Consider the following 106,685-nt stretch of genomic DNA (forward strand, 5'->3'; position numbering starts at 1 on the left):
ATCTCGACTCCCCACAGGTACCTCGAAAAGAGTTTTGTTAACACACAATTAGAATGAAAAATAATCGAAACAATAGTTTTAAAAATATGATTAAATTTAGAATTGACAACGACTTTGATGACAAACGAAATGACAACAACAGAAGCAGACGACAACTCTGGACATCAAGAATTGAAAACTGCACCAGAGTCAACAACATTGACGTCAGCTGCTTTCTTGTCAGAAGGTTTGTGAATTCGATTATTCACAACAACGTAACAAAGTGAAGGAAAATTGTGCTTAGTTTTGAGAAAATTTCACGCTTATTCAGATAATTGCTAGAACAGTCATTGACGTTTCAATGACTATCCATGAAATAAACTTTCAATGCGCAATTTTTCTTTGCTGACATATGCGTTGGAACGACAAGTCGACAAAACGACTTTTCACTACGCTTCTTGATGCTAAACTGGTAATCAGTTCTTTACAAAAACAAAATCATCCTGAAAGGCTTGTCATCACTTTAGGATCGATTGCAACTTCAGTAATAAGTGAAGAACCAAAAATGGAAGCTACCAGCACAGCCAGTGGCAATGAAGCAGCAAGCACTGACGGATCCACCGAGGTGATATCAACTACCATTTCAGAAGGTGAAGCTTTGTAGTAACGTTATTTCAATTTGATACATTTAATGTAAATCTAATGGTGATGTGAGTACATGAATTGAAATATTTAATGATGTAATGGTAAGAATCCATCAATACAGAGACGTTGACTATAAAGACCTTGTTACACTGAGATTGTCAGGTTCACGTTGTTGAAAATGTCAGTTGTTTGACGCCCACAAAAGACACGATTGTTATTTTAGAAAGATACTGAGTGGCAGGTTCAACGATAAACACAAATTAACTTAAATTTTTCACCTCTTAATTTACAATGCAATAGATTGAGTTTTGCTTTCAGCAACATGATTGTTGTTTATTTCACAAATGTAGATACAAACAACCTGTTTTAGTTTAATGCTGTAGGTTAGCTGTTAATTTACTACGCTTATCACCAGGCGTAGATTGTGTCTATAGGTTTTATAAAGGCACAAGGACAAAATTAAATTTCTTACATTTTCCACAAAATTAACAGCTTTGGTGACAAGTAAAGAATCAACAACAAAACAAAGCAGCACAACTGAACAAAACAAAGAAGCAACCACAGGTGGACCAACAACCGATGTTTCAATTCCAACTGAAATAGGTTTCTAAATTTAATAAGTTTTCTAACTCACTGTCGTTACAAGTTTGATTGAATACAATGTTAGTCGCACAGAAATAAAGGCATATTTAACTTGAACTGAAGTTATACACAGTTCTTCTCTCGTGTTGTCGCTTTATATCAGGGCACCCATCGGTTAGCTTAGCCACTGCCTGGTGTCATCATCAATGGAGACAAGACCTTCCATACAATGAGATGGTCTGTTCAGCAAGCAATCCTTAATTATGCGGGCTGACGTCTGCATTTCACCACTCTCACAGGTGGGTCTGCTACTATTCGGTGAGTCCGATTCGGTGAGAGCCTTTTTCGGTGAGAGCCCTATTCGGTGATTTTTTTGAATTTTTTTTTGAAAATTATCGGGTACCGTAGCCTAATTAAAACCCTTAACCCCAAACCCCTAACCCAAAAACCCAAACCCCCCAAAAAAAACCAAAAAACCCCAAACCCCCAAAAAAACCCAAACCCCCAAAAAACCCCAAACCCCAAAACCCCAAACCCCCAAAACTCCAAAAAAAACCCAAAACCCCCCAAACCCCCAAAAAACCCCAAACCCCCAAAAAACTCCAAACCCCCAAAAAACCCAAAAAAAACCCAAAAACCCTCCAAACCCCAAACCCCCAAAACTCCAAAACCCCAAAAAAACCCAAAAAACCCCAAAACCCCCAAAAAACCCCAAAACCCCAACCCCCCAAAAAACTCCAAACCCCAAAAAACCAAACCCCCAAAAAAAACCCAAAACCCCAAACCCCCAAAAAAAAACCAAAAACCCCCCAAAAACCCTCCAAACCCCAAAAACCCCAAAACTGCAAACCCCAACCCCCAAAAAATCCCAACCCCAAAAACCTCCAACCCCAAAAACCCCCAACCCCCTAACCCCAAACACCCCAAAACCGCAAACCCCAAAAACCCCCAACCCAAAAACCCTCAACCCCCAACCCCAAAAAACCCCAACCTCAAAAACCCCCAACCCCAAAAACCCCCATACCCCCTAACCCCAAAAACCCCCAACCCCAAAAACTCCAACCCCAAAAACCCCCAACCCCCTATTCCCTATAACGGCAATGATAATTAGGCTACGGCGCGCAATAATTTAAAAAAAAAAACTCACCGAATAGGGCTCTCACCGAAAAAGGCTCTCACCGAATCGGACTCACCGAATTGGGCCATTCCGCTCACAGGTAGCACTCTCTGCCAAGCCCCAACGCAACATGTCTGCCCCATAACGTCCAACATCAGTAAGTAAACGGTTACGCCTTGATGAAGCCAGTCTAGAGAGGTCATGACCCAACTGGTTTTCAGATGGAAATCCGAACACTTGATGAAGTGGAGATGTGCTGCTTCATACATAGACTAACATAGTTAATTAGAATCCATAAACTGTATTTTCATATGTAGTTTGATTCTAAAAGTGTGATATAATGAATAACTATTCCATTCTTCCAATCACTGGTAATACTTTCATAATAATTTCATAAAATACATGCTTAGATTCAAAGCGTTTAACAACTTTGATGACAAGCGAAAAGCCAACAGCAGAAAACGTCACCACCATAAAACAATATGAAACAACAACTGATGATAACCTATCAGCATTTACTCCGACTATTACGACAGAAGGTTTGTATGTTACATATCTTTTATCAACAAAAAATCAAAATAGTTAGTTTTGCAAAAACTTTAAATTAATACCAAGGTTAATACAAAGAGTTTAGCAGATTTTAATGCTGTGATTGTTGTGTGTGAGTTACAAGCCTTATTATTTATTTACAACGAAAGTAATAGCTTTTCGTTCTTCTTAGAAAGCCAAATAACACCCACCGTACATTATATTGGCATTCTTGATGCTAAATTAGTGATCAGTTTGTCAAAAATCATCCTGAAAAGTTTAATTGTCATCACTTTTAGGATTATTTACAACTTTAACAACAAGTGAAGAACCGACAAAGGAAGCTACCAGCACAGTCGAGCACAACGAAGCATCAAGCATTGAGGAGTCCAACCAAGCATCAAGTACTGAGGAGTCCAACGAAGCATCAAGTACTGAGGAGTCCAACGAAGCATCAAGCACTGAGGAGCCCTACGAAGCATCAAGTAGGCCTACTGAGGAGTCTAACAAATCAAGTACTGAGGAGTCCAACGAAGCATCAAGTACTGAGGAGTCCAACGAAGCATCAAGCACTGATGAGTCCAACGAAGCATCAAGCACTGAAGAGTCCAACGAAGCATCAAGCACTGATGAGTCCAACGAAGCATCAAGCACTGAGGAGTTCAACGAAGTGATATCAACCACCACTTCAAAAGGTTTGTTTATATATGTTCTCAAATTGCTGTAATTTAATCGAGTTAAAATGTTTCAGCAGTTATCCACATGCGATGTTTTCTTTATATTTTCAAAATTTAATAAGGATTTATTTACTAAGCTTTTGCATTCTACAGCAATTTTTCACTTTTGTCTCTTATGTTGCATTAGATTCAAAACCTGTGACAACCTTGAAAACAATTGAAAAGGCAACAACAGAAGAAACTTACTTCACAAAACACTATGAAACATCTGCAACAACTGAAAATCCAACAACATGGAGATCAACTATCACAACAGAAGGTTTGTTTTGAATATTTTGAATTGCACATCTCTAACGAATCCAAAAAATGCAACAGAAAGATATATAGTTTGGTCAAGAACATAAAAACATTTTAAAATTTCAAAAACGTTCAACTCTACAGTCCAAAATCGTTGGGTGTAACAATAGATTAGCACTCTTATAACTAGTTAAAACTATATCAATGCTTAAGTTCATAGCCGTACGAGCCAGGGGGGGCAACCGCCCCCCCCTGTTGTTTCAAAACGTCGCAAATTTGGGCAAAATTTTGCAATTATTCCGGCAAAAATTGCTATATGAAAAGCTACAAAATTGCATGAATTAAGAAAAACTATAAATTAATATCTTTTACCTATCAAACTAAATACAGCCTTTTATTTGCACAAGAAATGTGCCGCAAAATTTTCATTTGGCACATCCGTATTGATGTATTGTATTGCATGGTGATCAAACTGTAGTACGAAATGCATTTAACCAACTGCATCATGCCAATTTGGGCAGCCACCAAAGTATGTCTCTAATACTTTTGTGAAACTGCCCAAATCAAAACGCAAAATTTGCTATATAGCTAATTTTATTAATTTTCACTAATGCATCGTGTTGATTTGGGCAACTGAAAACATGAAATTATTTGATGAAACTGATTAGTCTATTTATGCAAAGTTCTGCCCAAATTAACGTGAGGCAGTTTCCCCAAAATGAACAAATTCATTAATTTTTCCCATTTACATTCAACTGTATCATTTAGATTTGGGCAACAAAAAATATGAAATTATCTGATCATAGTCTATTTATAAAACTGCCCAATTTGGCATGATGCAGTTGCCTCGCATCAAAATTTACAAAGTCTTTAATTTTTTTCATAATATCTATAAATGCATCATCTTGATTCTGGGCAACTACAAAATATGAATTTATATAAATCTGGTGAATACTTTTATAAAACAATTCGGGTGGAGAGGTTACAGTACTTTTTCAACCATAAACAGACATAGCTAAGCAACACCACAACATTTAACAAAAAAATGTTATACCTGTTAAAAGTAATGTTAAGGTGTTGCTTAGCTTTGTTTGGTTACTTTTATGAAAGGGTCTGCTGCTATTCGGCGAGTTCCCTATTCGGCAATAGCCTTTTTCGGCGAGTTCCCTATTCGGCGATTTTTTGAAAATCCAACAACGCCTTCTGCAAATCCGACGATTGAATATTATTCAATATTTAGACGTTGAATCAATGTAAATATGAACCGTTAGACTAATTGGGTTCTTTAAATCCTACGTCACCGTCTGTATGCAACCTTAGAATATATTAGTTCTTTTTGTCATCAAATTACCTAGCCTAGCCTAACTATATTTCTAGAAGTAGTGCTGCCAGACCTTTTTATTTTTTGTACTAAAATTCGTATCATCAAAACTACTTTAATTGATTGAACAAAGTTTATTTGAAGTAGTATGTTTGTGTTTTATTGCATTTAATTATAATTTCTCTATTGTTATGTACTTTTTTCTGAATCCGCATGGTCACCCTGAGCCGGTTTTCTGCAATGTTTATTTTTCTGAGTCTTTTATGACATCTCAACTGAATATTTAAGTGGGGTTGTTTTATATTTGTTGTGTGTAAAACAATATTTATTACTCCTACCTACCATGCCAAAGTGCAGAAGCATCGAGCAATGCACAAGCAAGGTATCTTCAAAGATGAATTCAGTTGTTCTATCTTGATTCCTTTGGTAAGAAATTCTAGCTAGCTGGTGATCAGTGGCGTAGCCAAGGGGGGTGGGTTGCAAGCGTGTGACGTCACGATATTGAGAATGATGCTTTCAGTCTATGCTTCTAAAACAAAATTTCCCTTACTTTAAATGAAACATGCAAAGGCCAAAGAGCGAGTTTTGCCATTACCAATCATTCAAATATCTCAGCCAGGAATTAGCAACAAGAAAACATAGAGACTTGTAGCTTTATTTCCGAAAAATGCCGAAGAAAACATGATCTTATCCTTTTGCTATGCCACCGGACAGCAACATTTTACAGGAATATTCATATCCACATTTTTGTTGAAAAACTCTCAGAATGCACCAAATTCAAAGTAATTTTTCAAAATTTTCTGGGGGAGGCCCCCAGACCCCCCACTGCTGGGTGTCGCCATAAGCGAAACACGCCGTCAACCCTCCCCCCCTTTCAAAATTCCTGGCTACGCCACTGTTGGTGGTCTTGTTATGTTAGTTTTTCACTGTTATCATTCACCGCATACGGTACATTCACTAGCGTACGCAGGGGGGGGGGCATTGGGCCATGGCCCCCCCCCCCCCTTAAAAATGTTTTAGTAGTTAACAACGTAGATTAAGGCATTTAATATGTTTTGGATTGCACTGTCAGAGCAATTAACAATGTTGTTCTATAGACTAAGCTAATACGAAATACATGGCCCAATCCACCAACCCCACCCCAGGTATGCCAATGTGGCATAGTGTTCTGTAAGCCTATTATTGTGAGAAAAAAATGGATAAAGTCTAAACTAAAACCATACTGGGATATCATGAAGACGTCTGGGATATCAATGGCCAGTGGCGTAGCCAGGGGGGGTTTGGGGGCTACAACCCCCCTTTGGCACGCGTGTGACATCACGATATTGAAAATCATGCCTTCAGTCTCTTTATGCTTGGGAATGATGCTTAACATTCAAACATCTCAGCCAGGAATTAGCAACAAGAAAACATAGAGACTTAGCTTTATTTCCGAAAAATGCCGAAGAAAACATGATCTTATCCTTTTGCTATGCCACCTGACAGCACCATTTTACAGGAATATTCATACCCACATTTTTGTTGAAAATGCTCTCAGAATGCACCAAATTCAAAGTAATTTTCAAAATTTTCTGGGAGAGGCCCCCCTGACCCCCCGCCGCTGGGTGTCCTCTCAGGGAAAAACGCTGTCGGGCTTCGCCCGCCCTTGTCAAACCCCTCTTTTACAAATTTATGGCTATACGCCTACTGTCAATGGCCCCCCCCTTGACAAAATCCTGCGTACGCCACTGGGTACATTATATTTGGGCAATTTCTATAAAAGCGTGCACATTTGGGCAAAATTACGTTCTGCCTCCCCAAAATGGTTTGGTCTCGTACGGTTATGCATAAGTTTCCTTTCAACTGTACTGTGTTCAAGTGTTTTAGAGCAACAAACATATATAGTTTTACTACATTGCATAATATTAAGTTAATTTAAATGAAATCTTTTCCTAAGGATCTTTTCATCACTCTTTAGGATTCATTACAACGTCGATGACAATTAAAGATCCAAAAACAGAAAATGGCTACACAACTAAACATAATAGAGCAACAACCGATCAAGAATTCAGCACATTAATGTCAACTGCCACATCAGAAGGTTTGATAGTGAAAACCCCATGTGAGCTTTTTGAGAAAAAACTTATTGCTTTCGTTGAAAGTGAATAATACGGCTTGCAACTCACGCACAACAACTACAGCATCAAAAACTGTTAAACTCTTTGCATTAACTTACAATTTTTGCAAAACTAACTTTTTCTATTTTTGTTGATAAAAGATATGTAATATAGGCTACAAATCATCTGCCGTAATAGTCGTAGTAAATGCTGATATGTTATCACCAGTTGTTATTTTGTATTGATTTATGGTGGCAACTTCTTCTGTTGTTGGCTTTTCGCTTGTCATTAAAGTTGTTAAACGCTTTGAATCTAAGCATGTATTTTTTGAAATTATTGTGAAGTGTTACCAGTGATTGGAAGAATGGAATAGTTAATTATTATATCACACTTTTAGAATTAAAGTACATATGAAAATACAGTTTATAGATTCTAATTAACTATCTATGAAGCAGCACATCTCCATTTGGTCAGATATTTGGATTTCCGTCTGAAAACCAGTTGGGTCATTGCCTCTCTAGACTTGCCTCATCAAGGCGTAACCGTTTACTTAAATGATGTTGAACGTTATGGGGCAGACATGTTGCGTTGAGGCTTGGCAGAGAGTGCTGCCTGTGAGTTTGGTGAAATGCAGACGGCAGCCCACATAATAAAGGATTGCCCACTGTACAGATCACCTCATGGTATGGAAAGTCTAGTTTCCATTGACGATGACACCAGGCAGTGACTAACCGACGAGTACCCTATGGACACGCTAGCACTGACTTTAAGAAAACCATAGGTTGCAGTTGACTATAACCGGGAGTTTGCTGGAGCCATAAAAACTTAGCTCCCTAATAAAAAGTAGATTGACAACCCAAAAACTCTTAAACGTCTCTGTAAAACGATTAGGCTACCTATCTCCACCAGGGGCAGTTCCAACAAGTAGTTTTAGAGAGTGGGGAAGTGATTTCAACAAAATACAAAGATGTGCACATCTACATTAATCCGACCTTGCAATTACGCAGCGAATAAAGTTACTTTTCTGTGTTTTAGGAGAGGCAATCGCCCCAATCGCCCTCCCCTCCATCCGTTAGGCCATCCCCATCCTACTGCTCTTCAGCGCCGTAGATTTGCACGTTACACTGTAATTATACGAATTTTTTTTTGTTTGGATCGCGTTTGAGCGTAGCTTACATTCGAAACAATCACCCCGGTTTTCGTTCTTATTAGAAAGTCAAAAACGGGCCCCCGGCAGTCGCAGGTCGACTTTCTGGGCTACGCAAAAAGAATCTGTCTCCCTGGCCAGCAAGAGTTTAATAGTTTTTGATGCTGTACTTGTGGTCTGTGAGTTACAAGCCTTATTGCTGACTTACAACAAAGCAATAGGTTTTCGTTCTTATTAGAAAGCCAAATAACACCCACTGTACATAATTGGCATTCTTGATGCTAAACTAGTGATTAGTTCTTCAAAAATCATCCTGAAAGGCTTCTCATCACTTTTAGGATTATTTACAACTTTAACAACAAGTGAAGAACCGACAAAGGAAGCTACCAGCACAGTCGAGCACAACAAAGCATCAAGCACTGAGGAGTCCAACGAGGTGATATCAAGCACTGAGGAGTCCAACGAAGCATCAAGCACTGATGAGTCCAACGAAGCATCAAGCACTGACGAGTCCAACGAGATGATATCAATCACCACTTCAAAAGGTTTGTTTATAATTGTTTACAAATTGCTGTAATTTAATCGAGTTGAAATGTTTCAGCAGTTATCCACATGCGATGTTTTCTTTATATTTTCAAAATTTAATAAGGATTTATTTACTAAGCTTTTGCATTCTCCAGCATATTTTCACTTTTGTCTCTTATGTTGCATTAGATTCAAAACCTGTGACAACCTTGAAAACAATTGAAAAGGCAACAACAGAAGAAACTTACTCCACAAAACACTATGAAACATCTGCAACAACTGAAAATCCAACAACATTGAGATCAACTATCACAACAGAAGGTTTGTTTTGAATATTTTGAATTGCACATCTCTAACGAATCCAAAAAATGCAACAGAAAGATATATAGTTTGATCAAGAACATAAAAACATTTTAAAATTTCAAAAACGTTCAACTCCACAGTCCACAATCGTTGGGTGTAACAATAGATTAGCACTCTTATAACTAGTTAAAACTATATCAATGCATAAGTTTCCTTTCAACTGTAGTGTGTTCAAGTGTTTTAGAGCAACAAACATATATAGTTTTACTACATTGCATAATATTAAGTTAATTTAAATGAAATCTTTTCCTAAGGATCTTTTCATCACTCTTTAGGATTCATTACAACGTCGATGACAATTAAAGATCTAAAAACAGAAAATGGCTACACAACTAAACGTAATGGAGCAACAACCGATCAAGAATTCAGCACATTAATGTCAACTGCCACATCAGAAGGTTTGATAGTGAAAACCCCATGTGAGCTTTTTGAGAAAAAACTGGGGCGATAGTTTCGAATGTAAGCTACTCCAAACGCCATCCAAACAAGAAAATTGTTTTTTCTATAATTACAGTGTAAGGTGCAAATCTACGGCACTGGAGAGCAGTGGCTAATCTAACGGAGGGGGGGAGGGCGATTAGGGCGACCGCCTCTCCTAAAACACAGAAAAGTAACTTTGTTCACTGTGTAATTGCAAGGTCGGATTAATGTAGATGTACAGTGGTACACATTTTTGTACTTTGTTGAAATCGCTTCCCCCACTCCGTAAAACTACTTGTTGGGTCTGCCCCTGGTGGAGATAGGTAGCCTAATCGTTTTACAGAGACGTTTAGGGGTTTTTGGGTTGTCAATCTACTTTTCATTAGGAAGCTAAGCTTTTATGGCTTCAGCAAACTCCCGGTTATAGTCTACTACGACAAATAGTTTCCTAATGTCAGTGCTAGCGTGGCTATAAAATATTTACAATAAAATTAAAACTTGTGTTATGATTTTTGTGACCCATAGGGATCTTGATGACAGCTGAAGATAAGGATGACATTAGCACCCTTAAACTGACAACTACTAAAGAATCAACACCAAACATAACAACTATCCCTGAAGTAACAACCAGCACTGAAGAAGGTCTATCAATTAACTTCATGCTTTGTTTTTAAACGGCCGTTGGTAGAGTGTTTATTCAGAAATACGTAAAATGTTAAATGAATTTTAAAGCCAATAATATATGAAGACAAATTTTATTTTTATTCAGCCAATGGCCACTTTATCAGACGATAATGGTAAAGCTTAAAATTTTTGGCCGTTTTTTTTTACAACAACTACGTCACATATTGTGGATAGCCGCGTGTTAGTAGTCTAACTACCACCGGATTGTCAAACTACAATATTCAATGTTGCAGAAACTTCGCCAAATGAAGGCAAGAAACAATATTCTACCATAGCCACAACTCAAGCTGCATCTCTTAGGATTACCAAAGATCAAAAGGAAATTATAGGTAGCTGAATTATATAACATAATGACAACGTATACGTGGCTATGTCCATTGTTGTTTTAAAACTTGAAGTAATGTTCCATCAAGTTTTTTTGATGCAGCTTATTTTGTGTTGGTCCAGAGCAAAAATATTCGTTAAAAAAGTTTCTAAACAGTAATTTTGTTTGATTATACAAATGCCCCTTGAGTGGCTATTTCAGCGTGATACACATTACATAGTAGTGTACAGTAACTAAGCTTAATATTGTACAAAATACATCACTCTAAATTAATCAATTTAAGCTTATTTGAGCATGGGGCATACAAATTTAGCTTTCCAGTATATTACTTATTCAAGTAGAATAAAAGTTTTAAAAAAATAGAAACTTTTCCGCTTGAATGAGAATTTCAATAATTTAGGATGACACTTTTTCCACCACGCTTTATTTGAATCGCTGAAATGTGTTTTACGTTTTCAATTACAGATAATATCTCAAATGTTTTGAACACCACATCTGAAGATACAGGAAGTGCTATAACTCTTTTAGAAGACACTCTCAAACGCTTGGTGGGAACTACAAATACTAGCACCGCATTCGTCTCGGATAACATCGAACTGGCTGTTGTCAGAAAGATCAGCAGTGAAACTATTGTCGTCAAATTTTCAACATCCTCTGTACATGCAATTGATCTAGCTGATGACAAAGTAAAGCCTGTGGTTGTGGCCTCACAATTTAATTTATTGTCAAATAATCAGCAGAACAACCAGACAGAAAATGACCCTGCAAATGCAATCACAAAAGAAACCTTAGTGCTTGCCACTGTACCAGTGATCTCTATTAGCGTTTTTGACGAAACAACTGGGAACAAGATTCAAGCTGCTGTGTCATACTCAATAGACGTTCAAGGTGATAAAACAGCGTCAGAAAAACTACTCCCTGTTAAACTGAATCAATCGCTACTGGACGCAACTGTGTTCAAAGACATAAGTTATGTCTGCCAATACTTCGACGTACAAGTTGAGAGCTATTCGGGGAAAGGATGTGAACTTGTGTCTGAAGAATCCAAAACGATAACATGCAAATGTACACACACAACCGTATTCGCGGTGCTGTTGTCAGCAGAAAGTTATAGCGTACCTAAAGAAGTCAAAGTAAGTTTAAAACAACTGTTAAGTAAAAAAAATCAAAGATTCTGCTTTTGGCATCTGATATGATCCTTTTCATTGTTCTGTGCTTTTCTTTTTCAGATATTTTCGTTTGCAGCTGAAACTCTTTCCATTCTATGTTTAATTATAACAATCGCCATTCTTGGAAAGTTCCAAAAGAAGCTGAAGTCGGACAGAACGATGGTCCAAATTAACCTTTCCATCGCTGTGTTGTCTCTGCACCTCTTTAACTTGTTGCACGATCTAGCAATACAGAACGACAGGGCCTGTGAATGGATGGCAATAACGATTCACTATTTTCTTCTCGCAGCAGGTAAAAGTAAAATTAATGTGAGCCTAAAAGAAAGATTATTAATAATAAAAAATATCGAAACCATTTTCGAAAATTATGGTTACATTCACAGCCTGCCCTTGTTGATGACAAGTTGCTGAATCAACCAAAGTTGTCATAAAATACTCAACAACACTTAAACGCTTATAAAGCAAGTTATACGTTGAATAACGGCATCGAAAAAAATGTTTCTACAGACTCGTTCAAACGAGGGAGTTAGGTCTCTCTGATAAATGTAATGAAAGAAATATTCTTAACTCAATTTCATTATTATTTTAACTATTTTATTATTTTACTTTTTATTATTTTTTTGGACTCAATTAATCAAAAAAAAAAAAATAGAACATTTCATGAATTGTTATATTTTCTGATATAACGCTTATGTTTTCAAAATAAACCCTTATGGAAAAAGTATAGCCTATGGTTAAAAAAGTTTAGGCCTACGTGGTGCTTGCACAAAATGCAAACATGCCGTAGGTAGAAACAGCAAATTTTAGAAAAACGTTTACTTTAATTTAGCAACACCGCTGTCTGTTATAATTACTATACCGCGGCTAATTAATAAACATTTCTTGATAAAATAAGACTATTCTTCATGTTTTGCTTTTGGATGCGCGTAGTTTTGTTAATTTTCACCTTTTTCCAAATGTTCCATAAGTATCCTACTTCATGTCTGCTCATTTGATAATTTGTTTCATCACATTAGCCTGAACCAAATATACTTTTTTCGTTTCAGCTTTTTGGATGGGAATTGAAGGAGTAGTTTTAGTGATGAAAACTTCAAGCCGGTCCTTAACCTTTAGCAATGACAAAACAAAAATTTGGCTTTGTTTGAAACTGGGTGTTGGATGGGGATTTCCGTTAATCATTGTAGTTATCTCTGCCGCTTATGGGCTGTTGTCCCATAGATACATGTCAAAGTATGTGGAAGGGTTTGGATACCTAAAATGTTGGTTGAGCACCACCACTGGATTCTTAACCGGATCTGTCTTCATTCCTGTTGGAATAATATTTGGCATAAATTTGATCATAATTATCAAGGTCTTGGTGTTTGTCTACAAAATGAGTGCCAAGACCGAACAGTTGAAACCGTTCGATCAACGAGAAAAAGGATCCAGAGATATAAAAAACATTGCTCATCTTAAAGCTGCTGTAAAGGGAGTGGCAGTCCTCTTTCCCGTGCTTGGTGTCACTTATATATTCAGCTTTTTAACAGGTGAAGCTTAAGTGAAACGATATAATGTTTATCAGTTGACGATAACGAAACTGTTAATAAATGGTGAGAAAATTTGAGGGCAAAAGTTAAAGAACGACCTTCTAAATTGAAAGAGTTCTTATTTGAAAAAGCTTTAATTAATAAAAGTTTAAGTTTTTTGCTCTTGGATGTTGACATGAGTATGAACACTTGTCTCTATTAGGACGCTGCGTATTTTTACCCCATTAGTGCCTAAGTTCAGTAATGCAGAATATAATTTATCTCATCAAAAAAATAAAGCTCAAAATGCAGATACTAAACTTATGTACATTTTGGGCTGTTTAGTTTTTGATTAGGTTGACCAAGCGTTCCAATAATTTTGCTCCTGAAAACTTATGTTTTTGACTTACTCACCATCGCCTGCATGCTTGGCTACATTCTCCAATCCGGTTGCTACATCTGTTCAGGCATAAAGCTATAATAAACCTTTGTCTGGTTGATAAATCAAGCAGTATCATAACTTTTCAAAGATGAAAACTTTAAAATCACTAAAGAAATAAAAGTAATTGTCATACTTGTTTAGTAAGTAGAATAACTACAGTTAAACTACAATTTTCACGCAGGCGTGGGATCACTGGAAGCATCCACCGTGTTTATGTACGTGAACGTCGCTTGCAATGGTCTTCAAGGACTTTATATGATGATGATTTACTGTGTCTTTGGAAGTGAAGTGCGAGAGGCTTTGTGCAGATTTTTGAAACAAAGTCAACTAACCGGCCAATTGCGCTCCACAAAACCAACCCGATCAACGACCGGGAATTATGCTAACCGATCCACAATTTCGGCATCTGGGATTAGTAAAACGTAAAACTTTAACAACTTATTTAGAAAATCATACCAGATTTTTTTTATTAAAATTTCAACTAAATGTTTAAGTATTTGTAATGTAGGCTATACCACATTATTTATTGGTATCCCGGCTATTAAACCTTAAAATTTCTGTAAAGCGCTCGGTGTAATTTATCATTCATATACTGGACAGACTAAAGACAAGGCTATAGAGTGGAATCCAAAATATCCGACTCTCAAGTCCGGCTCATGTAGATTGCCTTTAAAAATTCCAAAATCTTCCGATTCTTCCTCATAGTTTTTCACAGTTTCATGAAGTCGGACTATAAACTCCCCAATTACAATTTCTACAATATTTCATGGACATATACGGGCTCCGAGCACGCCCAATTATTTAAGGCTCCTCTAACGCCATAATCCCGGGTGGAAAAATAAAAATAAGTGTTTGAAGCATTTGCTGGTTTTTATCTCAATTCTGGATGTTTTGCATTACTGCTACTATAATAGTAAAAAATAAAACACCCTACCAATGTGCCTAGGATTTTTTCCAGTTTTGTCTATATAATAAACAACACGACGTTAAATCTATGGGGGCTCAAAATTGCAAAAAAATATTTTTGCTGTATCTCAAAAAATAGGCCGATAAGGATAATGCAGATATAGATTGTTTGTTAATCATTTATATATTTTTTGCAAATTTTCGTTGAGTCACAATATTTTATTCCTAAAATAGGTACTAAGTAGGCCTACCAATCAATCATAAGCGCTTTTGTGTATAGTTTTTTTTATTTTCGTGCAACTATGTATCACCAACTTATTGCAAATACATCAAAATTTTAATAACATTAAACACATTGTTGCTAATTTTCTTTTGCAACCAGAAGAAAGAAGTAGGTTTCATATTCCAAGAATGTTTCACAGTAATCTAGCAAAATAAGTTTTTTTTTGTGCAGGTCAAGCTTTAGTTTAAATGGAGGTGATAGCCTACAGTGCGTATTGGTTTGCAAGGACAGAACGTTTTATCAGATTTCTTTTGGGCGAAATGAAATGCCATGTCATTGACCCAAATAATGAAGTGCGAGACAGATATATAATTATGTTGACACTAGCGACCTTGATATTTTCTCTAATTTCCCAGACTTTAGAACAGAATTTTTCATCTGGCAACAGTGATTGGACGTTTGATTGGTTTTTAAACCAGTGTTGTCAGATGTCGCAAAAAAAATTCTCCACTGCCGCCTCAAAATTTCTTCAATTTTCCTCACGTTTCACCGGCCCTTTTTCATTGCAGCGTATCATTAAAAACGTCTCTACCTTTTTTAGATCAGGGGTTTCCAAATCTTTCCAGTTGAGTATTCTCGTGTAATAAAGCCACCACAGCCCGAACCCCCGGCAAGCTGACACCAAGTAAAGTGATAACATATCGAATAACTTGATAAAAACGATAAACGATACTGCAAAGAACATTAACATATCATATGAATGTTCAATAACGTTACATAATAGGATAACAAACATTATATAGTTTATAACCAGCACTTTATAACAGTATTTGTTATAGCTGTATAGACCACAACGTTGCGAAAATGCTGTGCCTGTTTGTTGCATAGGCCTATACGGTAAGTTTCTCAATTCCAGGAGTAGTATTAGACGGACCTTCGCCATGGACAAACACACGCGTAAACCATGATCCACATTGAGTACCCCCTGGAAACTCTCATGGACCCCTGGGGGTTCGCGTACCCCATGTTGAAAAACTCTGTTTTAGGTGGTGTTTTTCCAAGTGAAAAATATAGTTAAACAAGCTAAAGTAACTAAACATGAAAAAGACTTTTGCCACACAATAACCTAAAAGAATTAATTCCAAGAAATGTGACTTTGGTCACCCCTTGCAAAGTAAACAAAAACTGGAGCAAAAGCAATTGACGTTTCCTATTTACTTTTAGTGACAAGCGATGAATTGGCACATGTCAAAGATATAAAATATAATATTTTAAACGTGCAAAGATGAGTCTTTGAATCTTAAGCTTTACGATTAAGTTATATTAGTTTTGAATGTCTTGTTAATTTTGCAGCAGATGGCTTTTCAATTGCACAAGGAATATCAGTCGGTGGTACATAACAGTCGTATTTGGCAATCTGGTTTATCAATTATTGATTATAGACTAGTATACGACTAGCCGCAACCACATAAACTCCTTTGCAATAAAAAGCGAATGAGCTGTTGTTGATGAACTAAAACGAAGAAATTCGATATCATTATCAGCCAGAAGCCAGAAACGGTCATTGTTCCAGACAATGGTTCACCTAATCAAACGTCATATAAAAAACCGTTCAAGTCTACTGAATATTACGTCATGGAAGTTGCTAGAAAATGTGCCAAAATTGCACCATCGTTCATAAGACTTGTGTCAAACCTGTTTGGGCCTGTTTCAGTTTGAAACCTGTTTAAACAGGAAATATTACATCAGCTTTAAACACCTGTTTGAATGACTTCATAATTGTCTTTCATTATTGCGTCACAGTACTGCATATGTGAGTTTGAGATATTGCTATCTATTCTGGTCATTCGTAAAATGATTGTTTGAAAGTTGGCCGCACATTTAACTGTTTGCTTAGTGCTTGCTAACTGGACAAAAGTTCCGTCTTTTATCCAAGTAATCTGTATCGTAGTGACAGTTTTTAGAGGTGTACGGCGTTGCATCTCGATTTCGATAGCCGCGGGCTAATTTTACAGGAATACACTTATTGAATAGACGTTTCAAGGAGTGTTTCTTTTTCGGTCGATACATAGGCTACAGACGAACGGATTCGGGAATCTTATGTTACAATTTTCCCACGAAGAGATTATGGTTTACCGCTGTGACCAGTCATCAGCAATGGTATCAGACATTTCAACGGAATAAACTTTTTCTACTGTTGTAAAAAGTGTTTATAGACTTGTTATCATGTTAAACCTGGCAAAAACAAATATCGGCTACTTTTTATACATTTCAAAACCCATGGCACCAGTATACAATTCTTACTTGGAGGCTGCGAACACAAACGATGTCTCAGCCACAGTCTTGTTTTTAAATTTTTTTTGCGCCTAGCTACAAATTTGCTTTCAACAAAAGCCTTAAATAACTTTAGAACTAACTTCACTACTTCTATATCACCTATAAAAAGTACTATATTTTGTAAATTAGAAAACAACAGCCGTTCTGCTGTTGCGGATAAGCCAAAAGTGAATGCAGCTTCCCATCCCCTTGCTCTAAAATCCATAGAATTTATTAAGGCCAAATTTGATTATAAGAAAGCTACAGCTTTTCATCTTTTTATTTTGGTATAACATTACAAAACAAAGCAAGACAACATTGAATTTCGCATTTTTTTTAACAATCCAAATTTATATTTTAATGTTAAAAAAAGTGAGTCCCATACTTAAATCCAAGCATCGGAAGATGAGAAGGTTCTCTTTATTAATAAGAGTAGGGTGGCCAGATTCCTCTCTCTCGGCCGCCTTTACTTCAGTAACTATGCCCACCAAATTTATTACACCCTGGGTAGAGGTGAGCAGTGCTTGTCAACAAACAGCATAAGCCGGGAGTCAAACCAGGATTGCAGGATTGCATGATTGGAAAGCAAGCGCCTTACCCGCTGCCCCATCCCACCGCCATTTTAATGGATGTGTCTTAAAAAAACGTTTATCAAAATTCTTCATCGCCCTATCATACTTTTTTTGTTTCTTTGTCTCAGAGAAATAGACTAATTGCTGCAACACAGCAAGCATTCTTTATTCTCATAGCTCCAATAAACCGTCCTTTTTTATGTGTTGAAGTTTTTTGTGCAGAACCGTAGGCCACGTGCATAACCAATGATAAAACACGTTTAAACTCCACAGCGTGCTTAACTTTTATAGAACAATTTGAATACAATCATAAACGTATTCTATCCTTTGCAATAAACAATTCATTTCTGGCATAACATAGCCTATACCATGCTTGACTCTCACAAGCAAAAAGGATTTGGTCAAGAAATGTGAAAGAACCTCTGCGGTGCTTGTACTTTGCGTATTTTAATCCAACAAAAATCGAACATTCATAATAGCGTAGAATTTTTGTTATTTTCATTTTGTTTTTGTTTATGACAATTTCTAAATAATGCAACGCTATTTTTGTTACTTTACAATGAAGCCTTGAAACTTTCTATTCCAGAAATTGTTATTTTAGAGTTATAGTGTAAGTCAAGAACACAGAATTTTGAACGAAGGTTGTGCCTTTTTCACTCCAGCTAATAGTCTTTGCATCTTCTGAACAGGAATTTGTTTACGAGGAGTTTAGTGTATAGTTTTTATGTGCATAAAATATTAATATTATTTTTCTTTGCGTGCTAGATTTTATGCCTTTGTCGGTTATTTCATAAACTGCAAGAAAATATTTTAGCAGACTTTCTGGATAGCTGAGTAGGCTAATGTTTTTGTGTTCGATTGTTTGATACGTTTCCCATACGTGTGTGGTGCGTGTTGTATAAATTTGATAACGAAATCTGCAGTCGCCAAATAGCGCAAAGACTACAAATTTGTCAACTTTGCGTAATAGAGTATATGAAATTTTAACGCAAAAAATGCACTTAGGAAGTCAATTCATTATTTATACGTCCAAACAAGAGAAAATCTTTCACGTTATCATAACATCATATGACTTTGAAGAGTAGAAAGTCATACAGGCGCTGATTTCTTATCACTTGAGTTACTCTCATTTTATTCTTGCAGTTTTTTCAGAAGCTCATTCAGAAAACCCCAGATTAGAAATCAATTCTTTTTTCAATGATTTAACAATGTAAAAAAGAACTATAGTTGCTTGCTTGGCATTGCACACAAATCAATTTCCCTTTTTCTAGTCATTTTTTTGATTGTGTATTGAATAGCTCTTGACGTTAAATTAATGAAAGTTTGAGATAGTTAATAGGTTTAGTTTCGTGATCGATGAACTTCTCTGATCGATGAATTTTTTATGCAAGCATGTTCATTATCAGCTTATGTGGTGGATTTAGGAACTGCGGCTGGAAATTGCTTTTGCGTTTGCAGAGTGTAAGGCAGAAGCTCTTTCAAGATACTGCAGCTGTATCAATCACCTTTGCTGTGCAGTATTCCAGGAATAGTTACGGATTGTTTCAGTTGTTCTTAATGAGTAAAATAAGTGTGTAAGTTATTTGATACAATTGAACGATCAGCGTTTTGCAGTCTAGTGTACGATATAGCCAGAATTGAGATAGACATCGTGTTTCGGCCTTCCAGCAGACCTCGTCCTTGCCGCAAAAATTTTATCAAAAAAGTGGCGGTTATTCGTTTGGTTTGGTTTTAAATTTTTATCCTTGAACTGACAAAGCCTTGATAGGTTATTTCTGGTGGTTTCGCATACTTGTAAAGGCTGGAATTATTCCACCCATTAAGTGCCGCTGAATGGAGAGTAGTCCTTGGAATACGTTGCTCAAGCACATTCCCCGAGAGTGGAACCAGTGCCGCTTGATTTTGAAGCTTCTTTGTTTATGAAGTCAGGCGCTAAACAGCTGAGTTACCGGGGCGGACTGCAGTATCACTTTTGTTTAAAAGTTTAATTGCTGACTAATATAGCCTATTTCTTCTCAAATGACATCGATGCTACAAAGTCTTATAATAAAGGGATTTTATGATGTTTAGACAGAGACATATGAATCTATAAACAAGCGCATATATTCAACATTTCAACCTCCCTAAGATAGTTGCCAGTGCTCTCGCGTTGCCAGAAACCTTACCCTGCAAATAAGTAGTGCAATCAGGGGAGCTGCAATTCCCTACCTTTGTGATGCCTTAAAATTATTTTTTGTTGAAATTTTTGCAAAGATTGAGTGAGTTTTGATGGCTTTTTGACGTTGAGCAAAACTTTAAGTCAAGAAAAGACCCGTAACACTGACACCAGTATTTCTAGAATGCATGAACTGATTTCATGGTATAAGAGCATTGTTTTCTGCTTGTGTTGCAGTGGTCTCGCCGCTTTTCCGGCAGCAAAACTCGCTCATTTCTATTACATCACAATGAAAGTGATATTCTTGGTGCTGGTGGAACCAAAACTAAGGTGACTTGGTAATCGTAGCTAAAATGATAGAGAGTGTTTAGCGTTGTGATACAGTAGAGTCCTGAGATGCAAAATCAAAAAATGGTTTGCTGCTTAGCAGGTCTACTATGGTTGTCGTAACTTACAGTAGGCTCAGTTGTTTTTTGTCGAAAACCTTCTATTTTATAAATGACTTAAAATATTTGTAAGAAATGCTATCTGTTAGTTTACTCAGTTAGTTAGAATCCCTACTATATGAAAAAAAAAACAAAAAAAAACAACAATAAAACGGCAAAATCAAGCGGCGCTGGTTCGACTCTAGGGGGTGTGCGCTTGAGTAATGCCTTTTTAAGGACAACTCACTTTTCAGCGGCACCATGTAGATTAAATAATAGTGTGCAAGGATACAAGTATGCAAAACTGGCAAGACGCTTTGAGTCCGAAGATAAAGATTGCCACAAACAATCCGAACAACGCGCACGGAATAAACAATGACATATTCCGTGCGCTTGACACTTTTGCCGTTTTAGGTAATTTTGTACCCACCATGTTTCTACCAAAGATGGAGGAAGTTAAAAAATACGTTGACATCTTCAGGAACAAAAAAATGAAACTAAATTTGTATGAAACCAGGAAAAAACGAATGAAATATTTTTCAAAGAATTGTGCAAACAGTAGGCTAGTTCTAGTAGTACTTGTTTAATGGAAAAATATTTCAAAAAAAAAATTCCTTTACCCCATCAAAAATCTGTCTTTTTTACATTTATTTTGTATCTGCAGTGGCTGTAAAAAAGACAGATTTGCTGACTGGTGTATTATCTTCGTTTCGAGATGGTTTTGAGTGAAGAGTTCTATTCAAGCTTATTTCAAAATCCAAGCGATTTTGTGTCTCTGCCCAGCAAGCAAAATCCGCCCATTTACATTGACGTTGAATCAATATAAAAAAAAACGGATTTTTTAGATGAGTGTGCCCATAATGCTAAAACGGAACACAGAAAGAATTCATAACGCAGAAAATACTATATTCAACGTGTTTGGTCTTGCATCATTTTGTTTGAAGATTTATAAATTAACAGGTTTTAAGGTTATCAAAACAGAACCATTTCGAAACGAAATGCTTTGTATTGAAGAAATATTTTATCTTTTCCTCTAGCTCAACTCAGTGTTTTAGTGAAGAATTTTGTTTTGACTAAATGCTGTAGCCTACGGTATACCTAAGTCTGTTTAAAACAGGACTAAAACGATTAGTTCTGAGGATGGCATTTTATTTGACTGACCTTTTGAACTTGCAACTAAATGAAACCGACTAGACAGCAGGTGCATATAGGATCTGAAGGCTTGGGTATGCTAGCATTGCCTAATAGCTTATCTTTGTAATTGGTTACATGCATAATGCATGAAGCTGGTCTTAAGCATTGGAGGTAGTTGTATTAAACTATTGGTTATATAATTAAAATTAAACTAACTTGGCCGCCTTTTAATCGCTATATCTTCAAGTTCTAAACCAGCGGCCCTCAATCAGGGTAGCCGAAAGCTTCGGAATCTGCAAAATGTAGGCCTAACTGATAAGCTACGATTTACAAAAATAATCATTTTTGTGTTGCGATTATAGCCTTTCTTTAAGCTAAAAAAGCTTTACACCGAAAAACTTGAAAACTTCACATCCTCATGCCATCCACATGCTATTTACATGTATTTTCATCCCTTGTTTACGCACATAAAATAGATTAGTATTTTGCATTTTAAATGATAAAAAGTATGCAATAAAGTGTAAGTGTGCAATGCTCAAGGGATTACACAACTGGTGATTGAAATCTTACGAATCTTTAAAAACATTATAAAAACATTACATAGCTAATACGACTGAAAACAAATCTATTTGGTGAGAGCTGCCATCATCGAATTTTCGGGTGACATTCGACCGGCTTTTCAGTTTAGCATCTCTTGACTTATTGATTTCTAAAGTTCTAAGCGTTATGTAAAGAAATAAAATTAGAGAATTAATAATAATGCTTTGAGATTGATTTTTGCAAAGCCTTGTAAAGTAAGCAAGCTGTTTGATTTGTGGCCACAGATGTTTGATTCACGTGCAGCATGCACGGCCTCTTTTCTGTTAAACAAATACATTTGTTGACATTATGTACACCCTTTCTCAAAAATGTCTGGCAACGTTTTGATTAAATGCAAGTACGTACCTTGACATGTTTTGTATCGTATAATAATAAGCGATCACCGTCATGATCATTGACCAATCTGCCATGCGATTGCTGGTAGATTGTTTCGACGCATGTTTTCCCATTATTTTGTTTTTTGCTGTTCTTTCAATTTTTCTTTTAATATTATTTCTTAATCTTCTTTTTGGTCTCCCTCTAGTTATTTTTGCATGTTTTGGTTTTGTATGTATTATTAAGTTAGATCATTAGATCTTTAATACGTAAAATGTCAGCCTATAGACTTACCACTTGTCGTATCGACTCGCTGTTTTTTCAAGTAGCGTAGGCACACACCAGCTATTTGCATTGAATCAGCCTGATGGATGAAAGTTAAAACTTACCAAAAGTCATAATTCAACACAAAAGTGCAGACATTGGCCACTTCGCTGCAATTAACCCAAAAGTAACTTTTTGCAATCGTGAAACAAGCATCGGCAATTGCAATGTCTACCAAAACTATCAATAGCTCAAAATCGTTAACGTCTAGTCAATTTGCAACCAACGATCCGCAACTAGTTGCTAAAACGAGTGTGTATCGCTTGTGATTGTGAAACTAAATAAACTTAACGACCCTTTTTCAAATATTCTACATTCTTTGCCACCAAATTATCATTTAGCATTGAGTAAAAAATGTCTTTGCTTTCCCAGCGTCATTGTCACGTAAAACTTGTCATGGCACGATTGCACCTTTGCCGGTTCTTACGATTGTAAGAGCAGCTCGATCACCGATCTTGGCAACGGGCAAATATTATTCTTAATCTATTTGTAGACCAAACATAAACATGTAAAGATGCAACAAAATTTTACATAGAAATCCTGTAGATTCAAGATTGTGGTTTTTTTTTTAAATAAGTAAAACTTTAAAATAGCACGATCTTTAGCCGAGTGGTGAGAGCCCTGGAACGGCAACCGAAAGGGTGCCGGTTCGACACCGCTCAAGAGCATGCGGCTGTGTCTTTGGCAGGACACTTAAAGGCATGCCTGAAGGTGGACACGAAGATTGGCTTCCTTGCCTTCCCGTCTACTTAATTTAAATCTTCAACCACCTGGTATAAACCTGGATACGACAAAAAAAAGAAAAAAAGATTGTGATTACAACGTGAAACGCAGAAGATGCAACTGTGTCTATGCGGCAGATAAAGGTAAAGATTACAATATTGCAACCAGTTGGTTTGATTGCGCAAGATTACTAAATCTCAACAAAGGGCATGAAATCCAGCCTTACAGATCATCACATGCCAAAAGCAATTTAATAAATGGGACTTAAAGGAATTCAGTGCAATAATAATCTGTAAAGTTTGACCTTGTGCAAGCAAAGTATCCAGTGACCTGAGGCTATTTTAAGACACTCATGCAACACAGAAACGATCTCAGTCATGAAAGTCGAAGAGTGCAAGAGACATTCACAAACTTTGAGGACATAAAATACAAAGACTTGCGTTCCACCAACAGAAGAATTTTTACAGACTGATGATAATCAGACTAATTTACAGTGCTTGTAAAAATAAGTAAAACTTTAAAATAGCACGATCTTTACTTCCGATGGTCAAACAAAATGTTGACCAAAAATGGCAAGACGAAACCAACGTCATCAGCCTACTCTGTACTGATGACTAAAAGACCGGTGTTGCCAAAGTTGTCGACTGCTCGTCGACACAACAAAGTTGTCGACACAACTTACTGATGATCGATAAGCTCAGGGTTGTTTGAAACGCTTTCGACTAAATTGAGGGTTTAAGTATGAAATAAATCCTAACTTAGATGGAGTTTAGTTAAAAAAGATGATTAGGCTACGAGTTGAACAAAAAGGATGCCGCAAATGCACAGTACAATTCAGTGAATTCACTGATGAATGCTGTTCGCCACTGGAACTGATTATTTGCTTTGAAAATAATTAATATTAATTATTTTGGTCGAGGCTGTTGGAGCTTGGAGGTGGTTACGCATTGGCCACCACTCACCATAACAATGCCATAAGTTGTGCATGGTAACGTATGAAGGAATTTTTCAACCATTTCGAGAATATAAAGAAAACCTCATATCAAAAATAGCTTTTTTGATGTTTGGTCTGCTGCTCCTGCCCACAAACATCTGAACTCAAAAACGATGCCAGACTATGGTTTCTCATCAAAAAAGACATGAGAATTATGCATTTGAACCAACCAGATTAAAAAAATTTCGAGAACGTGTAGTTCAATTTCATTAAACGTTGTGTTTCAGTTTCTTCATGTTTTGCTGATAGATTACCAGTTTACTAACTTGGTCGTCTTTGGTCATATTGTGTGGGTTTTAATATTTGCTGAAGTGATTTAAACTTTAAATTGAATTAATTGTTTATTGTGTTGTCTTACCAATAAAGATGGTTAGTTACCTTTTGTAGCCCATTATTTTAAAAGCACACAAATAAATGGATAGGTCGTCACACTTATGTAAAAGTAATTTCTGCTGCTTATGGTATTTTACGTATAGTTGCCTAAGCCTTAACCCACTGTAGTGTACATACATGTTATCTCTATCCTTTCGGCCGCAGTGCCCAGTGGTGATGACGTCATCACAATGTTTCGAAGGTGTCAGTTCTAGAACTTAGTGATGACGAATGCTTAGACCTTTGACGCTTGTTGGCAAGCTACAATGGCATAGAAGCAACTGACTCAGTCTTTCGGTGCTTCATCTGTTGGAATTGAAGTATCTGCATTTACAGTGTAGTCACTCACTGCATGTTGTTACAATTAACGAAGCGAAAATGGTCGTTTTGTCAATGTACAGTAATTATTTTGAGTCTCACGCATTATTTTCAGCTCATCTAGTAAGCTACTAAGCTTGAACAAGTATATCGGCTACTATGTTACAGATTAAGCACCTTTTTTTATTGATAATTCAAATAGTAGCCTATTTTGATTCAATGTACGATTGCGTAATTTTACCAATAACTATAATTTTGATTTGTTGGATCTTGTTTTAGTCTTAAAATGCACTTTAAATCAATACTGTATTGTTCATCAAATTTCATGATTTTTTACAGAAATTTTGTAGTGATTCTGTCAGACAAAACAAGCATTACTTTCTCCAAAACAATATTATGTAAGTAGGTTTTGTGGCTTCAATATACTTCTGTGTGACTCAAATCGGATGGAAAACTTGAAGCTAACGTTATGGATTCCAAAAATATATGTTTTGTTAGCATTTGTTGCTACCGTGTATGGACAATCAAAAATCGCAAACAATTTGCAATTGCGGCGCTTGTCCCATGAAAGGAATTACAAGTATTCCTCGTCTTCTGCTAGATCGACTACAAGTGAAGTCAAATACACTTTCAGCGGAGTTTCCGGACAATTTTCTAAATTTCCTATATGGACGCCGGCAAGTAAGGAAAATTCCATCTCCTCTACAAAACAACCGTCTGCAACTTTATCTTTTGAATTCAAAACAATGAATCCCAGGTCATTTTTGGCATATTTAGACGACGGAGGTGACATTAGTTACGTTTTCTTGACTTTATTAGACGGATCTCTAAACCTTCGGTATAAATTTGGAAACTTCAAAACGGTAGTTTTAAAGTGCGGCTCAAATTTAAACGACAACAGATGGCACGAGATCGAAGTGAAACGAAAGTTTTCTTCTATGACTTTGGTTGTAGATAAAAACAGCACATTTGGGTTTACAAAGAGGAAACGGTTTTTTGAGTTTCTTCCAACAACACATACTTACTTCGGAGGTCTACCCGGAACGTACCGAATACAGTTGCTGTCTTTGCCAATTGCATACAAAAGAAGCAAGTTTGTTGGTTACATGAGAAGAATAAAAATGAATGGCAACCCGGTTACTTACGTGGAAAAAAGAGGAGTATCCGAAGAAAGCATTGATATACCTTGCTCTGAATCAAGGTACGGTAACTGTTTGTGTACGTTTCATATAATTATAAAAAAAAACTTAATATTTCTGTAAAAGCATTAAAGCATAAGGTGCAACGTTTTCTAGACATAAAATATTGTCTAAATCTTTATTATTTTTTCGAATGCGTTTTCGTCTGGGCCGAGGCTTTATGCTTCCACCACCCCAGAGTGTTGGTGTTTCCCCGAGTTAAATGCTATCAAAGAGCAGTCTTTCGCGTCTTCACTCAAACACCACAGACCTTCTGCTCCGTATGGTAAACAAAACATGGTGCATTTATTGCTGATATAGCCACATACCTCTAAAAAAGAAAGATACCACCATGGCTACCTAAAGATAGTGTGCCATCTCCAGGTGGCCATGATGCTACTATCGGTTGGAGTATGGTTGAGTGAAAAATCCAACATCAGCAGAAGACTAAACATCACGTATGCTATACTTGGTAAAGGCATGACGGTGGAGCGGGTGTCGGCATCAGGGAAAACGGGAAAAAGCTTGATCACGTTTGATCATCATCTATTTACCGTTTACAATCCTTTCAATTTGTCGCAGAGATTTTGTTGTTTATCAGTTTTACTGAAAAAAAAAATATAGCCTACTCAGCGGCTGAAACAAATCTTTTTTGTGACGTTGTATTTCCATCGATTAAAAATGATTCAGCTATATTGCATGCTTTTTTCGGGACACCTTGTTTCAAAACATTGTTTTAACTCTTCTGCTTTCCTCAGGAATCCATGCGCAAATAATGGAATATGTTCCATAAATTATCAAAACAAAGCAGTGTGCGACTGCTCACGCACGAACTTTACTGGGAAAACTTGCAAGGAAAGTAAGTGAAGATAATACACTTTGTTCGTTGTCGTTTTTTTTGACTTAACAACTACTCATCAACCCATTGAAATAAATGTACAATTACGATTACGATACAATTACAATTACGATTACGATTAGATGGCAATTTCACAATGTGAAGATGTTTTTAATGTAAAGATACCTTTAAATGGAAGTCGTCATGATAATGGTACTTGCTCAATTACCATTTGCTCAGTTCACAACTGTTGATTTGTAGGAGACTCTAATCCTGTTACGTCCTATTTGTGTTGTCAAATGAAATTGAATTTAATAGTGTGAAAAAAGTCTTGAAAAAGAGGCCACAAGTGTTAGTTATATGGTAGATATTCGCTGAAATTTTGCGACCTATCTACCCAAATTAATACACATTGTGCATGCTTGTTGAGTCTGTTTGAAAAAGTGGCAATTTTATAATTTGTAAGAATTGTCTTGCATTGAAAAAAGTGTTTAGACTCAACGACGCTATAGCGCTATAAAGAGTTATGAAGTCCGACCAAAAACTACCCAGCAGTCCAGTTTTCAATTCCGCAACAGGATCGCCTCCGAACGTGCCAAAACTTTTCGGTTTCATTCTGCAGCTGAGGTTTATATAAACGTCCAACAACTATTTGTGCACTAAGCAAAGACAAATGCCGTTGCTGACCATTAAAATAGTTTGGATAAGTCGCTTATGTGAAATTTTGCTTTGCGCTTCGCGTTGGGCATCTCAAACCCATTAAACGTATCTCCTCAGATTTTGCTTGAAAATTTGAAACAAGTTTCCGTTTTACTGTATTCCAAAATACATGATTGTGAAAGTTAATGTCAGACTACAGGCATAAGCAAACTATTTAGTTTGGGGATTCCTATCCCACAACTTCAGAATTTTTTTTGTTGATTAACCAATAAAAAAAACATTTAGTTGGAAAGTTTTTAACAAATGAATTGATCGATTAAATTGGACTACTTGAGAGCCTCTTGTGTTTAACGACCCCTTCCATTAATGAGCTCGGACAAAACATATTGAGGTTGCAAGTGATAATGTATTTCTTATATATCTACTACTATTTTCCCATAAAAGATTGTGCTGCACTTGTCATGAAAGCGGAACAATATGAATTGATTGTACTACATAAAATATTTTGCAATATCATGATGGACAATATAAAACTTCGAAAATACGTACTGCATATTGCATTCTCTGTATCTTTCTGATGATGCACATTGCAAGGATCCATGAAATGTCAGTGATGCATTTAACAAAGTTATTTTCTCCCGTTTTACTCTCTATTTAACCGGATGAATACCGAAGCTGTGACCGAAAAAGTAAATAACCCAAACATTTCAGTATTACGATAGCAAAAGCTTGTAAATTTTTCCTGGTTGAGAAAAGAAATGATGCACTTCGATATATTCACTTGCTGTCAATTTTTCATATTAATACGTCAGAAAGGCTAAAGGGTGAGTATGTTTTGCATGCGCATGATGTCGAAGTAATGTTTGTCCTACCTTTAACTAAAAAGAAAAGTTTAAAAAGAACTTGGTTGCACTTTTCCGACTTGTTGGTGTGACGTAAAGCCTTCATGTTCAGTGTATGCCTTACCCTGAGACGACAAAACTGTATTGATACATGTCTAACAAAACTTTTCTGTTTCTATGAACCTAACCTAACCTGTTCTGTATATCAATTGCCTTGTTACGCAAAAACAATTCACTAGCCTCATTTTAATAATCAGAGATCGATTTCACAATACTGCTATAGCATCGTCAGTCTGATAACATTGTATCTATACAATTTTAAATTCACACGCACATCAGTTTTTCATAGTTTCAAGTAATGTCTTTAAGGTAGGTTTAAGCGTGGTTCAACTGCTTATCAAGAAAATATTACTTTAATTTTAAATTCACAGCGTCCGATATGGTAATTTTTCTTGAACGTTTGATGCGCCAAACTTCCTATGTGGACAGTTTACACTTTCATGCAATTATTAAGCTTTTAATATGCGTATAGCTAAGTTCTGAAAAAGTTACTGTAGGATTTGCATGATGCGAATTGGACTTCTTAAATTTTGGCAGAACTGTATCTGCAATTTTGGAAAATCTTTTCCACCTGAATTCCTTTGTTTGTTTAAGTTAGTTTGGTTTCATGGCAATACGACCAGTTTCCAGTCTGGTCTCTCCCCCTGACAAGGATGGCGGCATCTGTTTACTTCTTTGGTCTTCTTCATTGCTCTTTTAGGAATTTCTTACTTTTTTTTACAAAGGGTTAAAAGCTAATACGTTTAGGGTGACTCAACTTTACAGAGAAACGCTATATTGAGAGGTTGGATTACAACATGGACAGCAAAATCCGTCATTTTTACATTGATTCAACGTCTGCAGACGTTGAATCTACGTAAAAATGGCAGATTCTTACTGTATGGGTAGATATTCTTTAGTTGAAGGGTTAAGATTTTTCTTGCAAATAAAAACTTGCACAGTTTCTTTGTTAACCCCCGGATTTCAGTTTTAAATTTGTGTTTTTACTGCTAAAAACTATCTTTGTCAAATATATTTTTACCAATAAAAGTTACCTTTAACGAACAAAACTTTCTTGTTGAATTTTTGATCTGTCTATTCTGATCACGTTTTTTTGCATAAGGTTGTGTTGACGTAATGCTTAGCGATCAAGGTAAGTTGTTCTTTATCATCGCATATCGTTGCACTCTTGCTTGTGTCCATTGCCATTCTCATTGCACTTCATTCCATTTTAGGCAGTAGTAGTGGTGTGACGTGTTGAATAAATGCATCTGTACGGACAGGCATAACGTTAACTTTACATAACATTTCGTTATATTTCATTACTCGAATGCCATTTTGCGCATTATGTCATTCATCATAATAAGGAAGGCTATTGACGTGTCCTATGAAACGTCAGAATACAATTCTAATTTCCGTGTAACATTTCATTTCATTTTGTACTTCACCAGATAAGCATTAATGTCATATTCTAGCACACAAATTTATGACAGCAATATTTAAGTCTATTTGGCTTTTTGCAATTAAATGCTTCATGTTCATTTTCACTTTCATCTCGTCGTCTTTTATCTTTCCAGACCCATGAGCTACTGGCTTGTACTGATTCGCTGTCAATATGATCTCTAACTAGCTAAGTGTTAGATGTTGATCAGCTCGTTGCAGTTTTTTTTGTTTAAATTTTGAAAGTTTTTTTAATCAGTCCCACTCTGAACAGTTCCTTTTCTTTGTAACACAACTACACCACATTTTTTTGTGTTGTTAAATGTGTTTCATCAAGAAAAAGTAATAAATTGTTTTTTTCACTTGTTTTATCTTAATTTTAACGAGTTTTTCATGCCTGCCACCATCATTCACCTAAGCATGCTTTGTGAATCGTGTTTTTTTCCACAGTTACTTTAGTGTCTAATGAAAGTGAGTAAATTTTGTATGAGGACTAGCTATATATTTTATTTACAGATAACTTGTGTACATATCTACTTTCTAAATTTATTATTTTAAAAGTAACATATTTCGGTATAGTTATAGTAGCAACTTGCTGATTCTTAATATTTTTGTGGAGTCCAAAAAGCAGTTGAGTTTGGCCAGTAAAAAAATCACCATGAAATGAACTTTTTACAGGAGGTCCCATTGACATACGCTCAAGCCATATCTAAAAATGTTCATACGTTCTGTTAATCCATAGTTAAGTTATAGAACACGATCTTGTGCATTAAAAATAAAAAAATTGTAATCAAACTCTAATTGATCATCATTAGTTGAAGCCCGATAGAAATTTTATATTTGCAAGCAAAATTAACATATCCCAGACCAGGCCCGGATTTAGGGGGGGCAGAGGGGGCAGTTTCCCCGGGCCCCCCCGACTTTTGAAGGGCCCCCCTATGTGGAAAAAATGTGATTTTGTGTTATTTTTTCCTATTGGCCTTTAAAGTTTCTGCAAAATGCTGTGCAGTAGGCTACTGGACTGATGCTACTGCAGACGTAGAGATGGTTTTTCGCGCCGTAGGCGCGAAAAAATTTTTTGCACGGGGGCGCCCCCCCGATCTAAAAGTGCCCCGGGCCCCCCATTAGCTAAATCCGGCCCTGTCCCAGACAGCAAAATCCGTCATTTTTACATTGATTCAACGTCTGGACGTTGAATCAATGTGAAAAATGACGGATTTTGCTGGTTGGGATGTTCTCTCTATGTGAGTAGGCTAAATAAAATCGATTGTAATCGCTATTATTGTCAACATTATGTTTGCTGATCTAAGTCGAATTTTTGTAAACTTTAACTCAAATCAATGTGATAAGCTTTTGAATTTTTTAACTTGGCTCGGATTGTAATAGGTATTTTATCTTGAATTAGCATCAAGATTGAAAAAAGTTGATTGTTCATGGCATTTTCAAGCAATGCATGACTTCACTCTAGCTCATGTACGTATTCTAAAAACATTTAAAGGTCATTGTGCTAGAAGAAAGTATTCCAATTGAATTATTGGTTTTAGTTTTGTTAGAACTTCAGCTATGCAAGTAGGCTATGACATTATCAGTAAATGGCTTATTCAAATAGAATAAATAAAGTGGTTTTATTTAAATCCATTTATTTAGGATACGACGATGCAGTAGCGACTTTTCGAGGTTCTCAGTGGCTCAGCTTTGACCTGTCCAGAAGAACTGTGTCAAGTACTGCCGATGAGATCACACTTTCGTTTCGTACCCAAGAACCCAACGGCTTGCTTTTGCATACCGGTGAGTGTTTTAGGTTTCACACAAAATGCGTGCACAGTACAGTATATGCGACCATCGTCTCCCAAAATGATGTTGATGAGTCAGTGGCGTAGCTCGGGGGAGGCGGGGGGGGGGGGGCGGACCGCCCCGGGCGGCACGTCTGTGGGGCGGCACTTTCAGACAGGACGTTTTGTTTTTTTTGTTGATAATGCAAAAGTACACGGAAAATAAAAGCAAACAGAATGGCAACGTTCAAAACAGTGGCGTAGCCAAGGGGGAGGAGGGGTTTGGGAGTTACAACCCCCTCTTTGGCACGCATGTGACGTCACGGTGTTGAGAATGATGCTTTCAGTCTCTATGTCTCTAAAACAAAGTTTGCCTAATTTTAAACGAAACTCCATTAAAAGAGCGAGTTTTGCCAATACCAAACATTCAAATATCTCAGCCAGGAATTAGCAACAAGAAAACAGAGACTTAGCTTTATTAAGTTACCAAAAAATTCTTAAGAAAACATGATCTTATCCTTTTGCTGTGCCACCGGACAGCACCATTTTACAGGAATATTTATACTAGGGGATTTATACCCACATTTTTGTTGAAAATGCTCTCAAAATGCACCAAATCCAAAATAATTTTTCAAAATTTTCTTGGGGAGGCCCCCCAGACCCCCCGCCGCTGGGTGTTGTCTTTGGCGAGGACGCTGTCGGGCTTTGCCAGCCGGCCCTTAAAATCTCCCCTTTCAAAATTACTGGCTACGCTACTGGTTCAAAACATACAATAATTCCACTTTAAGTCAATTAAAAAAATTTCATTTTCACATGCTTTTTTTTGAAGGGGCGGCAAAATCTGAATCCGCCCCGGGCGGCACATTCCCTAGCTACGCCACTGTGATGACTTCCTCAAGTTCATAGAATTAAGAGAACGAGTTCGTATTTTTAACACGTTCAAAACTTTTCTTGTGATTATTTCATCCGCTTTCTTGTAAAAAGCATTTTCATTTCTGTGGTCAGGTTAACTCTTGCTCAACCAATACAACCTTAGGCTCTTGTATTTGTGTAGTAGCCTTTGTATTCGGACCAAGCAAACATAGAAATTTAAAAGTATAGCCAGTGTTGTACGTTGACGCCGTCAATTTGACGGCGTCATTTGACGGCGTCAACTTTTTGTTAACGCTGAGGCTAGCGCCGTCAATTTATTTTTCAGTTGACGGAAGTGATAGCGCCGTCAACTATTTTGCCGATTTTAAGCGTCAAGCGCTATGCGTCATTTTTTATTTTTATGGAAAAAAAATGAAAAATCTCGTTTCACAATTAGAGTTTCACCTATGGTTTCACAATGTATTCTGGCCAGCGCGACTCATCCGAATTACCGGCTTTTGCGTTGGTTGGAATGGCTCCCTGGAATACACGCGGAAGAAGTTCGCCAAATGGTGATCAGTCTAGGGACATTTTTATTTTGACCTAAAAAAAAATTTTTTTGATTTTATTTTTATCAAATTTTGACTTTATTTTGACCTAACGAAATTGCTTATTTGTAAAGGTCACATTTCTTCCTTGAATTGATACTAGTTATCCAAACATAATATTTTGTCGATTTCAGACCCAAACGTAATATTTTGTCGAAAAGTCAAGGTTTTTATGGATTATAAAAAGTGCGTCGTGTTTTTCGGCGATAGGAAAATCTCCACAAATCTGTCTAACTTTTGCTGAAGACGATTTAGCTTGGCTATTCCTAAAATCCAAACTGTTGATTTTTGAAAAGACTACATTTGTGAAAATGGAGCTTTTTATAAAAAATATTTAAATACGTAACAATGAATAAACAATGGGCAATTTGCGATAAAAGGTACTGCTGATCCGTCAGCATTGTGACATATTTCCTGCTTTTATGGGTTAATATGGTTTAATTGTGTCGCAGTTCCTGATTTACAATGCTTCCACGAGGATTTTGACAAAAATTACTTTCAAGAAACACAAAAAGTTTGTCAAAAGCCATAATTTGACAAATTTTGACTTTATTGAAAATTTTGACCATATTGTCAATTTTGACTTTATTTTGACCTATAAACTTCTTAGAAACAGTCTCCTAGGTGCTAAAAATAACTTTATTCTTGGATTCGTGGATAGACGAGGTCCTTAAAAATTTTTGACTTTATTGACTTTTGCGGGCTCTAGTGATCACCCATGTATGGAGAACGAGAGATCAGAGACAGAAAGCGAAAAATCCATGATCGGCTTCGCGGAACGTTAAAGATACTTTATTTAAAGAGCTTTATGCCTCTGAAAAGAGCGATGTTGGTGCAGTGAACCTGGTTAAAAGATTTATACATGCTAAACTATCACAGCACGTTAGGAACAGTGATGCCTTTCCGAGTAAACGTTTTCAATTTATTTTTGAAATACAACACACCAATATCAACCAGCGCTGCTGTGGAACGCATGTTTTCACTTGGAAAGGACAATAGCCTAGGCTATGCGTCCCAAACGCAGCAAATTGTCAGACAAACGTTTTGAAATGCTTGCTTTTTCTGTAAGGAAATAACTTATAGGCTAAGCAGCTAATTACAATACAGTCTCAAAACATAATATCTGCTCTTTATTTTTAGCTATTGTTAGCCTAAACTTGGTTGAAATATTTCCGTTTTATGAGACGCTGGCAAAAAATAGCGCTAGAAATTAGCGCTGACGCTGACGCCGTCAATTTCTTTAAGAGCTTACGCAGTACTTTACGCCGTAAAGTTTTTAGGCAATTCGCGCTGACGCTGACGCCGTCAATTTATTTCAATGACGCGTACAACACTGAGTATAGCCTACTCGATATGAACACTTTTAACTCTATTGTTTATGGACGTTCCACGCAGAATACGATTCCAATCACTTTTCTAGTCGTAGTAGTAACCTAAACTGTAAGGTCTATTTTGTAACCAATGAGCGCTTCGTTGTAATGTCAGATGGCGAAACGTTTATTAATCTTTCCAAACCAGTTACTTTGCTAGAAAACTTTGAAGGTAATAATACTAATAACAATCTTGTTTGATTTTGTGCCCATTACGATAACATAGGCTACAGTAAGCCTGCACTGCGATCACATATGCAACACAACAAACAACTAGAAGCAGCAAAGAGACATGTATATTGTATAGTGTCGAGTCGGCAACTCCAATTATTTTGGCATGCCTTTGAGAGGGGTACTGACTTTAGGGAGTGCTGGAATCGACTGAGAAACGAGTTATGAAAAGAGTAATTTGGGGCCAGTACGGTACCCAATTGATTCTTAATTACAGTATTATTATTAAGGTATTATTAATGACATTCTCTGTCTTCAAAAAAAGACACCGTTGAACGAATGAAAAACAAGACACCTTTAGAAAAATATTTAAATACGAAAAATACTTTTAAAATCATCGAGGATGCAAACCTGTCCAAATCTAAATATAGGGCAAGGGTGCTACAGTCAGACAAGAATGGGAAAAACTGCACTAATATATTAGGCGATGTATCAAGGATCTATTCTACTTTTTTCAAAAGGATCGAAAGGCTGTTTATTCTTACTACAGCTCAAGTTGCAGGGTTGTTACCTCCTTCCCGCTCAATTCTCATGAATAATTTACAAGCTAAAATCCAGTTTGCAACTTCATGATACGGCGTCGAAGGCATTCCATTTCAATAATTCTTTTAAATTTTTCTATATGAGCAGCACAAAACAGTTTAACACAAAATAAACTGTATGTGATTGATCCGTAGTTGATTGGGTGAAAATGTGAAATTCATTTGGTGTACTGTAGCTACATAGACCGGTGATGTGCTTCAAATAAGGGTATTAAAAAAAACATTGAATCTACACCATAGTACATGTGGTCGATGATCTGTGTTTTGTTCTTAGTCCAATTTTTTTTTTCATTATTATGCAAAAATGAAATTGCTTAATCGTTTTTTTTTTTTAAATGCAATTTAATGGAGCTTTCTATGTAGTGTTTGTCTCACAGATACAACTATTTAAAATTATTGCAATAATTATGACAAGCTGCGAATTTCTTTTAATCTTCATTTTTCATTAGTTTATTTGAGTGACTGTAGCGTTTATGGTGCTTCCTTGATTCGATCTTGCTTTTCAAAACCTATGGTTCTTAACCTAAGGCTGGTCACTTGGATTTAGAAGCATGTGTCGCCAATGTAACTTGTTGCAATGACTTTGCCTCAATAGTGAGGAAACTTACCTCAGGCTAACCCTAAATTACGACTAGATGTGTGAGATTTTATCATGAGCTGACTTCAACAACCTTAGGTTACATGTCGATTAAAAATTCATATTTAGTGTATTTAGAAAGGAAAACATTTAAGTTCAAAAGGTGAAAATCTTATTGCTTGATCTTGTATGCAAATTCCATTCTCTAACTCAGTGGTTCCCAACCTTTTTGATCTTGCGGCACCCTATCAAAGAGATAAATAGTTTGCGGCACCCTGGAAAAACTGGATCTATTTGATGACGTTTTTGTATTTCAAATAACTGTACTGTATTTCAAATAAATGTATTTATTCAAAAGTCAGTATGAAATTTGTGCTTGACTTCTTGCACAAAGTCCCATAATATCTGGGGGAAAATTCGATAAAGCCACCCGCATTTCTTCCTTGACTATAAGCAGTTGTTCTCGTTTTTGTGTTCGTTAATATGGAAAATCCACTCTCGCATAGATAGCCTATGCAGGGGCGTCGGAACGACTTTTGACTGGGGGGGCAGGATTATGAAAAAAGGGCACTTTTATTGCTGAAAAGCCATTTTTTAAAGTTTTAAGATAAAACAAGTTATAGCTATAATGCTCATCTATCAGCTCATTATCGAGTAATGGTACAAGTGTCTGTTATACAAAAAACAATGGCACGGAAGGGCATCAAACTATCTTATAATGATGTAACCTACTGTGATACAGAATTTTGTGTCGTGAATAGGCCTACTTTTTTTAAAGACAAAAATGAAAGATTATAGGCTAATTAGGCTAAAATCGAATAGCAGAAATATTGCAAAATGTGCAGTAGCTTACATGACCTTAAAAGGGTATCACTGCCCCCCTGCTCCCCCATCCACAGAAAAATTGAGGACAAGGGGGGCATTCGCCCCCCCCCCCCTGCTCCCCCCCCCCCCCCCCGCTTCCGGCGCCTCTGAGCCTATGACATAGAAAACAGCAGCAAAAGCACAATAGCTTTCTTTCCAACGAAAAGATATTAATTTTGAATTTTTATCCAGAACTCGTCAATTTTTTTATCCAACAAAAGTTTCCAATTTTATAATGGTTCGCAAACAATTGTGCAATTTTATAATCGTGCTGGGTCGCTCAATCCGATAACCCATCACTGCAATTTGACTTTGTGCGCCGTGAAACGCAAAATAACATCATGAAACCTGGCAATAATGATGCGTTTGGTTTGGTTGGTTTTGAATCTTTATCCTCGGACTGACAAAGCCTTGATATGTTACTCCTGGTAGTTTCGCATACTTGTTGAGGCTCTTGACGCAGGGCTGGTTACCGAGATTGGCAGAGTGAAGTTTTCCGATAGTTGAAGTGTTGTTGCCGGGGAATTATTCCAACCATTAGGTGCCGCTGAATGGAGAGCAGTCCTAACGGTTAAAGTTAAACCCGTTAATTACTTAACGAATTAAAGTTAAAATGAAGATTGGGCCACAGTATTGTAATATCTCAATATCTCGCGGCACCCTTGAGCATTGCAATTGGCACCCCAGGGTGCCGCGGCACCCCGGTTGGGAACCACTGCTCTAACTTATGTCTAAAGTCATCGCGCATTGGTTTAAAGGGCGTTGTTTTAAGCTTACAGGGCCCTGTTGTAAAATGCGATTAGTTATTGCAATTGTACATGTTTGCGGGATTTATGATGTTGCATAAACTTACATCCTGATTAGATGAAATGCAACAGCTATTACGTCTTTCAAAAAGAAATGTCTTGTACTGTTGCTTTGCCTTCTACACAATCTAGCCTACAGTCTTTTGCCAAGAATTTACTCTAAAGATCTAAGTTGCATTTAGTTACATTAGATTGTCACTTTTGTCAGGTATTTGTTGATTGTGTAGTTAAACCAGAAGTGATGCAGTGTTTTTGTTTTTAACGAAAAGTGGGTGTCCAGTTTGAAAGTAACTTTGGTTTGAAGTTTAGGGCTTTGTTCGTTTCCCACAGTTAACAAAGAAATTTATTTTCACGTTCCAGGAAAGTCAGCGGATTATATCACGCTGTCATTGGAAGAAGGTGCTGTTATTCTAGCGGTCAACTTAGGGTCGGGCGCGTACCAAATTGCGGTTCAGTCTGACTTTGGTGGATTCAATGATGGGAAGTGGCACGCTGTAAGGGTCAACAGAACACTGCTACAAGTATGTGTATGATGCACAATTTCAACTTGGATGATTTTATGGCATCTAAAGGCCTGGTTTGTCACATTTTGCTGATTTTGACTATCGCTGCTGCCACTTTCTAACTGAAATTTTATAAGGCTTTGTTTACTTTTTGCTGAGTTGCAATGGTAGCCTATAATAGCTTTTTGGTGTATTTGGAAACCAGTGAAAATCGAGAAAAAGCGAGTTATGAAATGTTCAATCTGACCGTTAGCACGTCGCTATCCAGACAGCCACTTTATCTGCGGTCCAAATCCCGTAAAGATCTAATCACATCCGTACCCGAGCTGGTAATTATCTTAACCAGATAAAGTGGCTGTCTGAGTAACGGTCTGACTAAAATTATTTGAATCAATTTTTGTTTGTTTTTCAAAGCCTGGTGAAGTAAAAACCCAATCTGTCACAAGGAGAAGACAGTAAAAAAAGCGTAAATTTTATTCAGACAATTATCAAGAGTTGACAAAATTTAAAAAAGTCTGCAAAATGTAACGAACAGGCCTTATTTTTAGGTAGCCATGGGTAAGTTAAATATAAAAGATGCACCTCTGTGTGTGTTAAACCAAAAGTGGACGTGTTTTTTCAACTGTTTGAAATGTAAGTGGAACGTCATAAAACATATACTCGTTTGTATATTTTTTATTTAGCTTTATTTTCACAGATTGTCAATCTCAGTATATCTCCATAAACTGTTTATTTTCGAATAAGCTCGGTCTACAAAAGATTGATCTTTAAATCGGCTGTTTGGTAGACAATCGTATTAAATTTATTGGTATAAACTTATGCAATACATTATCATTATGTGCACACTTATCCAGTTAATTCACTCTTTTTACATTGACTTAACATACAGTCTGTAGACGTTAAAACAACGTAAAAAGAATATATCATTACTAGCTGGATATAACCCTGTTATGCAGATAATGGATGGGGTCGGATCGGCCACGGTAACCAACCTTCATTCTGTGTTTGGTCTTCCTTACAAAATGTTATTGGTACTCACCCAAACCTCATACATTGCATTTGAACTACTAATGAGTGATTATTATTTTGTCCTGTGATTTTGCTGCATTTATGTCAATGTTGCATTATTTGATGTAAGTTTATAATGAACTCATCAAATGTGTTGTCTAGTGACTTCTGTTGCCGACGTTGTGGACAGTTTACATTTCTTCAAAAAATTGTTACCACAATCTTAACTGGAGTAGCACTTTATGCTTTTAAACCTACAGCCACCTACTTGATAGTCGTCTGTTTGACTAAAATCTTATTAAAACCTGATGGGTCCTGCTTCGTTTCCAGACTGAATTAGCTATAGGCCTACCAAAAACTTAAAAATGATTCCAATGATTGTATTTTTTGTTGAGCATAAGTTTGGGCAACAGTTTGTTTACACTTTAATTGGTATGATATTGAAAAAATGCAGTTTTTATAAAAATCATAACGGTCTACGAAAGCAAAACAAAACATAGCATTACGATTACCATATTGAACTATTGATATGTTGGCGTTTGACAAAACAAGCTACAGTTTGTTATAACTTAAGACCGGCTTTTTATACACAATGCAGGTTTCACAAAAACGTAGCCAATATGATCCATACATGTAGAAAAGCCACTCACTTTGAAAGTTAAAAGTAACCGTTTTAAAGGTAATCTTCAGATGATGTTGATCTGCAAATAAGCAATAACTTGAAGCATTGGCCAAGCGTTTGATTCCTTACTGATTGAATGATTTGTAATCACTTGTACGTATACAGTCCATGCAGTCTATAGTACTTGTAGGCTATCCAAAGATGTTTTTTCACAAACATTATTTTTAACTTCGGCCACCGGTCCCGCGTCAGTTGTTCAAAATTTTTTACAAAATATGCAAAATTTGCAGCATCAAGTTTTCTAAGAGGCTTTTCAATTCGAAAATTAAACTTTCGTTTCGCATCCAAACAAAATCACAATCCATTCAACATTTTTGTAAAAAAAGATTGGGCTGCCTTCCTACACACGAATTTAACTTAATTCTTTTCCACCCAGACAGCAAATGATTCGTTTTTTACAACGTCTTCAGACGTTTAATCGATTTCAAAAACGACTGATTTGCTGTCGTCTGGGGCAGGTACTTTACTTTAGTACATAGTAATAAGCGTTAATCAACGTTAATCATGTTGTTTCTCGGCAGTCGAGTGTAGCAGGAACTCAGCGATAGACACGTGTTTCGCTCATTAGGCTGGGCTCCTCAGTACCGCACCACTAGTTCCTGCCACATAGTTCTCAACCGCTGCTTTTGTCAGTCAATTGAATTCTTAATGGCATTTTGTTTTTCGGTTTATTTTGCATGATACCTTTTGCCCATAGAAAGTCAGTTTTGCTGACTGTTTCGATTCATAAACTGTATTGCCTTTGGTTGGTGGTGCCGGGTCGGCCTGTTCTCTTTAATTTGATTTAACGTTTGTAGATGTTGAAACAACAGTAAATTATTATCAAATTTGTTAGTTATGCTGAAACGCATAAGACGCAAACGAACAACGCTGCAACATGCGTCATCACATTTCTCCAAAGAGAAGATTTGTAAAACAGAAGATGGCTACCAAAGAAAAAATTTGATATTGTGCAATCAAATGTATGACTTCAAATTTTTTAAATTGTTTTCTTGAGCCTTGTCAGTTCTCTTCGTCGAAGAGTTTGTGTATGGATTGAAGTAGCATGAGTTTATATTTTATAGTAATTTCGAATAGTGGGTTTATAAAGTAATGAATATATCATGTCGACTGAGTTGTCTTGGTAGGACTGAGTAGTGAAGAAAGAAACCTCAAGATCAAGCAATTCTGGTTCAACTCTCAAAGTGTGCGCTTAAAGAACGTACGATGAGATAACTCTCCAGTCCCCTTCAGCGGTACCTAGTGGATGAAATAATTTGCAAACCTTTTCAGTTCGAGGGTAAAGATTCTCATATTAAAATATGGTCCATGCGAGAGTAGCAAAAGTCTTAAGAATTCTAGTTAACTTCTTAGTTATTAGAAATTAGTAAACTATTGTCAAGATTAATAAGAAATCGAGGCTCCTTTTATTGTGACAAAAATTTTTAAATCCAAAAGCGGGAAAAACGAAAAAGTCGCAAATCTAGTTTGAGATTTGTTGAAATTAGGCCATAAATATTAACTAGAAAGTTGCCCAGTATTAAAACTAGTACCGGTATTCATTAAAAGATTATATCAAGATGGAGTCATGCAACATAATATGATACATTGCACTTCAAAGGATAAGGCAGTTTATCACTGCGCACACATTACATTTTGCAGGTGGACATAGTGGTAGATCAGGCCTACATACACAACAGCTACCTGCAAGAAGACTTTACCCACCTTACGCTCGATGACGTCATTTACGTTGGGGGAAGCCCCAGCACTTCCAGCCTTCCCGGAGCAAAAATCAATAACAACTTCATCGGATGTCTCAAAGAGGTGGTTATAACAGCAGTGATGTTGGCCTTTACGTCTTTGTATTAAAATGCATAGGTGCGGACAACAAAATGTTACTGCTAAATTGGACGATGAGAAACAGCTGCCACTGCACTTTGCTCCGTTTTCTGTGATTTGCGATGTCAGTTGGCTGAATGAAATGGCTTTGGAAGCTTTATTTTATTCGTGTTACAATTCTGGCAATAACTCAGTAACTACTTTTTGCAGTTTGTTCTTTTGTATAAAGTTGTTTGCAGTAACCAGCACAATGCTTATGTTGCCGATTTGAAGCCAAGAGACAGTAGGACTACTCAAATTTTCAGTGGTGTAACGTTTCCAATACCTTTTATTACCATTATGGAATACCTAAATATAGCTTAAAAGTTACGATATTAAAACTCGTCAAGTATCCCTTATCAAATTTTCATGTTCTTTCGACAATGTTTGTTTTAATGTAAATAAAAGCTCTCTACCGACCTCTGTGGCAAGGTGTCATTAATTTTCGCTTTGACAAAAGCTTGAAAAAATCGCGTTTTTTTTACTCATGACACTGAGTTTTTTTTTTGACAAAAAGTCTTTATCTTATTAAAATATATCGATGGTGCTAGTTAGTATTGTGCAATTCGCTTCCTAATTATATTGAACCTATCGTGTACTTTTTTACATTTTCCTGCAGCAAATAAAATCTTCCAACTTTTGAGAAAAATACAATTTCGGTAGAGAGGTAACTTTAAGGTAGAGGTTTTAAGAAAAAATCAATGAATTTGGCTGAACACAAACAAAAGTAAACCAACAATAAACATCACATGCAATACGAGTTGTGTTTAAGCATATGAATTTATCCTGTCTTACTAAAGTTGTTTAATTAATTACATATCTTCACAAAAGATATTGCCAACATTAAATTTTATTTATTTTAACCCCGACAGGTCACATATTCCAATTCCAAATTTCGAAGGATAATGATTTCCAAATGGGCTCGAGATCGCGACAAAAGAGTTGCCGTGCATGGAAACATAGATTTTGCTTGCTCCGATCCTCCTCCATCTAACCCAGTTCATTTTTTGACATCTGGTTCCTGGCTGGCAATTCCAATAGCAACTGATCCACGCAAAGGAGCGATAGAGTTTGATTTCAAAACCACAGAACCGGTAAACCCAACCATACTAATGCAAAGTTTAATTGAGTCCTAAAACGGTTTTAACGATAGTAAACATTATCATATGCTGCGAAAAGACGCAATAACAGTTCATTTAATGAAAACACTTGACAGTTGTAGCCTAAATAATGTTCCATAATTCCAATCATGATAACCGACGCTGATGAGAAAAGTTCAGCGATTACGTTCAATCAATTGTCTTCAGAGAATTAAAGTCATTTATAAAAAAAACTTCCCCAGGCTTGCATGTTCAAGACGTTTTTGATGTGCTTGTAGGCTGCCTTTGCTTTGCAAATTAATTTTACTAAAGCACTTCACAAAATAAGCTTATCATCATTTTTGCAGAACGGCTTACTACTTTACGCCAATTCCACCGTGAGTGATTCATTTGCTGTTGAGCTATACAATGGAAGTATCTTTGTCGTTATTAATCTAGGATCGGGGACTTCAAGGGTATGTTGATAAGCATGTATCGATGAACGTAGGCTACCCTAACGCTCACATGGTTTATTGTTAATATAGTTCTGTGATACCAAAATTTTAAAAACTACTTACAGTAGTATTCTCACTGCCAATGCAGCGTAGATGAGTTTGACTTGTATGGTTGGGTGATCTCTAATAGTTTACCTAACTTTAAGATTGCCGTGGATTTGCGATCGATAAGAAGTTGCCAAACCAAGCTTTACAAAAGCCTTTTATAAATGTGTTGATGCCACCATGAAGCTGAAAGGTGGATAGAAAAACATAAAATGTTTTGCAATTGCGACATTGCGACATTAGATGTTGAAAACTTAAAACACACAAGTTATCTGGCGATGGAAATGTTTTCTGTCAATGTAAGCTGTACAAATGCCCAAAATTTTATTGGTATCTTAGTGTGGTAATATTAATGATAATCTTCTTGTTCTTGGGCTACAATCAGTTAAAAAACTCCTTAATCTAACCATTTTATTACATAGACTACCCAGACATTCTTTTTTGACTGTTTGAAAACGTATTTTTTAACATTCCCACTTCCGTTCACTGTTGCGTGTTTATTGGATACCGCAGTTTAAAGGTGCGACGCCGGGTAAGATTGTCGATGGGAAATGGCATCGGTTAAATGTGGGACGGAATGGGAAGAACCTGACGATTTCGTTAGATGGACTTCTAAAACACTTTCAAGTCCCGGTAAAAACTTTAATGCAATGGATTGAGTTTTGCTTTCAGCAGCATGATCACAGTGTAACTTAGATACTAACGATCTGTTGTGACTTGATGCAGCGAGTTCGCTGTGGTAGTATAGCGGTTTACACTAGCTTTCGAAACACAGCTCCCTAGTAATGTGCTTCGTCACAGCACATGACTAGGGAGCTGTGTTTAAAAAAACTAGTGCGAACCGCTACTACCATAGCGAACTCGCAGCATTAGACTAAAGCAGGTCGTTAGTATCTATCTACATTGTGAAGTAAAGAATGTTTAATAGTGTGATAGAAAGTTCAAAGTTTAGCTGCAGTGGCACACCGTTTCGACCTTCGTAGATCATTCAACGTTATTGATGTTGTTGCTAAGCAGCCTACTAACCTTTAACTTAAATGAGGTGTAGCCTATTATCCAAAAGTAATTCTTTTTTAAAAATAATAGCAGCAATATCATGATTTATACAACAGATAAGGTATTTTTCCAACAGTGCCATTTTCAGCTATGATAAGTTGATAGCATAACTAGGCCACATTTATTATCTCAATTTATTTTCATTACCGTATCCTAGAAAGAGCACAATCGGTGCCGTATTGATAGAAACCATCTTGTAGTCGTGAAACGCAGTTATCACAAAATTTCCATTCTGCAGGGACCAAACAGGAACTTGGATATTTTTGAGAAAATATATCTCGGAGGAACAACTTTTGGCTCCGACTTCCATTCTGTGCCATTGTGGACTGCTCCTTTGCATCAAGGTTTTATTGGCTGCATTCGAGATTTCAGAAAAGATGGATTCAATTTAAACATACAAGTAAGTCGGGTACATACAATCTTGATCCATAGATTGGAACGAGCTTGTTTATGACACTGCAAGTTACGTAGCCACAGAAACAATATCTCCAGAGTGTGAAGCCACGACAAAGCTTGAGATAAAACTGCTCGCTCTGCATAGATAAAATTCGCCAGCAAAATCGTCTACTACCGTTTCTCCGAATTTTTTTTCTGTATCGAGGCTTACACCTGGTGGAATATTTAGATAAGAGTACAGCAAGGCAAGGAAGCCAATTTTCGGGTCCACCTTTAGTCGTGCCTTTAAATCTCTTTTCAAAGACGGAGTCACATGCTTTTGGTCTGTGTCGAATGGACGCCCTTTCGGGATTCACACCACTCGGCCATGCGGTCAAATATTTTTTTTTAGTTAATGGAAGTTAGCAGGTTCGAACAAGACTTTTTTAGCAAGTTTAAACTGGTGTTTAACTTGCTTAAAAAGGTGTTTAACTTGCTCATAAAAGCACGCTTGAACTACGACAGAGCAACTCTTCTCAACGTGTGTCCCACACTGCTTCGTGAAGTTTATCGCTTCTACCGTTTTGCGCACCCTGCTATGTTATTTCATGTAATATTTTTTGCTTTGATGGTGGGAAATAAAACATGAGACTAACTAGCCTATTGAACTAAAATCGAAGGTAACCATTAAACGTTCGATGAGGAGCTTCAATTTAGCTTGAAATTACTACAGCTGAACATCTGATGTCGCGGTAGCATGCAAATGATGCCGCCAGATTACAACCAGAACCCTAAAATAAGGCTAATTAGACATTTAATCACCAGACATGGGGCGCATTATATTAAAAACAAAGGTGTTAAAGTTATACGTTTAAGTTAAAGAGTGCCTGATAAACACATTAAATGTAAGATCCACATCAAAATAATTTTTCAATGTTTTGTTTTACTTTTAATTATCTTTAACAACACAGAAGAAAGCCTTGATCGGCAACTTGCTGCAACAGTTTACCAAAACCTAGATCAAGTATTTTATGCTCAAGGGCAAGAAATCTTGTTTGCACCGCGGAACGGTTCAAAATAGGCTTTGTGTTTACGAACTGATCGTAAAGGTGTGGTTGAGTAGCCTAATGAAGCAACAAAATAAGCAGCGAAGATTATTGCACGTAAATTCAATGTTGTTTTGTCTAAACTGTCTATAAAGAGATCGTTTGAGAAATCTTTGGACAGACAAAACTTTTGATAGAATATTTCTGGCGCTTCACATACTTGTAGACCATGTAGAGTATAGAGGCTTTGAACCACAAGCGCAAACCCGGTCACCGAGATTTGCAGAGTAAGTTTTCCGCTTGGTGAAGTGTTGTTTTCAGTAAATTACTCTTCCCTTCATTGGGTGCTGTTAAATGGAGAGCTGTTATTAAAGTGTGTTTCTCAGATGCACTCCCCGAGAGTCAAGCCATCGTTTCCTAATCGTGCTTTTTCTTCGATCATAATATCGGGCACTAATATTGCATTATCAGGCGATCGTTTTAGATGCTGCCGAGCAGCGCTTGCTTCTGAATTGGCGGGTGCCGACCCCTTAAGATATGGTGCTAATGAGGAGGAGCAGGTTATCGCTAGGTTCCCAAACGTTTTTGGAGTTGCTAGAGGAGCTGATCATTTTAAAGACAGTTTTTTTTTGGGGCGATGCATGCAGTGGAACTATTTTTTCAAATTTGTCAATTCTTTGTAAACAAACATCCGCTAGATAGCGCGTGTGCACCATATTGCCATTCGGAAATTGCAATGGCTAAAAATGAATAGTTTTGAGGAAAGACTCCTCAGTTCAGTTGTTTTTTATTTCTGATTTTCTGACCATCACAGCGAAAACAATACACCTCAACATAGCAAGGATCTAGAAAAAGGTAGAAGCGACAAAAAGCGAACGTTACAACGTGCTTGAGACCGAATTAATTAACTAAGTTAGAATATTGGCACGGTCTCAACACCTTCAGAAATACTTAAGATAAAAAAAGAAAATAAAAATTTACAATTAAAAACAGTAACATACATGCAGGCTATAGCTTTATTAGCCCACATAGCTTTAAGCTGATATTTTCAAAATTTGTATAAATAGGCACTTGCTATGAAGATTTTGAATACAGCGGAGCTGTCATATTTTAATAAGCCAGAACCCCAGTGACAACTTCTAAACAGGATCATAGGAAGAGCAGCAGTCTGCAAAGTGCATGTGACACCTCAGGATGGCCTTGATAGCGATATAGCTTTGTTGCGTTATGCTTTTGACTAGCCTATGATTATCAACAAAAATAATAATAGACCTACCTCTGCTATAATGCCAAATCAGAGGTCAAGAAAAAGATAGACGCTACAAAGCGTAAGTGCTGATATTCTCTAGAATATTTAATTGCAATACTTCTCAAACGTTTTAAGCTTGTGGCGCACTAAAAAGTATAAAAACTTTTTGGCACTGTTACTACAAAACAAAGTTGACTAAAAAAGGTTGATTCTGCACTTTTGAATGCGATGGATGCGCCTGTCAACGTAATAATTAGCCTACGCATAGCCTACTACATTTGCATATATGTATATAATGCGTTGCATACATCTGCATTCTGCAATTAGATAGGCGAATACAATGTACACTCAAGTATCGCATGCTTGCCTCTATGCCTATTGGCAATAAAAAATAAAAAAATGAAAATTCCAAAAAGTTTGGCACAAACCTAAGAATCTCTCACAGCACACCGTGTGCCGTAGCACACAATATGAGAAGCAGTGCTTTAAAGAAATAAAAGTTCAGCTTGGTTGCAACACGTCTAAGAAATTGTAAACAAAAGTAAAGTAATCGCAGAAAAGAACATATGCAGTACACAAACAAATTATGCCAAATAAAAATGGACATTTACAATCACGTTCGACCATGATGCGCTTCTAAAAGTGTTGTCAGTCAGCAGCGGAACCTTTAGCATGTTTTTAATTCATGATGATGATGATGGTTTTATTTGTCATAATAACGAATATATCCCTCTGATATTGTCATGGTGACAAACAGAGGTTGAGGATTTATTTTCCAAGTATCTGGTATGAAAGTCAGATCTTTATTACACAGACTAGCAGTTTATTGGTAGAGAATGTTCGTTTGGAGGAGAATATTTTTAAATCAACCAATTCGAAGCTATTTTTGCTGTTTGATATTTGATGTGTATATTATCTTACAAGATGTTTAGAAAGACGAATGACTACTGGCTTCTGGTGATGGCACGATATCCCAACTCCCAACTTCTCTCGTTTATTTGTTTCAAGAAGAAAGAATTGTCATGCAAAAATAAAGCGAAGAGTAAGAGATAAGCAAACAGTTAGACAGGTAGTGCATAAAGTTGAAGCACATGTCGAGAAAGTTGCAAAGATAATTGCGTTAACTGGATTGACTAAAATAACAATTGAAAATTATTTTTAGTTAAACCAAACGTCACATCAATTTTTAATCTGTTTACCAGACTTTTTCTTGGTATCTGTTCTGCCGCATGTTGCAGATATAAAATGTTGCTTTCACACATTCAGCTTAATTTAATCATTTTTTTTCATGAAAGAGCGTATTGATTTTATTCATATTTAAGTAGAAAATTTGTCAAATTATGAAGTAAAATTGGAGCCTGAAGCAAAGTTTAGACACTAAATTTCAGTAATTGGGTTTATGTTTTCTAAAAGCCAGCACGTGGGAGAGAGATGGAAGTTTTAGGTCAGAAGCAGTTTTCAGGAATTTCAAATGTATCTTTTTTATCAAAACTTTGTTTCTCTTGATAACTGTCGGTGAAAATATTGTGGTCGGGATAGATTGCTTCACTGAGCTAGAGACTATGGACAAATGTAGAAGAAGATGAAAGCAGTTTAGTTTTCGAAACTCTTACTGGATATGAGTTTAGTACCGTAGCCTATCAATCTTTGAGCTTTTTTTTTGATGAAATTAATATTTCTGCAATTTACAAATCCGTTTTTGGCTGAAAACCGAATTTAAAATTTTTGTAATAAACCGAAACACATTTTTTTACGTTCTTGACAGTGATATGGCCTCATTAGATAGGAAATCCTGACATGCAGCTTGAGATGGTAGAAAGGTCAAAATTGGTGTAGGTTCACGACGAAGCAGGTGCATGGTTTCTTGCATTGATTAAACAGCTAGTGATTGAATAGGTGAATGTTAGAATGCCTTGACACGCAACGCAAAAACTATAATACAAAGCCAAAAAATCACTCTTTGTGGTTCAATGCCAATGCACTATTGATAAGATCACTACAAGTCTGAACAGTTTCGCAATGTAAAACTTTATTTAAACGGTAAAAACGTTTATATATGTTTTCTATGATGCTTGATGTGCACTATTTCCTCTTTTACTGTACTGTATGTTATGGCATTAAAAAAGAATAATTGATCTTGTTAATCCATAAAATTTTAATGCGTAGCGTAAACCTGGGCGTCTTTTAAATTATTATCGCGGTTGTTTTAGGCACATTAAAATGTCAAAGCCTATAGCTAAATACAGCACACGGCTTTTAACTAAGATACGTGGTTTTCGTTGAACTCTTTATCAGCCAATAAAAGAAGAGGCAAAATAACTTACTACTACAACATTGGAAGGTCTTTATTTTTATTTTTTGATGTCTAAAGTATGTTTACAAACAGTCCAGAAATAGATTGCAGTAATTGCAAAGAAAATTACTTCATCCTTCACTACACAGTCAATACAATACTAGGCTACTTAAACTCGAAAGATAAAAAGTTACCTATGCCCAGTGCTTGATGTCTTAAAATGTTTTAAATCAAATCAATCAAACAAAGAATCTACTGAAAAATATCAATGAAAAACACTTTCTAGGACACGTGCTGCATAAAAAAAAAATTGGAACATCTCTCTCTCTCACTCAGGCAAAAGTAAAGGAACACGTGTCCAAGGCAAATAAAGATCAACCTACTTCAACTAACAAACAAACAAAAACAACACCAATATACATTTAATACACGCAGTAAAAGTCCTAAAATCTTGGAAACTTTTCATACAAGAGGCAGGCAATGCTTAGAGAATGCAGCAAGTGGCCGAGTGGTTAGCGCGTTGGGCTCGCAGTCGAGAGCCTGCATGTTCGACTCCAGCCACCCGCACTTGCTGTTGTTTCTCTGGGCAAGAAACTTTACGATAATTGCCTCTACCCAGTGATCGATTTCGAGTAATGGGCAGTAGTACCAAATTTAAGTCATAATTAAAGTAGACAACCGGAAACAGACATTGCCGTCGGCTGCAGCGTGGGTCAGGTGTACGTCGGAAGACGTACGTCGTCGGAAGACGTACACCAATGCATAGCGCTCAAGTCCGCTTTCCCGCAATGCAGGATAAAGATAAACAAACAAGCACAGTGGATTGAGAGATATACAGCTCCTACAACAACACTCCCATTTCGCAAGCTGATGCATAATGCATATGTCTGTCAGGGTCACAAACCATGATACACAAAGCACCTGCAATCCTATGGCGCTCTTCTGGTTAAACTACATACTAGTTTAGGGGTCAATTGAAAATTGGGCTGTGTTGATATAGCCTGTAGTATATTGTATTCTAGAACAACTCTTGTTTCATTTAAACCCTTGTCTATTGTCCTTTATTTTAGGGAAATTGTTATAAACTTCATTCTTACTGTATTTTCATCAATTGAAAACTAATCCTCCGCACTAACTTATACCGTAGTACTTTGGCACGGTGATAGGAATGAAGGCATGTGAAAAAATAAATTTATTGTGATCAATTGAGTTTGAAGTACATTACCATTTGGTAACAATGGAAAATGCATTAATATCAACAACTACCGTGGAAATGGCAACATTACTTTGCCTCCAGTGCATGCATCTCCATGGACCACCACTTAATCTGTGCTCCTCTTATTTCAAGGTTAAGTTTATTATTGATTGATTATATTATACAGGGTGTGGCAACCTGTTAAACACTTGGAAAGGTCACAGATTTATTTTAGAATTTGGAGTGCTAGATACTTCTAGTTTGCTTGATTGAAAACTACTCTATTTATAACAATAAACTATCATTATTTTATTGCATAACCTAACGTGTAAATACGTACTCTATTGCAATGTCCACATTCATAACCATAACCACTAGATTTGAAATCTTTTCAATTTCTTTTAAGCCCGGTTATATTCCCATGTGCTATAGCATCAAGTCACAGACACCTAATAACCTGTTTGACACAGATGATGTTAAGTGGCAATTATAGCGGCATCTATCTGTCTATTTGAGCTGACATCGAAAAGACCACAAGAAATTAAACAAAAAACAAATAAGTTTACTTGCACAACAAAAACAGATTGATGGCCAAGTGCTCAGCAAGCCTATCTGGTTGTGCTGATTGTATTCCAGTTGTACAGTAGCCACCGTATATCTTCAATTAACGAATTGTGAGAGAATCGAACCACGGCCTACTACTACATTCCGTGGGTCACGATCGAACTGTGTTTTTAGACAATCGACAAGCAACGTTGGTTTTTAAACATATTCTGAAGTGCTTTTTCTACGATAGTGAATGCAAGAAATGAAAACATATTTCTCGCGTTAACATTTCAGTAGCTTAGTGCCACACAGGCTTATGAACCACTATATATTTGTTTGGCCTACCCATTACAGTGCTTTTTACAGTGGTCTAAGCGATGATTAATTAGGCTGTATTATTCCTCTTTAAATTAGTAATACGTATAGAAAAACAGCAAAGATAAAACGCGATAATTCTTGCGCAGTGTCAAACATTTTTTTTTTTAATTTACTTGTAGAATCAATCAATTCCCAATTAACCAAACCAATATTGATTATGATGATTTTAATAACTTTTTCAGTCTCTTGCGAAGTCCAGCTATACCTCATCATCGTCACTACCATCCAAGGAAATTACCCCTTACTGCAATGGATTTAAAAAGTCCCAATGCTCTTCAACGCCTTGCAAGAACGGAGGATTATGCAGCGAAGGAATGAATAGGTTTATATGTGACTGCTCCAACACATCTTTCATGGGAACCACTTGTGAAGAAGGTCAGTTCTAAAAAAAATTATCTGCAAACGTTATTTCTTCATGGATGTACAAAAAAGAAGAGCTCGCGTTTAGATTTGCAATTGGAGCTTTTCTGTATAGCACTAGACTATCTGAAATGTATTGGAAATTACCTTTAAGCTTATTTTGTAAAAATTAGATAGAAGACACTCTGGACATTATTATTATTAACATTCTTGTCTGATGCAAATAAATAATAATAATAAGACGATGATAAAATAACAAGGGTCATCAAATTAAATAGACTTCAGCTGGCCGTTAGTACAACACAAATTAATTAAATATACAGGTTTCGATTAATTAACACTTTTGATGAACGTATCTGTCTTTATAAATCACATGGGCGCAATTTAAACGAAACGGACTAGTTTTGGCTTATCGAATTCTCGTTGGCTATACCGTTGTGCATGCAACAAGTGGTGGATTGAAGTTAATCATTTAAATGTAGAATGCTGCTAAAGGTAGATAAATACAGAACTAATTTTTCAAGGTATTTTTTACCTGCATTATCTTGTTGTACTGTTTTTCTAACTACTTTATTGATAGTTTGTGCAGCTTTCTCTGATTTACAGCAGTTTATACTACAATCTACTTTGTATGCTGATACGGTAAAACAAAATTTTCTTGTTTCTGCAATGTTCAATTTTCAGCCGCAATCTCTGCAAGGTTCGATGGAAGCCAAGTAATGAACTTTCCAGTCGACACCACCGTTCAGACAGAGGGTGAAGACATTTCGCTTCGGTTTAAAACACCAGTCAGAACCGGTAACCGAACTCGCTAAAGTTAATAATTTTTCATCGTTTTTACGTCGTTTTGATTCATCTGTGTATGGTACAACAATGTAATGGTAACACTTAATTATCCTCGAATATTTGCGTTGCATATGTAGATTCTGTGAAAAAAGACAAATACAGCAACAATAATAGCAACTCAACTGATTTTGTAACAAATTTATTATCATGGAGTTATTGTTTTGGCATTTAATCGAAAGCAGTGAAAAAATTTTATGTTGCTTCCTTTTAGCATGTTTGTAAGATAACGTCTTTCTAGAAACTTTATACTTCTTTTGTGTGACAAAATGCCCAGGAAAACCAGCACTCCTAATCTAATCTCTGGCTACTGCAGACCAGGTATCTGGGTTATCTCGCAAAGCAATTGTTCAACTGCTTTGTTTGTGTGTAGGGATCTTATTCGCAACGACGTCAAATAGTAGTCAAGACAGTTTAACAATTCAACTCGTGAAAGGACAAATACAACTTCAAGTGAACATTGGTGAGGAAGATTTAGAAAATCTGAAAACTTTTTTTTAAAAAGCATTGCATCTTAAAATACCAATAATAGTGCAAAAACGGCAAAAAAGTATAAAAAACTATGATAGTAACTTTTTAGCCATTATACACACGTTTTGTTTTGCTTTTTCTTTGCGATATTGCTTCAAGATATTTTTTGGCGGTAACCTTATACCTTGCATATAAATACCCTCGTACCAAGTCGATGAAGCAAATCTAACCATTTACTGTTAAATTAGTGTTAAGTTTTACACTAAATGTATAGGTCTAACAAAAACTTTTTAAAGCACTGAAGCTTTTACAGCAGAATGGCCCAACCCAACGCATGACGATCCGGTCTTTTATGTTAACAAAGATCTTCACAATGTATTGTTTTCATCGGCATAGTATCATTAAAAGTTGGCTTCATCGGTAGAAGATCCAAAAAGGAGGAGCATTTGTCATGCGCCCCCAAAAACACGAATGAAAAATGTAAATTTATTCGGTTTTTGCAAAATATTTTTGTTCATTTCGTTTGCTTAATCACATGATACTAATTAATTAAACCAACGACAGAAGGCCATGTGCGTTTTGAGTTAGTGGCGGATTTAAGGAGAGATAAAAAAAATTGTACCCAAGCTATTTCCATAAACAATAATTTTCAACCAACTGCATGTAAAATAAAGGTAACAGGCTGGAACAAATTGTCCGAAGATTTCCTTCGTCTCGAAATTCATTAAATGTCTTTCATGATGCGAATGACAGGGGTTTGTGTCATGCTAAGCACAACGGTAAAACAGAACATAAGGGTATATCCGTTGCAAAAACTCTTGATACAAATGTTCTAACTACGACTAGTGCTTCCTTCTACATCACTGTACTTTAAGCATTTCAGTTGGCACTTTATTAATTAAATCAATTGGTAATCAAATGTCGCATTACTTTTTTCTAAAAGGAATTGTGATGTCATTGGTGACGTCATACCAATAATAATTCCATTCATGATCATTAGAATGTGCAAAATCATAAATTACGATTAACACTGGATATTTATGCAAGGCATTGTTTTTCTCTAGCTCCAACAGGTAAAGCGTTGGAGCCAATTAAAATTACTCACCTAAAATACCGAAAAAACACGCGCACTGAGAGATGCAGTTTCTGCATTTGACGCCTCACACAACCGGTTAATTTTGAAGTGTTATAAAAATTGCAGTCTATTAAGCAGAAGCACCTGTGCAAATGTGCAATGCATATCCAAGCTCACAAATAACACTAATTTTTATTTGACTTCTCAACAACTTCAGATTTAACCGTTTTATAACATTTTTACAATATTACTTTAGCGCATTTAAAATTTAGCAAGTCTATATAAATAGCTGTAGCAAAAATTAGTAATCAGTATGATAATATGTTCATGCATGTGGAAAGAAATTGATATCTAATATTTGCAAATAACTACACGTATTGTTATAGCACAAACACAAAGAAAACTTCCGCTTGTCTTTGACGTGATTCCGATGCTTTAACAATATCGATCTGCGGTGATTTCTATTTCAGCTTTCTTAATTGCATGCACTGGTAAAATCAATTTTGTGATATTGAAAAGCCGTAACAAGACATCGAGATTTAACATCACTGTAGATTTGTACAAGGCCTTCTTGCAACCCCAGCATATGGGAAATAGGTCTGCAATGTAGCTTACTGAGTAAAATGCGTTTTAGACAAAGTACAGCAATTAAAAGAGCTTAACAAAGATAGCTTTCTCGCTATTTGGCTTGAGCCTAGAGTGTGTAAAATTCTTACCTTATAAACGCACAATTTCTCTCTTTTTGCTTATAAATAATTCACAGCTTTTCTGGTGGGTTGTTAAACTGTGAAATCAACGATTTGAAGATAGGTTGTTGTGGACTATATTTAAATGATATGCAACGTACTTACAAAAAAGAAACTAACAAACAAACTCAAGAGTGGGTCAAAGCATTCAAAGCATTAACAAGCGCAAGCGATTAGTTGATCTACTGTAAAACTACCGGTACAGATTTTACAATCAAAACTTACTGCTAAAGATATCGTTTTTTTAAGAAGAACTTGTTGTGGAAGAATAGAGAGTTACTTCCAAGTTTGCAATTATTTTGACATGTTTAAACCTATTGTGGCTATTCATTTGCATCTCCACAGAAGCATCGTGGCTGGAAGACGCTACATCTTAGATTTTCAAACTGGGGTTTACGTATCCATTAATTCTATGGGTTTACGTATTCATTTTATGCAAATATTCTAGGTCAAGGTCCAGACCTGTTGCTGGGTGGGAGTGACCTCAACGATCGTCAGTATCATTACGTCAAAGTATCCAGGAGAGGTCGCATAATATCATTGAATGTAGACGGAAGACGAAAGGGAAGTAAGTGTTGTCTGTTTGAAACGGTGTTTTTATAAAAAACAAAACGGCTTTAAATTTCTTCGTTTGAATAATGACTTATTTTTTTAATAAGAGTTTATAAAAACTGTGAAGGCATCTTTTCAATACACAAGGAGTTATTCCATAAAATGGCGGTCAAAGTCAGGAACAAAGTCTTAGCCTATGCTAGTGGTTCTCATTTTATACAAAAGTGTGCACCTGGAAAGATGAGTGGACAGGCAACACTTCTAGACTCCACTCTTTCGTCACTGACGCTAGGCTCACGTCATCAGGAAAGGATCTTAGCCAATCTTCCTGGGAACGACTGAATCTCCTCCGTACATGCATTGGACGCTTCGGATACATGATGCACAAATGGGGCCTATCAACATCTACGGCATGCAGCTGATGTAGGCTAGTGCAGAAGAGCAAACCGCAGACCACATACTCTTCCACTGCCCGACCTTTAGGCAGTTGGTCTGTTAAATTTAGACGACTGCACTATCAAGTGGCTGCTCGGGGCATGCCCACACACTGCACACAATCATCTGATGAAACGTAGTCTACAAACAACAACTTCTCAAACGAAAGAAAAATTGATGAAACAAATTGCCGATGCTGAAAAGTTCAATTGTTTATTTCATTTTTTAAAAACGCTTACAGTTTTCTACCGTACCATTTTAAAAGAAAACCTTAACGAATTATCAAGAAAATGAAATATCTTCTGACAGGTGTCAAACCCACAGCAATGCTTAACGAATTATTTATAGGCTACCCTTTAAAATTTCAAACTAATTTCTTTGCATAACCTGTGAGCATCACATAAACAGGAGTAAGGCCAGATAAATTTTATTATCAAAACCTAAATCATTACCTTTAAAATCATTTGAATCTTCCATTCAAATTTGAAGGCTAAACTACAGTTGGATAAGATGCTGAATAATATGACGCAGGTTCTATACAGTTTGCTTATGACTTTAGAAAGCCATTCCACTCATACATTATAGATGGCCTGAAGCTTGAAGTGAAAATATTTTTAGGCCATTTATTTGCAAGGATACACACTTTTTATTTCCATTTCATGCTGTCATCCAAATATTTAGATGACGAATTTCACATAAGTATTAAGTAGACGTTAATATCTTGACCTATGCTCCGGTGTCTTGATCTCCTGTAGAAGTGTTACGCAAAAGACATGAAGAAATGTTGTTTCTTCAAGCCCAAAAAAGTTTTGTAAGCACTTCTTACATTTTGATTTAACATGTAAGAAGAAAAGCCAGATTTTAGTGCTTGCAAATATTTGTTGCAGTTCTGTCTTTGAAGTATAAATGCTCGATTATCAAGAAAAGTCATCAAAGTCACTCAACATTTGGCAACAAAAATAGATAAACTAATTTTTGTCAAATCTTTTGAGAAAATCATTTTTGACCACACTTTTCAACAAAAAAACTGAAAGTTCTTAATCTGCTTTAGTTTTTAGTTTGTATTTAACATTCATCATCGGTGCTTAGTGTGATTCTACAAAGACTGACTTTACCGATTGGTTTTCCCGCATATTATTTTCCTTCTTACAGCTTACAGATCCTGCTATATAAACGGTCGACCAAGAAAACGGTTATTATCTTGTGGTAAGCTTAACATGGTGGGGTGGCTTTGGCATGCGCCATGAGAAATTCGGTAAATTGTAGGTTGTTTCACCACCGAAGTTAGAACTTGACCAATCACAAAGAAAGAAATTTTTCTCCATGAGATTGTTCTGTTTGAGAGAAACTTTCAGCTTTCTGATTGGTCAAATTTGAGAACGATCTGCTCCATAATCAAGCAACCTGAAGCAATTGCAATTTTGAAATTAGTAAATCAACTGAATTTCGAAAACATAAGCGCTCTTCCTATCCTATGTATAAAGTAAAATTAGTCCTTGATATATTTGAAAACTTCGAGCAGGATGCTTCTATATGGACGCATACACAGACGATTTGATGTATCTGGTATTGACCACTTGCTTCGATAGATAAAAGAATACAGAATGAATGTGTACGTTGTTGATGTATTTTGTACATGTAATCTACAGCTGTTAGCAAAAGTATTTCACTGATAGATATTAACATTGAATGAGCCTTCTGGCGTACATTGATATTATTATTATATGGCTTTACCATTCAAGCAAGAAAAATCTTAAATACTGCAATGAGAGAGTGCGGCAGTTTACATTCCTTCGGTGGTTACCTTTTGGATGATTGGTTCCACAATTTTCATATCTCTATTATCCAACAGTCACTTTATAGATACGTTGCAACAAAGTTTGTATGCGGCCAGCAAAATATAGTGTTTCTTGTTCCAGGTTGTGGCCGTTGTGCAACATTGACTTGTACAGGCCTTGCTCATCCTAGTTTTTTATCGTGCCATTATGCATACCATAACCAAGACCGATTGCGGTTTTATTCACAAGAACAATTTACTGACCGGCTTGCAAATTCATAGATTTCTTGCACATGGCATAAACATAGTTTAACATTAATATTTAAAGCAGTTATCTTTCTCTAAAATCTATCTTATTTGTGCTTTTAACATCATGCAGTTTCGTATAGTAGCTCAACAATATTTCGAAAATCAATTCTCTTGTGCAATCTACCAGATGCTATCAAGAAAAGGCGTGACTGCATTATTCATTCTTTTTCATGTTTCCACAAATATGATGGATTACAGCTGAAATACGCATAAAAAATCCATACAACACTACATATAATCACCTAGTCCCTTTTATACTGTACAAGTAGGCCTATACGTACCCGCATAGGCCACTGGTCTGGACAAAGCCGAATTTGGACGAAAATGACACAAAAATGGAGTAACTGAAATAGTTGGCCTAAACATTCCGAGCAACTGTCATCCGGCGTCATTTGACACAGTACAGTAGCCTATTAACACGTATATTTTATTATTATAAGTCAACCTATATTCTTACACTCGTGTATTACTGTATTAGTAAGTCAAAGCCAAATTTGTTGTATAAGCTTAATAGTTGTACTTGCTGTACGCCTACATTCTGTAGCAAATGTTCAAGACAGTTTGTATTAATTTTCTTCCAAACGGTTGTTGATAGATGTGCGTCCTTTTGTCGTACTGGGTGAAGAGCGTTGCACATTTAACGCTTGCGGGCTGTGCTTGTGGCTTATTAGAAATATTTTGTATTTTACTTTCGCTGCTCTACTGGATAGAGTGCTTACATCTGAAACAGTAGACATAGATTCGATACCCTGCCGAGTCATAGCAAAAGATCATAAAAACGACGCCGGACCTTGTTTCTGCTTCGCGCAACATTGCAAGAAGAACTTAGAACAGTGTTTCTCAACTGCTGCTCTTTTTAGCGGCTCTCAGAAGTTATGTCAAAAACACATAATTTATCATCAAAATATCTAGTCCCGTCTAGCTCTTTTAAAAATGCTTTATCTTGCTATTTGTAACTGTTTTGTCATTTAATTCTACTGTAATTATTTTTCGAAAATCATTAATTAATTATGTGCCTTCCTTGGATATCTACCTATAATGCGATGTCATGGTCATGTTTATAAATAAACGCATGTCATCGTGTATAATCAAAGTTATAATCTATAATTGTTATAGTGTATATCAACATGTTACTGGATATAATATTGGCAGTGAAATCAGCTGTCAGCAATGGGCAAATTGTCAGAAAGTTTGAAGCAAGCTAGACAAAATATTAAAAACGTAAATGAGTTATTTAAAACTGAGGTCCATATGCGGGTTGGCAATAGATGCAGCCATCTCTCAAAACAGTTAATTTTCAATTGGAGCTGCTAGATATCCAGTCGGATGTGAAGAACAAAAAGAACGTGTCAAAGTGAAGATCTGATTAATTTTTAAAGTTTTAGAGGAAAATTCTAAGTTGATTGCCAATGCACTGAAAATTGGCATTGTGTTTTGATCAACTTACGCATATGAAGCGAAATGCAAAGCGTAAAAACTGTGAAGTAGGCTACAAGCAATTAGCAAAATCGTTGTACTTAAAAATCAACATGCTTACCGACTGACTGTCCACAATCCAAAGCTGCTTCTGCGCAGGCTACTGCATTATCCATTATGCCTCGTTTATAGAAATCTGCCAAAAGCCAGTATTGTATCCCATTTGGCATGTGGCTTTATACGCCAGGGTTTCCCAAACTGTGGTCCGCGGACCATTGGTGGTCCGCTACGACTGCACAGGTGGTCCGTGGCGATATGACAAGAAATTAAAAAGTCACACATATACGTTGTACAGTACGTACCCTGTCAAAGATAATTGCCGCAGTTCTTTACAACTTAAATGATTTCGAAAGCTTTTGCTATCCAGTTAGGCTATCGTAAATCTTACTTGTTGCACCTTCGTTGCAGTTAAAAAGTTGTTTATCAAAAATTCTCGTATTCCTCAAAATAAAATAACAGCATTCATAAAGAAACTCAACGTATGGAAAACAAGGATAAATGATAATGTTGTGGATATGTTTCCTGTTCTGTGTGACTACATTACCAACAAACCCTTAATTAATACAGAGTTGATTTTCTCTGACGTTACACAACATTTGGAATTGCTTTCTGCACACTTCAAGAAGTACTTTTTAAAAGAGACATAGGCCTATGAGAATTTTGACTGGTTTTTAAAATCTTTTGTTGTCACAAAGACTAACCTGTCAGGACGCGAAGAAGAAGAATTTGCCGAATTATCATCTGATCGAAATTTAATGCTTAGTTTCAATCAAACAGCTATTGCATCTTTCTGGTTGAGTGTTGTGGAGGAATACCCATTGCTATCGCAAAAGGCAACTAAAATTTTATTGCCTTTTGCTACGACCTACATGTGTGAGAAAACATTTTCAGCTCTTACCAACATGAATACAAAATATAGGTCCAGACTTTCCGTGGACCCTGACTTACGAGTTCGCCTTTGACAAATAACTCCTAGAATTGATGACTTATGCAATCCCATCCGTCCCATTGATGTTGTCAGTTTTTTTAAATAAGCAAAATTCGGTTTTATTAATTTTTACCTTTATATTGGGGTCCGCGAATAAACAGATTCACTTATAGTGGTCCGTGGCCCAAAAAAGTTTGGGAAACCCTGTTATACGCAACCTATCTTCCTGCATTGTTGTTCTTTCAATGTATTTTTAAGCAACGCCTTATACTTTGTCTTCATGTGGTTGTTGACAAACTTTTGTTGTTGACTGTGCCTCTGACACAAAAAAAGATTGAGAACCACTGATTTAGAGCAACAATGCACTCGACTGTTCCTTTCTCCTGTTGCAGGGCTGTGGATTCGGGTGAAAACTGTACAACTCCGACTCCTCGGTTTATAACTGACCGACTCCGACTTCGTCTCCGGTTTTAGTGTTGCCAGATATATCAATGCTGCCAGTGTTAGCAAATAAAAATTCTATTATTCATCGTTTTTTATCAAGCCGGAGTTGGAGTAGGCTTTTTTATCAATTCCGACTCCGGACACGCCAAAATCTTTCCTACTCCATGACGCCGAGTCCACGACGCCGGACTTCACAGCCCTGGTTAAAACTGCTTGCATTGTGCTCAGAGTAACACATACATGTGGTGGATACTTTCTATGCAAAAAACACGTTAGGCTATTACTCATGATAATAACAAGCTCTGTGTTGCGTATATATTACGTAGAAACACTCTTCAAAATGCATGGCAAGCTGAAATTTGACGTCATTCATCTCGGTAAGATAGCTGCGTCACCACAAAACAACGTCATCAACTCGTCAACAACCACCATGGCGTCACAAACAAGTCCGTTTGTCGGTCATCTCGAAAACGTAGTATTCAACTCAGTTCACCTAATAGACAGGTATGTTGACATTAAACTGCAATATAAAGTTTGAAGTTAACAATGGTGTGAGCTTTTAAAAGAAGACAACTTCAACATTTGTAAAGAATACACTTAACCTATTCATGGCATGTAGAATTAATTTTCGAATATGTGGTAACAATTGCTAGAAGTAACAATGGCTCATGTTCAGTGGTGGTACTGCAAATGTTTCATATTTTCAAACAGAAATTATTATTGATGCTATTATAAGTACTTCAAATAGCAACTTATTTTCTTGCTATATGATTAAATATCGTGATAAAGCATAAGTAATGGAATAATTTAAGGTAGGCTACAAAACTTATTGGCCATATGCACATATTTTTGCTTTATACTCAGATGTGCTTCCAATACTCTGCCGTGCAACAGCAATAGTTTACTCGGCGACACGTCGAATGTCGTTTCGTTTCCTGTCACATTTCGTGGCGATGACAGTTTTGTGGTTCTTCCTGCTTTACAAACAAACTTGTGAGTACGCCCTCGGTCTTCAAAGGTTTCTCTATCCTCTATAACCGCTTTCGCATTTCAAGTGTTTTTGTTGTAAGATCACCTGCATGCAACATATTAAACAAATAGGCCTGTTGCACATGCAGAAATAATTTTTTTACTGTAAGGTTGACTAAAATCGGCCATTGCTCCACTTTAATTTGCAAAGCAAGAGCATGGTATCCTTACATTATTTTTGCACAACTATAGCTCCATGGATTTATACTTCAGCCTGAAAACAACTGTGAAAGACGGCTTGCTTCTTTACAGCGCCGGGGGAAATGGCGACTACATTGCTGTGGAAATGGTGGAAGGAAAAATATTTTATTTATTCAGCATTGGGAGGTTTGAACAAGTGAGAAAATTTATACTCCTAAAATTTACTTCCAGCTGTAAGCAATAATGTGGACGTTGCAGGAGTAAAATTAATGGCATTTAGCATGCTGTATTTTACTCTTTTTAAAGAACATAACTTTTAAGTAGCCTACTAGTAGCCTACATGTAGTGTTTAAAGTATCCAAACATTAATTTATACACAGTGTATGAACTTGAATAAAGTGATTTACTATAGGTGTTTACACACGTTACCCACCTATAGCAAATCACTTTTTTACATTGAATTAACGTCTGTAGACGTTCAATTAACTTAAAAAGGGTATGTTTGTTGTCAGGGTAGCAAAACTTTTTGTTCCAGGTTCTCTCTGTGCCTGGTGCCAACACTGTGAATGACAATAACTGGCATGACGTCAACATAGTTCGAAACAAATACAGCGTTCATAAACTGGTTGTGGATGGAGTGCCAGCTTTCAATAAAGGACCCAGTAAACCTATGAGCCCCGACTTAAACGGTAAGTTGAACGAGTTTGGTAAAAGCCCAACTTGAATGTGATTAACATCGTTGCGTTGACAGACCAGAATGTCAATCTCGTTGACCTGGCTTGCGACAGTGGTTCAAACCCTCGATGAGTATCCAAACCTGCCAGGATTAAACTTTCAAAGATGCGTTTTCAGTCCAAGGACGAAGATTCCTACAATCAATCAAAGAGGCACAATTCATAAACAAACAATCGGAAGAGCGTATGTGATCGCTTCAATGACACCGCATAGCGTTAAAATTGTTTAAATTACTTGTTTAAAAAAAAACGCTTTTATTTTTCTGTTTCAAATAGAAGTGCGGTTCATAAAGATTAATTTGCATACCATTTGCTCGGTTTGTATTGTTTGATTTTCTTTACTAGATGTATGCAGCAGCTAAAGTAGTTAACCTTCTAGAGTCTAGACAAATAAGAATGTGTAACAAGCAATTGCAACGACAAGATGAAAACTTTTCCACCTATAAACCTTCTTAATTTTGATTTTCTTCATTAAGTTCAAAAACAAAGAGATCTATGATGCTATATGTGCATTGTGCAACAATTGAAGGTCTGTTTTATTGTTTGATGTTTAGGATACTTGTATATTGGTGGAGTTGGTAAGAGTATAATCCATGGTAATAGTTTTCCCAACAACATCGCATCCCGTGTTGGCTTTCAAGGATGCATGGGCAACATAGACTTTAATGGGAAAATAACTAACGTCAACGGGTTGAAAAAGATCCGTTCCAACGGTGCAGTTACTAATGAATGCCAAGGTAAGGGAGAATTATTCCATCAATACTTGGATTTTCGACCTTTGAAACAACAGCATTCGTTATAAATTACCGTTTTCACCTACCGATAATTGAAAACTTCGTGCAAAATTCTTGAAACGCCAGATCACAGCCACACAAAGCTATAAAATTGGAACTGCTGACAATAATATCAAGCATAACATTTTTTTCAATCTGGCGTTTCATCTTCTATTGATTTAAGTTATGACTGAAGACATTTAACAGCCAGTTGTTTTTTTAAATGTTTGTCTGTTAATAAATTACTTTTGTTGTGCTTGGCAGTTAGGCATTAGATCAGCTTATAGTGTCTAGCTTAGTTTTGGCCATTTTTGTATTGCAATCGATGTAAGCTCATTGCTGATTCATCTTATTAAACTTATTAGTGTTTACGGTAACATGATCACGAACAATTGTAGCCTACTGTAGGTTGAAATTTTATTGTGTAAGTCTTAGAATCAAACTTTGGCCTACTTTCACTGGTAGGGAAGATAGTCTGTTTTTTACTTTGATTCAACATTTATAGAAGTTTTACATAGTAAAAAGCTAAGATTGGTTAATTGTGCTAGCCGGCCAGTCACTACGACCAGACCAGTGAGGCCACAATAATACACAGTTATACCGGTTGTCGATCGCTGTGAGATCTTCTAGTTTCCAATCGATTCACCCGATTGCTGTGAAAGCAATGCGACAGTGGGCTGAGATTGTTTGTTAGCTTGAGGTTTGAAGTTTGTATAGTTAGCTGTGAATTTTTACATTCAGGCCCATCCCAGTTATGCAGCAACACATCTTGCAGTAACGGCGGAACTTGTCTTCAACAATGGAACGACTTCATCTGTGATTGCAGCATGACAACATATGTTGGAAAAAACTGTAAAACAAGTGAGATGATGACCATGACGTCATGTTTCCAAATGCGACAACCATACTGTGCCTTAGAATCTTTTATCATCTATAGGTTATATTTTTAAACATTTTGCCATGCAACGTCTATCATGGTTTTAAACAAAAATAATGAAAGTATAATAGACGACAACCACAGTTCTATGCCTACCGCATGCTCAACTCTCATAGTTTGTCAGCTTATTCTCATGGCTTTAGAATTTATTATCATCCAACAATGCTTATCTCGTTAGATGCAATAGCTCATCAAACACAAGTTGTTTCTGACAACAGAAAGTTTATTTCGGTATTTCGTAGACCTTAGAGCATTAATATCACTGTTTTTAAGTAAACTTAAGCTTGAAAGAGAAAACCTCCACATGGTGCAACATCACAGTGTCGGAGTCCGCGTCAGTGGTTCAAATCCTCAGTAAGCACACGAAATTACTAAAATTAAGTTTCAGAAGAGGCTTATTCTATCTGAAGATAAATATCTTTCCGTCCACCAGAATTGTAGTTTTGCGAATGCAGAAGGTTGTTACACTGTATTCCGTTCATCTCACCCAACCTTAACTTCTCAACAGGATCTGTTACTTACCGATTTGGTTCAAGCAATGGACTACTGCTGTATCAGTGGATGGATAACTTTCCTAGCTCTCGAGACGATGTGTTTGCTCTTGGCTTCAGCACCACGCAAAGAAATGCTGCACTTATAAAAGTCTTAGGCTCTACTAACTACCGCACTCGGGATTTCATAGAATTAAAAATTGTAAGTTTTAAAAAACGGTGTTTTTATGACCTTTCATTGTAGTCAATATCTTTGAAAAAGACATTTATGTTAGACGTTACTTCATTTATTAAAAAGTTGGAGCTTTAGAAGACAGTTCATTTTCTTGGAAGCTACAACAAACACTAAAATTAAGTAGTCCTATAACGTCAATCGAGTTCAACATTTTTTTGTTTACACAGAAAATATGATACGGTAACATAAATAATGTAAAAGCTTGTGAAGAAAGTTCTGAAAGTTTTTTTACTTATTTGTTTTTATGTTCGTACATTTTTTTCAGGTGAACAAAACAATAAAATAAAAAAGATTCAACCCATTAACGTTACTCAGTTTTGTATGTTATCAGAAATTTATTTTCTCAAAACTTTTATATGAAAAATCCTTGTGAATACAACATTTTCTGGCTAAAAAGTTTTTAAAAATGATTGTTGTTTTTAAATTGCTTTTGTACTTTATTGTAATCATTTGCCTTGCTTTCTCTTTACAAAAAAAGTGAAAGTTTGATACAGATAGTTGCTCTTTAAGATTACCGGTACAACAAACATCCTGGCAAATAATAAGTGCAAATAAATCATCACAGCAGTTACTGAATCAAAAAAATGCTGTTTAGCATTTCTTGATGAGGCTACTATATGTTCATTGTTTATTTATACATTATATTTGTTTCCTAAACTGCTTGTTCTTTTTTCATAAGCATTTTGTGTCACTATATCTTAAGCTGTGTTTATATTTCTATAGCCTATGTTACTTATTCATATGACGTAATTATATACTTAATTTTTAGGTAAATGGAAAATTAACCCTAAGATACAACATGGGGGGTCGAATGGATGTTGTATTGTACGAGCCTACCATAATATCGGATGGACAGTACCACAGGTGTCTCGTGAAACGGAGTTGGATGAATGCGTCTATTGTTGTTGACGACTATCGGGAAAGAACCCACATTCAAAGCGGTAAAGAATATTGGTTTTGCTTTTAAAGAGTCACGTGTTTTGCCTCTTTTGTGATGAAGTTGCCCTGACAGCAAATCTTTACATTGTTTCAACGTCTGTAGAGGTTGAATCAATGTAAAAAACGATTGATTTGCTGTCTGGGTAATTAGGCATCTTATTGTGACACAAACTGTCAGTTTTCAGCTAACCGAAGAAAGTAGGATTTTATTTTTATTTTTTCCCTACAATGTCGTACGACTGGCTGAATAACTCTCATTTCCTAACTGCACTTATGCATGATTCATCATAACATAGATTCATCTTCTGCAATAACGTCAAATTTAAACTGTTTGGGTAGAAGCTGTACCAAGTGGAAATGCATCGAATTAAAGATACTAGTGAAACTATAACGACTCCTTTCCTTAGTGTGCGTGGACTTCCATATAATTGCATAGATATGGCCTACCACAGTATATAGAAGTCGACGGTATATGTTGCTGCTTTTGAATGTACCACAACAGAAATCTAAAGCCGCAACATCGCCTTTTATCAATTGGTATTCGCTATATAACTGTGTGGTGGGAGTCCTTGTACAAAAAAAGGAAGCCGGTTGGATACTGCTTCAGATTTCTATTCTTAAAAATCATTTAATGAAATGTTGGAGAAATTGGAAGGTTGTCTTTCTTTTCCAAATCATTTAATTTTAATCTTCAACCTCCGGCGTAAGCCTGGAAACAAAAAAATCGGTTGGATTACGTTTTACGAGTTTTGTATGTGTAGGGACTGCACGTGGTCGTGTTGAAATCACGCAGGACAGACTTCCCGCGTATGCACGCCCGACAGTATCTCGCTGGCTAAGAAACAAAGGTACTAACAATTACTTACCAAGACTAACTTTCGGTGAGGGACAACTTGTTCCTTATGCACAACAGCTCTACTAATGCAAGCGCTGCATTTTTAACATGTTGCATGGTTGTTTTACTCCGTTTTTGTATTCTCATTCCCATCACTGTGAAGTACGCTTTATAAACCGCAATGATTATATTTGTGTTTACTCAGGCTGTCATGATACTCATGTCATAAAATAAGTCCTATGTGCCCAACTTAATTTTGATTATACTATGTAGTATACATGGTGAGTTGCAGGTGCTCACTAAAAATTATATCCAATTAAATTTGACTCCATCTTCAAACACTTTGATTCTGGTAGCTATCCTGTTTTGTAATTAGTTGCAAACATTTTAATGAAATAAAGTTCATAGATTTTTTTGCACTACCATGTCTAGCTAAAACTTTAAATTTCAAACTTAGTATTTGTTTTCTTTTTTGGAATAGTCTTAAACCATTCTGCTTTCAGCTTCATTATATCGTTTAATTAACTATAAGTCAAACTTTAAACCGGTCTGCTGCTACAATAAAGCAATGTCTATGAGAAAATGTTTTTGTGAGAATTGAAAACTTTTGGCGCGGTCTGAAAAAATGTAAAGGTGGTCCCATACTTGATTTAAGTGTCGGGTGTGAGAAGATAAGGTTTTCATTATACTAAGCCTTTAACACTAAAGAGAGAAAGATGGCCAGTTCTTCTCTCGGCCTCTCTTTTTGCAGGTATTATGCCCACCCAATTTGTTACACCCTAGATAGAGGTGAGCGGTGTTTTCAACAACCAGCTGAAGCCGGGAGTCGAACCATGTTTGCATAATTGGAAAGCCAACGCCTTATCCGTTACGCCATCCCACCGCCTATCCCACGACAGGGTCTAGCACTCTAGCCTACAATAAAAAATAAAAAAAATGGTAAAAAATTGTATTTTACCTCAAATAAAAACCACTCGACTCAGCAGTCGCTGTTCTAGCCTACATGTTATTTCAAATTTGTTCATTCTTAGAGAAAGCATTCGGGGTCTTCAATTCTCAATCCACGATTCTCATTGGTGGCTTGGTAGATTTGGATCTTTTTAATGGAAACGAAAACTCTGCCAACAAACGAAGGCTGTCCATAAGTGAACCTTTTCACGGGCAAATGGCTGGATTCTTCTACAATGAAATCAAAGTGTTCGAAATGGCAGCAGACGGTAAGACAACCTTAAAAGTGCTTTTCTCTGACAATATATACTTGCCCTTTATCTAGAAAAATCACCCTGGATATATTGAATTGATTAATCGTGAAAATTTTTATTTTTGAACTGAGAAAGTTTATTTAAAAACGTAATCTTGGCAGTTTCGCATACTGTTAGAGTGTTTAAACCGCTGACGTAGGACTAACCGCCAAGGTTCACAGCATGAAACTTTCGCTTGCTTTAAATAGTTTGAGCTGATATTGCACCCACTAGGTGCCTCTGGATAAAATAGATATCCAACATCGAAGCGGTAGCTCTGCACACCCTGAGAGTCGAACTGTTGTCGCTTAATCTTACAGTTCCGTGTAGGTAACAATCTATTATAAAAACGACCAAAGTGGTTGTAATTTTTAGTTTTTGTTTATCAGGTGATCCTCAGGTAACCACTATCGGCGCAGTTGAGTTGGTTGATCAATCCCCCATTCCCCTTTTCACCTTCCCCGCTTTTCCAAAGCTCACCACAACCATGTCAACATCAGTGACGTTATCCACAACTCAATCTACGCAAAATGTTAGTGTCAATATTTATGAAAAAAGTTGAAAGGATTGTTGAATTGATAAGTTGAATTGATTGTTGATTGTTGAATTGAAAAGTTGAAAAAAGTTGAATTGATAAATTTAAGTGTATTAAGACTTATGTATTATACCTTATATACTGTGTATACTTAACTTATAGATTGTAACTTTAGTTTTGTAATGTATTGTATTGATAAATTTAAGCTTTTGCAGCACAACTATGGCTTCATTAGCACATATCGCTTTGCAACTAATAATAAAATACTCTTTTCAGATTTAAAGCAAAATTAAAAACTTAGTTATTCATGAAAACCAAAGTGTAATATCCATGTAAATGTATGCAAGAAAGTAAACGACTTAGGCGAATCTAAACAAAGTTATTAATAAAAACATCTAGCCCACTTGTAACATTAGGATTGCAAGTTGCAAATAAATAATCTTATATGAAGATTAATAATACTGTTGCGATAACTGTAAATGCAAGTAGCCCGCTGTATATAAAAAATAAATACACTAAAAATTTGCTGAAGCTGATATCAAACTTAAACTTCTTGCTACGAGCCTGTTCATATTCAACTGTGGGCTATTAGCTTACCAACAAAAATAGAAGCTTAAGACTTGCATGCATGTGGCTAAGAACGTCAAATAATAATGACTTTATGGCTAATAATTTAAGTCATATGACTGACATCCAGTGTATAGCAACATGTCCTAACCGGGCCTTAGTAGTTTCAATGCTCGCCTCTGCGTGGGTAGATGGGGTTTGTTTCCTATCGGGTTATACCAAAGATCTTTTAAAAATAGTACTCAAGTTCAATCCTGCTTGGCACTCAGCAGAGAACTGGACTGAGGCTACTAACGTACTTCTCCGACGTTGTTCGCAACTGCTGAGCACTGCTCTCGTTGTCGGGAGTAAAAAGTCTGCTCCGTTGTAGATTAAACAAAATTTTCTGAACAAACAAACAGCAACATTAGTAAGTTCAACAACATCACACTTTTAATGGTGTTGCTCAATATAAGTTACAATACAGTAGTTCACGTTAGAAGCATATTTAAATGCGATGTGCACTGCAGGTGGTCCAGTTGAACATCACTGGCTGCAAGAATGAAGATATCAAACTATGTGCCAACTCTTCAGGTGGGTTTGTCACTTTGTGCATAGATTTACAAAATTTATTATTAATAATCTACATTTCAGCAATATGGTAAGCCTATGCACATTACAACGTGGCAGTGCCACGAAATATTAATATTATGTTTGCTGTGTAATTTAATTTAAGAAATAGATTGTTAACAAAATTGCTAAGCAGCGGTTGTCGCATTCTAGAAAAGTATGGAAACACAGCCTGTGATAGATTGTGATTACAGGAATATGGGATAGAATGACTGATAAGTTACCTGGAACGAAATCAAGAAACATTACTTTTAAAGTTGTTTGTCAAGAGACAGACTGGTTTCACTTAATTAATTAACAGCAACTTGTTAGTTTATATACTTGCTGGACTATATTTAATTTTTCAAAAGTCTTGCTCATGAATTATTTATTTTTTGGCTTGGGACAACACTGTGACAAAGAAATATGAAAAGCGACTAGTTGGTTGTAATTAAATTAACACAGTAATATTATTTCCATGTTACTCGTCCGTTCACAACGAGAGAATTTCTTGAGTTCTGTGAGTATTAAATAAACTTAACATTTAGTAAACTAACCTACAGTATGTTTCAGTACACATAACTTTATGTTGGCAATCTAATAATAGAAGCTATGGAAAATATAATGAAATATACTGCAGTTATGCTTGTTTTATTTTGTTAAAATTTTAAAGTGGTTTACATACAGGCAAGTAGACTTACAGTTCGTATTGAAGTGCTATACGGCATTTTTGAAATACTAGCAAATATCGAAGTTATTGACATTTATTGTACGTTGTGATACTAAGTTAGTTGGGACCAGCCTACTTTGTCACCTATGCTGTTGTTAAAAGTAGCATGTTTTAAGTAAGTAAGCACAAACAAAATACTATGCTACTATGCTATTACGTCTCAAGTAGCCTACTTCTTTAAATAATTTTGCAATAAAAAGCAAACTTTATTTTAATTATATTATTTTCTTTTTGTTGTTTTTTCTTCCCTGACACAAACCTCCAAATGTTACACAGCTAGAATTTGAAAGTCAGGTAGTTTGCGATATTCATCACGTAGAATAGCCTATAGCCACATTCTAAATTCAATCTTAATAACAGGATTATTTTGCATTTGATTCCACAAAATTGTCTTTCAAGAAACTAAAACAATTGTCTTTGACGTTAAAATATATAATAGCAAAATGTCGCCAGATAGCCTACTTTATTTAGTGGTAGCCTATCCATAATTTTATTTGGCCACATCAAATTTTTCGCTTTTTTTATATTTATCTCTATCATTGAATGGGTCAGTTTTGTGAAGAGATTAGTGAAGAAAGCTGCTATAATTAATTGGCGTTGTTTATGGGTAGTAGGCTATCTGTTCCTCACCTATAGGCTCACATGGGCATTGTTTTTTTATCGGTACCGCAATATGCTTTGGGGAACGTATAAACACGGTAGCCTACTGGTAACAGTTTCGGCTATTATGGCCTATACATAACTTACATGCATGTGCTTAGCTTGTCAACTCATAAAATCATTAGGCTAGGTTGAAAAAACCTAGTAGACTATTTGTAAACGTGTGCAACAACAAAAATTGCCTGCCGAATTGTTTTTATTTTGCATCATCTATTACGCACAACTACCTGACTTAATTTTTCTCCCCCCCCCCCCCTTTCCATATCCTTCCCCCCATCGCAGACCCCATTGATTACCTTGAAACAACCCATCCCATCTTAAAACCCACAGTCACAGGAGCTAACAACGACAACCAGTGGGGTAGCTCAATCAAGGTTGACGAAAAGGGACGTCCCAGCACAAAATTGGTTTCTGAAGACTTCAAATCAACTTCTTCACCTGACGACCAAACTCTCGTTACAGAAAACTATCTCGGTTCTGTCCCCATCGTGGTCGGAGAGGCGTCATCGCTTTCGCTGACGATGATTATTGGAATCGTAGCATCATCTGTATTTTGTGTGCTCATACTATTGCTTGTTATGTATCGGTGCCGAAATCGGGAGGCCTTACAAAATGCCAACAAAAGGGAAGTTGGCCATGAGACGAATGGCACTCTGCCAAACAAAGCCAAGGATCTCATCTCTTCCAAAAATGGCAACGTCATAAGAAAGAAACCGACTGTTCCGAATCATGACCCAGACAAAGAAGTGTTTGTGTGATGAAGAAGTTATGAAGTTAGTTAAGGATTAATGCAATTACAAGCTCCATCGAGGAGTTGGTGCTACAAAGTACAAAGCCACCTTCTTTTTTGCACAAGCTCTAAGATCTGAGAAGACCAGCAAGAAGAAAAGGTTTGAATATGAATTCAATGGAGTGAACGTGAATTTATTATTGCATCAGCATTTACCCAAGAAGACTTTACCGGAAAGCCTTTCAGATAATAGACTGTGTGATTGTATATGTATTTATATCGACAAAATATGATGGGAAAAGACCCTATATACCTACTGTGGCTAAACAATATGAAGAATTTATATAAGTCATTAGACTCTAGCCTACTAAAAGTTATTCTTTAAGCATTTGCCGCTCCGTTTTCATATGAAACACATTAATGCATACTGTTTCAGAAATGCGGTAGACCCACTTTAGAACAACAATGCATTTGCACAATAAATCTTAGTTTGCAGCCCTTTATAAAATACGGTAGCCTACGTATTGCATACATTATAAAGCGTCATTGCCTTAATGTATCAATCTGACTGACAATGGAAACTATTTGCTTATTATTGTCGAGATAAAGTTAGACAAAAGTATTCCTTAAAATTAATGTCCAATTTTTTTACATATCATTATTTATATTTTTGTCTGTTGCGTGATTGCATTTATTTTATTGACTGCTTGCTTTTTGTAGCTCACTTGATTTGGAGTATGTTGTCAATAGCCCAGTGCTGTATTCGTAAAAAAAGCACAGGGTATACTGTCTCAGATTTGATAAAATGATAAATACACAACTTGCAAAATACTAATCTTTATTCTACCATAACATGAATTGTCAACATCAAAATTGGACGAGAGGTACAAAATTGTTTATTTTTTATGAATAGGCCGACATTCCAAACAGCCTGCCGAGAGGAATCTACATCTTTATCCTCTTTACAAATTTGGGATTTAGTATCCTTAGCTGATCGGTGGTTTGGTTTGGATTTAGTATACCTTAGCAGCCAGGATCTTACACATTTTTAGCAGTAAATTGAGCCACAGGTGGTCTATTGCAATTAAGTTTAGTAAACGTCGAACAGCTCACATTATCAATAAGCAAAGATGCTCTTGAACTTGTGATAATATCGTTCAATAAACTGAAACCACGTTCACATTCTGCTGTAGAACAAAGAAAGTTGAAATAGCTGTCAAGACAGGCTTCAAATTATTGGGCACAATTTCAACTTTTTCACTATAAAAGTCTCTTAACCCTTGGATTGACTGTATTTCATCAATGTCAAAGCGTCTACAAATTTTTCTCACCTCTGCATTCTCCATGACGCAAATGTCCTTCTATCCAGTGGCGTATCCTGGTTGATTTTCGTAGGCATGCAATGGAAGGAGGGTCATAGCCAGTGTAGGGGCGTCTGGGGGCATGCCCCTCCCCCCCAGGAAAATTTTGCAAATTTGCCTTAGGTTTTATAGCTTTTCTTGCAATCTGAGCCTTACTTAGCTGATAATTGTTTGAGCGACTTGAAGCGTTATGCAACGGTGTATGGCCAGCAGCCAGGGATAGCCTTCAGCATACACCCGATTCGTTTTCTTGATGATCTTTTAAACTACTGTGCTTAGGTCTCAAGTAGGCTAAGTTTATATCATACTATCTACAGTAGAAAACCGCAAGGACTTAAACTATGAGGACCAAAAGAAAAAAGGCCAAACAAATGCCAATCGGAAAACTAAAAAAGACCAAGCGTCCAAACAAAAATAGTCCGGCCAAACACTTTTTAAAAACTCTGAATTTCTGAGATTTAGCCTTTAAAAGACCAATCTGGCAACCCTGTCTCGAGATCGTGATTTTTGGTTTGCATGCAATTTCAAATCTGCATGCCTTGGTTCAGTAGCGCACTCAGAAAAAAAGTTTGGGGAGGGGCTAATTCAGAAATGTCGGCCGAGTGATTTGCGACAATAGTGACAGTGACAATAGGCCAATACCCATCCCTTGATTAATATTTAAAGGCACTCACAGCCAGTAGCGTAGCCAGGAATTTTGAAGGGGGGGGGAAGGGTTTGACGGCCGAAGCCCGACGGCGTGTTCGCCTAAGACGACACCCAGCGGCGGGGAGTCTGGGGGGCCTCCCGCAGAAAATTTTGAAAAATTACTTTGAATTGGTGCATTCTGAGAACAATTTCAACAACAATGTGGGTATGAACATTCCTGTAAAATGGTGCTGTCTGGTGGCATAGCAAAAGGATAAAATCATGTTTTCTTCGGCATTTTTTCGAAATAAAACTAAGTCTCTATGTTTTCTTGTTGCTAATTCCTGGCTGAGATATTTGAATGTTTGGTATTGGCAAAACTCGCTCTTTTAATGCAGTTTCGCTTAAAATTAGGCATACTTTGTTTTAAAGACATAAAAAAACTGAAAGCATCATTCTCAATATCGTGACGTAACACGCGTGCCGAAGGGGGGGGGGGTGTTGAAATCCCCCCCCCCCTTGGCTACGCCACTGCTCACAGCCCACAACCCACCGGTTGCCGATACATCAGGATTCGTTCTCTCAATCAGATTAGAAGTTGGCCTAGTGAACCCCATGCTACTAGCACCATCAGCTTCCTCATCCCTATGTCCCCTCTTGCAATCTTCTATAGATCTCGACGCTTTCATCATGTATGACAAAATTCGTCATGTATGACAAAATTCGTCATGTATGACAAAATAGAATTAGATTTTCGTTTGCCAACACAAATAAGTGCGAAAACAACAACTAGCACGAAAACACTTTGAAATAAAACACTAAATTTCTAAACAATAAATTTGATGTGGACGTTTTTTCTACTTACAAAACATTTAAATTTAGTTCGTATTTTCAACTAAAGTCCCAGACGCCTTCGTCTCTCTGCTCAAACGTCGTAAACAGTTTTATATGTCCGTGTGATTCGGCATTGACGTACCGTACGGTACATCGGTACGTATGTCCACCAGACATTTAACCACGAGAGTACAGGAGCATCTGAACTTTATAGGGAGTTAAAGAAAAGTGCCATCAAAGACCATATCATGGAATGTTCTTTTTGCTCTGATCGAAAATTCTTTGCCAACTCATTTACAATTTTACGCAAAGACAAATCCCAATTTGACACCAAAATTTAGGAAGCACTGTTAATCAAACGCTATAACTCAAATTTAAACAAACAATTATTTGCTGGTTGAGTCCATTCTCTTCAACATTTAGCCTACTTGATGTATCACCTTCCCCGTGGAGCAAGTTTTTTCGTAGGTAGTTATTTATGTAGTTGCCTTTTCCTAATGTAATTTTACCTTCAAGAAGTTGAAATTTATTGCATTTTTATAAATATTTTCAGATTCTTGATGAGGGCTTCAGTTAAACCGAAAATATTCAACTGTTAAAACTATTTTTAAGTTAAATATGTAAAATATATTGTTATAATGCTCAGCCCTGTTGTATTGTTGTGTCTTATTCATACCTAACCTGTAAGCAAAATGTATAGGCTAAATGAGGAACATACAAAAACTTCATTTTTTAGTATGGGTTTGGGGGGGCTTGAGCCCCCTTAGCCCCATGCTGGGTGCGCTACAGCCTTGGTTCCATTTGCGCCACGCTGTTGTAAAAGAGCGGCGAATAGTCAAATTGTATTATCAACGCATGCTGAGCTCGTCTCAACATGCAGAGTTGCCAGGGTCAGCAAAGTTTCCAAATTTTGAAAACGAACAGTTGTTTCGAATATTGAAATTAAGAGAGCGAGGTGGTTCTGCTATTAACATTTTCAATTTCTACGCATAAATTCGTTGCTTCTGAAAGATTTCTGATTTCCTCAGAATTGTAAGGCATGCAGTGCATGCCTTGCATGCATGGAGAATACGCCACTGCTTCTATCATTTTTTCAGGTTGCAAAGTTAGCAATATCAACCAGTAGCTGACCATTGTTAGTGTCGGCATTAGCACAAAGTCTCATTTGCATTCTGCTAACAATGCTCTGAATGAATTGATTGAATGATAAAACTCTCAGAACGGGTTCATGGTACACCCATGTACCATTGTACACCATTGGTCCTCAAAGGGTTAAGTAGTTAGTTAGTAGGCTAGTTGTCAAGAATCCGTAGCCTAAGGATAGCATACGCACGCTATTTGGAAAACCGGAGGGTATACTATAGTTGCTCGAAAAAGAAGAGAGTAGGTATACTGCGTATACCCTACGAATACAGCACTGCAATAGCCTACTCTGGTTATAACGCAGTGGCCCTGTCTGCTTTTCGTTGCAGCCTACGTATACGTGGTGGTGTCATCGACTTTGCATCAAATCAACATTACAGTGTTCTACCAGACACACATGTACTTCAAGATTAAATTTGTGTTCAAATACCTTATTGTACGGCAGTACTTGTTTGTGAGAATACACTATTTTGGTTACAAACCAGAGATGATTGTTTATAGTTATAATTAGGCTTGGCTCAACGGTTACATACAGTTATATGTAACCGTTAGGCAACGCTCAACGGTTATACCCCAGCTTGGCTCAACGGTTTCATAAATCGACGTGTAAACTATCGTGTGTATTCAGGACCTCAGAAGCAGGAAAGGCGAGAATTCTTAATTTGCCTTTCATGTCTACTAGTTTATGAGATATCTCAAAAGTGATTACGGTACCGTCTTCAATGGAAAGTTGTAAACTATACGCATCCAAACAAAACAGTACATATTACATCACAGCGCGTAGCACCTCTTTCTGAAGCATCCGAGGAGGCAAAATCCATCATTTTTACATTGATTCAACGTCTGCAGACGTTCTGTCTGGATGGCCACTGTCTGAGGAAGCATTTCTCAATGTTGCAAAGCTAATTTACAGCACCAAGTTGAGCAAGATCCTGATGTTGGCAAGCAACGAAATCCGATAGTGTTTGCTTTTCAAGTCATGATACAGCTTTACTCTCTTATGTGTTTCTTACAAACGACCTGGCCAAACCAGCAAAAGTTTCTATTTTAACTTCGTTCCATGGTCTCCAGGCATTAAAACGGTTCAAAAATGAAAACTTTTGTTAAGTGGAATATTTTTTTATGTTTTATGAAGCGAAAAAACATGGCTTGCTATTCCAAGCGGTCATACATTTCATAAACTGGTTCCAGTAAAAGTATTTGATCAACACAGAACAGAGTTTCTTAATAAAACGAATATCTAATTAGCTTATTAAAAACTTAGAGCAACTGCGCAAAAGCAAGAGATATCAACAAAAATATTGCAAAGCTTGTTGCAAGTTCAGCTGAAAGCAATACGAAGGATAATGCCACATTGAATCCCGCACAATCAGAATACATGAGCACCAAACGAAACCGTCCGTTCCAGTGGTAGGCTATAAACCAATAGACAAAAATGTAGGCTACCTAAACATGGATTTAGGCTCGTTGTTGTAGGGCGTGTCAATCTATCACTGCAAATGAATAGCACGAAGTTCTATATTCATATTTTTCCATTAAACAATACTACAATGGCGTAAAAAAAATAAAACAAAAACTAGCAGTAGATCAAGTACAAGCAATGAAATAGAAATAGTTGTTGAGCAATCAGAAATGCTTCAATCCATTGTAAAGTATTTCTAGAAACTTCATTCTTGCAAGGAAAGTCAAAATACACTGAAGCTGCAATCTGCGATATCTAAATTACAAGCAATACAGAAGCTATGCAACAGCCTGCTATAACTCGTCAAAGTAATGAATAAAATCAGCAAATTACGCTTACTTGCACGTCACAACGTCAATTAACATTCTTTTAAAATTACATCAGTCATGCATCAGTATATAAAACTTATGGTAATATCTCACAACAGAGTACATGATAATTATGATAAATAATTTAATGGGTTTAAACGACTACAAAACAAATTAGGCTAATAAAGAAACTATCAACAATGCCCCTTCCCCGCACTATAACCACTCACAAACATGGAAAACTAACTCTTATCAACGAGTTAAACCCCGGTGCTGTAGCAAGAAGAAACGGAAGTCGCTCGTACAAGTGACTCTTCATCCTTGGCGCTTGGCTCGGCAGCAACAACCACTGCCGAATTGTTGTTTTGATTTTTATCATTTGAATCCTCTGGTGCATATGATGGAAACGCGTTCTTCATTTCTTTGTTCTGAAAGTGAATTTTCAAAAACGTTAAAACACCCTCTGTTCAAAACGAACGGACGCTTGCACAGTCAAGAAAAAACTTTCATGAAAGCTTCTCAGGTGAACTTAGAAATTCGAATCAATACTTTAGTGCCTTCTTGGCGTTTAGGCTACATTTTGATTGGCTGATAAATCAATATTGTGAATGTGCAACAGTTAAAACAACTACCCGGCTTTACTTCTCCACTGCTATGAAGTTGTCGAGACAGTGCAAAATGGTTCAACTTGATTTCTAATTTCGCAGTGTTATCCCTTCTAAGGTTTACTAGACCTCTGCTATGTATAGCACAGTGACGTTCGGTGGCTTAAACCGTCGAGAAAGCAACTTGGAAATATGCTGCAGCAAGGTAGTAGGCACGAAGGGCGTAACCGTCGGGCGAAGCCCGAAGGCAACACTTCCAGCGGGGGGTCTGGGGGGCCTCCCCCAGAAATTTTTGAAAAACACTTCCAATTTGGTGCGCTTTGAGAGCATTTCCAAAACAAATCAAAAATAAAAGTCTGTCAAATTGTGCTTCGCCTATGTCGTGATCATACATCCATTTAATGTTTAGAAGTCATGAACAATCTTAATTTTAACGTTGCAGGACCAAAATCCTGTGTTAGACATGGAATAATAGTTGTCTAAATATTTAATTCGTCATGAATGTTCATTCTCAGATATTCAGTTAGGCCTACACTACAAAAACTAACACTTAGGCCTAAACATTACAACCGCAAGCAATTTGTACAAAAAGCTGGATAAGTTTGCCTCCAACGAACTAAATATTGCATCCGCACCTGAACGTTCATTGGCGAAGTAACGTTATATCAACGCTGTAAAAAGGGCAAAGGCATGACTATGAAAGCTAGTAGGCTAAAGTACATGGCGAGGAGACATCAAAAAACAGCAACAATCTTTTCGGCATTATGATGCTGTGCTGTGTACCGTGACAAGAGACCATTCTGACGAGTTAGTCTAGCCGCTCTAGCGAATGTACGCATTGACGTCACTGGGAAAGCAACTCTAATCATAACACATCTGATTGGCTTAGCAGCTAGTGACGTTTTGCAAAACGAGTGAGGATTGGATAAAACGAAGGCGTTTTTTGACATTTTTAAACCTGGGGAAAGCAACTTTGATAGTTGCTTCCCTGAAGCCTCAGTGGTTGTTTCTGACAAGAGCATTTGCGTTAATTGGCATTTATAGGCAAGACATGCGGTTTGGTGAGGACTTAGACTACTCACAAGCGATACGAGTAATTCTAGTCACGAATACAGTAATTTTCAAGTTAAAATAGACGTGTTAAAATAATAAGAAGTTAAACCTAGAATTCAGTCATTATATTTTGCATAATTTTTGCTCAGGTAAGCACTGCTTTCCGTGCTTTCCCTCACCGATCGTCACTGGTATAGCATGTAGTATTTTAGCTGTAACGATCAGAACTGAAAACATAGTGACGTTATAGGTATACAAGTATTAAGCAGTTATCTTCTTTCCATATTAGCTTATGAAGCTAAAATGGCTTTAAAAAATTGATTATAAATTCCCAAGCGAAACATGTGGTTTACGTTAGCGGCCGTGCCAGGCATCCAGAAATGTTATCATCAGCAAAAAGAAGCTGCCCTTCCTTACCAACGTTTCTTTTTCCGCAGTTTGCCTCTTCAAATTTTCTTTGATTAAGACTAAAAAAATACAAAACATAAATAAAAATTCTAATATAAACAAACAGAAATTTTTATAACAATCTTGCTTTCTATTAAAGCCCTACGATAATGATCGTCCGACGCCTTGTGATTTCAAAAGTTGAAAATGCGGGTGTAAATAAACTTGGTAGTTGAAAAAAATATAAGTTTGAAACTTTCCGTAAGCATTGACGTGCTTTTTCAGACATGACAAACGCTAAAGCGGAGTTTACAAATTCGTGTTTTTGGCAAGCTATCACACTTTTGCAGCCTGACTTTTCTCTGTCAGAGCAATCGATTTTCAGAAAAGCAACTTTTCCAAAGAGCTTCATGTCTTGAGTTAAATATATAGGCCCAGTGACGTCAGCTGACTAAAGAGATCACAATCTTGTCCCTGAGAATCAATTCTAATCATTTTACTCGTGGAAGTCATCTGCGCAGGAAAGTGTTTGCTTAAATTGATTAGCCTTCAAAAATCGATGCAATTTGTATGTAACCATAGAAAAAGAAATTGGAAGTATCGTAAAATAGCTTTTCCAAAGTAACGTTAGTAAAGCGTCATGGATAGACTGCAGTTTAATCCATGCATATTGTTAAAACAGAGTTTGCAGTGGCATCGTTTGCTTGCCTCGACCACTGACTTCAAATGTTGTGAGGGTGACAGGGTTGCCAAATTTGATGAAAACATCGCTTTGAAATCAATTAATTTTAATCAAACTGACAGAAACAAACTGATTCTTTTTTTAGTGAAACCGAAATGTCAGATAACTCTGTTGTGAGAAGTAGCTACCTTAGTTCAACTAAAACCAAAGCAATCAAAAACTACAATCCAGTCACCAAACGTTAAACGTTGAAACCACTATATCCTCGGTTGAAACGTTGGAAAAGCGATTTTTTTTCTGGCAGGGAAATTTACGAGCTACAAACAGAAGTCGCGCAAGGTTAGGGAGCACACCCATGTCACGTGATCTTTTTGTTTTAGCATCGCAAGTACAACCTCAACTTGACGTCCAATAACAAGCAATCGATATCATGTGAATCAAAATTTACACCAAATTTAATCACATTGCTACGTGAAGACTGGTTCTCTGGGCTGTTTGTACATAACAGATGGTATGTGGACAGAATTCATACTATTTACACATCTCAAAATATAGTGCATTCTGCATTGAATAGCAAAAACAAGATATTCGCGGTCTGAAGATCGACATACTTCCCAGATAGCAAAAATGGCCTTTGTCTGAACGTCTGCAGGCGTTTAATCAAAGCAAAAAGCACCAGATTTACTGGCTGAGTTCAATACAGTGATTGATAAAAAAAAGCATTGGTAGAATGGACCAGTGACACTTTATATTAAAATTCTTATTTGCATGTCGCAGATAGTCATGGTGTCTTAACTATGAAATTATTTCAGAAACTTTCTTTTTAGCTGCTGCCTAGCAACGCAAAGCTACCTGTTCCCACGATGCCAAGTAATAATGCTCCAGACATGAAGAGATTCGCGGGTAGAGTGCCATATATCTTCAGTATCTCCTGCGCTGATATGGTGAAAAGAATTCCAAAAAACTGCAAAACATTTACATTAGTTACAAGTCCCATCACATAACGTATTACTTACATAAGCAGGCTATTGCATGTAATCGGCCCTAAAGTAAAAACTCGTAAAACGAAAAGTTTAACAACTTCCTGAATCGTGTTAGGGGCTTCACCTAGACAACAAATTAGAGATGTACCGATATATCGGTATCGGCTTAAAAAAGTGATATCGGTATCGGCCAAAATATTGGTATCGGTACATCTCTACAACAAATCAACCGTTTTATACATTGATTCAGCATCTGCAATGTAAAAAGTGGTTGATTTATTTTCTAGGTTAAGGATTCTGTAAAGTGCAAATCTGACAAAAATAAATAATAACATTAGCAAATACTACAAACTCACCTGAGCAGATACATTAAGAAGTCCTGATGACGTTGCTTCTGACTCTGGGTACGTAATTTCAGCAGCGAATTCAAAGCCAATTGGCAGATAACCAGTCATGAAGAATCTGGTACACAAATCGATATGAAATTATGCGATGTAATAGTAATTAATGTCAATACTGGATCCCATACCGAAAATCACCCGTTTTTTTAATGGATTCAACGTCTGTAGACGTTGTAAATATACAAAACGACTGATTTGCTGTCCAGGCAGTGAGAGTTTCAAGTCACAGTTGTACAATGTACATGAACAACCATAACACGGCCAATCTTTGTCAAGGACACTCATTACTTCACGTTGAAAACATGCACAAGCAGTGGTATTAGTATTCTCTCTCTTGATGCACTTTGTTATTGAATTAACTATTACAACAGATTACGTTTATGTTTCCCATCGCTCAAAGCATTATTAAGATAATAATACTAAAATGTTTGCAAAAACTTTCAAGCAGTTGCTCTATTTGACAACAGCTCTAAAAAATTTGCATTTTGCAATGAACAGCGGCATGCACCTCAGCACGAAACTAAATTGATAGATTGTTGGGCGAGTAAATATTGTTTCAGAGCCAACCACGTGGCTGAATATCTAAAAAAGCAAAAGTTCTGGTGTTGCATTGTAGCCAACGGATGTAAAATTGTGACTTTTACCAGCAGAGATGCATTTAGCAAAATCTGTCATTTTTACATTGATTCAACGTCAGCAGGTTGTTGAATCAATGCAAAAATAACGGATTTTTCTGTTACAACTCTTACGCACAACGTGGAGCTCCACCGAACAGTCAAATTATCGTTATTTTGATATTCTTTAAACGACAGACGACAAAAGAAAAAATAAATTCATGCATTACTGCTTGCTAGGTCAAACTACCATTTGCATCACTTTTCGTTGACGCAACGTAGCATTAGATTGGATATGATAAATGCACTCACCCGAGCAGGCCGATTGTAAGATAAGAAACCCACAGCATCGGAAGTTGCAATGTAAATGTAAATACGACCATAAATATCATTGATAGGACGTAAATTGCGACTGTAGTCAATCTGTCAAAAATAACAGAACCATGCTAACGACATTCTCCCATGTCCATTGGTAGAAATATCCTACTGAAATTATTACAATATTCAAATTTGATAAAAAATTGGCTTTCCACGAAAACACAAATTGAGATTGGAGATTGGAAACACTGGTTAGCAATGAGCGGGTTCCAGATATCCGTTTCTAATATTTATTAGCTGAAGTTTGAAAACGATCAAATTCTGAATCAAATCATGATAAAGATCATGGATTTGGTCATAGATCTATGAAACCCCCGTGGATTTGCGACATGCTGTCAAAGGCGACAATATAATTGAGCTTGAACCCTCTTAGAAAAAAATTAGCACCTCTCGGAAAAATCTCAGCATTTGAAGGCATGCAAGTATGACAAGAAAATAGCTCCCACACCATTGTGTGTAATGTAGAACAAAAGCGTTTCAAAACCTCACCCAGTTGAAAGTTTGTGCAGTTTCAGAAAAACCGCTGACAGCATGAAAAGCGCCAGGGCAGAAAGTTCAATTCAAAAACTGCGCAGTAATAAAATATCACAATTGTTGCACCAAAGTTACAACCCCAGCGCATGTTTGGACTTTGTGCCGCACATGTTGTTGAATTTGTTTTCGAACAAGAATTTGAATACTTCCTTGTAACTTTCCAAGAATCAAAATCCATGAACTTTAAACTGTAACCACGAATTAATATGGCACCTTCGCAAGCCTTCAAATAAATTGTTAGAGCATACAACAGTAATGTAATACAGACTAATTTCAAGCTATTGCACTTTGAACCAGGGGCGGATGCATTGAGCAGCCTCAGAAGGTCTTGCAAATACAACGTGAATAAAATCACTTATCTGTGTTTAAGGAAGCGGGCTTTCTTATCAATCCCACTACTAGATCCGCCACTGCTCCGAACAAACGATAGCAGAGAACATTTACGAGAGAAAGTTTTAGCGCCTAAATCTTAAGGGAGTAGCTACCACAGACTTTCTTCACACTTTAATAATAATTAAGCTTTTTAAGAGAAAAAAGATCAATTTTGTTTATAACATCTGTAAATAATTCGCTTGTTGACTTACTTGTATAATCGTGTTCTATCCAAGAAGTATCCGCAGATGACAGATCCACCTAGTCCAGCCACCACCATTGTGAGACCAATTTCCCCAATTTCCTTCTCTGCATCCTGTGATAAAAACAAATGCACTGACCTAGTTAGCAAGTGGCAATATGAGTATTTTCGGGCTTCATTTTACACATTAATTGTTCTGATGTCCCAAAATTTGTTTCACAAGGATAAATTTTTATGTTGTACGTGTATTTATCCTTTTTTTTCTTTTATTTTCAAAAAATATGATTTCCACAATTGACGAAGGAATTACACCACAGATACATCATAGCAAAGAACGTGCAGAAATAACACAAAAAAAGGAAAAATAGCAAATTAAAGTCGTTTAAACGCAGTGCATTCAATGCAAACTTAAAAAGTTACAAGAAACGAAATAAACATTAACGCGGTCTTGAAAATTCAAAATTCAGAAATGACTTACGACGCTAGCAATCAGCCTTGTATAACTAAAACCTTTGTGTCAAATAAGGTCATTGCAGTGAGCTGTGTCGAAAAGCTTTCATGCAATTCTCTTGGTTGGGTCAATTGCTGAGCAGGTTTTTATGAAAGCGATCAAGGTATATAAAACAAAAAGTTAAGTCAATATAGATAAAATATTTTCAGTTCCCCAGCCAGAAAAACAGTCCCTTTTTACATTGATTCAACGTCTACGTGGTGGTACAATCCCGCTTTGTTTACAGCAGGGTAGATATCGTGATTGATCTTCCAAGTTTTAGCAAAAAGTTAACAAAGCATGCTGCCTTGCTTATCAAACGGGGGCTAACGCAGATCGTGCAATCGTGGAAACTATGGAAGCCTTGTGTTTACTTTCATACACAAGACTTAGGCAAGTGTCAACCTTCTAGCCAAAGTTGACCAACTAAGCATATATACGATAGATGAGCAAATGTTAACGCTTGGTTTTATTTTTAGTTCAAAAGCTAATTTTATCAACCTTTACCTGGTTGCGCTACTGATGTACTGAACGAGAAATGATTGATTTTATGTTATCAGCAGTTTATAAGACATCACGTAAAGTACTGAACGGTTGATATTCACTCAGTTTAAGCAATCAATTAGTGTCTTGTCTTCGATCTTTGTTTGTTTGTTTATCTTTATCCTGCATTGCGGGAAAGCGGACTGGAGCGCTATGCATCGGTGTACGCCTTCCGACGTACACCTGACCCACGCTGCAGCCGACAGCAATGGCTGTTTCCGGTTGTCTACTTTACTTATGACTTAAATTTGGTACTACCCATTACTCGAAATCGATCACTGGGTAGAGGCCATTATCGTAAAGTTTCTTGCCCAGAGAAACAACAGCAAGTGCGGGTGGCTGGAGTCGAACATCTTCGTTTTACTATTTCTTGGGCAGCTTGTTTGTCAGACTCAAAACTTGATTATGCTGACATGGCAGTACTGCCACTGGACAGCAAAATCTGTCAATTTTTACATAACTTAAACGACGATTTTATACAGACGTTGGATCAATGTAAATTCACAATTTTTCTATCTGGGGTGCTAGACAAAGCTAGAGCTTCGGTAGAGAGTTTGTCTTGTTGAACCATAGGCATACGAAGCCGAGCAACGTGATCAAGTTTAACATCTTCAAGTTTATTACATTTACATAAACATAAAACTACGCAACAAATTAAGTATCGAACGTTTTCGACATCACAAGATGTCCTCTTCAGGAATAACATACATACAAATTAACTACATCTGAAAAAAATACAATGGTTAACTAAATCTATAAACAGAAAAAGACAAAAAACTGCACAGTACTTCTGACTAGCTCAAACTAAACGATATAGGCTCCACGAGAATCAAAGGTAACTGCATCAAAAGGTGTTAAACAGGTCACATGATATGGTAAAAAGGCAAGGTGCGAAAAAACTAATTTTAAAATACAGAGAGCAAGAAAGACGAGCCGCAAGCATACAATTGTCTGTTTAAAAGTGGATTGTGACGTTTTATGTACAGGGCTTCCAAGATCTTAGTTTGATACTCAGACCTGCCTCTAGACATGATCTCAAACTGCTTGATGGAAACGTTATTTTGGCATTCTGTACATGAAAAAATGTGATCTTTAATTGCGCTTTTCTGTATAGAATTCAAATTCAGGTGTTCCCCAGCTCTAGTCGATAAATGTCTTGTTGACATACCGATGTATGTCAGGCTTGCATCACGCAAACAACTGAATTTATAAACGACATTAGAACATAAAGCAAAGGGCGTAGGCGACTTCAGCTGAAAATATCTGCCTACTTTGAACGTTCTATAAACAGGGTAAATGTCACAATCAAATTTCTTTTTGACAATTTTAGCTAGATTTTTTGAAAATCTTACCGAATCTTTTCCCAAGAATGGTATATCAAAAAAGTTGCTAAAATCGTCTTCTTCGGGTTTATCTTTCGGTTTCGTATCCAAAAAAGTTTTTAATATTTTATCAAAAAAGTATGACGGGTATCCATTTAAATGTAGCATATTTTTCAACTTTTTAGTTTCATTGTGGAACAACAAGTCCGTCGAGCAAACCAAACGGGCACGAGATAAAAGACATAAGATTAATCCAGATTTCCACTTATTTGGGCAAAAAGCATTGCAATTTAAAAGTAGGCCAGTGTTGGTGGGTTTTCTCCAGATTTGTGTGTCAAACGAGTCATGATTTATTTTTACTTCAACGTCTAAAAAGGCAATAGTGTCATCAGATTTTTCAACAGTAAATTTGATGTTTTGATGTTGAGCATTTAAAAGGTTTAAAAACTGCGAACAAGACTGATCGTTGTCAAAAATTGCAAAAATATCGTCAACATAACGTACATACATTTTAGGGTAAAAATCACGGAACACTTCAAACATTTTCGTTTCTAAGTGCGCTAAAAAGAAGTTGGCCAAAGTCGGACCAAGTGGAGAACCCATGGTGACGCCATCAATCTGCTTAAACAAGCGATTATTAAACATAAACATACCTTCAGTGGCCAGATTTAACAATTTTATGAAATCCTTTTTCTCAATGAGTGGTCGATGCGGTTGGTTGTCATTGAAAATGTGATCAGCAATAATATTGATGGTTTCTCGAAGCGGCACGTTAGTAAATAGCGATGTCACATCGAAACTCACCATAACACTATTCGGAGGACATTTAAAATCCTTCAGTTTTTCCATAAATTGTTTCGTCGAATTTAGCATGTAAGTGTTGGGAATGTACGGCTTTATGATATTGTCGTTTGACACACAAATCTGGAGAAAACCCACCAACACTGGCCTACTTTTAAATTACAATGCTTTTTGCCCAAATAAGTGGAAATCTGGATTAATCTTGTGTCTTTTATCTCGTGCCCGTTTGGTTTGCTCGACGGACTTGTTGTTCCACAATGAAACTAAAAAGTTGAAAAATATGCTACATTTAAATGGATACCCGTCATACTTTTTTGATAAAATATTAAAAACTTTTTTGGATACGAAACCGAAAGATAAACCCGAAGAAGACGATTTTAGCAACTTTTTTGATATACCATTCTTGGGAAAAGATTCGGTAAGATTTTCAAAAAATCTAGCTAAAATTGTCAAAAAGAAATTTGATTGTGACATTTACCCTGTTTATAGAACGTTCAAAGTAGGCAGATATTTTCAGCTGAAGTCGCCTACGCCCTTTGCTTTATGTTCTAATGTCGTTTATAAATTCAGTTGTTTGCGTGATGCAAGCCTGACATACATCGGTATGTCAACAAGACATTTATCGACTAGAGCTGGGGAACACCTGAATTTGAATTCTATACAGAAAAGCGCAATTAAAGATCACATTTTTTCATGTACAGAATGCCAAAATAACGTTTCCATCAAGCAGTTTGAGATCATGTCTAGAGGCAGGTCTGAGTATCAAACTAAGATCTTGGAAGCCCTGTACATAAAACGTCACAATCCACTTTTAAACAGACAATTGTATGCTTGCGGCTCGTCTTTCTTGCTCTCTGTATTTTAAAATTAGTTTTTTCGCACCTTGCCTTTTTACCATATCATGTGACCTGTTTAACACCTTTTGATGCAGTTACCTTTGATTCTCGTGGAGCCTATATCGTTTAGTTTGAGCTAGTCAGAAGTACTGTGCAGTTTTTTGTCTTTTTCTGTTTATAGATTTAGTTAACCATTGTATTTTTTTCAGATGTAGTTAATTTGTATGTATGTTATTCCTGAAGAGGACATCTTGTGATGTCGAAAACGTTCGATACTTAATTTGTTGCGTAGTTTTATGTTTATGTAAATGTAATAAACTTGAAGATGTTAAACTTGATCACGTTGCTCGGCTTCGTATGCCTATGGTTCAACTAGACAAAGCTACCTGACCAAATTTGCTCCCAATTATATTGCAGTTTATCAATACGGTAGCCACTTTAACAAGTCGAAATTCTGCCACTAAACTTGACTAGAATGCAACCGCCAACCAATCAGAACATGTTATAAGAGGACCCTTCTAGCATTCATCCAGAGAGTTAATGCTTGTTTTGAACTTTATTTGGTAATTACATAAGAAAAAAGAGCAATAGCAGTGGTGGGAATCGAACCCGCGTCAATGAAATGACTACTTTCTAGCCCTAACCCTAACCCCTAAGCCAACCAGCTGACAAAAAAATCCATCACTTAATTTGCTTTCTATCATCTTATTTTCGCCATTTTTTACGTCACTTAAACCGTAGCTTATGATTGGTTGGCGGTTTCATTCTAGTCAAGTTTAGTGGCAGAATTTCGACTTGTTAAAGTGGCTACCTATCAATACTTGGTGATCTTTAAACTTTCTTTAGTTGAAAAATGTTGCTTTGACACAGCAGCACTGCCCAATACCCACGCGGAAATTTTACATTGATTTAACGTCTGTGTACATCAAATCAATGCAAAAAGGAACTGATTTGCTGACTGAATAGAAATATATTGCTTGTTCTCTTTTATTCAATTTATTGCACGAAATCACGCTTTCATTCAGTCTCCTGCACAACGGAGATTGCAACAGCCATCAGATCAGTACTTGTACATTTATTTAAGTTTTGCGTAAACACATTCTCATTTCTCAAACAGCAGACGATTCCACTTTGCTGACTTCTACTGAGTTTGTTTTGTTGGAAACCAGACTACGTCTGATAGACGTACTACAACGTAACCACTATCTTACATATTATAAGCTATGAAAACAACTCTATCATGAAAATTTTTAAGTTACAACATACTTTGTGATAAGATAGTAGAATAGGATTGAGTAGCGTGCCGATGGCGTAGTAGGTTCCAGTGTTTATCCCTAAGAATAAAATAGTCGTTAACAAAGTACCGGTAGGTCTATACTGATACTTGACGGCAACTTAAACAACTCAGAAATGACGATGGTATGATTTACTGTCGCTGCCAAGGCCGTACCAGAAATTTTACTCTCCCAAAACGAAAAAATTGAACTTTCAATTTTGAACCTAATCAGGCTACCGGTACAGAGAAAGCATAATAACATGCTTCTCCTTTAGCGCAGGCAGGAACCCCTGGTCACTTCACAACTGCTAAGGTTCTTTTAACGATGGCACTTGTTTTGCACAGTTGTAGCGTTTCCAATTTGGTATCACATTGAATTGACGTTGTGATCATATGATATGAGACAATCTCTTACCCTGGTTTATCGTTACTACTGCACGCAAAACATCGAGATATCATGTCTTAGCTCTGTCGTATGACCTAACCTGGAATCGAACCAACACAGCCCCTAGAACCAGAGAGCAAGATACAAACCACTTAGCCATTGAGCTAATAAAAATTACAAGAAATGAATTAGGCGGAAATATCTCACCATAAGTTGCAAGCAGTAATAGAAACGGAACGTTCTTCATTAGGACTCCAATTGAACGCGTATAATTCCCAAGAGAGGAATGCGTGGTTTGGTTTTTCGATTCTTCGATTGATGACAACGCTCTGGCGTTGCTGGGTGGCTTGGGAGGCTCATCACGAATCACTGAATAAAATATTTCAAAGGCACATCGCACATGGCATTGAGTGAAAAAGTAAATATTTTATACCAAAATGTGTCGGCTGCATGGCCCAATGGTAAGATCGCTGGACGACGACGATCGCTGGCACAACGTTCAAAAGGACGCCGGTTCAACACTTTTCCAGACCGTGTGGTTGTGTCTTTAGCAACGGTACTTAATAACATGCCGAAGTTGGACACAGAGATTGGCTTTCTTGCCTTCCGTCCAGGCAATCTGTTACTTCACTAAAATATGTAGTTTCAGTATATAAAGCCAAGTGCTTACCGATGAAAATGAGAACCACTACAACCGTGCAGACAGCGGCAGAAGAAATAAACAATATGTAAAGACCGTGTGCAACTTCATCAGGATTCTCGGAGCTGGGTACGATGATTGGTGGAAGTAGGAAGCCTAGAGCAACTCCCAACTGAAACAACAGAAAACGCTTTAAACATAATAAAAACTTTACAACCAGCAAAATATTTGTATGCGTCTATACATCACAATAAGTTCAAAAATATATTTTATGTTGTGTTATTGTGGTGTTGCTATTCAGCGCAAAAACTGAGCCATAAAGAAGCAAGCAAGACACAGACAGGTTGGATATCAACGAGATGAAGATGTTGCGATGGACGCCGGGATTAAAAAATTCGATAAAATCGAAAATAAAAACGCTCTAGGTTTCCTTTGAGCAGCAAAGCTGAATGATAGTATTGTTAAGAGCAAGTTGCGATAGCTCGAACATGTTTTAAGAATAGAAGAACACATGATAACATGAACAAACAATCAGGAAGAGTTCACATAGTGGTGGAGTGGAAGATCTAAAAGAAGATGGCGAGACTGTGACCGCAGTGACATGGCGGCTCTCAGCATGACCAATTGAGTTTTCATAGGAACGACAACCAATTGAGTAGTAGCGTATGACTGAGAGGGTTAAAGTCCGAAAGTTGCCCCAGCGGTCCTGCGTGGGATAAGCTCGTAGAAAAAGAAGTGGTATTGCGATGGTGAAAGAAATTGCAAGTGCTGCTTGTAAACAAACAGTAGTTCCTTCTCTCAACAATGCGTGTTATTATACAAACATGGTAGGTTCAACTTTGTGTTGCTCTTCCTAAGTAAACATCTTATTGTATACTTAGTGGCCAGTAGGAGACAATGCCGCAAGTACGAAACCTCTCTTCTACTGTATATCTTGCACGTGGAAGAGAAGTAGAAGAGATTGGAGGCTAATTTCGTATATGCCGATAAGATCAAGACACATTTTGGTGGTTTTGTTTCAGTATAGACTTGTCTAGTGTGCCATCAACGGGGTAAAATTAACCTTTGACCCATGACCATGTATAATATAGTTGCAATATCAAGTCATAAAAGTTGCTGTTATTCAATTAGATCAAAGTACAGCAAACCTGACGCAATAAACCAGCGCGTTATGTTACAATCGAGTAGTGAGAAATTCAGCAAATGTAGCCAAAGTGACACGTTGCGAAAACTACGTAAGTCTGACAAACAGGTTTGCGACCCTAAAGTAGCCATGTATTTTATGCTGAATAGCATCCAAGGTGAGTACGCAACAAAACCCTTTATGAAGCATAACTATACAAAGTATACACAATCATTTTTAATTGATTACATTACTGATCTGATCACATGCCTTAGTGATGTAGATTCATATTTAAATTCAGTAGAACTCACAGTAGCCTGTGAAGCGAAGCACGCAATATTAAATCTGAATATTCACAATTTTTCAAAAGCTAAATCAAACCAAACGTCATCATCCGTTATTTGTTTGTCAACCCAAGGACAACAACCCAAGCGTCAAGGGTCGTCTGAAAATTTCTTTTCAAAACTGTTGTTAACCCTACTGATTTGGATACCTAAAATGATGTCATCTCGTTGGTACCGGAACAAAGCTGAACCGCTTGGTGTGAAAAATCCCAGACTGCATAGGCGCCGACTTTTCCAAAAACCTTGGGGGGCGAGAAAGGTTATGACGTCATAACCATAACGCTATTTTACTTAATTAAAATAGTATTTGATTAAGCTTACTGTCTTGTTTATATTGACACCGAGGTCGCACTCCGAATTTGTAGAATCGCTGCTTGAGACGATAAGTTTTACTTACGCAAACGCATACGCCCAGTCGTAAAAATTTTGATATTGTTAGCTCATAATTGGAACAGTTGGAAAACAAGTCGATTCATTTCCTTTTCGTGCGAGTGAATATCAATGATCAAGACAGTGAAGTTGTCGAAATAAAACGCAAAAAATCATGATCTCAAATAGAGTAGAAACCCGCTATCAGTTTTATTAACCTCGTTTTGCTAATTACTTACCTTCAAAGCGTTAACAACGGTGAAGTGTTTTCTCTTCTGTTTATTATCGAAAGCCTTTATAGTCTTTTATCGAATACCGTATATACTCGAGTATAGGTCGAGATGTTTGCAAGTGATTTTCACCTCAAAAAGACAGGTTCAACTTACTCACGGGACAAGCCGTTGTCTCCAGCTCGGTAGTTTTCATAATGAACGCATTCGGCATTTTTACTGTGGCAAAATCATTGCCGACGTAGATTACGGAGTGTGAAATGGCGTCGGCCGCGAAGCAAAAGTTTTGAATACGTTTATTTGCAGTGATTCAAGCTTAATTTTCAAATTTAATGATTTCTTGTCAATTTTAAATTTTATACACTTGTTGAGCAATATGCAAAGCTCACGAGACAAAACAGCAGAAAGAGCTGTTTTAAGAGATCAATTTTTTTATTTTTACGTGTAGGATATAATCGTTCTTATTACGTAACATTCCATGATCGTTGAAGTCGATGTCAAACCTTAGCGTCAAACCGCATAAAACAATGATGTCAGATTGGCTAGGTGATAATAGCGGTAAGAGACGTCGTTAATGCAGGCAATATCTGCGACCAAGACCATTAAACACCTTTTCTTTTATCGGTTTTCGATTTAATTCTCACACATTGTGAACAAAACAATGTGTTCTGTTCAATCATAATTGACCTCAAAACGGGAAGACCTCGTTGAAAATAGTGCCTCTAATTTAGCTGGTTTACTTAATATTGCTGTGAATGGTTACGTGATTATTCCAGCAGCGTAAGTTACTCTACACTCAACTTTGAAATTTTCTTACCTTCAACGATCACGGTATGTCAATGCCAATACTTAGAATGAACCATTGAATGGTAGTGTCGGGAATAAGGTGGTCAAACAACTGATACATGAGATCGATCTATCCACGAGTATAAACGGTAGTGCAGGAGTGTATACAGATGAGTGTATATTGATGAGTGTATGAGATGTATATATTTTCACAATATTGTGTATATATTATTATATATTATTGTATATATTATTATTATATATTATTATTATATAATATATAATATAATATATATAATATAATATATATATATATAATATATAATATATATTATTATTTATTATTATATATATTATTATATATATTATATATTATTATTATATTATATATTATTGTATATATTATTGTGTATATAATATTGTGTATAAAATCAAATATAGTTATTACTATCTGAAGCCTTTACAAATTGTTTCACCTAACGGATCATCAGAAGGTCTTAAAGACCTTCTGATGATCCGTTAGGTGAAACAATTTGTAAAGGCTTCAGATAGTAATAACTATATTTGATTTAATTTGCTCTGCTTGCTTTTTTGCTTAGCACTGAGCACTTTTTTGTAGTATTGATAGTTTTCATTGTTTTAATATTGTGTATATATATTGTGTATACAATATTGTGTACAATATTGTATTTTCACAATACAACAAATATTGGCCATACAGGAAAGAAAATAACAATCCTTTGTACATTAATGTCAAATCTAACCATCCTCCTTTAATCACAAAACAACTTCCACAGATGATTAACAAGCGGATAAGCAGTCTGTCTTCTGATAAAAAAGAGTTTGACAAGTGTAAGACCATTTACGACAATGCCTTGAAGAAAAGTGGATATGACTTCTCATTGAAGTACGAAGCTATTTCTCCGGTGAAAAAACAAAGAAAAAGAAACGTCATCTGGTTTAATCCCCCCTTTAGTACCAATGTAAAAACCAATGTTGGAAAACAATTTCTATCTCTTGTTAATAAACACTTCACATCTCATCACAAATATTTCAAACTTTTTAACCGTAATACCATTAAACTCAGTTATTCTTGCATGAAGAACATATCAGACCTGATCCAAAGCCACAACTGCAAAATTCTAAACAACCCGGATACACCAGCTGCAAAAACATGCAATTGCCGAAAAAAAGACGATTGCCCATTGAATGGTAATTGTCTTGCAGAATGCATAGTCTACGAAGCTACAGTTCTCCATCAACCTGACGTTCAAAAGAAATACTACGGATTAACAGAAGGACAGTTTAAAACTAGATTCCGTAACCACACAAAGTCTTTCAATAATATAAAGTACAAAAATGAAACTGAACTTTCTAAATTAATTTGGTCATTGAAATGTAATAATCAAGAATACAAAATCAATTGGAAAATTATTGCCCATTCGAAACCATACCGCTGCGGATCGAGAAGATGTGATTTGTGCCTTACTGAAAAAGTTTTAATTGCAACTGCCGATCAATCAATTTGTATCAACAAGAGAGATGAAATTATATCAAAATGTAGACATCGCAACAAATTTAAATTAAAAAATTATCGTTAGTATTGCTTGTAACGCACTTTTCATGTTTATTGCATTTTTTCCATCTTCATAATTAGCCTACGCTCAATTGCTGCTTCCTATCGAACATGCCTATTGCTTTTTGCATTCGCTTTAATTTATTTACCATAATATCGCATATTTTTCTTAACCATTGCTTTTTTTCACTCCCTTTCCTTTTTCAATAATTATATTTAATTTGTTATTCAGACGTCACAATGAATGATTGTCCGCTTTTTCTTAGCAACATCTTCAAAACATTTCTAAATTTTGCTTGATAAAAGAAATTGCCTTTGACATATAGCTTTTAATTTTCTGCTTATGTGTTTTTCAGTATGCGCCTGATGATTGTACCTTGCAGTACATGAAACCAATGGTAGCGCAAACTTTTTATAGTTGATTAAATAATGGTTTACATTAGCTCTGTCTTTTAAACATTGAGCACTTTTATTTGCAACTGCTGCAATCAATTTCTGGATTATTTTCACAATATATATATACATCAATACAGTGCTTATTGAAGCCAAACACTGAGTGACAGTTTTGAAAAATGCATTTTTTTTAAGCTGTATTCACGTAATTGTTTGTTGTGTCGTAGTTTCAACTCGATAAAGTTTGCTAAAATCGATTTAAAAATCTAACAAACGTTTGGATAACTCGTGAAATGAGAATAAACATTCAATCATTCGCTTTTTCGCTACTACGCGTTTTGACTTTGAAGCTGCTCCTCACGCGCGGAAGACAAGCAGTGTGCGACTGTGAGCGTGCGTGTCGTGCGCATCTCAGTAGTAATTCACGTTCCAGAGAAAGCCATGCGATCAGCTGCTGTTTTGTGGGCAAGAGCAACGTAGGCTAAGCTGTTTTTTGCTTTCGGCATTCTGTCCGTTTAAATGATCTAAATCTCTTTCGCGAAGTATTTCATCTTTGAAACACCACTTGTAATAGCCATTTTTGTTGGCCCTCAACTATAAAATTACGGGGGGCGCCGCCCCCCGGCCCCCCCCCCCGGAAGTCGGCGCGTATGCCAGACTGGACTGTGTTTAGCTGCAACTACCCTACTGTCCGGGTATAAACTACCTGGTTTCCAAAGACTCCAATCGATGTAGCTGTGGAGAGTTCTGTAGGACCAAACCAAAGAGAAGCAATTTTAGGTGGAATTTCTAAGATGAAGGATTGAGCACATGCTGCGATCGTCTGTCCTGCAAATAGTCATAAACTTAAATGGTATTCCAAAATTAGATTTCTACTCTTTTGTTAAAAAGTGCAAATAAATTATTTTTGTCCTACATATCTTTGTAGTTATCAGACATGATAAATCATGGTCCTACAAATCTTAAACTTTGACTTTTACCAAAGCATTTTAAGATCAATCATTTGACATGCTTTAGAAGCAGTAGGCTTAAAGACCTCAAAATGAAAAAAAAATATACTTCCAAGCCCCACCATGACGTCATGTCACGTAAATAAACATTTACTTTCAATCTAGTTTGTATTATTGATATTTCAGAAAGTACCCTAAAATAGGGCGATATACAGTCATAAACTCATCAAAATGTATTAGCCCACATAAATCTGTATAAAAAGAGTTAAATGGTATTTTAAGTTAACGAATGTGTATGTAAAACAATTTTACAATCCTGAGAAAGGTCGATTTCTACCAGATTATTCTGCAACTACTTACATGGACAGCAAAATTTTCCGATTAACCACTTACAGTCGACAAATTTGAACTGCAAGTTCAATATCTTGACAAATTTTGAGGTAAAATATGAATGTAAAAATCCTCCAGTAAGAAATATGATAATAACTTATTTTGGTAATAATCTCCTGTAGTAAATATTCCCTACGAAAAGAATACTTCAATAAATACTTTCCAGCATGCCTATGACACATTGTTCATCAGTGAATATTACTGTGGGATTCTTGCTAAATACCAGACAGACAACTAACTGTATCATTATCATCAGCCAATTGCTAAACCATTCTTCGTACTCCAAAGAGAAAAGAAAGTTTTGGTGTCCAGAATAACAGGGCTGTTCATAACTACCTTTGCCATGTAATGTTGATGAACTACTTTATTGAACATGATGAAAATAGTGCCAGATTGCTATAGCCTGTACTGTAGATTCAAATATAATAAATTTTAATCACCTAAAAAGGATACGGCAAACAGGTTTGGTGAAACACTTCCAATTTTGATGAGAGCACCAATTGCATTCAATACAGAACCAAAAAGTAAAATTCTTCTTAGGCCCCAGTTATCTAGCATCCAAGTAGCCACAAACATAAGTGGAATGTAGGACAGCATGTAAATCATTGAAGTCCAGGTAATTGCCAACATTGACGCCCCTTCATAATAACTCATGATGATATTGGTGATGATAGCATACTCAATCCATTGGAAAGCACTAGACATTGAGTATATGCAAAAAACAGCTAAAATAAAGAATCGTCGCTTGTACAAGTGTGTTGTATGTTGATCACTTGTTACTCCATCATGCCTTAACACATTGTTCACAGCAGTTTCTGTGTTTTTTTCATTTGTGACAAGCTTCACTTCTAAGTTTTCATATTTGATCATTTTACAATCAGATTCTAAAGCAGCCATGTTACTTTCAAAGTACTAAAACCATAAAGAAAATAACTAAGTATAGCCTGCACAAATGCAATCCAACTGGTAAGCACAAAAGTCAAAATTATTTTTAAATTTTATGAACATTCTATTCTTATCTAACATTTAATCGACTGTGTAAACCCCAAACACATATGGAAACCTAACCCAACAGCACAGGATAACAACAAATATTCAGTCTACACAACATAAAATCTTTAATGTTATTATCTAAAAGAAAACAAAAGAATATTTATCAAAAATAAAAATAATTTGGAATGTTCCATTATAAATAAGAATACCTCTTTTGATTTAGATAGAGTAACGATATGTGGAAATTAGAAGTATCTATCTAGTATGACTACACTTCTCTGTAGATACAAATGGCTCATCAAGGCAAAATGCCAGTTTATTGCGATGAAATTTGAAAGTGGCATTTGAGATATGTATGAAACAACTTTATTCAGTTAAAAATGCATGTATCATAATTTAATAAGTCTTGGTTGGTATTCTTCCAACAGTACCGGTAGTTTATCTTGGCTTCTCAACATGATCAACTCAAACAATCTATTGTTTTATTCAGTTCAACTATTTGTTAAGTAATGTTTCAAAATCTTAAGAAATTCCAGTATGTGTCTGACATGTACATTTCTAACACTCATGAGAAACAACAGTTTTAATAATGCCATGACAAGATAACGTTACAATGAAACTCTTCTGAAACTCATCTAACTTTTTTTGAAGCAAATTAACAAGAAAGTGGTGACAAGCTTAACTAGCATGAATCTTTTATTTACAATAATTAAAAGCCTAACCACAGTCAACTTTCGCAAGTTTGTATACATAATTATAACGTACCTAGATGTTGTACTCTGTATTGTGCACTTTTGTCATTCCAATAGCAACGACACATATAGCAGATTCTGCATGTTTGAGCTATAGTTGTTGAAAGATGTAATTGCATTATCTCAAAGGGAAACTCACAAACAAGTGAACTTTGATTACGAGATGTTTTTGGTGATGCTTTTTACTTTAACCAGACTTTTACTTTTAGGCTACTTTTAAAAAACAGATGAAAACATTTTCACTTTCCATTTGAAATGGTACATGCTGCATTACATCAATGCTTCAAAGGCAACTGCAGCTTAGGCTAATTGTTTTACTTTTTTTGACTATCTGTGCTTATTTTATATCTTGAATTAAAATATTGGATTTTGCTTTAAAATCAATTTTAAAATGACTGCTTGTGATCTTTTCAATTTTTATATTTTATTTGCAAAATATACATCATCCCAACTTATTCCAACTGCTTTACCTAAGAATAAAGTTTTAGCTGGAGGCTACCATTTCTTAAGTCTTGAACATGACTTCACCTACAATTTAACCAAAGTTTTTTCACAAAGATGAAGACATTGTTGCTTCAGCCACTGAGCTGATCTTTTAGTATAAATAATTGTTTGTTGCTCTACAACATCTAAATTCCAAGTGGTTGTACTTTTTTCAAGTTGACATTATACGTAGGTCTGTTTGCAACATAAACACATTATCCTCTTAATAATCACTGGTTTATTTAAGAAAAAACAAATCGATATTAATTTTAAATCGGAAGGTATTCTATGGGCAGAACTAGAGTGGGACAAAGGCCTATATGAAGAAGCCACCGATATAACTAGGCTGCTGTAAGCACACTAACACACTGAGCTGATAAAACTACCGCTATCAACAAAGCCCTTTGCATCAGTTTAGCAAAAACGTATATAAGCAACTAACAGTAGAATACGTTGGATACGCTACAATCTTGTTGGCAACGAAGTAAACTGTAACTTTGACGTTCAGCAAACAAGCTATGGTGGTCCCTATCGCAGACTGACGATATGGTCAGTGCTTCCACTTCTGACAATTGATAAATCCTCTTCAATTTCCTTTTTTGTCCTGAAAAATCCCTTTTTCCTCAGTCGGAAATCTTTCAAAATTTCCTTCATAGGCGAGGTTATTTAGGTTAAAAAAGGTGCTAATACAACTTTAAAGTTATTATAATCTCAGTTAAAGCTATTTTAATCTCGATTTTATTCAGTAACACCGGTACGGTATGTCGAAGCAACGTTGTTTTATTAGAACAGTAGGCTGCACAAAAGCAGCCCATATTTTACAATAACATGGTTTACTTCCTTTGTTCACTGTTCAGCCAAAAAACTGCTTGTCAGTTAGTCGGTTCTGGGACATTTACCACCTGGAGTCCTGGACATCATTTACCAATTACCACTCTCATCTTTCCTACCCGGAGTTCCTAACCTATCCCTAACAGCAAAAATGTACAGGTGGTAAATGTCCAGTTTCAACGAATTATCCATCCATTAACAAATTTATTTTTGTGTTTAGTTTAGTTTTCCTTGATGCGCTAAGCCGCTAACTTAACACTATTGGCTAGGCTATCTCTTTTTTCCCCTTGTCAGTAACGCCTTCACAATCATTTGAGACTGACGAAAAACTCCAGGATACTAGGCCTATTCATGATACTGACTCAGTCTGACTGTGTAGACTATACATGTTGTATACATACTACATAGCCTCTATTATTATGACACCATCAGTTAGCATAGGCAAAAACTAACTTTTCTAAACATATCACTAGCACTAAAGATATCACTAGCCTAAGCTTATCATACCTAACTGTACGTCGAACCTCAGTGAACTTTGTCATTGCTACTCAACTTCAACTGTAAATCAACGGATTACCTAATTTTAACTCAAAGAATTGAGAACTAACTCTCTCACTACAGTCTGCAATCACGTCCAATTCCCAAAGTGGCGATAAAAGAAATCAAGCGATAGAAAGGTAGAAAGGCGAGGATGGGACAGGGAGTAAGAAGGGTTCCGGATGGCGAGTGACGATCGAAACCAGCTGATCATGGTTATTCCAGTCGTTTTTAGAACTTTTGAAAGGGAATATGAATAAAATTTTCTTTAAAATTGCTAAAAAGAACAAATCCCTTTTTAAGACAAAAATTCCTTGTAAAATTGTTAAAAATCCCTAAAAAATCCTTTTTTTCTTCAAATCCCTTTTTTATCCTTCGAAGCGTTGAAAAATCCCGATTTCGGGATAAAATCCTTCAAAGTGGAAGCACTGGATATGGTGCCAAATGACTCAGTTCAGTAATTGTTCTCTTGCATAGACATCTTATTATAACTAGACCGCGCATCGTCACTTCTCTCGTTTACGATTTTTGAAGAAAGCAGGTTCAGACGTCAGCCATTATTAGTGTACCTATTCCGCGCGTTTGCCAATGCTTTTGTAGGGACCCGTAATGAATTTTCATTGTTTTGAATTCAATTCAATTTATTTTTCCTTGTCAGAATGCAAAACAAATGATATTGTGAAAAAGAAATACAGGAACAAAACCAACAAAAGGAAAAGGTGGCAAAACTATTATGGTTTAAGACGTGCATGAACGGATTTAATATTGCGGTATATGAATCGATAAATATACAGTAGTTAAGCACGGCCACCAAACCTGATACTTTAAAACAAGTAGAAGTAGATGAATTAATTAGTTAAGAATCAGTCGCCTCCTCGTTCCTGAAACAACTGGAGCGCCAATTCTTAAAGCAATGAGAACACGACTGAACACAACTTAACTTTCTACAAAATGTAATTCTCCTATAATATTTGCGTTTCTTAAAAAACTCAGTTGTTGTGAACAAATAATTGACAAAACAAATAGTTTTCTATGCAACAACACAACCGCAGCTTTTACCAGGATTCTGTTCAATAGAGATTGATGGCTTTCGATTTTCTCCGTTGTAGCAAAACGTTGCATTATGACGTAAATTCGTGTGATTTCATCAACAATAACTTTTAAAGAAATAGCTTCAGTTTCAAGTTGCTGTGAAATAACAACTAATAAATATCTCCGCAATTCACCTAGTATGACGAAATCTTTATATGATTTCACCTTTGCTGTTCTACAATCGCAAACATATTGTTAGAATTTGTTAATTTATGCTGCCAAAATGTGCGCAAAGATAACGTTATGTGCAAGGTGCCGCTTTGAACTGAGTTCACACACTTTACCTGTTCAACCCAGCTTCTTATCATTTAAAGATAGAAGTGGACTTTTTAAACCTTCTTTCAGTGTTGTATATATTTGTGAAGAAACTGAATTATGCATTAAACGGTTACTAACTACCACAGCTGGGAGATTACCTCTTCATCCAGGCATTGTGGAAGCTATTGCGGTAGCTGTGCTTGGAAATATAAACCATTCCAAGATATTTACTAATCTCACGGATCTTGTGTTTGAATGCACCGTTACCGATAATCACATTTTTACGCTAGTCAAAACTGTGTCCAAATGTTATTTAAAAATTAGGTTTTACCACATTGGTAAGGAAACCTGCAAGCAAATACAAGGCAAATTGGTTCGTAAAACGCTTAACAAAACAGTACTTTTCAAACACCAATAAACTACTTCCTTTCGACATCACATCAGTATTGGTGAATATTTAATTTGTTTTGATTTTGTTGAGCTATAGGCCTACGTTATAGCCGCTATAATATAGCGTATCATTTGCTTAGGTTTGATGTAATACACTGTTTGTTGCTGTTTTTACAATAGGCTAATCATCAGCTCAGCTGTAACGCCAAATTGAATACGGTAAGAGTTCTGCTGAACTGCTGGAAATGATGCATTCAGTGTATCGTATACGTGCTCTCGCATCGCAGTGTTTTTGCTTTATATTATAGACTGTATGTATAATTCTGTGCAATTTAACACATGCTTTTATTCATTTCATAGATGAATAAAACCTCTATTACACCAAAGTTCTAAATTATAGTTAACAAGTTAGTTTTCTGCAGAAGCGCAACCAGCTCAGAAATTTAAGTTATTTTGGCAGCCGATTGTAGCATCGAATAGACAGCGATAGACACGTGTTTCGCCCATGAGGCTGGGCTCATCAGTATCGCACCGTATTCTTGCCACTTGAGTAATCGACCGCCGCTTTACCAGTCAGTTTAACTCTTATCTTTGTGGAAAGAAAGAGCCAACAAAACCAGCAGGTGCCTGGGGTGGGTTATGTGAAGAAAGGCGTTCTTCCCGGCTATCAGCACAAGGCTGATTACTCACTAGCACAGCGAGCAGCAGTAACGCTTCGCTAACCAGAACGGTGTAGCTTCCACGCTAGCCATGAAGACCTCCAATTAAACGTTTAAGTTATTTTGGCAGCCGATTGTAGCATCGAATAGACAGCGATAGACACGTGTTTCGCCCATGAGGCTGGGCTCATCAGTATCGCACCGTATTCTTGCCACTTGAGTAATCGACCGCCGCTTTACCAGTCAGTTTAACTCTTATCTTTGTGGAAAGAAAGAAGCAACAAAACCAGCAGGTGCCAGGGGTAGGTCAATGTGAAGAAAGGCGTTCTTCCCGGCTATCAGCACAAGGCTGATTACTCACTAGCACAGCTGTGTGAAGCACAAAAAGTGTGAAGTGTGAAGCTTCATGGCTAGCGTGGAAGCTACACCGTTCTGGTTAGCGAAGCGTTACTGCTGCTCGCTGTGCTAGTGAGTAATCAGCCTTGTGCTGATAGCCGGGAAGAACGCCTTTCTTCACAGCTCAGAAATGTTATCGTTAACAGCGCAGCTTTCACGCGAGTTTGAGACACTAACAATGGCCGCCGCCTTTTTTCAATTTCTTCAATCGAAATACGAGAAGCGCAGTCTAGTTATAATAAGATGTCTGTGTTCTCTTGTTTATGTCAACTTGGTTTTGTTCACGGGAATTTCCCAGCTTTGAAAATTTTCAGTGTTGTGTGATTGCATGGCAAATTGGAAGGGAACTAAACGAGTGTGGATCATAGATGTGTGGATCCATGAAATTCAGGACAAGTTGTTTGAATTTTGAAAGCACTTAAAGGCTAAACTCAATTATAAAAATGCCAAAAAGTTTACACCAACATTTAACACACAGATCTGCTAGACATGCCACTGGCAGATTATAATAAACTGGGACGTAAAAGATGATAAATAGTTTAAAGCCCATAACCTGCCCAGCATATTATTATTCTTCATTTGCATCAGACAAAGTTGTCCATATCCAAAACAAAACAACGAAATAATACACACACTGCAAATGCACAAAGGTCACAGAGAGCCACTTTGGAAATCGCCAGTTTAAGAGCTCACAAAATATCTACCGTAGCCTACAGTTACAAATTTACATACAATGAGCGTTGGAAGAGTTGAAAGTATTCAGAACGATAAAAAAAATCAGATGACATCAGGTCTGATAAAAAGCGATTTGAGGAGTGTATGCAACGGTTGATAAACGAAAACATGTTTTTCCTCAACACAGCATCAAACGTAACAATAAAGCATTGCTTAAACAAAAGCAGATTTTCAGCAAATGAACTTAATATTGTGCAACAACCTCATGTCTTTCTGAAATAGATAAAGGGTGTTAATGTGTCATATTTATCCAATCTTTAAATTGTGATTAAGCACACGACTCAAAAGCAAGCGACGCTGGTTCGACTATCGAAATGTGCGCTTGAGCAACGTAGGCTATTTCAGCACTGCTTTCCATTAAGCGGTAGCCTACATCAGGGCTTCCCAAACTTTAGGGGTCGCAGAAAGTGTACCGATTTTTCACAAAGTACCTACTCTGTATTAACACTTCTGTGCAAGTTGCTGACTTTGAGAGTCGCACACTCAATACACTTCTATTTTTAGAAATTGATGTGGTAAAGTGAAATCAGAATTTAAAGCCTTTTTGTTGCAATGTGAAGTAAGAGAGCTTTCAAAAGTTAAAAGCTTTAAAAGGCTATTAGTGTTTAAATTGGAGTCGTGATTTTCTAAGGAAAAAAATCAGACTAAGTCCACCATTTTCGTAATGACATCTGGTTTTTAAAATTAAGCTACTGTATTTATCAAATTTGCTTGAAAAACTGAACGAACTTAACTTGTCTCTTCCAAGCAGAAAACATCAATGTTTTTACATTAAATTCTAAATTTGAAGCGTTCATCAAAAATAAGGACTAAAAGTTTAAACATCTGCTTGAAAATGAACACCAGGTTGAAAATGGTCCATTTTGAAATGTTCTCATTTGCTGAAGAGTTTTTGGCGAACAACGATGTAAAATCAAATGTTGTTAGACCTCTGGGTACAAACCATTTGTCAAATCTGTTGAAACAGTTTCAGAAGTATTTTCTATCAAATTACATTAAGTTCAAAACCTAATCTATTTCCAACGCAAAAACAAAGTACCGAGCACCTCTCTCAGGAAGAACTTACTGATCTACTGTATCTTCCGATTTGAAGTTTAAATTATTTGGAAATTTATGAATTTTGTACAAAAAGCTTCACACTTTTTGGCTTTGCGTTACAGCGGAATACTGCTGTAATCAGAGAATGGTATTTTTTGTCTTTTTTTGCCTTGATTCAACGTTTGCATATTGCACGTAAGAATGGTTTGCAGGCTAGGTAAGCAGCTGTGGGGTTCATGGCCTGTTCGCGCTCAAGCTTATCTAAAATTATAATTCCACCTCCCTTTCGGAAATCCGTCACTTTTTGACACGTCGATACAAACAGCAGGAGTACGGTTAGCCCTACTGCTGTACCAGAGAATGGTATCCTCAACTTTGCAAATTGCAAGCTGATACAGCGGAATACCATTCTCTGGTACAGCAGTAGGGCTAACCGTACTCCTGCTGTTTGTATCGACGTGTTGAATATTTTCAGCCGTGAAAACTGAAGCAAATGCTAAGTATTATACTAGTTGGGAGGATCGCCTCACAAACGATTTAATTGCAATGACCAGCTAAAGGCTTCCTCAACCAAGCAAACATTGATGTAGAATCGTAGAAACAACTTGCCAGTGACATTGTCAATCTGGAGGAAAAAAAACTAGTAACAGCACGAAATTTTTCGAAAAAAACAGCATACAAAAAGCTCAGGAAAAACAAAACATTACAAAAGACAAGCTAAAAAGGACGTTCTCCACCCTCCATACAATGTGACTTATGCCCACATCTTTTCCACCATAGACTATGGGATTCCAAAGCCACATCCGATATCGCGTCTAAAGCGAAACTCGGTTTGATGACAAAACGAATGTTCGGACACAAGCTGGAACCGACAACAATTTGTACGAGTCAGTTCAGTTTATTTTGTTTTGTTGGCGAAAAAGAAAGAAAAAACAATAACAATATACAAAAACACAATAAACATAAATATTCAAGAAAATGAAGTATCTTCTGACAGGTGTCAAACCCACAACAATGCTTGATATGAACGACTCGGTTACATGTCTTGTAATACAAACGAATTTATTCTCACACGAGTCAGTTCAAATCATAAACAGCCAAATATCGCTTTCGATCAGCTAGGAGCTAGATAATCTTCAGTTAAGCTTATGCAATTATTATTTATTACATTATTATATATTAAGCTTATTATTTCTATTTGAATAAGCTTAACTGAAGATGATCTAGCTCCTAGCTGATCGAAATCGATATTTGGCTGTATATGATTGAACTGACTCGTGTGAGAATGAATTTCTTTGCATAAACATAAATAATTCGCACCACAAGGATGGCAGCGAAAGACCAAAAGGTCACTAAAGTCAGCTGCCACCCAAACATTTAAACAAAAGACCCAAAATTAAGAACATTGACACATATAGCACAATACCAGCACTTTACATAATACATTAGCAGTGGAATAACACAGGGCAACATAAAAAAAAGTGTGCAGAGATATAAGCAGATGATATGTTTCAGGAGTGATCATTGTACAAATTCTTTAATAAACATTTCTATTTAAATTTAAAAGTATTATAAGACTTTTCTTGTATTTCTTTTGGTATTTGATTCCATAGTTTCACTCCACTAAAACATAGCATCTTCTTACCAGAGTGTGACGTTGCAGAAGGCAAATACAAATCATTCTTTTTGTTCTGACGGGTTTTATGATGGTGAATTTCGTTTACAAAAATAAAGCAGCCAGCAAAAGTGTTTCCAACGGTGTGGCAATCAAAACAAAACCAACACCATCAAAACCAAACAACCTAAGAATCATTGAAACGGCCTTGGGACTAGCATTAACAAACATTGACCCACAACGGGACTTACTTTGTAGCAAAAAGCGGGCACATCCATCA

The 106,685-nt window shown here is 36.5% G+C and overlaps 2 protein-coding genes across 2 annotated transcripts; one reads left to right on the top strand and one right to left on the bottom strand.

Annotated features, from left to right (window-relative positions):
- Positions 1 to 25,645: 25,645 nt before the first annotated feature.
- LOC145784003 (neurexin-1-like) lies at positions 25,646 to 73,283 on the top strand. The gene is made up of 26 exons (XM_082595760.1): positions 25,646 to 26,400; positions 27,136 to 27,236; positions 29,880 to 29,909; positions 31,844 to 31,984; positions 38,179 to 38,339; positions 41,653 to 41,814; positions 42,741 to 42,962; positions 43,316 to 43,423; positions 44,802 to 44,963; positions 51,828 to 52,020; positions 52,690 to 52,803; positions 53,222 to 53,311; positions 55,589 to 55,708; positions 61,388 to 61,565; positions 61,926 to 62,054; positions 62,283 to 62,427; positions 62,767 to 62,920; positions 63,520 to 63,702; positions 64,480 to 64,599; positions 65,184 to 65,368; positions 66,171 to 66,342; positions 67,102 to 67,188; positions 68,207 to 68,392; positions 68,806 to 68,948; positions 70,028 to 70,091; positions 71,779 to 73,283. Exons 1-26 carry the CDS (start codon positions 25,646 to 25,648, stop codon positions 72,252 to 72,254), a joined length of 4,581 nt encoding a protein of 1,526 aa, XP_082451886.1. The 3' UTR covers positions 72,255 to 73,283.
- A 3,962-nt stretch (positions 73,284 to 77,245) lies between these two features.
- LOC145784618 (choline/ethanolamine transporter flvcr2a-like) lies at positions 77,246 to 97,564 on the bottom strand. Its single transcript, XM_082596483.1, has 11 exons — positions 97,067 to 97,564; positions 95,993 to 96,114; positions 90,496 to 90,637; positions 90,033 to 90,194; positions 89,431 to 89,498; positions 84,183 to 84,286; positions 82,999 to 83,109; positions 82,028 to 82,133; positions 81,541 to 81,652; positions 80,037 to 80,086; positions 77,246 to 78,389 (listed from the first exon to the last, which is right to left on the bottom strand). The coding sequence occupies exons 1-11, from the start codon at positions 97,521 to 97,523 to the stop codon at positions 78,222 to 78,224; spliced, it is 1,602 nt and encodes a 533-aa protein (XP_082452609.1). The 5' UTR covers positions 97,524 to 97,564; the 3' UTR covers positions 77,246 to 78,221.
- Between the last annotated feature and the right edge of the window lie 9,121 nt (positions 97,565 to 106,685).

This window comes from Aplidium turbinatum, chromosome 15 (genome assembly GCF_918807975.1).
Source record: "Aplidium turbinatum chromosome 15, kaAplTurb1.1, whole genome shotgun sequence".
NCBI lineage: Eukaryota > Metazoa > Chordata > Ascidiacea > Aplousobranchia > Polyclinidae > Aplidium > Aplidium turbinatum.

Coding starts and splice junctions, on each gene's coding strand:
- LOC145784003 (XM_082595760.1), top strand. CDS start 25,646: ATGGAAAACTTGAAGCTAACGTTATGGATTCCAAAAATATATGTTTTG. Junction 52,021..52,689: donor GGGAACCACTTGTGAAGAAG/GTCAGTTCTAAA, acceptor TTCAATTTTCAG/CCGCAATCTCTGCAAGGTTC. Junction 52,804..53,221: donor TAAAACACCAGTCAGAACCG/GTAACCGAACTC, acceptor GTTTGTGTGTAG/GGATCTTATTCGCAACGACG.
- LOC145784618 (XM_082596483.1), bottom strand. CDS start 97,523: ATGGCTGCTTTAGAATCTGATTGTAAAATGATCAAATATGAAAACTTA. Junction 90,638..95,992: donor TTGGAGTCTTTGGAAACCAG/GTAGTTTATACC, acceptor CTGTTGTTTCAG/TTGGGAGTTGCTCTAGGCTT. Junction 78,390..80,036: donor CTGCGGAAAAAGAAACGTTG/GTAAGGAAGGGC, acceptor ATTCACTTTCAG/AACAAAGAAATGAAGAACGC.